The following is a 142201-nucleotide window of genomic DNA, read 5'->3' as shown; positions in this document are numbered from 1 at the left end:
TGTAATACTGAAAGCTTTTTTGAAGAGGTATGTTTGCAAGGCTGCCCTAAAATCTATAGAAGAAAGTTCAGTACGAAGATCTAGGGGTATAGGATTCAGTTGGGTAGGCAAACAGGGAAAAGCAAGTTGATCTGGCATGGTGAGAATGGATCTGTAAGTGAAGTGGGGCAACAAGGAAATGTTGCTTGGAAGAGTGCAGAGAACGAGAAGGGGTGTAAGGGACGAGTGACATGAACAGAAGCTGTGGTATTCTAGAATGAAGAATTTGGGGGGAGGAGTCTTATACTAGACGCCCATGGGTGTTTACCGCCAGCTGATTTCTACCATGAGCTAAAACCACCACCACAGATTAGTAAAAAAAAAAAAAAACTCTTGGTGCGTTAATACCAAAACCTTAACTATAAAGTGGAAGTGAATGGGAAGCCAATGCTCTGACCTCAGTAGAGGTGTTCTGGGAAAGATGGTGTTGGGGTGATTACAGTTGTTGAATTTTATTTTCAAAGTATGAGGGACAGCTAAAGGCCTATAAGTTAATGCAAACGCAAAAACATCTCCGGCACTATGTAAGCCACATTGAGCCTGCAAATAGGTGGGAAAATGTGGGATACAAATGTAACAAATAAATTACCCCCTTATCTCTCATACTGAAATAAACTGTTTATCTAACTTACTTTATATTGTACTTTAACATTTATGAACTTTAATATAACGCTACTTTATATTTCTCATGCCGGAAACGGCGATATACAGATTAACTGTACATTTGTCTTTTAGATTGTAAGCTCTTCGAGCAGGGACTGTCTTTCCATGTTAAATTGTACAGCGCTGCGTAACCCTAGTAGCGCTTTAGAAATGTTAAGTAGTAGTAGTAGTAGTAGTATTATACATACATTAAATAAATGAGTGGGGAGAGGGGTACAATGGCAAAGGTCCATTAGTTAGTGTCCAGTACACTTGAACACACACTAGTGGTTACTCAGCTTCTTAGAGGGAAGGTCCATAAACCATTTTTAAGATCGACCTGCTGCTGCTTATTCCTGGGGGGGGGGGGGGGGGGGTAAGTTGCATCAAAACTATTTATTTTTTTAGGATCCTGCCAATTACTTCTGACCTGGATTAGCTACTGTTGCAAATAGGATCCTGGGCCAGATGGCAGTATCATAGCCAGACTCAGTATTTTGGATGGGCCCAGAGAATGGCAAGCACAACACGGCACTCCATACCATCTCCCCCCCCCCCCCCCCACACACACACAGATATTTAAAAATTATAGATTTTTTTCACCTACCCCACATCAACATCTCTCCTCCTCCTTTGCGTCCCGGCATCTGCCCAGCTGTTGCTGAACCCTGTCCCCCCCCTGGTGTACCTTACAGGCATCCCCGGCACCTGCAGTGATTTAATTATTGCTGCCTGCGCCGGCTCCGCAGACTTCCATTGGCCGGGTCCCACCAGACAGGAAAGATGAAAGCGAGGGCAGGACCCGGCCAATGGAAGTCTGCGGAGCCGGCGCAGGCAGCAATAATTAAATCACTGCAGCCAGGGATGCCTGTAAGGAACACTGGGGGGGGGGGGGGGGTTCAGCGACAGGCGGGCAGATGCCAGGACACCGCGGAGAAGAGATGTTGATGTGGGATGCCGCCGCTGGGTGGGCCTGAGCCAAGAGTGGGTGGGCCTGCTACGCCACCTTTAGTCTGACCCTGTATTAGAAAATGGCACAGGGACGGGGATCCGCAGTAACTGCGGGGATGGGGACGGGGACAGAGCTTGTGGGGACGGGGACAGAGCTTGCGGGGACGGGGACAGATCCCATGGGGACGGGGCGGGGACTGGGACAGAGCCCAAGGGGACGGGGACAAACTTTGTCCCTGTGTCATTTTCTACTTTGAAGCCTGTTAATGAACTGGACTGTTATTTATGTTTGAGTGATGCAGACAATGATATTTTGATTTTTTTGGAAAACAAACAAACAGGCTGGCCACAACCAGCAAAACTTGCATGGGGAGATCCTGTGCATAAGTACATAAGTATTGCCATACTTGGAAAGACCAAAGGTCCATCCAGCCCAGCATCCTGTTTCCAACAGTGGCCAATACAGGTCACAAATACCCGGCAAGATCCCAAATATGTACAAAACATTTTCTACTGCTTATCCCAGAAATAGTGCTACGAGCACAACTTTTTTTTGTTGCGTTTGTATCCCACATTTTCCCACCTCTTTGCAGCCTCAATGTGGCTTACATTATGCCGTAATGGCGATCGCCCTTTCCAGCATGAGAAATACAAAGTAGCGTTATATTAAAGTTCATAAATGTTAAAGTACAATATAAAGTAAGTTAGATAAACAGTTCATTTCAGTATGAGAGATAAGGGGGTAAATCATTAATGTTCATTGGTGACAAATTGATTGAAGCAATCAGAAGAAGAGAATTCAATTTTAACTGGTTCTGATAGAGTTTAGATGTTAGGTCATTGATGATTGGTCATTATGGTACGTCATCTTGAACAGGTTGGTCTTTAGTAACTTCCGGAACGCTGTTAAGTCGGGCATTGCTTTCAAGGCCTTTGGCAGTGCATTCCATAGTTGCGTGCTCATGTAGGAGAAGCTGGATGCATGTATTGATTTGTACTTAAGTCCTTTGCAACTGGGGTAGTGGAGGTTCAGGAATGTACGTGTCGATCTTTTTGTGTTCCTGGTTGGTAGATCTATAAGGTCTGACATATATATTGGGGCCTCACCATGAATGATTTTATGAACCAGGGTACAGATTTTGAACGCAACTCGCTCTTTCAGTGGAAGCCATTTTTCTCTTAGGGGTTTAGCACTTTCGTAGTTCGCTTTTCCAAACGTCTAAGAAGACATCTTCTATTGCAGGAAGGACTGTAGAAGACAGGAGAGCTAGACTGAATCCTGAGATTGTTGATGATTTCATAGTCACCCACAGATTAAAAAATCGTAACAGTGCTACATAAGGCATATTTCTCCCCTCTAGGGCATACAGAACGGGTTGTATTTTGTACCCCTGGACATTTTAACAGGGTGGCTTGGGGTAGTAGAAATCAGCAATTGTTGAAGTTGGAAAACGTGGAGGGTGGTCTTGAGGAGGTTTATTATAGCTTTTCTATTTGTAATTTATACACAATAGTTACACAGCATATTGTTCCTTTTTATACTTTAATAAAAAGATTTAAATATAAAATCAAAATTGTTTGACGCTTCTGCAGATGAGGACAGAACCTGCGAGGATGGGGCAGGGACGGGGACAGAACCTGCGAGGACGGGGCAGGGACGGAGACAGAATCCACAGGGACGGTATAGCAGTTCTTATGCTCTCTTCTGCGCTCTCCACCCTGTGCCCTCCTCTCCAAACCTTTCAGCCCTTCCTCTGCCATTGTAGTTATTGATCTGCTCTCTTTCAGAAATCATATTATTGCTCAACGTTGCCGTTAAGATGGGCACTTTCCGAAAACTGTCCTGTGGGGCATTTCAAAAATGTGTAAGATGTTAATAAGGGGTAATTCATAACAATTCCATTAAAGTGTGCTTTTAACAGATTACACATTTATACTCAGACACAGGAAAGTAAGGAGCCCGAGCAAATCTAGACCACCCCAACTTGACATTTCGTCCTTTAGATTGTAAGCTCTTCTGAGCAGGGACCGTCCTTATTTGTTAATTTGTACAGCGCTGCGTAACCCTAGTAGCGCTCTAGAAATGTTAAGTAGTAGTAGTAGTAGTAGTAAGTGAAGGCACGAACATAAACCAGTCTGAGATACTTCTAAAAGAGAATTTCCTCTGATATAGCAACAGCTAAACAGGGGCATTGGTTGGGTTATACCTGAAATTAGCACACTGTTATTATATTGGGAAAAGAAGATTAACTTCTAGCACAGCTTATAAACGAATTGCACTATCACTATATTGGGTGAATGGTTTCAATTAAAACAGGGCTGGATTGATGCATATCGTGACTCCTAAGCTGAAGCATTTAAGAGCCCCCCCCCCCCCCCGTATTAAGTAAGAAGGTAATTGTAGGTTTAATAGTTTTTCCACGCTAGTGAACCCTGAAGCCCTAAGCTGCGGCTTGTCTAACATATACATAAATCAGTAAATCCAGCCCAGAACTGAGAGAGTTTGTTAGACCTATGACTCATAATAACTCCAAGCTTTAGCAAATGGCAGAAGTGTAACGCTTTGAAAGTTCTGCGGTCCCCCCCCCCCCTCCCATTGTACGAGTCTATTGTTTTATGGTAAATAGCTTTGTTTGATCCATTTTTTTTTTTCATAAAAAGCCCTAAACATGCAAAACAGTTGTCCCCACCACAGCCTTCGTGAGATATCGCTTGCTGCAGGCTTCAGGGAGTGGTGTTATTGGCTTCTGGCCCATCTCCTCCCTCCCAGCGCAGGAAGACTCCGTCCTAACACCTTAAACCCCGAACTCGATCCACTCCAGATTTAAGAGAACAGCGATAAAGCCGAGCTGGCCTCTGTGAGAGTGAGGAAACTGCATTCTAGACTACAGCCCGGCTGAAACTGAAAGAGGAAGACAAGAGCATGAAAGAAAGAGCGAGAGAGAGAAAAAGGACGGGTAACAAGTAAACGTTCAAAGCTCCAGCTCCCACTTCTGCAAAGGTGCTGAAAGGTAAACGGGCTGAGCGGGGACGTGGGAAAGGGCTGCTTTCTTTCTGCTTGGGGAAGACTACTGTCGGTTTAGCTTATGTAAGCCTAGCCTCCGCTTCCTGGCCTCATTTTCAGAAACTCTTTTTACCAGTTGTGTCCAGTGGGTCCCTCTGTAGGATACCCAAGGCATAGGAAATAGATAGACGTGGTAGAAAGGCGAGAATGAGGGACAGAGAACTAGCAAAGTAGAGAGGTGGGAGGGAGAGAGGAGAAAATTGTATTCGGCCAGTTCCCAGAAACCTGAGCTCTCTTAAGAAGACCTGAAGCTAGGATATGTTTGTGTCCTAATACTGGAATGTAATAGCTGCTTGGCACCTAATGCTTTTGTTTTACTGTTTTCATTCCGGCTTAGCCACACAGTTTTGGATTAGTAACACCGGACTGAGAAAAGACAAGAAGACAGGAGAGTCAAAGCAAAACAGCAAAAGTGGAGGTTGACAAATGCGCAAACCAATAAGGAGATAATATCAAAAACACAGTTTATTCAGAATCCATGATGTATTGTAAGCCACATTGAGCCTGCAGAGAGGTGGGGAAATGTGGGATACAAATGCAATAAATAATAATATTCATATCAAGGACCCGACACGGTCCGTGTTTCGGGGCCAAAGCGCCTGCCTCAGGGGACACAAACAACTTTCTCTGAGAAGAAGCTGATTGGCTTGAATAAATCCTTTATGTATGTATGCAGGTGGTTATAAAAACAAGTTAATCCACAGAGAGAACAAAAGACCAGCCAACCGACCAGCAAACACCATGTGACAGGTATGTCACGTGGTGTTTGCTGATCGGTGTGTCACATGGTGTTTGCTGGTCTTTTGTTCTCTCTGTGGATTAACTTGTTTTTATAACCAGGTGCATACATAAAGGATTTATTCAAGCCAATCAGCTTCTTCTCAGAGAAAGTTGTTTGTGACCCCTGAGGCAGGCGCTTTGGCGCCGAAACACGGACCGTGTCGGGTCCTTGATATGAATATTCTGAATAAACTGGGTTTTTTAAATATTATCTCCCTATTGGTTTGTGCATTTGTCAACCTCTGCTTTTGCTGTTTTGCTCTGAGAAAAGACTACATTTTTTTGCTTGTTGAGTCAGATGGATGAAATTTGGAATGATGAGATTTTAAAGGGGATGGGATTTTTCTGCACTTACAATCAAAGGAGTTTGTTATATACAGGTACTTATTTTGTACCTGGGACAGTGCCCCTCCTTTGCCCAGAGTCACGGGGAGCTGCAGTGGGAATTGAACCCAGTTCCTGTGGTTCTCAGGCTGCTGCACTAACCATTAGGCTTAAATGTGAAGATCGGGGGGGGTTATTTCACAGGTGCTCTTTCCCAGGACCTCCAAGAGACTGAGCCGGGCCTGGGGCAAGGGCGCCCCCAGGGCTGCCGCCGCCCCCTGGATCACTACCACTGTCACCTCCCTCTCAGGCCGTCGGCACCGCAGTCCCCAGTCTCCACCCACCCAGCCCCATCGACAGCCCCCCTCCATCCGCCACCGGGCCCCCTGCATTCAAATCAGCAGCGCCTCACCTCCGTGTGAAAGCAGCAGATCGCCTCTCTTCGGGCCCTCCCTCGCTGTGCCCCGTCCTCGCAGAAACAGGAAGTTACATCAGACGAGGGCGGGACACAGTGAGGGAAGGCCCGAAGGGAGGCGATCTGCCGCTTTCACACTGAGGCGCTGCCGATTTGAATACAGGGGGCCCGGTGGCAGACGGAGGGGGGCTGTCGACGGAGCTGAGGGCGGGCAGGTGAAACCAGGGACTGCAGCGCCAGCAGCCTGGGAACAGGAGAAGGAGAGAGACCCCGGCGCCAGGCCCCCCTTGGAGGCCCGGGCCCGGGGAATTTTGTTCCCCCTGCCCCCCCCCCCCCTCAGTGGCCCTGCTCTTTCCCCAGAATGCAACCACTGAAGTCTTACTTTATACATATAAATATGATAGGTCTACCCTACTCTTTAAAGAACTTAATTGGCTGCCTCACTTTAAAGTCTTGTGTTTTTCTTTTAAGATTTTATATTTCACACTTAGCTCCCTTGATAGAACTTAAATCTAGTACTAGACTTACTCAACATTCTCAAGTTAACAAGTTGATTTTGCCAATAGTTTCATCTATTCAGCTGTCAACTTCCCCTAGGAAAATATTTAAAGCTATTGCAACTGTTTTGCAGAACTCTCTACCTCCTGACCTCAGGCTTATAAAGGACTATTTGAAGTTCTGTAAAATATTTATTTATTTATTTATAGCATTTATATCCAATGTTTGATAAATGTGTTTCTTAATTTATAATTAAGAACGCACTCTACGCCGGTTGTAAAGAGCAAATAATCAAGAAACTTCAGACAGCCCAGAACACTGCAGCTAGACTCATATTTGGCAAACCAAAATTTGAAAGCGCCAAGCCCTTACGAGAAAAATTACACTGGCTCCCACTTAAAGAACGCATCACGTTCAAAATATGCGCCCTAGTTCACAAAATCATTCCCGGAGATGCACCAGCCTACATGTCAGCTTTAATAGGCTTACCACTCAGGAATGCCAAAAGATCATCCCGCACATTCCTTAATCTGCACTTCCCTAATTGCAAAGGTCTAAAATACAAATTAATGCACGCGTCAAACTTTACCTACTTGAGCACACAGTTATGGAACGCATTGCCACGCAACTTAAAAACGATCCACGAACTAACGAGCTTCCGCAAACTACTGAAGACCCATCTCTTTAACAACAACAACAACAACCATTTCTAAAGCGCTACTAGGGTTACGCAGCGCTGTACAATTCAAACATAGAAGGACAGTCCGTGCTCAAAGAGCTTACAATCTAAAAGACAAGAGAACAATCTAAAGACAAGTGAACAATCTAGAGGACGAGTGAACAGTTAATCTGATAGGGTGGATAGATTGGGGTATTTTATATTTCTCGAGCGGTTAGGCGCCGAAGGCAGCATTGAAGAGGTGAGTTTTAAGCAGAGATTTGAAGATGGGTAGGGAGGGGGCATGGCGTATGGGTAAAGGAAGATTATTCCAGGCATAGGGTGAGGCAAGGCAGAATGAGCGGAGCCTGGAGTTGGCAGTGGTGGAGAAGGGTACTGAGAGAAGGGCTTTGTCCTGTGAGCGGAGGTTGCGGGCGGGAACATAGGGGGAGATGAGGGTGGAGAGGTAGTGAGGAGTAGCAGACTGAGTGCATTTTAACAAGGCATACCACAAAGACCAACCAATGTGAATACACACAACTCCTCACATATATTCAGGACTATCTAACAATATCTACTTGTAACACTACTATCTTGTTTTATCATTATCATGTTGACCAAGATCCTTCTGTAACACTAAATGTTTATTTTCTAATATATTTCCACCATTTATGTATTGTAAGCCACGTTGAGCCTGCAAAGAGGTGGGAAAATGTGGGATACAAATGCAATAAATAAATAATTATACTACATTTTTTAATTTTTATTATCTTTTATGTAAACAGTCTCGAACTAATGGTTTGATGGTATAGAAAACTAAGTACTCATGGATATTTCTTAATGTTGTTAATTTGCATCCATGGATTATACCCCTAGACTTTACCTGCAATCAAAACTTCATTTCCCAGAAGTCGATGCTTGAGATTATTCTAAAACAAATTGCAACCCACATTCATCGGATTCAGCTCAAGCTCATAAGTGAGTTTCTGCATCATCAGAAATCTGCTTGTGTTGTCCGAAGGGCACAAATGAGCCAGTTGCTGTGCTAACAGTGGTTAACATACCTGGGTTTAAAAAAAGGTATGGACAAGTTCCTGGAGGAAAAGTCCATAGTCTGCTATTGAGACAGAATTGGGGAAGCCACTGCCTGCCCTGGGATCGGTAGCATGGAATGTTGCTACTATTGGGGTTTCTAAAAAGATAAAAGCAACACTCCACAACAAATAAGCAACAGAATATAGGAGTGCACAAAACGTAGCTAAATATCTGGAAAGTATTCCTGCAGGGAGCAGGAACTATTCTTTTGCAGCACTAGGACTTCTGTGATTCAGTTAGTATTTTGGTCGCTGGCTGTTACTTTTACTCATATTAAGTGTTTAAGCAATAGAATATCAGTAAGTGTTGGAGGAGTGGCCTAGTGGTTAGAGCACCAGGCTTGTAATCCAGAGGTGGCTGGTTCAAATCCAACTTCTGCTCCTTGTGATCTTGGGTAAGTCACTTAATCCTCTATTGCCTCAGGTACAAACTTAGATTGTGAGCCCTCCTGGGACAGAGAAATATCCAGTGTACCTGAATGTAACTCACCTTGAGCTACTACTGAAAAAGGTGTGAGCAAAATCTAAATATATGGAATATTGCTATTATTAAAGATTCCACATGGAACGTTGCCACTTTTTGAGATTCTGGGATGTTGCTACTATTTGAGATTCTACATGGAATGTTGCTACTATTTGAGATTCTACATGGAATGTTAATGTTGCTATTCCACTAGCAACATTCCATGTAGAAGCCTGCCCTTGCAGATCAGCAACACAGCCATGCAGGCTTCTGTTTCTGTGAGTCTGACGTCCTGCACGTATGTTTGTTATTATTTATTGCATTTGTATGTGCAGCACGTATGTCCTGCACGTATGTTTATTATTATTTATTATTTATTGCATTTGTATGTGCAGGACGTCAGACTCACAGAAACAGAAGCCTGCGTGGCCGCGTTGCTGATTTGCAAGGGCAGGCTTCTACATGGAATGTTGCTAGTAGAGGAGTAGCCTAGTGGTTAGTGCAGTGGAACATAGAATGTTGCTACTATTTAAGATTCTACACACAATGTTGCTAGTGGAGGATTGGCCTAGTGGTGGGAGCACTGGTTTTGCAATCCAGAGGTGGCCAGTTCAAATCCCACTGCTACTCCTTGTGATCTTGGGTAAGTCACTTAACCCTCCATTGCCTCAAGTACAAACTTAGATTGTGAGCCCTCCTGGGACAGAGAAATATCCAGTGTACCTGAATGTAACTCACCTTGAGCTACTACTGAAAAAGGTGTGAGCAAAATCTAAATAAATAAATAATAAAATTGAGTGCTCCAGATCCGAAATAGTTGTGTGCTATAGGAGATCCAATAGCCTGTACCATTATTGTATGATGCCTCTTTGCCGCAAAGGATTGCAATAGTGTTTCAAGTTACATTCTGATAAGCTATACTTTCAAGATATTTAGCCACATTTTGTGCATTCCTATATTTCATTGACTAATTGGGTTTCTGCCAGGTACCTGTGATCTGGATTAGCCACTGTTGGAAGCAGCATACTGGGCTAGATGGACCATTGGTCTGGCCCAGTATGGCTATTTTTATGTTCTTTGAGTTCTTTTGGAAAAAGCGATTACTGGCTTTGATGGAGTTTTGTAAGTTTCTGTTTTGGAATGTTACAAGATACTGAATCACAACTAACACACACCACCAGATTTCTGATTAGAACCCTAATGTAGGTAGTTGCCAAAATGTTGCTGTGTCTGGTTTTATGGGTTTAATAACGTAAGAATAGCCATGCTGGGTCAGACCAATGGTCCATCTAGTCTAGTATCCTGGTTCCAGCTGTGGCCAATCCAGGTCACAAGTGCCTGGCAGAAACCCAATTAGTAGCAACATTCCATATAGAAAGAACCCCAAAGAGTAGCAAGATTCTATTCAGAATCTCGGAAAGTAGCAACATTCCATTCAGAATCCCAAAGAGTAGCAACATTCCATGCTACCAATCCCGGGGCAAGCAGTGGCTTCCCCCATGTCCATCTCAGTAACAGACTATGCACTCTTCCTCCAGGAACTCGTCCAAACTTTTTTTAAAACCCAGATACACTAACCACCATTACCACATCCTCTAGCAATGAGTTCCAGAGCTTTTAACTATTCTTTGATTGTTTTAAAAGTATTTCCATGCAGTTTCATTGAGTGTCCACTGGTCTTTGTACTTTTTGAATGAGTGAAAACTTGATTCTCCTCCACCCGCTGACACACACCACTCAGGATTTTGCAGACCTCAGCTGTCTCTTTTCCAAGCTGAAGAGCCCTAACCTCTAGCTGTTCCTCATATGGGAGCTTCTTTGTACCTTTTCTAATTCTGCTATATCTTTTTTGAGATACAGCAACCAGAATTGAACACAATACTCAAGGTGAGGTCACATCAGGGAGAGATACAGAAGCATTATAATATTTTTGTTCTAATAATTTCTAGCATCCCTTTTGCTTTTTCGGGTGCCGCCACACACTAGGCAGAAGATTTCAGTGTATAGTCTACAATCCTGCTTATAATCGAAATAGAAAAACGCCTATATTGTGACCCAAATCGGGAGATAGACGTTTATCTCACAAAAACGAATAAAGCGGTATAATCGAAAGCCGAATTTGGACGTTTTCAACTGCACTCCGTCGCGGATGCGGACAAAGTTGATGGGGGCGTGTCGAAGGCGTGGTGAAGCCGGAACTGGGGCGTGGTTATCGGCCGATCAGAGATGTGCACCTTTCGCCGATAATGGAAAAAAAATATGCGTTTGTAGCGAGAATTTAGGGCATTTTTCCTGGACCCTGTTTTTCCACGAATAAGGCCCCAATAAGTGCCCTAAATGACCAAATGACCACTGGAGGGAATCGGGGATGACCTCCCCTGACTCCCCCAGTGGTCACAAACCCCCTCCCACCACAAAATATGCCGTTTCACAACTTTTTATATTCACCCTCAAATGTCATACCCACCTCCCTGGCAGCAGTATGCAGGTCACTGGAGCAGTTATTAGGGGGTGCAGTGGACTTCAGGCAGGTGGACCCAGGCCCATCCCCCCCCCACCTGTTACACTTGTGCTGGTAAATGGGAGCCCTCCAAACCGCCCCCCCAAACCCACTGTACCCACATGTAGGTGCCCCCCTTCACCCCTTAGGGCTATAGTAATGGTGTAGACTTGTGGACAGTGGGTTTTGAGGGGGATTTGGGGGGCTCAACACACAAGGGAAGGGTGCTATGCACCTGGGAGCTCTTTTACCTTTTTTTTTGTTTTTGTAGAAGTGCCCCCTAGGGTGCCCGGTTGGTGTCCTGGCATGTGAGGGGGACCAGTGCACTACGAATCCTGGCCCCTCCCACGAATAAATGTCTTGGAGTTATTCGTTTTTGAGCTGGGCGCTTTCATTTTCCGTTATCACTGAAAAACAAAAACACCCACCTCACAAATTGTCGAATAAAACATGGACGTCTATTTTTTGTGAAAATACAGTTCGGTCCGCCCCTTCACGGACCCGTTCTCGGAGATAAACGCCCATGGAGATAGACGTTTCCGTTCGATTATGCCCCTTCACGGCACCTAGGTCTTGAGTGCTGACTCCTAAGTGGACCCTAGCATCAGATAACTATGATTTGGTTTATTCTTCCCAATGTACATCCTTTGAATTTGTCTACATTAAATTTCATCTGCCATTTGGATGCCCAGTCTTCCAGTTTCCTAAGGTCTTCCTGCAGTTTTTCACAATCTGCATGTGTTTTGACAACTTTGAGTAGTTTCGTGTCATCTGCAAATTTAGGGGCACTTTTACCGAGCTGCGGGGAAAAAGGACCCTGCGCTGATGGCAGGGACCATTTTTCCCATGTGCCAAGGCCCTTTTTACCGCTGCAGGTAAAAAAAAAAGCCCCTAGCACACATGGCCATGCGATAAGAGAACTCTTAGCACACGGCCATGTGATGGGGAGCCCTTACTGCCACCCACTAAGGTAGCGATAAGGGCTCCCATGCTAACCCAGCAGTAACCGGGTAGTGTGCGGTGATGTCTGATTACCACCGGGTTACCACTACACAAGCCATTTCCAGGGGTTTTCTTTTTTTCCCCCGGAAATGCCACGCACTCGGGGCGGGACTATGACCCGTGGCCGCATTGGGCTGGTGGCAGTCCCGAAAGAACAAGCAGTAAGCCTGCTTTGGGCTTACCACCACTCTGTAAAAAGGCCCTTTAATCACTTCACTCATCATTCCCGTTTCCAGATCATTTATAACTATGTTAAGTAGCACTGGTCCCAGTACAGATCCCTGCGGCATTCCACTATTCACCCTTCTCCATTGAGAAAAATAGCCATTTAACCCTACCCTCTGTTTTCTGCCCATTAACCAATTCTTAATCCACAACAGGACATTGCCTCCTATCCCATGACTCCTTAATTTTCTCATTAGTCTCTCATGAGGTACTTTGTCAAAAGCTTTCTGAAAATCTAGATACGCTACATCAATTTGGCTCACCTTTATCGACATGCTTATTCACGCCTTCAAAGACATGAAGCAAATTGATGAGTCAAGACCTGCCTTGGCTGAACCCATGCTGACTCTGTCCCATTAAACCATGTTTGTCTACACGTTCCATAATTTTATTCGTTATAATAGTTTCCACTATTTTGCTCAGCACTGAAGTTAGGCTTACTGGTCTGTAATTTCCCAAATCACCCCTGGAACCCATTTTAAAAATTGGCTTCACATTGGCCACCCTCTAGTCTTCAGGTGCTACAAACGACTTTAACATCAGGTTGCAAATCACTAGCAGCAAATCAGAAATTTCACGCTTGAGTTCTTTCAATACCCTGGGGTGTATACCATCCAGTCCAGGTGATTTATCATTCTTTAACTTGTCAATTTGGCTCAGTAGTAAACTTGTTTTAGCTATACTGCTGCCTCTTTGGCAATGGCATTTCCTTTACTAGATGTTGTTCTGTCTGACTTAGAAGTGGACAAACTATTCTCAAAGCCTGTAAGACTGGTATCAAACACTAGCAGCCCCTAATTCTAGAGGCCAAACTCTTCCCAGCTTAAGGCTTGGTATTGTGGAGAAAATATTTGGGTCAGCTTGTATTGGTGGAGATGGGGCCATTTGTCTTATTTATATATTGTAAGATTGTTTTACATGATTTTTTATGTAATTTAATCTAGTTTATTTGGTAACTTGATTTTTCACTTTGGAATCTAAAAAGTGTTTTTATATTATGTCTAAAACTGTTCCTATATCCCCTCCCAGAAATTAACCCTGAATCAACCATCCTTTCATCGCCCCACAACAACTCCTTTGCAGTTTTTTTAGCTATAGGAGGAATATCATTGGAGAATAGTAAATATATACAGAAACAAATAAATAAAATATTTAGGGAGGCTGGTTATTAAGGTGTGGTAACAATAGGGCTTTTACTACATCTCAGTTTCCCACAGGAATGATTAACCTGCATTAGTTTGATCCTGCAGGTTAGTCACTTCCATAGTACATAAATAATGCTACTTGCAATCAACTTCACCCCTTAATGGTGCTGGGTTCAAAATGGCACCAGTCCCATGGTACTATCACTGTGCCCTTCTTCAGCTCTCAGACAGCTCTCAGACAATACATACTACAGGAAACTAACTGAGGACCCCACACATGATTATACAAAGCAGCTAAAAGACCTTATCAGAACATTTCCTAAACAAGTACAGCCACATCTGAAGAAACTCATACCAAACCAGCCTTCTGTGGGCACATTCTACATGCTACCCAAAATCCACAAACCTGGAAACCCTGGCAGACGAATCATATCGGGTATTGGCACACTCACGGAGGAAATATCTGGGCTCATAGAGGGAATTCTGAAACCTCTCGTGCACAAAACAAACAGCTTCATACAAGACACCACAGACTTTCTGAATAAATTGAAAAATATCAAGCAATTACCATCAAGCACCCTTCTGGTCACGATGGATGTAGAATCACTATACAGCAACATTCCCCATGCGAATGGCATAGCTGCATGTGGGAGGCTTCTAAAAACATCCACACTGGACCATCAATACTCACCAGAAACTATTACAAAATTAATCAAATTTATTTTAACTCACAACTAACTTTTTCCGCTTTAACAATGATATCTATCTACAAATAATGGGCACTGCGATGGGCACCAGGACAGCACCCCAATATGTCAACCTCTTATTGCTGAGCTGGAAGAGACATTTCTGAATACATACCAGACCAAACCCCTAAAATACTACTGGTACATTGATGACATTTTTTTTTTATTTGGACTGAGGGGGAAGAAACTCTGAAACAATTTTACAATTCCTTCAATACATACCATCCTACAATTAGATTCAAAATTGACTACTCCCCAGAAAAAAAGTCAATTTTTTGGACACCACGGTCTCAATCAGCGATGGCTATATATAAACATCTATATACAAGAAACCCACAGACAAATGCAGCTACCTTCACAATCCAGCTTCCACCCTTCACGGACAAAAAGATCCATTATTTACAGCCAAGCCACAAGGTACCAGGGGACAGACAGACATCTCGGAATCCTGACTGCATCCTTCGAACAGAAAGGTTACAACCCCAAAATAATCTCCAAGAATATTGCCTCCTCCCTCAAAATACCCAGGGAAAATCTGCTACAGTACAAAGAAAAAAAAAGCCACAGACAGAATCCCCCTTATAGTGACATACAACCCAGAGCTGGAAAAATTAAGAAACATCATAAAAGATCTACAGCCTCTACTCCAGGAGGATGAATTACTGAAAGAGATATTCCCATCCCCACCAGTGCTGGCCTTCTGACAGCCACCCAACTTAAAACACAAGCTAATTAGAAGTAAGCTCCCAACACAGACTCAAAAAGAAGAGAATGGCACACATCCTTGCAATATATCCAGCTGCAAACTATGCCAAAACATTTCACAGGACCCCACAGTCATTCACAAAGGAAAAATATTCAACATAAAGGAATCCTTTACATGCTCATCTTCCAATGTGGTATACATCATTCAGTGTAAAAAATGTGACGAAGGGTGCTATATTGGAGAAACAAGCCAGATGCTAAAGACAAGATTTAATTTACATAGACATCATATGAAAAATGCCTGTGGGGTGGCACTTTACAAAACCAGAACAGTGTACCAGTGATTTCATAGTAAGAATCCTGAAAGGTAACTTTAAAACAATACAGGAAAGTAAGACCTTTGAAGTCAGAATGATTAAATATTTTGACACCCACCAGACAGGACTTAACAAAGATCTGGGTTTTCTAGCCCATTATAAACCATAAAGTTGTATTGCTCTGTTTGTCACCCTCCTGTCTCCATGCATATCTCACCTATCCACCCCGATCCTGTTAGACTGTCACTGAAATGCTTTGATGTTTCACTTATATATACTGTCATCTTCCAACATTTGCTTATTTCCAATCTGACGAAGAAGGACAACCTTCGAAAGCTAATCAAGAAATGTATTAAGTTATGTCCGATAAAAAAAGCTATCATCTTATTTTCTTTTCAATGTTTTATTTTGTTTTATTTCTATTGATTACCTTTAAAGTGGACTAACACGGCTACCACTTCTCTCTACTCTCAATTCTATAAACTTGTAAGCACGACTTTATGCTTAGTGTGCAAAATGTGCACACAAGTTATAGGACACTGTCAGTTTCTGTGTGTAACTTAGAAACATAGAAACATGACAGCAGATAAGAGCCAAATGACCCATCTATCCAGTCTGTCCATCCACAGCAACCAATATCTCCTCCTTTCCCTAAGAGATCCCAAGCAGGACGGCTGAGAGAGGGGGGCAGGGGTGGGGGCAAAATTCCCCGGGCACGGCCTCCAAGGGGGGGGGGGGGCGGCGCTGGCAAGATTTGTTTCTGCCTGCCTGCTTCCTGGTCTGTTTCTCTCCTGCTCCTGCGTGCCAGGACCCGGATGACACTGCTAATTGCCATTAATAGCCAATTATTAGCAATAATTGGAGTTAATTGACACTAATTAGCAGTAACGTGCATAACTTGCTGAAATTGGTATTCTATAAACTGCACGCAAAATCCAAGGTGCATAAGTGGAAGGAGACGTGTGAGGGGCATGGGTGGGTAAGGGCGTGCCCAGCATTTGCATGCATAGGCTGTACAATACTATTTATTTTTATTACATTTGTACCCTGCGCTTTCCCACTCATGGCAGGCTCAATGCGGCAGGCAATGGAGGGTTAAGTGACTTGCCCAGAGTCACAAGGAGCTGCCTGTGCCAGGAATCAAACTCAGTTCCTCAGGACCAAAGTCTACCACCCTAATCACTAGGCCACTCCTCCATGCACCAGCATTTATGCCAGTCATTGAGTTAGTGATAAATGATTGCGCCTAAAGTTAGGCGCATAACTGCGGACTTTACACTAGTATTCTATAACAGCTATTGCATGTGCAATTGCTTATAAAATTTGCACTTAATGTGCACCATCCCCCTTCCTAACTTGAGGTGATCTATAGAGAAAGATCCCCTTCTTGACTAGTTTTCAAGATCTAATGCCTCCTTTCCTTAGTTCAGATGGCAATACTCGTAAACCCAAGTGCATCAAGAAACACAGTCCAAGGAGGAAACAGAGATCCAAGCAGTGGTTGGCAGTTGTGCACATTCCTGGCTTGAATAGGCTGGAATTTTAACTCCTCTGTTGTCTAGATTCCAATGTCCATGCCTATTGCCAAACACCGGTCTGTTCTAATTTATTGCCCACATGGAACTTTTTCCTCACATACACACCCAAGCCTCAGCCAAACCACACTCAAACCATGCCTCCTGGAAATATCTACAGTCCAAGGCAAAACGTTAGCCATTCAGCCACCTCAGGAGCAGCTCAAGGCTCTACCCCTCTGTAATCCAGCATTTCCCCTTCCTTTCCCTAGCCCACCAGATGTTCAGCTTCTCTGTTTCCCTCCCCTTCACTAACACTCCCCTCAGGAGTCCAGCATCCTCCTTCCTTGCATCCTCAAGTCTCCAACATTGACCCTTTCATATCCTCAAGTGTCCAGCATCTTCCCTTCCCCTCCCTCCCTCTACCCTTCAAGCATGCAGCATCTTCCCTTTTCCATTCCTTTCTGGTGGTGCCATCACTGCTGCTGTTAATGCTGTCATTGCTGCCCTCCACCAGGCCCACCCTAAAATAAAGCAAGAATGACTCAATGGTGCCTTTTTAGAGGGGTTGGGGGCAGTGTTTCTTGGGATATTTCAAAATAATGCCTTAGAATGCACTTTATGATGGATTTCTAAGTATTGTACCCAACAGCTGCCCTGCATCAACATACTTACTGGGTGGGGATGGGCTCCTCATTGCCTAGGCCAGGGCAAAAGAGATATATTTAATGACTAAATACATCTTTTTTTTTTTTTTACCTAGGCAGTGAACAGTCTAACCCCCCATCCAGTGTCTACCCCCTCTCTCTCCCCTTTCCTTCCAGCATCTGCCCCCTCTCTCCCCCCTTTCCATCCAGCGTCTGCCCCCTCTCTCCCCCCTTTCCATCCAGCGTCTGCCCCCTCTCTCCCCTCTTTCCATCCAGCATCTATTCTCCATCCATGTGTAGTTTTTCTCCTCTTTTCCCTTTCCCTCATCTCTGTCAGTATGCATCTCCTTCCTCTTTCTTCACTCCCCTCCATCCATATGCATCTCCTTCCTCTCTCTCTCTTCCCTCTCCTCCATCCATGTCTACCATTTTTCCTTTCTCTCCGCCCCGCCATCCATGTTCATCTCACTTCCTCTCTCCCCTCCCCTCAATCCATGTCCAGCATTTCTCCTCTGTCTCCTCCATCCATGTGCATCTCCTCCTGTCTTCCCTTCCCTCCATCCATGTCCAGCATTTCTCCTGGCCTCCCCTGCATCCATGTCCAGCAACTCTCCTCTCTCCCCTGCCCTCCCCTCCATCCATGTCCAGCAACTCTCCTCTCTCCCCTGCCCTCACCTGCATCCATGTCCAGTAACTCTCCTCTCTCCCCTGCCCATGCCCTCCATCCATGTCCAGCAACTCTCCTCTCTCCCCTGCCCTCACCCATCCATGTCCAGCAACTGTCCTTGCTCCCCTGTCTTCCCCTCCATCCATTCATGTCCAGCAACTCTCCTCTCCCCTGCCCTCTCCCCACATCCATATCCAGCAATTCTCCTCTCTCCCCTGCCCTCCCCTCCATGTCTAGCAATTTCTCCTCTCCCCTCCCTCCCATCCATGTCCAGCAATTCTCCTCTTCCCTCACCTCCCCTCCATGTCCAGCGATGCTCCTCTGCCCTCCCCTTTATGTCCAGTGATGCCCCAAACCCCACCTGCCCCCCTGAGTTCCAGTTTCAACCCTCCTGCCCGACCTCTTCTCCCTCAACAGCCCTCCTTGCTTTTCTGCTGCCCAGCCATAGCTTAACACTCATTTTACTAACCTGACTGAAGTGACGTCGTGACTGCAAAAGAAACAGAGTACAGCCGGCTCAGCCTTCCCCTTCTCTCTCAGCGTCCCGCCCTTGCGTAAACAGGAAATGAGGGCAGGATGCTGAGAGAGAAGGGGAAGGCTGAGCCGGCTGTACTCTGCTTCTTTTGCAGTCAGCACTTCAGTCAGGTTAGTAAAATGAGTTTTGGATGTTGTTGGGTTGGGGCTAATTAGGGTAGGCGGACCTGGAGCAAAAGTGGCTGGGCCTGGGCCCATTCCAGGCCCACCCGTGGCTACGCCCATGGTTGGGGGGGGCGTGACAAGCCTTGAGTGTGCATGTCTGCTGAAGAGGTCTCTCAGCCACTCTCACTTTGTTTAAGGAACAGGCTGGCCTGGTGAAGGGCATAGGTGGGACTGGCCGTGACATTTTCCTCTTCCTTCTGGCACAGAGCTCCAACTCTCATTAGTCTTTTCAAACCCTCTTTCCACTTCCCTCCTGCCCCCACCCCCACACAAAGCTGTTCTCTCCAAAACAGCCCAAGGATACTTCAGGGGCTGCTACTAAATATGGCTATGCAAGTGATTGCAAGGACTAACCAAATCCATCTAGACTCTGAGGTCACATACTGACCCCTTGGCTTATAGGTTCCTGCAAAAATTGCACGGGCTACCAATACCCTACAGGGCCAAATTTAAAACTCTATCTTTGATTTTCAAGGCCCTCATTAAAAATGGTCCAGAGTACCTAAAGAATAAGTTACCCTTAAACACCTATGAGGCATCTAAGGTCCTCTGAAGGAGCATCACTATACGTCCCCTCATCAAAAGAAATCATACACTGTGACACCTGACAGTAGCCCCCACTTTCTGCAATTTACTTCCATAGTAGCTATGCCTAACTCAAGATTATGTGTACCATTAGTATTATACCAGTGGCGTAGCTATGGGGGGGCCACAGGGGCCCCCAAGTTGGCTCTGGGGCCCCCAGATTGGCTGGCGGGGATCCCTAACCCCCGCCAACTAAAGCATTTGTCCTGCGCTGGTCTCACATTGCCTGGCACCCTGTCCTTTCCTTAAAATGAGCGTGCACAGCGACTGAAAACAGAACAGGGCACCAGGCAATGTGAGAGCAGTGCGGGACAAACGCTTTAGCTGGTGGGGGTTGGGGACCCCAGCCAGCCAAGGTACCTTCGCAGTGGTGGGAGGGGGAGTGGTGGCAGGAGGGCGGCGGCAGGAAGGCAGTAGCGGCCGCAGGGGGGGGGGAATGGTGGTGGGAGGGCAGCGGTGGGGAGGCAGGCCAAAATGTGCCCCCCACCTTGGGCTCTGGCCCCCCCCTCCCATTGATGTCTGGCTATACCCTTGTGTTATACTAACATTTTCACAACAGCATGATTGTGCAGCCTGAACAGGAAGTGTGCAAATGAAGTGAAAAAAAAAAACCCCGTAAGTTTTCTCGTCATTAGTGAGGATGTTGCTGCAGTTTACCCTTGACCAATGCTGGAAACTGTGGCTCAGTTTTTCAACAGCGCAACACATACATTGTCACATGTATTCAGTCTGTTTTCCACTCTGTGAAAATTCCTTTGAAAACTTTCCTCATAAACTGCCTTCTGTCAGTCTACAATGTTTCAATAAATTGTCTCAGATTTCAAGACCCTTCTCTACACCTCTCAACCCTTGAGAGTGTGGACACCATGGATTAAGAACCCTGCTTTAAAGACTGTGGCAACTGACTAGCCAGTCACTCGGTATCTGGACCAGCTGGCTGCCCACCTTGTAAGGCCAGTTCCACAATTGCCTTCACTTTATTTATTTTTGTTACATTTGTACCCCGCGCTTTCCCATTCATGGCAGGCTCAATGCAGCTTACATGGGGCAATGGAGAGTTAAGTGACTTGCCCAGAGTCACAAGGAGCTGCCTGTGCCTGAAGTGGGAATTGAACTCAGTTCCTCAGGACCAAAGTCCACCACCCTAACCACTAGGCCACTCCTCCACTGTTGCTACTATTTGAGATTCTACATGGAATGTTGCTATTCCACTAGCAACATTCCATGTAGAAGTCAGCCCTTGCAGATCACCAATGTGGCCGCATAGGCTTCTGCGAGTCTGACGTCCTGCACGTAAGTGCAGGACGTCAGACTCACAGAAGCAGAAGCCTGCGCAGCCTTCTACATGGAATGTTGCTAGTGGAATAGCAACATTCCATGTAGAATCTCCAATAGTAGCAACATTCCATGTAGAATCTCCAGTAGTATCTATTTTATTTTTGTTACATTTGTACCCTGCGCTTTCCCACTCATGGCAGGCTCAATGCGGCTTACATGGGGCAATGGAGGGTTAAGTGACTTGCCCAGAGTCACAAGGAGCTGCCATGAGTGGGAAAGCGCAGGGTACAAATGTAACAAAAATAAAATAGATACTATTGGAGATTCTACATGGAATGTTGCTACTATTGGAGATTCTACATGGAATGTTGCTATTCCACTGCAGATGTCTGATGAGTTTAAAGCAGTTTTTACTATAACAGGTGCTGAGATATAAATATTGGTTAAAGATGGAGAAGAGAGTAATGGAAATGTGGTTAGCATATTTAGACACATTATGAAACATGAGGTACTGGGCGATGCTATATCTTTATTATATAACTCTTTAACAAAAAATGTAACACCATCACGTCGGAATTAAAGGAGGGGATGGGTCGGGAGGGAGGGAGGGAGAAAATGTGGAAAATATACCGTTGAGTGGGGCTGAAGTTTGACAGAAATGTATATGTTATAAGGTTAAATGGAAAGTATATTGGAATTGCAAATTTCTCAATAAAAAATGTTGAAACATACTATAACAGGTGTTGAGTTCTGTGACTTGTATTGTGCAAGATCTCATGTAGAGGATAAGGCCAGTGTTACCGTGGGCCTTATTATAAAGAGGGGCCCGCCTAAACCTGTATTACTGCACTTGGCCAGCGCTTGTTCCCTCTTTAAGGCAAAGATCAGAGCAGCAAGAGTTCACTGCCTGGATCCAGATGCTTCACAGGTTGGAAGCAGGTGAAAGGGGAGGGCAGGTGTATGGTAAGGAGGAGGTGCTACGCTGGGTGCTAGATAAAGTGGCTTTGTATATTTAATATGTCATATCTCCACCCTGGTGAGATAAAAGGTTGGCTTGCAGGGGCAGGGACAAAGAGCGGCTGCAACTATTTTGTCAAGTCATTAGGACTCTCTGTGCCAAGGGAGTGCAGCAGCCAGCCTGAGCCTACCACCGGGGAGAGCTGGGAAGTGCCCTTCGTCCATGCTTGTGGGTCGTTAGCACCAACTTTTCTTTCTGGCAAGAGGAATAGATGAATGGCCCTGGCTTCCAGTTCCTGCTTTTCACTTTGACTGATTTAACTCTTCCTCCACTCCTTTGCCCAACAGGAAGTGGACTGAGGAAACCATGACTCTAAAAGAGAGAGGCAAGTCGGAAGTTCCGGAAGGAAGATGGGCTTGGGTTGTCCTTGTGGCTGTCGTGACGTCTCAGGGGCTCAGTCTGGGTTTTCCCTCCTGTGTGGGAGTTTTTTATTCCGACATACAGCATGCATTCCAGGCCACTAACAGCGAAACTGCCTGGTTCCCCTCTATCGTGACAGCTGTGTTGCATGCAGGAGGTAAGTAGAAACTAAGGAGTCACCCTCCAGCTCTCCATTTTTTTTCCTTTACAATTCTTTTCATTAGATTTCCATCCTCCACCTGTAGAAATAAGAATCAGCGACCGTCATACCTTTTTATTGGACTAACACAAGCATCTTTGACAAGTTTTCCCCAGAGTTATCCTCTCTTCATGAGGCCAGTGGAGAACAATGCAATGATACTGGGTTTAAATAGTACCAGAGGCGGACTGACAATAGTCTGGGTCCCCCAGGCAGAAAGGACCATTGGGCTCCCCCACTCCTGCTGCTCCCCCAGTCCTGCCCCTCCCATCCTGCTGCCCCCCTGGTCCTGCTGCTACCCCCCAGTCTTGCTGCCCCCCCCCCATCCTGCTGCCCTCTTGGTCCTACTGCCATCCCCCCCCCCCCCCCCCCGGTTCTGTTGCCTCCCTCTCCCCCTGCCACTGACCTTTTCTTTTAGTCCTGCAGCTAAATTGGCCATCATGATCTGCCACAGATGTTGGAACTTCTCTCTGCCATGGCCCGCTCTTGGGGAAGAAGGAAGTGACATCAAAAAGGGGCAGGCCACAGCAGAGGGAAGTTCCAGTGTCAGCCGCAGATGGCTAGTTTAGCTGCCAGTGCCCCTGCCTGAGAAAGGGGGAGTTTCAGGGATGGGAGTATGGGAGGGGGAAGAGAGGGAGTGTCCCAATCTTGGGAGAGAGAAAGATGTTGCACATTGGGCACATGGGAAGGAACCACTGAGCCCTCGGGCACTGCCTGGTTGCCCTTATGGTCAGTCTGCCCCTGAATAATACAAATTCATCTAGGTTTTAGGTGTCAATTAGAAAGAGAAGACAAGGCAGTGTCACTTTACAGATTAAAGGCACTATCTCCCAGATTCTGTATAGGTTGCCCAAATTTAAATGCAGATCGCAGATCCATGCAGAAACTAATTCATCGGTTAGTTGATAACAATCAACTATTGAAGTTAACACTTAGCTGACATTAATTAGGAGTTACGTGTGGATCTGCCCTATGTCCTATTCTACACCGTGCACCTAAATTTCATAGTGCGCAACTCAAAAGGGGATGTGGTCATGGGAGGGGCATTGGCAGGTCAGGGGAATTCCCAGCCATTAAGCACCATATTATAGAACACGTAACTGCCATTAATTGGGCGCCAGCACTCACATGAGCATTTGGCAGGCATAAGTGCTTGCACCCAAAGTTAGGTATGAGAATTGCGCCAAGATGTTATTCTGTAAAGGACGCTCTATCTTAGCGCGGATCATAATGGCACCGTTTACTGAATCTGGTCCTCTATCCGATAATGATTGAGGAAGCCATTGGGTCTACTGAGTCTTTTTGTATTGGTCCTAAAGCGTTTGGGAGTCAGGCTATCCTTCCACCCCTTTCACTGAGCTATACTAACACGCCGACAACCTAAAATCTAGATGAGTTTACACTGTTTAAACCCAGTATAACTTTATTATTTCTTCACTGAACTGATGAAGGAAGTGTATCTCTCAAAAGCTTGTCAAAGATACATTAAATTAGTCCAATATGGACTTCCTGTGTCTCCGTCTGCGGGTACACTGACACAACCCATTTGTCTGAACTGGTCTGATAGGACTAACAGAAACAAAGTTATCAGGTAAAACAAAACTTTTCCATCGTCCTCTCGGCTCCGCTGGCTCCCTGCTCCCTCTGCCCCAGAACAGGAAGTAACCTGTTCCGGGACAGAGGGAGCAGGGAACCAGATGAGCTGACAGGCACACGGCTGCTCTCTGCACCCCTCCAGCAGCGTGCACCTGGGGCGGACCGCCCCCACCGCCCCGCCCTTGGTACGCCACTGAAAATAACCACAAGAATGAGAAAGAAATGGGATCAATAAACGTCATGTTTGCAGGAAATGACCTCCATCAGGTCCAATTACAGCCCAATGTGGAGAGAACCTAAGAGGAAGTGGTATAAACATGAATCCACATGGTCAAATAAAAGAATCAGGGAAATAAGCCTATCTGGATAGGGAAGAAAACCAGTCCCAGGCTGTGTAGGTGAGAACATTTTCCTTCACCTTCCATGGCCCTTTCAGTCTTAATTAGGATGTGCTTCTTCTCTCCACAGCAGCCTAGATGCCAATTTTATGTATGCAACAGTTGGTTCAGCACCCCTAATACTAAGCAAACACCTTCAGTGTGTCCAGGGTGGGTTATTTGTGTTGAGTTTAGCACCGTCAATCATTTTCAAAAGCTCATGCACCCCAGTGTTAAAGCTGAAGGTGCAGTAGAATATCCATTTGGTGCTCTTCCCATCAGCTTACAAGCTTTGCCAACTGTTTACACAAAAGATGACTCTAGGGAAGCTCCTCGGGGACTTTTACTGTGACAGGTGCATATGCCATCACTGACATAATGCATACCACTTGCATCATGTGTTTGTGACATTTTGGCCAAGGTGGTGACCTCTGATGAAGCGTGGAAACTACGCAATGAAGACATGATAAAACAGATCGAGTGCATTGTTGTAAAACCTACTTGACTTGTTATGAAGTAGACATTCATTGATTTAATTTACCAGATGTCATTATTGTACAGTGCATAGTGACATATAAACAAATACAAACCAATAAACAACAATAATAAAACAATAATAACATTTACAATATCAGAATAGCAATCATGGATAAAACAAAACCACCCCCTCAACAGCAACCCTTTTCTTCAAAGATTTGCCTAAAATCCACCCATCCCCCTGATATTCAGCTGGCGACGGTCAGTGATTTTTTGAAACACGAACCATCGCTGGCTAAATTAGCCCCCAATATTCACTACTGGGCCACATCCGGGCACTGGAGTTTGGGGACTAAATGTGGGTGGGTTGGCCGCCAGAGCGACAGTCTCGCTCTTGCTGGACTTTTTGCAGGACAGGCTACAAAAGGGCCTGGCCTACAATTCCCTTCGAGTTCAAGTGGCAGCGTTGGCCTGCTTCCGGGGGAAAGTCTCCGGATTGTCCCTTGCTGCTCATCCAGATATTCTCCGTTTTCTCAGAGGGGCGCCTGTAAGGCATCAGAAATGAGAGCTGGCAGCTCGTCGCAGTGGAAAATCCGAACCGCTTTAGGGTCAGATTCTGTATACCGTTGTTCTCTTTTCCAGCCGGAGGTTTTCGGATGTTCTAGAATATTTACAGTGCTGACTTTTTCATAGGTAGGGTTAGTGCAGATTGAGCATCTAGTTGTAAGGTTTTGCCTTACTTCTCACTATCTGGTAGCGGAGGGAGTTTCTGTTGCTCTCACTGATGCGATACCAGTGTTTGAATGGAATGTTTTTATAATTCTTCTTCTGTTGGGTATCTGTTGCTGGGAGTTTTATTGATTGATTTGGGAATGTCCCACATGATTGAATAATTATACTCTGTGAGGACAATTCTATAACTGGGTGCCACAACCTAGGCTCACTGAGCATTCATTCTATATAACAGCGTCTGTGCGCCAAGATGTCATTATAGAATACCAGCATAAGTTGGCTTTGATACGCCTAAATGTAGACACGGTTATGTCAGGTCTATGACAGGCAGAATGGTTTGTGCCTAAATATGACATTTTAGCATATAAGTTACCGTACTCTGTAAGTTACACATGTAACTGGGAGCCCAATCCGTGCTCTGCCCACATGTTTGCTCTCCTTGACTTACATGCTAAGCAACTCATGCCCATAAATTATAACTGCTGTCTAGCACTTATGTATGCAAGTGTGCAGTATATGTGTGTAAGTGCTAGTATCACTGTTATCTTTTGTGTACTATTTCAAGATTGTATTTCTTCTTTGATTAATGTTGGAATTTAATAAAGAAGATTTAACCATAAAATCCATACTCAAACTGCACCTAACCTTAGGCACCCTGTTATGGAATTAGGGGGTCTGTGATTTTATAAATGTAAATCGGTGTGGGAATTGGAGATGGAGCTCGGGCAGAGCTTGGCTCCCCCCCCCCCCCCCAGACAAAAAGGCATTCTGCTGCCCCTGGGGAGGGCAGAGAGGAGTGCTAAAAAGGGAGGGGTTGAGAGGAGGGATAAAGAAGAGATGCTGAATGGGGGGGGGGGGGGGGGTGCCAGGGGCACTAGAAACCCTAGCACCAGCCTTTACTGATTTGTTTTCAATGTACTACTTAGTAGCTTCATTGCATGACCCCCTCGTCTTGTATTTTTGGAAAGAGTAAACGAGTGATTCATGTGTACCCATTCTACTCCACTCAGGGCAAGATGCACTAAACTAAACGAGCCTTTAACGAACAAGTAGATTACCCTGGCATGCACTAAAGCCCAATTTCCGACGACGGTAGCAGCGAACAAAAACGGAATGCAGATGAGCAAATTGTGTTCAAACCCTATTGAAATGAGATGCACTAAGGTTTTCCGCTTGCCCTAACTCTGAAAAGCTCCGGGAAAGCTAACGAGAGGTCTGTACCTCTCGTTGCGGCTGCCCGGCTTCCAAAACTTAAATGTAAAAAAAAAAAAAAAAAATCGGGAGGGGCAAAAACGCTCATCAGGAGCGTCCTTTATTGACGGCCTTGCCCCCCCTGCCCAAGGTCGCCGCTGCTCCCCGCTCCCCCCTGCATTAAAATCAAAACTTTAGGCAGCCCCAGCCCCCCTTCCTTCCTCTCTTCCTCTCTTTCTCCTCCTTTCTTTGAAATGACAGCTCCCGCCATCCTCCACTCCCGTGCCCCGCCCCTGCCGCCCCCCCTGAGGTCGTCACTGCCACTCCCCTCCCTCCACTGGGCCCCCCTCCGTCTGATACCGGGCCCTCACAGCGCCTTTCACCTCTGTGTGAAGGCGCTGCACGGGCAAGAACAGCTGATCGCCTCTTCGGACGTCCCTCCTTTCCTTACGTCAGACGAGGGCGGGCCCAGGAGGAAAGGAGGGACGCCCGAAGAGGTGATCAGCTGTTCTTGCCCGTGCAGCGCCTTCACACAGAGGTGAGAGGCGCTGTGAGGGCCCGGTATCAGACGGAGGGGGGCCCAGTGGAGAGGGGAGCGGTGCCAACGACCTCAGGGGGGGTGGCGGGGGCAGGGCACGGAGGCGTAGGATGGCGGGAGCTGTTGTTTCAAAGAAAGGAGGAGAAAGAGAGGAAGAGAGGAAGGGAGGGGGGCCGGGGCTGCCTAAAGTTATGATGTTAATGCAGGGGGGAGCGGGGAGCAGCGGCGACCTTGGGCAGGGGGGGCAAGGACGTCCATAAAGGATGTGTTTGTTTGGTTTTTTCTGACGTCCTTGGCATGCGCAGAGCAGCCAGCTCTATGGGTCGATTTTCCGACGGTTTTACGAAGGGTTAGAGAATGCAAGTGAGCTGCAACGAGCAGCTCATTTGCATTCCCTTTCCTTCATGCATAGCCGTTCCGTACCAATTCGTTATGGAATTCGGTATGGAACGGCTCTACCGAGGACTTTAGTGCATCCCCCCCTCATTATAGAGCTCCATCTCCACTCAGCTGTCTCTTCTTCAAGCTGAAGAGCCCTAGCCTCATTAGCCGTTCCTCATAGGGAAGGTCATCGCATCCCCTTTGTAATTGTGGTCCCCCTTTCCTGAACCTTTTCTAATTTCACTATCTCCTTTTTTGAGATACGGTGATCAGAACTGTACGAAATAGTCCATAGAGCAATTCAAAGGCATTAAAATATTTCCCGTTCTATCCTTTTATCCTTTCTTTAAGCTGAAGGTCAAATAGTTAATAACAGCATTATTGGTAGAAACCAGTCTTGGTGCTTGGATTTCGCAATCAGTCTCTCCCTTCCTTTCTTGGCTCTCTGCCCTTGCTGAGTTCATATTTTCTCCATTAGGCCTTTGTTTGCTTTGACCTTGTCCTTAAAATCTGGCATGAGAAAGGGAACCTAGGAAAAAGGAGGGATTTTAAACATAAGGCATAAGGGAAGCAAGATACAACTGAATAACAATCATATCATAGGACTTTGTCTATGCAGTCCTTTTGCTTTCATGTTGTGCTGAGTCACTGGCATAAAAATACTGAACCCGAAATGAGGTGAGCAAGGGCCCAACCACTTTGAACTACAGAAGGGTAAATACAGACACTATTTTCATTTGGAGCTGCTGGATGGTTTAGCTTTGTCAAGAGTCTACTGCATCTCCCATAAACAAGGCAGTGCTCTAAAGTCCATGCTAACAATTTCATACCAATTATTCACATAATTCATTAAAATACATGTGTATGTGTGCACATATGTTGTAAACAGCAAAATTCTGCCTAAACACTATTCTACAAATGCACATGTATCTTACACAGGATGTATTTTACAGGTAGGCGTACACATAGACAAAGTCTGGCTGGAGCGTGGGTAGGCGTGCCACTCTATCTCTCTCAAAATCTCATCCCCTATATCCCATCTAGGATCTTACACTCTTCCCAATGTAATTCCCTATATGTTCCCTCCTTTCAACAAATACCTTATGACACTGTTAGTTCCAAAGTCTTTAGTACTGTAAGTCCCACTCTGGAATGCTTTACCTCTCCCACTCAGATCCATAACTTCCCATAGCTTTTCATTCCGCTCTTAAAACCTTCCTTATTTATTTATTTATTTGTTGCATTTGTATCCCACATTTTCCCACCTATTTACAGGCTCAGTGTGGCTTACATAGTACTGGAGAGGCGTTCGCAGTCTCCGGTGTGCACAAATACAAAATGAAGTTGTGGTAAGGTAGGTTCTCATGGAACAGTCTCATTAGGGTATCATAAGGCGGAAGGGTTGTGTGATGACCATTACGTACTTTGGTTTTGATGTGTTGCAGAGTGTGAGCATTTAAGTTGGATCAGTGGGCTATGCCTTTTGGAACAAGTTAGATTTTAGTGATTTCCGTAAGTTTAGATGACCATATGATGTTTTCACGACTTTCGGTAATGCGTTCCACAGTTGTGTGCTTATATAGGAGAAACTGGATGCGTAAGTTGATTTGTATTTAAGTCCTTTGCAGCTTGGGTAGTGGAGATTTAGATATGTACGTGATGATTCGGATGTGTTTCTGGTTGGTAGGTCTATGAGGTCTATCATGTCACTTGGGACGTCGCCGAAGATTATTTTATGGACTAGGGTGCAGATTTTGAAAGCGATGCGTTCTTTGAAAGGGAGCCAGTGTAGCTTTTCGTGGAGGGATTTTGCGCTTTCAAATCATGTTTTTCCAAATATAAGTCGGGCTGCCATGTTTTGAGCATATTAAAGATGCTTAAGCAACTATGTTGTTCTGTGAGATCTCGTATGACTGGACGCTATCTAATTTTTTTTCTGTAATGCTGTTCTTTCCTGACCTATAGTAAATGGAGTTTCTCTTTTTTCTTCCTTTTATTTTCTTTTTTTCTCTCTCACGATCTTTGCTCTCTGCTAGATTTTTAAATATTTTATAATTTTATGTAAACCGCTCTTGAGCGGTATTATCAAAGTTTTAATAAACCTAAAACATAACTTATAGAATATACCATAAGTTGCACGCTTATGTCCAGAACGTATGTGTACACACTTACACCAGCTGCATGGCTGCTGTACATGCTTGCACCTACCTTACAGAAACACACAAAAAACAAACACTGGGCCTTCAGGAAAGAGAAAAATGTAATCCTTTATTCCAAAAGATGACCCGACATGGGCTGTGTTTCGGCGTACAAATGCCTGCCTCAGGGGTCAAAGAGATCCTATAGATATAAACATATGAGCTCAATCAAGCAATCAGGCAAACTTTAAAACGCCTTCGGTGTTTCTGTTACCCTCTCTTTTGTGACTTTGCACCTAACTTACAGACATGTATCGTTACCTAGTCCTATATAATAATTCTCACCTCCAACAGGATGTGCCTGGGACCGTGCCTGCCGGAAGTGGTCTGCTAGGCAGGCACGCACTGACGTCAGTGACGTCAGTGACAGACAATTTGGCAAAGCAAAACAATCTGAGTGCTGGCCATTAGGACACAGAGTTGATAGGAGAGTTTTAAAAGACTGAAGGAACCGAAAGTGTTAAATGGGGGGAGGGGGGGAGTTCTGAACGACTGAAAGACATGAACATTTGGGAAAGGAAAACAAACAATCTGAATGCTGCCCATTAGGACACAGGGTAGATAGGAGAGTTTTAAAAGACTGAAGGAAATGAAAGTGTTAAACTGGAGAAGGGGAGGGGGGGGAGTTGTGAATGACTGAAAGACATGCAAATTTGGGACAGGAAAACAATCTCAATGCTGGCCATTAGCACACAGGGTACTTAGGACAGTTTTAAAAGACTGAAGGAACCAAAAGTGTTCAGGGGGGGGGGCAAGTTCTGAATGAATGAAAGAAATGAAAATTTACGAGAGGAACACAATCTGAATTCCAGGCATTTGTACACAGGGTAGATAGGACACTTTTTTAAAAAAATGAAGGATGTGAAAGTATTACATCTTGGGGGAGGGATGAAGAGGAAAGCGGTGGGGTATCCGGATACCGGGCGTTAGGGCCACGGGGATACATAGACTTTTGAAAGCCTTAAGGAACCCAAAGGAGGGAAGGGAACGGGGTGAGGGGCATTAGGAACAGGGGAGGGGGCCCTGCCACACACTCTCATTCTCACACACACACTGTCACACAGACAGTCTCACTCTGTCACATACCCGTACATTCACTCTGGCTCTCTCTCTCAAACATACACACTCCCAGGAAAACCTTGCTAGCGCCCGTTTCATTCGTTTCAGAAACGGGCCTTTTTTACTAGTATTCTATAAAGGAAAACAGGATCCTAGCAGGTGAGAAGGCTGAAAACAGTTTAATCTAAGTATTCCGCTTTGCTGTGTTGCAGGGCCCTTCTGCAGCATCTTGGTGGAGCGTTATGGCTGTCGCTTCACGGTCATTTTGGGAGGCCTCCTCAGTGGAGTGGGGATGCTTGCCAGCTCCTTTTCCCAATCCATTGGGCAACTCTACGTGACTGGAGGCTTTATCGCAGGTAAGTGCTACCTGGACTGACATTTACAGAAATTTATTTTGCAAATGAATATGTAGTTTGATATTTTTGTTACAGTTTATTGCGCATCCCATTAGCTGGAGGGGGGGAGAGCGGCACAGGAGAAGCTACAGTCAACATAGAGAGTAATGGTAGTGTCCAGCCCCTCCAGTGATGGCTTTTTGTTGTTTAGTCCATGTGCCAGGGTAAAGAACAGGATGCTGAAGATGTTACTGGGCAGCTGCTGTCCTTACCCCTAAGGCAGTGATGGCGAACCTTTCAGAGACCGAGTGCCCAAACAGCAACCCAAAATCTAATTATTTATCGCAAAGTGCCAACAGGGCAATTTAACCTCCCCCCCTCCCAGTTCCAGGGTCCCCCCTCCCTCCAAATTTTAAAAGTCATCTATCTTACCTCGTCGGGGTTAGGGCGGCAGCAGCGGTAAAAAGCATGCAGGCTCGGCTCGGTGCTTAGTTCAGTTTTCAGTTTTCCCTTCTCTCTCTCTCTCAGCTCTGGTCCTGCCCTCATTTCCTGTTTCCGCAAGGGCGGGACCAGAGCTGAGAGAGAGAGAGAAGGGAAAACTGAACTAAGCACCGAGCCGAGCCTGCATGCTGCCACCCTAACCCCGATGAGGTAAAATAGATGACTTTTAAAATTCGGAGGGAGGGGGCCTGGAACTCGAAGGGAGGAGGGAACAAACTTCTGGTGGGTGAACGAACTTCTGATGGGTCTCTCCTCCAACACAACTTTGAACTGCTAGCGCGATCGCGCCAGCAGTTCATAGCAGCAATACGACTCTGGCTGAGGCGACGGTGCACGTGCCAACAGAGAGGACTCTGCGTGCCCTCTCTGGCACGCGTGCCATAGGTTCGCCATCACTGCCCTAGGGGAAATGAAGGGGGATTCATGCTGTTGCTATTACAGGCCATTAAAAAATGCTTTATTGGGAGGAGACATTAACTTTTGAAAATTCTTGCCAGGAAGGTTTTGATAGTGAGGGAGTAATCCACCTAAGTGGATGAACGCTGACTCCCACTTAAATATAACAGTGCAAAGAGAGTGGGAAGTGGACCAATGACTCCAGGGAAAGGGGAGATAAAATTTCAGAATACCACTTTATTCAATGACTCAACACAGAAACTGTGTTTCGGCAACAGGCCTGCCTCAGGAGTCTTAGTTGAGCCTTGTGGTTCCAAAAGAAGTGGAATCTTCAAATAGAGTGGTCTTAGATGATCCGTATGGTTCAAAAAAATGGATCTTGAGGGAGAACATTTTAGTCTCCCACTGAGATCACTAACTCAGGACACTTTTTTTTTAGGAAGAAAGTAGAAGAGATTTAATTTTGTAATCAAACAAAATACGCTCACTCTACTAAGAGCTCTGCCCAGTAAAGACAAAAGTGAACATAGATAGCAATGGACCTTCAATCTCTTCAGCTTCTTTGTTAGGAAATATGTTTAGGTTGTTGGGTTTTTTTTGTTTTTTTTTTTAATTTCCATTTTTAAAATAGGATTAAAACAGCAGTTCACAAACAGTAACACCTTTATTTTACCTGCTCTTGTGTCTCTTTCTTAAAGGGCTTGGGTTGTGTTTCACATTCCAGGCTGGAGTGACCGTGCTGGGTTACTACTTCATTCGCCGTAGGACCCTCGCCAATGCTTTGGCTGCTACTGGAGCTTCAGTTGGTATGGCTATCTGGCCACTGTTCTCCCAGTACCTGCTGGTTGAGATGGGCTGGAGAGGCTCGTTCCTTATTTTTGGAGGTGTGCTATTGAACTCTTGTGTCTGTGGAGCTCTGATGAGGCCTGTCCGGGCCCACCCAGCACTGCAGTCCCCTACAGAGGACTGTGGGCAGCTTCAATGCGATCAGCAACCAGATAGTGATGAGCTCATCAGCCACAAGGAGCCTCTCAAGGAGTCCCTTTTCAACGGGACCAGTGTGGACCATGACAAGACCCAATTCCAGAGTATGACATCTTCCTGTATGATGACTGTGAAGAAGTACATGGCCTTTGACCTTTTCTGCCAGAATAAACGCTTTCAGGTCTTCACAGTGGGCGTAGCCTGGTTGGTAATGGGTTTCGTATTGCCACTGTTCTATTTGGTGCCCTATGCTACCAGTAGCAATATTGAAGAAAGTAAAGCTGCCTTCCTGCTGGCACTTATTGGTTTCATCAACATCTTCATACGCCCAATAGCTGGGGTAGTATCAGGGATGCGCTTCTTCAAGGAGAAAATGATCTATGTGTTCAGTACAGCCGTGCTAGTCAATGGCATAAGCAACTTCATTTCTGCTGTGTCATCAAGTTATTCCATGTTGATTCTCTACTGTGTGGTGTACAGCGTGTCCATGAGTTTCATAGGGGCACTAATCTTCCAGGTACTGATGGATATTGTGGGAATGAAGCGTTTCCCTAGTGCCTTTGGACTGTTCACTATCCTGGAGAGCATCACCATCCTCACTGGTCCTCCACTAGCAGGTGAGTGAAAGAGACAAAGGGCTTAAAGTGGCACAAGGCACCATTAGGAGCAACTTGTTGAATGTCCAAAGCTTAGAAATGAGACTTTTCTTGATATATATACAGTGGTGGAAATAAGTATTTGATCCCTTGCTGATTTTGTAAGTTTGCCCACTGACAAAGACATGAGCAGCCCATAATTGAAGGGTAGGTTATTGGTAACAGTGAGAGATAGCACATCACAAATTAAATCCGGAAAATCACATTGTGGAAAGTATATGAATTTATTTGCATTCTGCAGAGGGAAATAAGTATTTGATCCCCCACCAACCAGTAAGAGATCTGGCCCCTACAGACCAGGTAGATGCTCCAAATCAACTCGTTACCTGCATGACAGACAGCTGTCGGCAATGGTCACCTGTATGAAAGACACCTGTCCACAGACTCAGTGAATCAGTCAGACTCTAACCTCTACAAAATGGCCAAGAGCAAGGAGCTGTCTAAGGATGTCAGGGACAAGATCATACACCTGCACAAGGCTGGAATGGGCTACAAAACCATCAGTAAGACGCTGGGCGAGAAGGAGACAACTGTTGGTGCCATAGTAAGAAAATGGAAGAAGTACAAAATGACTGTCAATCGACAAAGATCTGGGGCTCCACGCAAAATCTCACCTCGTGGGGTATCCTTGATCATGAGGAAGGTTAGAAATCAGCCTACAACTACAAGGGGGGAACTTGTCAATGATCTCAAGGCAGCTGGGACCACTGTCACCACGAAAACCATTGGTAACACATTACGACATAACGGATTGCAATCCTGCAGTGCCCGCAAGGTCCCCCTGCTCCGGAAGGCACATGTGACGGCCCCGTCTGAAGTTTGCCAGTGAACACCTGGATGATGCCGAGAGTGATTGGGAGAAGGTGCTGTGGTCAGATGAGACAAAAATTGAGCTCTTTGGCATGAACTCAACTCGCCGTGTTTGGAGGAAGAGAAATGCTGCCTATGACCCAAAGAACACCGTCCCCAATGTCAAGCATGGAGGTGGAAATGTTATGTTTTGGGGGTGTTTCTCTGCTAAGGGCACAGGACTACTTCACCGCATCAATGGGAGAATGGATGGGGCCATGTACCGTACAATTCTGAGTGACAACCTCCTTCCCTCCGCCAGGGCCTTAAAAATGGGTCGTGGCTGGGTCTTCCAGCACGACAATGACCCAAAACATACAGCCAAGGCAACAAAGGAGTGGCTCAGGAAGAAGCACATTAGGGTCATGGAGTGGCCTAGCCAGTCACCAGACCTTAATCCCATTGAAAACTTATGGAGGGAGCTGAAGCTGCGAGTTGCCAAGCGACAGCCCAGAACTCTTAATGATTTAGAGATGATCTGCAAAGAGGAGTGGACCAAAATTCCTCCTGACATGTGTGCAAAACCTCATCATCAACTACAGAAGACGTCTGACCGCTGTGCTTGCCAACAAGGGTTTTGCCACCAAGTATTAGGTCTTGTTTGCCAGAGGGATTAAATACTTATTTCCCTCTGCAGAATGCAAATAAATTCATATACTTTCCACAATGTGATTTTCCGGATTTAATTTGTGATGTGCTATCTCTCACTGTTACCAATAACCTACCCTTCAATTATGGGCTGCTCATGTCTTTGTCAGTGGGCAAACTTACAAAATCAGCAAGGGATCAAATACTTATTTCCACCACTGTATATATATATATATATAGAGAGAGAGAGAGAGGGGGGTCTAAGCTGTTCATAGTGGTTTCACATTTGACCTTCTACAAATTTCAGCAGAATTCAATGTATCACAGTTACCAACAAAATGTTATGGCCCTCGTTTTAAGAGCCTCATTTGCATTTGATATGTGCATAAACCAGTTATTATCCTGATGCTGTCAGAGTGACCAGTTTCCCTTGCCCCTATGGCATTTGGGATGGGGGTGGGGGAGGACAAAAGCCACTGGGGGATAAAGGGAGCAAGCCCACCAATCCCTCCAGTAGTGTGCTGCTCCATAGTAGCTGTTTACCAAACCCTAAACATGCTTGGTAGCAGGTGAAATTGCTGGCATCAATCTTTTAAGACATACGTGTTTAGTCCTCTTCTGAAATGGGGAATAAACATCTATGAACTTGCCATTCCCCAGACCATGCCCCTTGCTATTTCCATGCACTTGGGTCTGATACATGCATATCCCAGCTTTGTAAAATGGGGACATTGTAATTTATGTAAGATAAATGTCTTAACTGTTTCTAAGGTCATAAAGATAGCCAGCTATGGGCCACACATAACCAGTTATGTTGCGATGGTACAGCATAACCGGGTATGTGCTGGCACATAACCAATTATGTCTTGGCTTTCAACCCATCAATATTATATATGTTTTTCTAAAATGGGTGTTTATGCTGCATGCACCTGTCACATAAATGCCCATTTCTGTATTTTAGAACAGGCTCTACATCAGCTGATTCTGTTCTAAAATACTGGTAAAACTTGAGACTTCGTAACCTGCTTGTCTCAATTCTAACTTCTATGACCTGTCTAAAATGGGGCTGTATATTTTCTTCTTCTTTTATTTCACTCACACTTTTGTCAGTAGTAGCTCAAGGTAAGTTATATTCAGGTACACTGGGTGTTTCCCTGGCCCTGGAGGGCTCACAATCTAAGTTTGTACCTGAGGCAATGGAGGGGTAAGTGACTTGCCCAAGATTACAATGAGCAGCAATGGGATTTGAACTGGGCACCTTGTGATGTCATGACTGGTGCTCTAACCACTTGGCCACAACTCCACACGCTGCCAAAGCTGGTCATCTGTATCCTCAACGTGTCCACAAAGGTTGTCACTTTTTTGTACTGCGTAGAACTGTTCTTAGGATTTCATTGTTGAAGTTTGCGATACACTTGACCTAACCACTGGGTACTTACAGAGCCTCATACAGGGCCAAGATAGCCTACATTAGGGTTCCAACAGATTTGGAAACCTACAATACAAGACAGACAAAATATATGCAGACAGTCCCATGGAATTCTGTCTATTGGGTTTTATAAGACTCTCAGGTCAAGCGATGCGTCATTCACCAACAGGTTTAGCTAACTTGTGTTTGACAACAGTAATTATTGTGGTATTAGTAGACAATATTATTACCAAAACAAAACTTGTCATAGCCCAAGACATGACCCAATAACATCAGAATCTAGTCACTATGAATCACAGAGCCAAACGTTTTATGCAGATACAGGTATGCAATACATCCAAATGCACCATGTATAACAAACGTGGTCACGTGTCTAACATACTTCAACGGTTTGAAAAGGAAGAACTTTTCACCTTTATCAGTCTAGTTTTCATGAAGGACACAGTAGCAAAACTGCTTTAGTTTCCATAATTAATGATATCCTTACCTATTTGGACAATGAACAAGAGATAATGTTGACATAGTTGGACCTTACTTCAGCTTTTGAGCTAATCAGTTATGATCTGCTAATAGCCCAATTGAGAGACGCTGGAATTAAGGAGGTGGTTTTAAATTAGTTCTGTTCTTACTTTTTAAATCACTCATTTGAAGTAGCCCTTGATTCTTCTTTTTCCAAATAATACCCCCGTCTTGCAGAGTCCCACAAGGGTCCATTCTATCTCCTCCCCTTTTTAACATCTTTATTGCCCCACTTGTAGCCTTTATTCAAACACTAGGGCCTTGGGCCAAATTCTATAAATGGTGCCTTAACAATCGGCACTGAAAAACCACGCACTTAGAGCGATTCTATAAACTACACCTAAAGTTAGGCGTAGTTTATAGAATATGCTTAGTGACCGTTCAGGCCACTTAAACCAGGCCTAAATACCTACGCCTAACTTAGGCACAGATTGAGTGTATTCTATAATAGTGTACATAGTTTTTTGAAACGTCCACAACCCGCCCGTTCCAAGCCCCTTGTTCAGCTGCGTGCATTAGAATTTACTTGCATCACATTATAGAATATATGCCTAGAACGTTTATAGGAGTTGGGGGTTTGTGTTTATTTATATGTTGATGACAAACAGCTTCTGGTGGCTTCTAAGAGTGGTGTAGTGGTTTTTGAACAGATCTTGAACATAAGCTATCTAATATTGTTACTTTGTTAAATGATCGTAAGCTTTTGCTTAACATTGATAAAACCAAAGGCCTTTGGTTTTCGCATTCTTATTCTTCAACTTTGCCACATGTTTCATTAAACAATGCGGTGATTCCCATCCAGGATCAGCTCCTGTCTTTTGGAGTGTTGATAAGTAATTCTTTATCTTCCGTAGCAACACAAACGACATCTGCACCATCCGAGAGATATGTGGCTTAAAAGATAAAGTTCTTAAAACCATTCTTGGATCCTCCAGCTTTGAAAACCTTGATTCATGTCTTCATTCTCAACCATCTGAACTACTGCAATGCATTGCTGGTAGATGTACCACTTTACTCATTGAGGCATCTATAACTCATACAAAACACTACTGTTAAGCTCATCTATAATGTGTAGAAATTCAATCATGTGTCACCTCTTCTTTTTGAACAACATTGATTACATATTCAAAGCAGAATCCATTTTAAATTCCTGCTTATTGCTCACAAGGTTTTCTACACCAGTTTTCTTCCCTCTTTCATTTTGTTGATTCCATATCGACTGACACACTCTTTGTGTTCCTCAACTGCAAATCTATTGCTATCCCTTTCCTTCAAAAACTGACACTCGCCTACTCAGGGGATTCAGCATTTGGAATCAGCTCCCAGCTGGTATTGGGAATGAACCATCACTCAAGAAATTTAAAGCTACTCTAAAAACTTGGGTTTTTCATTGCACCTTTCTGGATTTCACTCAATGGTTAGGTTGACTTTTAGTCATCTCCAGGGGGAGACTAACAGCCTTATTTTCGAAAGTGATGGGCGCCCAGATTTTGACCCAAATCGGGAGATAGGCGCCCATCTCGCAAAGGCACCCAAATCGGTATAATCGAAAGCCGATTTTGGGCGTCTTCAACTGCACTCCACCGTGGGAACGAACAAAGTTGATCGGGGCGTGTTGGAGGCGTGGTGAAGGTGGGACTGGGGGGTGTTTATCGGCCAAGGAGAGATGGGCGCCTTCGGCCGATAATCAAAAAAAGAAAGGCGTTTTTAGCGCAAATTTAGGTCACTTTTTTTGGACCCTTTTTTTCACGAACCGGAGGGAATCGGGGATGAACACCCCTGACTCCCCCAGTGTTCCCTAACCCCCTCCCACCAAAAAAAAAAAAAAAAAACTTTAACAACTTTGTTTTCCAGCCTGTATGCCAGCCTCAAATGCCATACCCAGCTCCATCACAGCAGTATGCAGGTCCCTGGAGCAGTTGTTAGTGGGTGCAGTGGACTTCAGGTAGGCAGACCCAGGCCAATCCCCCCTACCTATTACACTTGTGGTGGTAAATGGAAGCCTTCCCAACTGCCTCCAAAACCCACTGTACCCACATGTAGGTGCTCCCCTTCAGCCATAAGGGCTATGGTAATGGTGCAGAGTTGTGGGCAGTGGGTTTTGGGGGGGATTTGAGGGGCTCAGCACCCAAAGGAAGGGAGCTATGGACTTGGGAGGTATTTGACTTTTTTTTTTTAATTGTTTCAAGTGCCCCCTAGGGTGCCCGGTTGGTGTCCTGGCATGTGAGGGGGACCAGTGCACTATGAATCCTGGCCCCTCCCATGACCAAATGCCTTGGATTTGTTCGTTTTTGAGCTGGGCGCCTTCAGTTTCCATTATCGCTGAAAAACGAAACCGCCCAGCTCAAATCCGCACAACTCCGATGCATTTGCCGGGCACAAACTGTATTATTGAAAAAAAAAAGATGGGCGGGCCATTTTTTTTCGAAAATACGGTCTGTCCCGCCCTTTCACGTACCCGTTCTCGGACATAGATGCCCATGGAGATGGGCGTTCGCGTTTGATTATGCCCCTCCACGACATTTAATTTGACTGTTGACAGTTTTCCTCTTTTATCATTTTCTTTTATTGTTTCCTGCCACAACTATTGTGTAATGGATTTTTATTTGTTGCGCTAGTCCTTACCCTATCTGGCTATGTTGGCCACTGAGACTGCTTGTTCTTAATTTACTATGTGTCTTGATTAAATTATACATATTTGTTCACCACCATGATGCCTTCTTGAATGGCAGTATATCAAATCTCCAAATAAAATAAAATTAATTAATAACCAGTTACTGCAGTAGTATTTGAACCAGCCTTTTCTCCTTCACAGGCTGATACTCTAACCATTAGGCCACTCCTCCACTCCATTTCCACCTATCTAAATATAGCATTGAGGAAAAGGTGAAACCGGTACAAACAGCATTAAAAAAATATATAAGGAGAGATTGTGAACGCCAACTGCTGCTCATCAGAGCGATAAAGCTGCAGAGTGGAACATGAGGCAGGTGCTGGTGCTCAGAGTGATATAGATGGGGAGTGAGACACAAGGCAGGTGCAGGTTCTGTAGATAGGGAATGGGACATGAGGCAGATCCTGGTGCTGAGGTTGATATAGAGGGAGAGTACATAAGTATTACCATACTGGGACAGACCAAAGGTCCATCAAGCCCAGCATCCTGTTTCCAACAGTGGCCAATCCAGGTAACAAATACCTGGCAAGGTCCCAAAAAAAGTACAAAACATTTTATGCTGCTTAGCCCAGAAATAAGCAGTGGATTTTCCCCAAGTCCATTTTAATAATGGTCTATGGACTTTTCCTTTAGGAAGCCATCCAGACCCTTTTTAAACCCCGCTAAGCTAACCGCCTCTACCACATTCTCTGGCAATGAATTCCAGAGTTTAATTACACGTTGAGTGGAGAAATATATGCAAACAAACTATGTATTTGAACAGAGATAACCCAGATGATAAGAAATATGAGCACTCTATTGTTGATTACTTGGAAAATGCAATTAGTACCGTGCATAACAAAGATGTACATAGTAACATGAGAGCAGTTAAAGACCTAAGTGGATCTTCTAGTCTGCCCGTGCACGTTACGCTCCCATGCTTTTGCTTAAGGTTGTAACTGCTGTTCTGTGCATGTTAATCCCCTCCACCAGTTTAAGAGAAACCTCTCAGGGGGTAATTCTCAAAAGGTCACCCGAAGTTAGGCACCAGGATGAGGCTTGTTAAGCATGAATTCTAGATTAGTAATTATTCGTGTATTTGCTGTTTTTAGAATGCTAGCACAAGTCCTACGTTATGCTTCTAACTTTAGGTGAAAGCATCTACACTAGCTCAATAACTAATGTAAATGCTTGCGTCTAACTGGCATTGTTCTATAACCTGTGCGTACAAGTGCTAGGCATGCCCTTGACCTGCCCATACCCCACCAAGGTCCACATCTCTGTCCCGCCCAGGTCACACCCCTGCCTTGCAGTTGCACACTATGGATTTTGCATGCACAATTTGTAGAATCCCAACTATGCCAATATGTTAATGACAATTAGCAGCTAATTATTAAATTAAGTTACGGACATAACTATCACTATTCTATACCTTATGCATGCAACTTTGAATGCTAAGCATAAAAAATGTACATGCAAGTTTATGGAATTAGGGGGTCAATGTTTGATTTCCATTCTTTTGTATTTTAGGGATTCTCTATATATATCCCTTTTTTTTTTAAATTCCATCACCCTTTTTTCTTCTTCATTGCCCGGGAAGGCATTCCAGGTGTCTACCACCCTCTCCTTGACAAAAGTTCTCTGGAGTTGCTTCTGAGTCTAACTTCCTGCAGCTTCAAATCATGTCTCCTCAATCTACAGCATCTGTTCCTTTGTTGCTTTTCTGATTCTTGGGAACATATAAAGAATTCTTCCAGCAGTTCAGTTTCAGCTTGTGTTGATACATATACACCACTTACACCCCTTCTATGCCCTTGACTGTAGCTTAGTGGAGGGTCAGGGCTGGAGATATGTACTTACAAGTAGATCATATATTTTTCAGTTTCAGAGTCAAATAAACTGTAGAAATGCAATGACTTTTGGTCCCAGTTGGGATCAGTGTGATGGCTACATGGCAGGGTTGCACATTTTTAAGCAGGATCATGGTTGCCTTCTACTCCTCACCCACTGGGGCTAAGAATGTCATAGTGTGGGTTTTACAGCCCCTGTATGATGGGGGGAAGAAGAGGAGGGTGTCACCAAGCCAAGTATGGTTGTCAACTGGATCCAGATTTGCCTAACAGGGTTGATACAGTCCTGGTTGATCCAAGGACTTGTAGCTCCGATTTCCCCCATTGCATTACCTAAGAAAAGGAAGACAAGTCCCCGCAGGCAATGGGGTAAAGCCAGGACTGGATCAACCCTGCCAGGTGAATCTGGATCCAGTTGGCAACCCTGTCACTCTGTGGCCAGTTCTAGGGTGCATGCAAGCCTGCTTCTGGAGGGAGATGCACTCTGGTCTTCACTGCAGCAGCTGTGAGATGCAGTGGGAATGGGGAAAATACTTGGGTTGTTGGGAATGAAGCCCAGTGGAGGCCAGGCCTGACTAAAGAGGAGGAGACTTCAGGGTAAAAGAAAACAGAATCTTGGCTCATGACCAAGGTTAATTGTTTGTAAAGTTTAATCATAAAGGAATAAGCATCGAATTATTTTCATTCGTCTTTTCTGCTCTCATCTAGCTATTAAGGAAATGTATGTTACACTTCTGCAATTTGTTTTGAATTTGTTTTAACTTGAGTTTGTCTATTTTCAGGGCTCCTGGTAGACTTCACTGGTCAGTACAATTACATTTTCTATGCCTGTGCTATTAACGGGATCTTGGTTGGGCTGTTCTTAAGTCTCTCATCTTATGCTCTGGACAGAAAAGAGGCCAAAATGAAGGCAACAAGGGGACTACCTCTTAAAGCAATTTATACTGAAGTTCCAGTTAAATCAGAGGTTACCAGCAGAACTGCCCCAGAAATCATTTAATCATAGACTTCTGAGAACAGGATGTTGTGCTCACAGTTTGCTGCAGCTGGGAAATTAAGTGCTTGGTTTAAGACAGTTCTGTAATGCTTTCTCCAAGTTCACCACAGTGCTTCCATCTGCTCTGTCAGCAAAGTGTTGGAGGACTTCTCCAGGCTCAGAACCTTCTCAGCAATGGAACTGGAGCTTCTCCTTCAGCAGTGCCTCCGTAGTGCTGTGGGCTTCTCCATCAGCAGTGCCTCCATAGTGCTGAGGGCTTCTCCTTCAGCAGTGCCTGTTCTGTGCTGTTAGACTTTTCCAAAGCACTTGACTGCAAGAGCTGTGGGCTTCTCCTTCAGCAGTGCCTCTGTAGTGCTAGGAGCTTCTCCATTGGCAGTGCCTGCTCTGTGCTGTTAGACTCTTCCAAAGCACTTGACTGCAAGAGCTGTGAGCTATCCACCTTGACTAAGATTTGTCAAGACCCCAGAAATGCCAGCACTGTGATATCCGTGCTTCCAAAGAGGAAACAATGAAATATTTAAAGAATTTCAGTAAACTTTTCTTGCTGTCTCAGAGCCCAGGAGAGTTCACTCATAAAAAGGTTTTAATCTCTTTGTGCTGCACCTTTTCAGATTTTTGTTGTTGATTTTTGAAAGGAGGGAACCATAGTTAAACCATGGAATATAGGGCTTCTTTAGTACATGCTGACAGAACTGGATCATAAAACTGACATGAAGATGGATTTTTTTTTTTTTTTTAACCACTACCAACGAGCAAAGCAGTAAAAATGTTGGTTTCTTCTACCTGTGGGAGAAGCACTCCCTCTAGTGGCAAAGAGCTTCACTCCAGCTATCTCCCACTAGCAAAGCTGACCTTGTCCATTTTTAAGTAATTCAGGTATACTAATCCCCTGCTCCAAAGAGTTTATAACCTAAGTGGATGTGTTGGGCATTTGGAATTAAAATTACTTGCTCAAGATCACAAGGAAGGAGCATCAGTGGAAGAAAAAGAAGGTGGAGTTGAACACTGGCTTTGTTGGTTCCAGTGGCGTAGCCACAGGTGGGCTTGGGTGGGCCAGGGGGGCCCACCCATTTATGACTCAGGCCCACCCAACAGTAGCACATGTTTAGTGGTAACTGGTGGGAATCCCAAGCTCCGCCAGCTGAAGATTTCCCCTGATGGTAACGAAAACGCTACTCTCCACGACACCGGCACCTGCACATGCTCAGTTTTCCAGTGCATGTCTGCTGCCAAGGTGGAAAGAAGCGTTTTCCCCACCAGCTGAGCTAATTTGGGGGGGGGGGGGGGGGTTGGGGGGGGAGAACACTTGGTGCCCGCCCAATTCTTGCCTAGGCCCACCCAAAATCTGTTGTCTGGCTACGCCCCTGGTTGGTTCTCTCTAACCACTGCTTCCTGATACCCACCACCTGTGTTTATCTAGTAAGGTCAAGCCAATGGTATAATTGCCATATAAAAAGCAGAAAATCTTTTACAATATAGGTAGATTTTATATTTATAAAACTTATTTATACTGTATTTGTTTTGGAGTTGTTACAGTCAGCTTTCACTGGAAAACAATGTTGATATTAACTGCATTTTCCATGACAGTAAACCACTCTGTGTCAAGAATTTTAAATGACTAGGTTTTCTGCAGACTAAGCTGCTAGGGTGAAGCCACCAAAACATCAACCTGATGGTTTCCAGTATAAACTTACTGAATCTGTAATGTGCTTTTATCTTTACGCAGACATCTGCCTGGGTTATATCTATGCACATGTCTGCAACCTCAGGAAATATAACATTTACCCACAACTGAGGTTTATGTGCTTTTAATAAATAGTAATTTATCAATTTCATATGAAAAACCATCATGTTCAGACCTTCCCATGGAGTGGGCTTATGGGAAGGGGCGTGGCAGTACATAAGGCTAAATATCTATTGTCCTGTACCTGTGATTAAGGCTGTTGGACACTTCCTCTTCACTGAATGTATAGAAACAAAATGCAAGAACATAAATGAAAAGAGAATTATTTTAAAAATACACACAAACTAAAGCATCTACTGGTATTTTACCTATGTGCACTTTTGAATAATGTATATATGCACTTATTTTAAGAGAATGCTGTATAAAAAAAAGGTACTTTTTAAAATACAGGGGATAAAGAATTGCACCTGGTTTGTTACTTTTCCTGTATCTACTGGGTGTTATGCTCTAGGAGTGATTGTATTTTAGTCACTCTTTGATCTTAATATAATAAAGAAAACTGATTGAAAAACGTAAATGATTGCAAGGACTATCTTTTTTGTTGTGTAAGTAATACAACAGCAGGAAAAGGTTCACTCAAAAGCATGACATCTTCTTCCACAATGAACATCTGTTTACGTGCATTTTCACAGCAGTGCTCTCAAAGCAGGGCTAGGACAGCGGCAACAAAATGCCTAGGCTGTATTTTCAAAAAATAGGCACATTGTTGTGGCTGGAAAAGGGACTCGAAGGAAAAGGAAGTGCAAGTCTCTGGAAGTATGTTTTTCTTGAAGAGAAAGTATCCAGATACTTTTCCATGCGGAACTGGTAGACTTTGCACCAGCCCACACAGTTTTGAAAATTACCCTGTGAGGTATGTAATTAGGGAATTTGGATTACTGGAGACTGAGAAAACGCTGACTCTGTGGAGACTGCACGGGACAGTTTTAGGATTACTAAGAATTCAGGATTCTCAGTCTCCACCTGCTGGTAGGAGTGCATAACCCATCAGTGTGGATGGTGTGAAGGCAAGGCCATTGCCATTTATTAACGTTTAATGCGGTAGATGACACAGAGAAGTTAGCCACACCTCCTGGGTTACAGTTAACTGCATTACACATTATATGCTGTGCAGTTAATGCATAATCATGACTTTTTTCTATGTTCTGCATAATCTTAAAATGCTAGGAACACCCCCCCCCCCCCCCCCCCCCCCCCCCCCCCCATTACCGTGCTTTAATTTTGGTTATCATCATGTGGTAACTGCAAAACCTTAATGTACTTTAGTGAACAGGGGCCTTAGTGCACTAAGGGACTCATTTTCAAAAGAGAAAAATGTCCAAAAAGTGGCATAAATCTGCATTTCTCACAAAAACATCCAAATTGGTATTTTTCTATGATGTCTGTCAGAAGTGCATTCAAATCACAAGGGGGCATGTCAGGGGCATGTTAAGGGCGGGATCCAAGCATTCCTAACACTTGGATGTTTTTCTGCCATAATGGAACAAAACAGAAACATCCAGGGCTATAAGTTGGACGTTTTGGTCTAGACCTGTTTTATTAACGAATAATTTCCTCTAATGTAACCTGGATAGGTAAGTCACACAGCAAAGGGTCCTGAAATATATCCACTATTTCTGCATGTGGCAACTCATCTTCCTCCTCTGCTCCCTGCTGTTCCTCAGTTGCCTCTTCTTTCACTACAGGATTCTCAGGCAAGTCAGCAGTTGTTTCACCCATTCCGCATTATTTCTCCATCTGCCTTGCACACTTTCACAGTCATTGCTTGACCATATTCCAGTGGAAATATTTAGAGGAAATAAAGTCACAGATTGCACTGGAATATGGTCAAGCAATGATTATTAACGAATAAGCCACAAAAAAAGTGCCCTAAATGACCACTGCAGGAAAAAAGGAATGACATCCCCTTACTGCTTCAGTGGTCACTGACCCCTTCCCACCCCACAAAGATATAAATAGAACATTACATACCAGCCTCTATGATAGCTTCAGATGTTATGGCCAGTCCTAATAGAGCAGCAAGCAGGTTCCAGGAATAGCCCGAGATGCTCATTTTTCCCCCCAAACCCACATCCCCACTCCCCCCGTTTTCTATTTCTGTTGATGGCTCTCTCATTCTCCCTGTCTCCTCAGCTCGAAACCTTGGGGTCATCTTTGACTCTTCTCTCTCCTTCTCTGCTCATATCTTTCTTTACAACATCCGTAAAATCCGCCCCTTTCTTTCCGAGCACTCTCACAACCCTCATCCACACCCTCATCCACACCCTTGTCTCCTCTCATTTAGACTACTGCAATCTGCTTCTTGCTGGCTTCCCACTTAGTCACCTCTCCCCTCTTCAATCAGTTCAAAACTCTGCTGCCCGTCTCGTCTTCCGCCAGGGTCGCTTTACTCATACTACCCCTCTCCTCAAGTCGCTTCACTGGCTCCCTATCCGTTTTCGCATCCTGTTCAAACTTCTTCTACTAACCTATAAATGTACTCACTCTGCTGCTCCCAAGTATCTCTCCACACTCGTCCTTTCCTACACCCCTTCCCGTGCACTCCGCTCCATGGATAAATCCTTCTTATCTGTTCCCTTCTCCACTACTGCCAACTGCCTTCTGTCTCGCTACACCCTACGCCTGGAATAAACTTCCTGAGCCCCTACGTCTTGCCCCATCCTTGGCCACCTTTAAATCTAGACTGAAAGCCCACCTCTTTAACATTGCTTTTGACTCGTAACCACTTGTAACCACTCGCCTCCACCTACCCTCCTCTCCTCCTTCCTGTACACATTAATTGATTTGACTTGCTTACTTTATTTTTTGTCTATTAGATTGTAAGCTCTTTGAGCAGGGACTGTCTTTCTTCTATGTTTGTGCAGTGCTGCGTACGCCTTGTAGCGCTATAGAAATGCTAAATAGTAGTAGTAGTGGTCGGTGCACTTGTAGCGGAAAGTGTCAGTTCCCCCAAAACCTACTGTATTCACATATAGATGACACCTGCAGCCATAAATACTATTGTAATGGTGTATAGTTGGGGAAAGTAGTTTTTTTGTAGGTTTTGAAAGGCTCACCATACAATATAAGGGGGGTACTAGTGAGATGTATACCTAGGACTTTTTATGTGAAGTCCACTGCAGTGCCCCCTAGGGTGCCCCACTGCTCTGCTGGGATGCCTACTATACATGGCATCTCCTTTAAAAATGAAATCAAAGCAGCGGCTTATGCAGATGACGTTCTACTATTCTTCACAAATCCTATACAATCTATAGAAATTTTTTAAAAACTGGTAGAAACTTACTCTTATTTTTCAGGCTACAAGATAAACAAAAAACTGAGTTAATACCCCTTAATGTACATGCCACTCCAACCATTAGCTCACATTTTGATTTTGTTTGGTCATCTAGTGGCTTTCGTTACCTTGGATTGGATCTCTTACCAGATCTTGAATCTACTATGACATCTAATTCAAAGAAAATTCTTGCAATAATCAAAGAATTACTTCTTTCATGGAGCCCATTGCACCTTTCCTGGTGGGGAAGATTGGAGTCTATAAAAATGGTAGTTATGCCAAAAATCAACTTTATTTTAAGTATGATTCCAGTTTCTTTCCCCCGCACTGCTTATCAACAAATAGATAAACTTCTATCACAGTTTTTGTGGGCTTCCAAAGACCCCAAAATTGCTTTGAAAACATTTTTAAAAATCCTAACAAACATGCTGGTGTTGCTTTTCCAGATTTCTGGACATATCACAAAGCGTTCATAACACAACAAGCATGTTATTGGATTGCTACACATTCCAGTTATGAACCTATGTAGTTGAAAATTGAAAAAGAACTATGGTCTCAATACTTACATCCATAACATATTCCTTTCTATATACCGAAACACTTACAAGATAATTCTGTTATTGTTTCATATCATAAATGCTTGATTGAACTAGATAAATATATGGAAACCCCTAGTAAGAACTCATTACACTCCATAATTTGGGGGTAATCCCATTATTAAAATCAACAAATCATATATATTCTGGTTAACTTGGTATAACAAAAGCATATATTATATAGATCAATTATTATCCAACTAGACTTTGAGCCCGTAAAAACGGGCTATTATAGGAAGGGGGGGTTGAAAGGCCCGCCCCCACCGCTGAGTTTGCCGCTGCCCCTCCCCCTCCGAGTTCGCGCCCCCCCCACCAAGCCGTCACCACCCACCTTCCACCCGGCCGGGCCCTCGCTCCGCTATTGAAACAGCGAGGGTCCAGGAACGCAGCACTGAGCTCTGCTGAGCTGCCGACGTCGGCCTTCGTTCTTCTTCTCTGCCTGTCCCGCCCTCGTGTGACGTAACGTCGTCGAGGGCGGGACAGAGGCAGAGAAGAAGAAGGAAGGGCGATGTCGGCAGCTCAGCAGAGCTCAGTGCTGCGTTCCCGGACCCTCGCTGTTTCAATAGTGGAGCGAGGGCCCGACCGGGTAGAAGGTGGGTGGCGGCGGCGACTCGGGTGGGGGGAGCGTTAGACGGCGGTGTCCCTCCCTCAGCAATGCGCAGTACAGACCCTCTGTGTTCCGCCCCCCGTCATCACGTATTGACGTGGGGGCGGGGCAGAGAAGGTCTCTACTGCGCATTTGCGAGTGAGTACGGTCACTCGCCGTTTATATGTTTGATGGAACACTGCATTCCTTTTCTTTAATGCAGAGTAAATATCTATTACCCTTTAATAAGTTTTTTCGATGGTTGCAATTGCAGCATTGCTTTACCAGAAATGAAAATATTAAGACACTTTCTTCACTACAACCGACTATAATTTCCTTTGTTGAGAAACTATTTAGTACTGGCCTCTAATATATACAAATTTTTGAAGATCAAAAGAATTATCTTCAAAATCTAGCCTCATGCATTCATGGGAACTAGATCTGGAACACAAACTAACATCAGAACAATGGAAAGACTTCTGGAAATTTCTTGGATGACCAGTAACCTCAGCTAACATGATCCGGTTGCTTTTCTTTTTGCATCACAAAGCCATCTGGACGCCACAAAAACTAGCAGTTGCAGGTCTACTACCTCAACATCTCTGTTGGTCATGTAAGATATATCCTGGAACTCTGAAACATCTGCTTTTTGAATGCAGTCTCACTCATGCCTTTTGGGAAAAGACATAAGCATCGCCATGCTGGGACAGACCATCAAGTCCAGCACCCTGTCACCGACAGCGGCCAAAAGAACAAGCAATTTGTCCCGCCCCTCCTACAAATAGTGTATTATTCCCTTGTCCATTCAATAACATTCTATGGCCTTTTCCTCCAGGAAGCCGTCCAACCTTTTTTTGAAGTCCGCTAAGTTAACCGCCTTAACGACTTTTGCCAGCAGCAAATTCCAGAGTTTAACTACATGTTGAGTGAAGAAAACTTTCCTCCAATTCGTTTTAAATTTACCACACTGCAGCTTCATCGCATGCCCCCTTGTCCTAGTATTTCTGGAAAGTGTAAACAGACGCTCCACATCGACCTGTTCCATTCCACTCATTATCTTATAGACCTCTATCATATCTCCCCTCAGCCGCCTCTTCTCCAAGCTGAAGAGCCCCAGCCTCTTCAGCCTTTCCTCATAGGGAAGTCATCCCTTCCCCTGTATCATCTTTGTCACCCTTCTCTGCACCTTTTCCAATTCCACTATATCTTTTTTTGAGGTGCGGCGACCAGAATTGAACACAATACTCAAGGTGCGGTCGCACCATGGAGCAATACAATGGCAGAATAATATCCTTATTTTTGTTTTCAATCCCTTTCCTAATGATACCCCAACATTCTATTTGCTTTCCTAGCTGCAGCAGCACATTGAGCGTAAGTTTTCAACGTATCATCAATGATGACACTGAGATTGCTTTCTTGGTCCGTGACTCCCAACGCGGAACCTTGCATGACATAGTTATAACTACTACTATTTAACATTTCTAAAGCGCTACTAGGGTTACGCAGCACTGTACAATTTAACATGGAAGGACAATCCCTGCTCAAAGAGCTTACAATCTAAAAGACAGGTGTACGATCTAAGCTTACAATCTAGAAGACAGGTGTACAATCAAGAGATAATCTAAACAATCTAAAGATAAGTGTGCAGTCAACGGACAAGTGTAGAGTCCGTCTGATAGGGCGTACTATATATCACGAAAGGTTAGGTGCCGAAAGCAGCCTTGAAGAGGTGAGTTTTAAGCAGAGATTTGAAGATGGGTAGGGAGAGGGCTTGGCGTATGGGTTGAGGAAGATTGTTCCAAGCATAGGGTGAGGCAAGGCAGAATGAGCGGAGCCTGGAGTTGGCAGTGGTGGAGAAGGGAACTGAAAGGAGGGATTTGTCCTGTGAGCGGAGGTTACGGGCGGGAACATAGGGGGAGATGAGGGTAGAAAGGTAGTGGGGAGCCGCTGACCGGGTGCATTTGTAGGTAAGGAGGAGAATCTTGAATTGTATGCGGTATCTGATCGGAAGCCAGTGAAGTGACTTGAGGAGAGGGGTGATATGAGCATATCGGTTCTGGCGGAATATAAGACGAGCGGCAGCGTTCTGAACGGATTGAAGGGGGGATAGATGGCTAAGTGGGAGGCCGGTGAGGAGCAAGTTGCAGTAGTCAAGGCGGGAGGTAATGAGAGCATGGACGAGAGTTCGTGTGGTGTGCTCAGATAGGAAAGTGCGAATTTTGCTGATGTTGAGGAGGAAGAAGCGACAAGTCTTGCAGTCTGTTGGATATGCGCAGAGAAGGAGAGGGAGGAATCGAAGATGACTCCGAGGTTGCGGGCAGATGGGACGGGGTGGATGAGGGTGTTGTCAACTGAGATAGAGAGAGGAGGAAGAGGAGAGGTGGGTTTAGGTGGAAAGACGAGGAGCTCGGTTTTGGACATGTTCAGCTTCAGGTGGCGGTTGGACATCCAGGCAGCAATGTCGGATAAGCAGGCCGACACCTTGGCCTGGGTCTCAGCGGCGATGTCTGGTGTAGAGAGATATAGCTGGGTGTCGTCAGCATAAAGATGATATTGAAATCCATGAGATGAGATCGGTGAGCCTAGGGAGGAGGTGTAGATGGAGAAGAGAAGGGGTCCAAGGACAGATCCCCGGGGAACTCCAACAGAAAGTGGGATGGGAGTGGAGGAAGATCCATGAGAGTGTACACTGAAGGTGCGGCTGGAGAGATAAGAGGAGAACCAAGAAAGGACAGAGCCTTGGAACCCACAAGAGGACAGTGTGGCAAGAAGTAAATCATGATTAACAGTGTCAAATGCCGCAGATAGATCGAGGAGGATGAGGATGGAATAGTGGCCACTGGATTTGGCGAGGAGCAGGTCGTTGCAGACTATAGAGTACTGTTTCTGTCGAGTGTAGAGGGCGAAAACCAGACTGAAGTGGATCTAGGATGTCATGAGAGGAGAAAAAGTCAAGGCAGCGACTGTGAACGGCGCGCTCAAGTAATTTGGAGAGGAAGGGGAGGAGAGAGATGGGACGGTAGTTGGAGGGGCAGGTAGGGTCAAGTGATGTTTTTTTTAGGAGAAATGTGACTACGGCGTGCTTGAAGGTGTCAGGGACAGTTGCAGTGGAGAGAGAAAGGTTAAGGATGCGACAGATGGAGGGGGTGACAGTATGGGAGATGGTGTTAAGTAGGTTGGTGGGGATGGGATCGGAGGAACAGGTGGTGCATTTCGAGGAGGAAAGAAGGCGGGAGGTTTCATCCTCGGTGATCTCAGGAAAGGAGGAGAAGGAGGCCATGGTTGGTTGGGTATTGGATAGGGCTACAGGCTGAAGAGGAGGTGGTGACTTGGAAGTGAACTCAAGGTTGATCTTTTGTACCTTGTCGCAGAAGTAGTCAGCCAGTGATTGAGGAGAGAGAACTTGGGTTCCTCTTTCCCACATGCATCACTTTGCGCTTGTTCACATTAAATGTCATCTGCCATTTAGACGCCCTGTCTCCAAGTCTCGTAAGGTCCTCTTGTAGTTTTTCACAATCTTCCTGCGATTTGACGACTTTGAATAACTTTGTGTCATCTGCAAATTTGATTACCTCACTAGTTACCCCTATCTCTAGGTCATTTATGAATATGTTAAAAATCAGAGGTCCCAGCACAGATCCTTGAGGGACCCCACTAACTACCCTTCTCCATTGCGAATATTGACCTTTTAATCCCACTCTCTGTTTCCTATCTTTCAACCAGTTTTTAATCCACAGTAAGACACTACCTCCGATCCCATGTCCCTCTAATTTCCTCTGTAGTCTTTCATGAGGGACTTTATCAAACGCAATCTGAAAATCTAGATACACAATATCAACCGGCTCACCTTTGTCCACATGTTTGTTTACTCCTTCAAAGAAATGCACCAGATTGGTGAGGCAAGACTTCCCTTCACTAAATCCATGTTGACTTTGTCCCATTAGTCCATGCTTTTGAATGTGCTCTGTAATTTTCTTCTTGATAATAGTCTCTACCATTTTGCCTGGCACCGACATCAGACTCACTGGTCTATAATTTCCTGGGGTCTCCTCCGGAACCTTTTTAAAATATCAGCGTTACATTGGCCACCCGCCAATCTTCTGGTACCACGCTCGATTTTAAGGATAAATTACAAATCAATACAGTAGCTCTGCCAGCTCATTTTTTAGTTCTATCAGTACCCTGGGGTGAATACCATCTGGTCCAGGAGATTTGCTACTCTTCAGTTTGTAGAACTGCTCCATTATGTCTTCCAGGTTTACAGATATTTCATTTTTTCTGATTCTTCAGCTTCGAATACCCTGTCCGGAACCGGTATCCCACCCAAATGTTCCTCGGTGAAGACCGAAGCAAAGAACTCATTTAGTTTTTCTGCTATTTCTTTGTCTTCCTTGATCGCCCCTTTTACACCCTGGTCATCCAGTGGGCCAACTGATTCTTTTGCTGGTTTCCTGCTTTTAATGTATTTAAAAAAAATTTTACTATCAGCTTTCACCTCTAACACTATCTTTCTTTCAAAATTCCTCTTTGCCTTTATCAGCGCTTTGCATCTGACGACATTCCTTATGCCACTTCTTATTTTCTTCATTCGGTTCCTTCTTCCATTTTCTGAAGGATTCCTTTTTAGCTCCAATAGCCTCCTTTACCTCACTTTTTAACCATGCCAGCTGTCGTTTGGTTTTCCATCCTCCTTTTCTGATACGTGGAATATGTTTGGCCTGGGCCTCCAGGACGGTGTTTTTGAACAGCATCCACACCTGTTGTAGGTTTCTTACCCTCTCAGTCGCTCCTCTAATTTTTTTTTCTATCGTTGTTCTCATTTTATCATAGTACTACTACTTATCATAGCTTCCTTTTTTAAAGTTAAATGCTAACATATTTGACTTCCTATGTTTACGTTTTTGAAAGCAAATTTCAAAGTCGATCATGTTATGATCACTGTTGTCAAGCGGCCCCTGGACCGTTACCTCCCGTATTAGATCATGCGCTCCACAAATGACTAAGTCTAGAATTTTTCCTTCTTTCGTCGGTTCCTGTACCAGCTGCTCCATAAAGCTGTCCTTTATTTCATCAAGGAAGTTTGCCTCCCTAGCATGCCCTGATGTTACATTAACCCAGTCTATATGGGGGTAATTAAAATCAAAAACTCTCCAGCAATTCTACAATATGGATCAGGTGTTTGTGGGTAATTGTGGCAGGCAACAATGAAAAAAGTGGAGAAAAAAAGACCTCAGTGCTATCGGAGACACCTCATTTTTAAAGGACACGCCTTTTGTATAATGAGGGCACCACTTTAATCATGTCTTCAAAAAAAACTCCACCATATTCAATTCACAATAACTCTGCCACTGTACCCTTACAAGCACCTATAATAGAGACACTATATTAAATTAAAAGTAACCCAAAATTGTTACATATCTTGGATGATGATTCTTCCGCGGACTTTTGTAGTCTCCAAATCCAGTTATGTTATTCTACAAAGTCCCATAAAGTCCCAACAGGAGAACCCTGTTTCGCTAAAAAAATAGCTGCTTCAGGGGAATTTCTTGATTCCGCCATTTTTGTACCAGGGAGACACGGAGACCATATGATGTTTAAACCACTTGGATGTGTCTAAATCAAGAAATTCCCCTGAAGCAGCTATTTTTTAGCGAAAAAGGGTACGTTGGTAGTACACCCCTATAACCGTCCTTTTCCCCTTAACACTTGGAATCTCGATCCAAAATTATACATATTCAGCAACCAATCTCCTGGAAAATGATTATTTTTGGTTCTCTGGCATTGGACACCTCTCTGGATAAACATGACTCTAAATTGCTCAACATTTTATTAGCAGTTGCTGTAAAATCTGTACTATCCAATTGGAAAGATAACTCTCTTCTAAATATTCATTTCTGGTGGCAATCTGTATTGCAACTTCATCAATTTGAAGTCTCAGTAATAGATAAGATCTTTCTCCATTGACACTTAAAGTATGGTCTAATTTGGACTCCTATATGTCCAATACTTGAATACTTACTTAACAGCATTGATATATGTTTCTGATATTTTCTAGACACTGTACTTGAAAGGTGATGACTTTCTTTATTTTCACATCCAGCAGTTCACCTGACAGTGTTTTTTCTTTGTTCTGCTTGGTCTCATTGAATTCTTTGAGTATTTTGTTGTACACATTTTTTTTTTGTACTTTGTACTTTTCAAAGTTAATAAAGATACTTGGACACAAAAGAAAAATGAAAATGTGTTTATCTGGGTACCTAGTGACAGAGGCTCATTTTCAAAGCGCATAGACTTACAAAGTTACATAGGTTACTATGAGAAGCATTTTTGATATGACATCTAAGTCCGACTTTGGATGTTTTGCACAAAACGTCCCAAATCCGAATAGGAAACAAGGTTATTTTCAAAAAAGAAAAACATCTTTTTTTTTTTTTTAATTCTGTTTTGAACAAGGTTTCGTGCTTTGGATGTTTTGGGTTTTTTGTCCATTTAAAAAAAAAAAAAAAAAACCCAAAAAACGAGTAAGTGCAAACAAGAGAGTCATGCCATTAGGACGTAGGAGGAGCCAGCATTTTTAGTAGACTGGTCCCCCCAGACATCCCAGGAGAGCAATGGGGCCTCAAATACCTGACTGCAGGGACAGGGAGCCTCAAAACAAAGCAACCATGTTCTCATTCTTTATTGTCGGTACCATTTTTATTTGATCCCACTTATATTTTTAAACATGCTGGCTTGTGCAGCATAGGAATGTACACACAGTAAGTATAATAACGGGATAGCTTTTCATAGGTAGAGTAGTAATTTGCTATAAATTGTAATGTGTGTCATTCGGAGGGGCTGGTTATAGGGACCCACAGAGAGGGGCACTGGAAATGTGGGAGGAGGGTTCCTGGAGTGGACTCACGGAAAGGGAGGAGGCTGCTGGACCCAAAAACAGAGCTGGTGAGAAGGAAAAAAGGCGCTGGGCCATTGGGGGGAGGGAAGGAAGAGAGAGGCGCTGGATCCATGGTACAGTAGGGCTGCAGGGAAGGGGAGAGAGGTACTGGACCTGCAGGGGAGGGAGGGGAAGAGACACAGGAGCAATGCCAAACATTGGAGAGGGTATATGGACACAGAGGGAAGATGCTGGACATCGAGAATAGGAATGCAGAAGGGAGATGCTGGATGTGGGGGGAGGGGCATAGGGACACAGAGGAGTGATGCTGGACATAGGTGGAGCGGATAGGCTTAGGGCTCTCTTTGGCCAGGGGGTAGATGTCCTAGTTGCACCCCCCTAACACCATCTCTAGCATGTGTGATCTTTATATTTTGCACCATATAGGAGGAAATGCATATCTTTCTATTTCTGTGGTGTAGCTTCTTGTGATTTTAGGTTAATATATGTTTTTCATTTTTGGTCAGCTAATATGTATTTGGCATTTGCGTTCTGTGTGTGTGTGACCGAGGTATTCTGTTAACATGAATTTTCTATGTAGCATTCTGTAGTAATTTGGCTTGTTCACTTTTCCTGATAGTGGAGGGCATATTTGTGAGGGGAGACAGGAATTTTGTTGACTCTTGTTCTGTATTGTTTGTGATTTATAAAACAACAGTTATACAGAATATAGTTTCTTTTTATACTTTAATAAAATTGTTTAAATATAAAATCAGAACGAGGCTTGTGCAGATGGGATCCGACAGAGCTCGCGGGGACAGATACAAATTTTGTCCCTTCATCATGCTCTATGGGGCACCCTAGAGGGCTCTTTTGTGCACTTCATGAAAATGTTCTCAGGTGCACATCTCGCCTTTGCTCCCTTATCTTGTCCCCTGAACCCCTCAAAACACACTGTCTTCCACTGAACCTCGTGCCTAATGGAGCAGAAAAATCCTCATAGTTGCAACTTAAGGCTCATGTAGCCAAATCACAGTCCTGGTTCTAGATGAACAGGAAATGCAAAAAAGAAGAAAGAAACTTCTGTGTCAAAAATAAAACAAAACTCACAAAACTGTTTCATTCTTCCTATATTTATTTAGAATGTTGTTTGGCTGGAAACTGAATCCAATTGGCTAGACTTACAAAGTTCCATAGGTTACTATGGAACTTTGTAAATCTAAGTACTTTGAAAATACTCCTCCATGCAACTTTGTAAGTCTAAGTGCTTTGGAAATACCACTCCATGTCAAACAGTCTGAGGTCAATATTCAAAGCAATTTAAGCAGCCAGAAATGGCTCCGGGCTAGTTAAATCACTTGTTCGGATCTAACTGGTCATATTCGGTGGCACTGATTTATATTTACTTACTAGTAAAAGAGGCCCGTTTCCGACAGATATGAAACAGGCGCTAGCAAGGTTCCACACCCCCTCCCTCTCCTCTGAGTTCCAGGCACCCCTCCCCTTCGAATTCCAGGAACCCCTGCCCCTTCCCCTTCAAGTTCCAGGACCCCCTGCCCCCTCCCCTTCGAGTTCCAGGACCCCTTCCCTCCCCTCCGAGTGCTATGCCCCCCTCTCCTCCGAGTTCCCGCCCCTCCCTCTCTCTCTCCCCTCCGAGTGCAAGCACGACCTGTCCTCCGGCAGCCCCTCACCTTCCTAAGTGCCAGCTGTAATTTAAAAATTCTTACCTCGGGGTCCAGTGTCAGCAGTGAAGGCGAGTGGCGCTTCAGACTGCCTTCCCATCTGTCTCAGCTCTGCCTCTGGTCCTGCCCTCATTTCCTGTTTCTGGAAGGGCTCATCTCCAACGTTCTGTAGCTGGCTGGTGCTGGCTTCCCTTTCCTCTCACTGATCCGCCCTCTGACGTCATCGCCAGGGCGGACCAATGGGAAGTGTGTTACGAACCCAGGCATCCAGACAGAGGTGCAAATTATTATATACAATATTATTTTACAGTTTGCATTTTTTTTTTTTAGGGGAAGTTGTTGGTGTGTCTGTGTGTGAATGATATATGCTTTTCCTGTTAATTAATGGTGTTCCTTTCTTTTTTATTATTTATTTTATTGTACACTGCTAACATCCTAACGGGCTAAGTGGTATATCAAATCTCTTCATAAACACTTAACCACATAGCACCGCTGAAAATGTCCAGTTAGCACCCAACTCAAAACCAGCTATTTTGGGGGCATTCAGGGGTGAATTCTGCACTTAATCAGCCATGTTAACTGCATAAATGGGATCGCAAAAAAGTCAGTCCTATCGTTATGCAGTTCTCCATAACCAATTAAGTACTGAATATCACACTTAACCGGCTGTGTTTTCACCGACTCCGTAAACCCAGAAATTCAATGCTGGAGCTCAGACATGGCCTGGCTCTGAATTTATGGGGATAACACGCCTGTGGTGATCAGAAAACCACTGATCGCCGCTGGCTGAATATCTTTTAAAGTTTAACATGATTAGCAGACAACCTACTTCAGACTCTACTCCCTCATATTCACCATAATCATATAAAACCATACTCCAGGAAGACAAATTCTCTCCCAGTACACACTTATCCCATATAGCTGGAATTCAGCCAGGACAGTCCAGACCAATTCTTCTAAAAAGGTATTCAGACAAATCACAGGAAGAACATGAACATCCCTTTCCCATACTGTAAGTTCATGATACAGTCACAGGACTCAGTTCACTGTGTTGAGTTTGAACTGGTTAATGTGGAATAATTCAGTGTTCTTTTTATCTAGCCATCAACAGGAGCAAGTCTTCTTAGGATCATGGCATGGAGTCATGCTCTGGACCCTCAAATAACATTCACCCAGTTGGCCACTGTTGGAGATAGGACGCTGGGCTCAAGGAATTTTCTTATGTTCTTATTTTTGTCTGTCTTCAGAAGAATTTAAGTGGATGTTTTTCCTTTCAGCCAACAGTTTCTGACGCCTCTCCACCATTTCCTGTCGCTTGTTTTCATACTTCTCATGTTCCTTTGCACGAATCTCCTCCACATCTGGAAAAAATTTACGCCTATCACAGGCAGAAAAAGAAGCCACCAAAACAAATTAACACATGGCTAAGGCTCCTCTTTAATTGTCCCTTCCTACACTGTCGTTTTGTGTTCAAGTACTAAAGTGTCTTCACCTCCTCCTCCCCATCACCTCTAGTTCCCCCCACTCATCCAAATTAACTCAGCTAGTCCCACCCACCCTCCTTTCTCAGGCTTTTCTTCTAGATTCCCGTCCCTCTAATAAATTTGTATGTGGCTATTTTTCTTTTTAACTCAAAAGACCATCTACGGTATTTGTCTGTACTTAAGAGCTACATAGTTCAATAGCTAGCTGGCTGAGATGCCATTGACAGGTTTTGAACACAGCCAAGTGTGAAGCAATTTGGTTTAGAAGCTCCTCCATAACTTATAAAATTCCCACTTCTGTCCAAGGGTCCCCTCTTTTCTTGCGTGGCACACTTTGCACTTAGAGCAGTCTCAGATGCCTCACTTTCTTTTAAGCTTTAAATTCTATCTGTAGTGAGGTTCCCGTTTTTCATATTCACAGAATATGAACTAAGGATTTCCTTTCCGTAAAGGATCTCAAAACTTGATTATTGCAGCACCCTTTATAATGGTCTTCCTAGGGTTCCTGGAGGAGCCTAGTGGTTAATGCAGTGGACTTTGATCCTTGTGATTCTGGGTAAGTCACTTAACCCTCCATTGACCCAGGTATATGTAGCTGCAAAAACCACAAAAAGGCATATATCTAGTCCCATTCCCTTTCAGCTCTTTCAGAGCACCACAGTTGACAGGTGCTCATAAATATGATTACATTTATCCATTTTTGGCAGCACAAGATTAGTTACTGGATTTAAATTAAGATTTTGGCCTTAGTCCATTGAGCACTGCACACAATCAGCAGACACATTTAGCAGACTACCTCATCCCCCTATCCCTCCTTGGACAGAACCTTAAGATTCCCACAAGCATCAAAAGTGTCCATTCCCTACTATGATCCTAGACATTACCTGTCATGCCACTTTTGTTGTCAGCATCTACTCTCTGCAAATCTCTTCCTTCTTATTTACAACAGAAAATTTGTTGGTTTTTTTTTCAAGTAGGCTTTCTCACATGTTACTCAAGAGACTCTTTCTGGGTGCCTGTGGTTGGAGTCCAGAGAGTGTGTGGGGGTCTTTTACTAAGTTGCACTGGCGTTTTTAGCATGCCTTAAAAATAGACACACGCTAAACGCTAAAGATGCCAATGTATTCCTATGGGCGTCTTTAGAATTTAGTGCGTGCCTACTTTTAATGTGCACTAAAAACGCCAGTGCACCTTTGGAAAAGACCCCCTGTGTTTGTTGATTCTTGGTGCCTTTTATATTTATCATACATACACACATTAAGCCTGCAAATAGGTGGGATACAAATGCAATAAATAAAATAAATATTACTTATGATGGGCTGTTTTATATTGTTTGTGCTATTTTATTGTAACTGAATAGTGTTTAAGCAAATTTTTACCAATAAATAATATTGATGTCCAATTATGCATTTTTTTACAAGATTGGGAGGGGAGGGTGATGGTCATGATTATCCAAATCGATGGGGGGGGGACTCAAAACTGAAGGTTCCTCTATATGCAAAATGCCCTTGCACCATTTCAGAAGGAGGGCACACACACAGACTTTCAACTGTAGCTCTATTAGTAAAGTACTGCTTTTGAAGGGTTCGGTAATCTCTAGCCACGCTTTACTAGAAAACATTTTACATGGGCTCGGACCTGTTCACGAAGGCGACTGCAAGTCCAACGAAGACTGACCCGAAGAGAAAGGGCTTGCTGAACCGCTTCCAAGCGGACATCTTTGCCCGCTTCATGCTAACAGGCCGAGACGCACAACCTCTTCCTTGTTCAAATGGCACCGCGTGGCGAAACGTCACTCCACACAAACCCGCGGTCTTGCAGCCTAAAGTCCCTAACTTCTAACTTTAAAGCTCGAGCAGAACTACCACTTGCAACAACCAGCATTCCAAAACTTCCCTGCTGCAATGCCCCGCCCCTCTGACGTAACTTCTCCCATGCTCCAGTGCCACGCCCCCTCTCGTACGACTTCCTATTTCCGGCAGGGGTCGACGCGCAGTCGCGAAAGGGAAGTTGTATCAGAGGGGGGGCGGAGAAGAGGAGGCGGAGCCAAAAACTGTGAGTGTCAGTGTGGTTGCGGAAGACTTAAGGTTGAAAGTAAGATCTTTGTGGTTGCTAAGTGCAAAAATGATAGCGAAAATGAACATTATAATTTTTCAATGTGAACTTTACCCCCCCCCCCCCCGTTTTGTAACATTGGATGGTCATATTCAAAACGTTACATCAAACAGTTTATTTTCGCTTTGATAATTTCTTAGTATAAATGATGGTATATTATTTGAAACAGAATTTTGAAAGGGATGCAGTGCCCTTGGATATCACATTTGGAGCAGATGTTTACTAGCAGTGCTTGTTAGTGGGTTACCCGTTAGTTATATGTTTTTGTTTAAATCAAAATACACGTTTATGTTTACATAAAGGTATCCACTGTTGTACAGTTGTGCTGATAATTACTTGCCATAGGATATTCTAGAGACATTCTGATTTAATCAATATTATTTTTAATCCAATAAAATGTATTAACAAAAAAAGAAAGTAGGACCTGGAGGACAGGGAGTTTGAGATTTGAAAGAGAGGTTCAGGCTGCGAACGGGGAGGAGAGGGGTAGAGAAAGGGAGAAATAGCAGATGCAGGGGTAGAGGAGAGGTCCCCAAATGAACACGAACAGGCATGCTTGGTGTGTGACTGTAAGGACAGTGCGTGTGATTTGGTATCTGTTTCAGAATGTATTTATTTTTTTAAGAAACCCTTCATTTTAAATGTTTATAAATTGTCTTAACTTGTTTAGGTTGAATATGAAGTATTGTGTAGTACTCCTCTTTGCTTTTACACACAGTTCCTTCAGAGCTCGATTTAAAATGTTTTGAACAGGGTGAATTTAGGTACAGGCAACTTACTAGCAAGGCCTTGCTTTCCCTTCTATTCATCCTCAAACAGGGTTTAAGTGATTGTTCATAAGAATTTCTATACTGGGTGGGTCAGACTGATGGAAGCAAGATACTGGGCAAGATGTGACCTGGATTGGCTACTTTTGGTCCAATTACCTGGCGTAATCCCAAACAGTAGCAAAGGCTCCATGCTTCCTATCCAAGGGACAAGCAGTGGCTCATGTCTGTCTCAATAGCAGACTATGGACTTTTCCTCCAGGAACTTGTCCAAACTGTTTTTTTAACCCCAGATACGCTGCCTGGTGTTACCACATCCTCCGACAACAAGTTCCAGAGCTTAGCAATTGTTTGAATGAAAAAAATATTTTCTCCTATTCATTTAAAAATTACTATCATATAACTTCATGGAGTGTTCCCTAGTCTTTGTACTTTTTGAAAGAGTGAACAATCGATTTGTTTACCAGTTCTATACCAGGATTTTGTAAATCTGTAGTATTACCGCCCCCACCCCCCCTCCCCCCAGCAATACTGAGGCATCCTAATATTTTTAGTCTTATTTTCTATCCCTTTCCTAGTAATTTCTAGCATTGTTTGCTTTTTTTTTTTTTTTGGCTGCCACCACACACTAAGCAGAAGGCTTCAGTGTATTTGTTCAAGATGATACCTAGATCTTTTTGTTGAGTGGTGACTCCTAATATGGAACCTAGCATCAAGTAAATATGATTTGGATTATTGTTCCCAATCTGCATCCATTTGCATTTGTCCACATTAAATTTAATCTCACATTTGGATGCTCAGTCTTCCAATATCCTAAGGTCCTCCAGCAATTTCTCATGGTCCACATACGATTTAACAATTTTGAACAGTTTTGTGTCATCTGCAGATTTAATCACCTCATTCATCATTCCTATTTCCAGGTCATTTATAAATGTTAAATATCAACGGTCCCAGTATAGATCCTTGGGGCATTCCACTTCATTGAGAGAAATGGCTCATCTCCATTTGGAGACTAATTTTTAAAAATGTAAGAAGTATTTAAAAACATTTTTATTATTACCCCGCGCTTTTCCCACTCATGGCAGGCTCAATGCGGCTTAGGTACTTATTTGTACCTGGGGCAATGGAGGGTTAAGTGACTTGCCCAGAGTCACAAGGAGCTGCCTGTGCCTGCAGTGGGAATCGAACTCAGTTTTTCAGGACCAAAGTCCACCACTCTAACCACTAGGCCACTCCTCCACTTTCGCATTTTAAATCAATGAGTCATTTGATTGTACCTCCATCCCCCTAATCTCTGAAAGATATTCTGTTTTGGTTTTAATTATGTTATTTTTGTATAGATTATTGTGGACAAGAAATTGTAAACCATTTTGTTGTTGTTATCGTATTATCAAGTGCCATAAACAAATAAATTTAACCCTACTTTCTGTCTTCTATCTTTTAACCAGCTTTCTGTCTTCTATCTTTTAACCAGTTCCCAGTCCACAACAGAACATTGCTTTTTGATATTCTCAGAAATCTCTCATGAGGGAGTTTGCCAAATATTTTCTGAAAATCCAGATACACTACATCAACTGGCTCCACTTTATCCACCTGTTTATTCACGCCTTCAAAGAAATGAAGCAAATTGGTGAGGCAGAATTGGATTTCCCTTGGCTGAATCCATCTTGACTCTGTCCCATTAAACCATTTTGCCTTTGTGTTCAGTAATTTTATTCTTGATAGTTTCTACATTTTGCCCAGCACTGGAACATTTTATAAAAATTGGCATTACATTGGCTACATTCCAATTTTCCAGTACTATGGATGATTTTAATGAAAGATTAAAGGTCACTAACAGATCAGCAATTTCATATTTGAGTTGTTTCAGTACCTGGGGTGTTTTTAGAGCAAGGCACAAAAAGGTGCCCTAAATAACCAGATGACCACTGGAAGGAATCAGGGGTGACCCCCCCCCCCCTTACTCCTCCAGTTGTCGCTGACCCATCCCCAATGATGTGAATAAAAACAGTAAATACCAGCTTCTATGAAAACTTCAGATGTTATAGCCAGTTTTATTAGAGCAGCAAGCAGGTCCCTGGAGTGATGTAGTGGTTAATGCAATGCACTGTAGAGAGGAGAACTCGGGCCCATACCTGTCACACTTGTGGTGGAAAGTGTGAGCCCTCCCACACTAACCAGAAACCTATAGTACCCACATACAGGTGACCCCTTCAGCCATAAGGGCTGTTGTAGTGGTTTACAGTTGGATGCAATAGAAATCAAACAAAATAAAACATGGAAAAGAAAATAAGATGATACCTTTTTTATTGGACATAACTTAATACATTTCTTGATTTAGCTTTCGAAGGTTGCCCTTCTTCGTCAGATCGGAAATAAGCTGGATGCAGTAGGTGTTTGGTGGGTTGTGGAGGGCTCACCATACAGTATAAGAGAGTAACAGTGAGATGTGTACCTGGGAGCTTTTAGATGACGTCCACAGCAGTGCCCCCCCCCTAGGGTGCCCCACTGCTCTCCTAGGATGTCAAAAATGTCTAAGTCGAATTTAGGTTGCTTAGTGCAAAATGTCCAAAGCCCGACTTTAAACATCATGAGGCTCATTTTCAAAGCACACAGACTTACAAAGTTACATAGGTTACAGTTAGGCATATTTTCAAAGCACTTAGCCTCCCAAAGTTCCATAGAAACCTATGGAACTTAGCCTCCCAAAGTGCTTTGAAAATATGCCTCAGTGTCAGTTTGTAAGTCTATACGCCTCTGTTTCAAAAATGACCCTTTATGTAACTTTGTAAGTCTGTGTGCTTTGAAATTGAGCACCTATGTATTTATGTTTTATATATGTGTTTTCTTGATGGAAAGTATGAAACTAAAATTGACGTTGTGGCAGGCTCTCCCGCTCTCCTTGTGGGGGCGGATTGCACTCTTTAATATGCTTATGGCCCCGCGGTGGCTTTATCTTTTTCAACAGCTCCCGCTGTTTTTGAAAGGGAGAGAGGAACGGGCTTTAAACAGGCTGATGCAAAATTTCCTTTGGCGGGGTAAACGCCCTAGATTGCCTCTATCAGTAGTCTGTACCCCCAAAGAACAGGGTGGGATGGGGCTTCTGAGTTTAAGGTGCCTTTCGATCGCATGCGCTATGCGGCATGTCAACGATTGGTTTCGGGGAACGACCGAGTTTTCCAATACGGTGGCTGAGACGACAATCTTCCCTGGGACACATTTCAGCTATCTCCTGCACACGGGTTATCGCTTACCGCCCCTAGCATATCACCGCCATCCTCTATTGTATTCACTCAGAGCTACTTGGAGGTGGGTATGTAGGAGACACAATTTTAATGCCAAAGTCACACCGCTGCTTTCCATATGCAACAATCCAGAGTTTCCCCCGGGGCTGGGTGTTAGTGTCTTTGGCCGGTGGAGGAGCAGAGGTGTTGTTTTATTTATCTCACGTAGTTAATGAAGAGGGGCAATTCAAAACACTGGCTGCTCTCACAGAGGAGTTTGGCATTCCTGGTACACACTACTTTGCGCACACACAATTAAAGCACTATGTGTCCTCTCTCACGTGGTCTGACCTCACAGAAGACGTAGTAGATATTCTTACAGAGAATTATTCGTTGGGGGCACAGGAGTCTGTCCCCCTGCGGTTTCATCTTCAGCAGCTAAAGGACTCTACACAAGAAATAGATTACACGCGGCTTGCCGCAAATTGGTCAGAGGACTTGGGGTGCACGCTTACTCTGGAGAATTGCAAGAACTTCATTAGGAAAATTCACTTACAACACCTGTCAGTCCCGCAGTGTGAAAAGTTATATAGATTTCTTTTGAGGACATACCTGGCACCAAGGAGAGTAGCTCGTATAACTGAAGTTTGTGATGGGACCTGCACCAGGTGTGGGAGCGGGTCAGCCTCACTGGCACACATGTTCTGGCTCTGTCCTTTGGTGCAGCAATTCTGGGAGGATGTTCTTCTCTCTCTACACTCACAGTGGGGGTGCTCGCTAGTGTGTGACCCTCTGATTTTATTTTACATTTACAAATTCACAGAGAGGCCGCCACCCGGGTTTAAGAGATACGTGCAATGGGCGATGTTATTTGGGATTTCCACAATTCTGAAAACCTGGCGGTCGGGGTGGGGACCACCCCTGCCACATTGACGTGCTCTGATGATTCAACAAATGAAGCTTGATAGATGCAGGGTGCGGACGCTGGATAGTGAGGAAGGGGAGGCGTTCCGCAAACTTTGGGAACCTTTGTGGCTGACCATGCCCTCACGAGCGAGAAGCTACATTCTGAACATCTGATTGACTCACAAGGGGGGGGGGAGAATATGGGGGGAGGGGGGGAGTTATTTGTTTTAGGTTTTGGGATTGCAAAGTTCTCTGGTTAATGGAAACTCAACATGGCTGTTACACGCTGTAATGTTTTATTTTACGCTTGTGATGTAAGATGCAGCATATGTTGACAATAAAAATGATTACACATATATGTGTTTTCTTTCTCTGTGATTATATTTTTTTTGTTGTTTTTTAATGGAATCTGCTTTGTGCCATGTTAGAAAATACAGATCTAGTAGCGCTATAGAAATGATAAGTAGTAGTAGTAATATTTGAGTAGGATAACATATTCCAGAGCAAACTCCCCTTCTGTACGATTTGCATTAGCTGCCAATAAAAAATAGAATATCATTCAAGCTATGTACCGTCATTCACAAACATTTTGTACAGTTCAACCCCAATGTACATGAACAACCCTCATGTAATGCCTGTAAATCATCTAGAGAATATCTTATCCTACATTTCCCAAATTGTAAGAAAGTAACCTACAAAAACAATCCATACTGCTTCCTTTTCATATCAAGGCACTAAAATTTGCAACTCCTTACCTAAAACCGTCAAATGCACTGATGATTTGTTATTCTGAGGTCTGTTGAAAACTCACTTCTTCAGCCTAGCCTTTAAGGAAGTAGGCACTCTTCTCAAATAAAATAATTACCTCATCCCACCTCCCACTACTCCTGTCTATCCCAGTTGATCCTAGCCCTTTAAATGTTCCCTCCATATTTCAATTATCTAGCTTAAATCACTAAGGGCCCTGTTTACTAAGCCACTCTAAAACACGCTAGCATTTTTAGTGTGCGCAAAAAAAGTGCGTGCTAATGCTAGAGACACTCATAGGACTATATGGGTGTCTCTAGTGTTAGTGCACGCTAATTTTTAGCACGTTTTAGTAAATAGGGCCCTAAGTATTTAATTACATCTGCTCCTAACTCAAGTTTTACTGGTCTAACATTATATGGTGTATTTTATTTTCTGTTAATATATTTTGAACATCTTCATGCTTTTCTAATCGTTATGTAAGCCACTTTGAACCCGAGTTCTACTCGGGCTAATGCGGGATATAACTGTCATAAATTAATTGCAAGCATGATGTATATGATTTTGGTTGTGTGGTATGCATGTTCAGGAAGCTTAATAGTATTGGTTGGAGGGAGCCTTATGCTGGGGGGGAGGGGTTCCATGTACTAAAAAGTTTAAATTGTTTATAGTGGACGAGGTAACCATATTTAGTGAACAAATCTGAAATGAAATACTAATGATAGGACGTCATGCAGTTAACATTTTAGCATTGTTGTTTACTAAAATCACCGTATAGTTAAGGGATTGGCTGTGTAATTACTCTGAGAAATCAGCCTGTACTGAGTGGTCTTAGGAATGACACATGTAGCTTGAATCTGCTGCTTTGCATTTTTCTCCCTTCTACTAAAGAACAAGACGTTTGGAGAATGTTTCAGAAAAAGCAGGAGTCCCTGGATTCTGGGCGCTTTGAATACTTGCAAGCACTGGTTACAGAGTTTCAGGACACAGACAATCAAGGTAAGCCAGTTGAAGCCCTGAAATAAATCCTGAATTAGATGCATTAAGGGGGAAGTTATGAAGGTGGGCTACCGTCAACTGGAGTTAACAATAACATAGCACATCTTTATTAGTAACTAGGCATTGTATAAAATGGGACCTGTGGTAAAATAGCACAAGTTAGTGGTTGAATAACCACGTTGATAACTTCCCTCTTAAGTTGGAAACATCAGGGTCCTTGTTACTATGGTCATCAGATGTTTGGCTAATTCTCTGCAGTAGGCACTGAGCAATAAAGCCAAGGCATCAAAGGGCAATATGGTTGGGTTGGAGGAGGGGCAGAAGACATTGGTGGGTAGGGGTTTCTTCTAATGATGGATCTGCACATAAGAAGCTATGAAGGCTGCTGCATTGATGGCAACAGCATTGTAGGATCCTCTGTGGCCGCCCTTCTTGCCTGCCTCTTCCAATGGCTCTGAGTACAGTATTCATTGAATCGGTAGTGGCTGATAGTGCTGGTTCCTGCATCTGCTGTGAATATGAGTTCTAATTCTAAAGCAAAAAAAAAAAACGCCTTCTGGATAAAAATGTTGCCCGTTTCCTTTTTTTCAAAGCTTAGCCTGCATTAAATGCTAAGAAACCCATTTTATACCAATGGATTTCTTATCATTTAGTGCATGCTAATTGTGTTAGCCTACAAGCTTTAGTAAAAGAGCCCCTATTTCTTGTCTTTTCTGATTTTGCCTCTCCATTTGCAGAAGCCAAGGAACAAGTCCTAGCAAATCTGGCCAATTTTTCCTATGATCCCAAGAACTATGAATATCTTCGTCAGCTTCAAGTCATCGATCTGTTCTTGGACATGCTGACTGAGAACAACAAGAACTTTGTGGAATTTGGCATTGGTAAGGACAGACCCTATGAAATTCGGTGATCTTAATATAATTTTACTGCTTACTTTATCAATGACCTTTTAAGCCCAATAAGAGAAAGTTTTAAAAAATATAGAAAAAAATTATGTTAAGTAAAAGAAAAGCATAAGTGGAGTCAGTTGTGGTTAAAGTGTTGACACTGAAGTCCAGAGAAGAAAATAAAACATGCCACACTGGGGTCATCAGACTAAAGGTCCAGTGAGTCCAACCTTCCAGCTTGATAGTGACCAGTCCAAGTACAGATGTCCAGATTCAGTTATCTACACCAGTCCTCAGGGACCACCTGGCCAGTCGAGTTTTCAGGATACCCACAGTGAATATGCATGAGAGAGATTGGAGGAAGTGCATGCTAATTCATCTCATACATATTCATTGTGTGTATCCTGAAAACCTGACTGGCCAGGTGATCCCTGAGGACTGGGTTGAAAACCACTGACCCAGACAGTCTGGTTATCTCGCCGTCAAGAATATGCAGCTGAAGGGGAAGCAAACAAATAGGACAAAAACATTTTTTTTCACACAGTGCACAGTTAGACCCTGGGACCTATTTGTGGATGACATTATAAAAGCAGTTAGCAAAGCAGAGTTTAAAAAAAAGTTTTGGGTGCATTCCTAGAGAAAAAGTTCATCAACCATTATTAAGGTAGACATCATTTATGTGATATACCTCCTCTTTTGAGCATGAATCGAAGCGGTTTACATACAATCGTACAAGTACTTGCACTGTCCCTGGCGGGCTCACTATCTAAGTAGTGTATTGTACCTGGGGCATTAGCAAGCCAAGTGACTTGCCCAGACTCACACAGAGCTGCAGAGGGAATTGAACCCAGTTCCCTAGGATCTCAACCCACTGCCGACCGTTAGGCAGCAGTGGGCATTGAACCCGGTTCCCCAGATCCACAACCTGCTGTACTAACCATTAGGCCACTCCTCCACTTGGGATTAATTCAGTGGTGACATACTTCTCTGCCAAATATTACACAGTGGTTGAACTTGCTGTTTGACACAAAATGTGTGCTGGGTCAAATTTCAAAGAGTGTGGGAACCTGTATGGCTGGCTATGAGGCATATTTTCAAAGCACTTTGGGAGGCTAAGTTCCATAGGTTTCTATGGAACTTTGGGAGGCTAAGTGCTTTGAAAATGAGCCTCTTTGCCTCATCATACACACAGTTGGGTGTTAATTATAGAGGATAGTTCCAGAATCCTTGACTTGCTGTTTCGTTAGGAAGGGGTGGGTGATGAGGGAGGGAATGAGAGGGAGTATTCAAAACCTAAAAAGCAATTTTTAAGAGTGCTTTGCTATTCATTTGTATATGGTGGAGAGGTTTCGCTCAGTTATTTTCTGTATACTTGTTACTGATTCCTATTCATGATGTTAATAATAATTAAATACGAAAAACAAGGTAGACTTGAGAAAAGCCACTGCTTATCCCTGGGGTTTTGTAGCTTGGGATCCTTGCCAGGTGTTTGATACCAGTATCCTGTTTCCAACAGTAGACAATCCAGGTGACAATGGACCTTTGGTCTGCCCCACTAGGGCAATTTTTATGTTCTTAAAGTGTTACACAACATTGCTGGTCAGTGGAAGAATGTAGCTGGAGCAGGTGTGGACTGAAGATGAGATGAAGTTAATTTTGTCTGTAATGAAGCATGCAGAGAGTGTGGGAAGGATCCAGGAGCTGTATGACTGATTTACTTCTATTAGTTATCATTACGGTCTATATTTCAGGTGGCGTTTTTTCCTGGGTGAAAAGTTTGTATTATATGGCATTCTAAATAAATGCATTTCAATCTCATATCATCCCCATTTTGCTTCTTGCTAACACCATCTCTTTGTATATTTCAGGTGGTCTATGCAACCTCTGCTTGGATAAAACAAACAAAGCATATATTCTGCAAGCCAATGGCATCCCGCCAGTAATAAACTGTCTATCAAGCCCAAACGAGGAGACAGTTGTGTCAGCAGTCACTGTACTGATGTACCTGTGTACACCCTCCTCCCGCCAAGAGATCACAGCGCTGCCTGTGGTGGAGTGCATGCTGCGTTTCTCTGCCTCAGCCAACCGCAGATTAAGTAACCTGGCTAACATCTTCTTAGAGGATTATTGCACACCTGCACAGGTGGAAGAGGCCAGAAACCTCAGTAAGCACACAGCTTTAGGGATCCCGCTGCCAAAGGACTGAATCGGACTGAAGTCGTAGGGCTCTAGAGATAACGGCCCCAAGACATGGTCAAACTACTATTACCGGATCCTGGTACAGTCACTGCAGCCCCAGGGCCCTGGAGACAAAGGCCTCACAATAGCGTTGGACTATTTTCTACAGGGTCCCAGGATCCCAGACTGCTGTGTAGGGTCCTGAAGATCACAATGCCTCGGGACAGAGTTGGATTGCAACCAGTGTCCCTGGAAGTCTAGTTGTCTATATAATGGGACAGCATGACACTGCAGTCATAAACCTCTGGAGAACCAGCCACCAGCTCCATAGAAGTATATTCTGAATTGCTGGTTATTCTTGTAGTTTTACTGTTTACCAAATAATAAGAATAAAAGGGTCTGTGGGTCTCCTTGTACTGTGCACCTCTAGTCAACTAAGCAGGTATTCAATACTGAGCATCACTATGGTTAAATAAAATAAAAAAACACTGCCTTTGGTCAGGAAAAGAAGGGCACTGACTCTCTTCCCCTCTTTGGGAAGCAGTCTGGTGCCTGCTCAGAAAAATTCATTTTTCCAGAACCCTGATAAAGGAGCCTTCACAGTCGGTCAACACTTAAGTAAGACAAGAAACACAGGAAATGATGGCAGATAAGGACCAAAAGGCTCATCTAATCCTGTCCAACGCCACAGAGCTCGGTTGCTCGCTGGTAATTTTACTTTTTGCATCTAGGGTTCCTGTGTGCACCTTTCCAGGCTTTCTGTAACTGTTACCATTGCGGCCTCCCCTTGGAGGCCATTTGATGCACTTACTTTCCTTTCCAAGAAGAAATATTTTCCGACGTTCCTCCCTTGTACACCAACCTCTTTTTCTAGAGCATCCCTTCTGCTGAAAGTTTTTCTTGTTCATTATTTATATTTTTTGAGGTATCTGAATGGCTTTAGCTGCCACTTTATCACACTATTTGGTTGCTTTTAGATCATTAGATACAATCACCCCAAGGACCCTTTCTTTTTGTCAATGTAGTTTAAGATCTTCCTCCTCCTCCCCCAAATTATGCACCATCCCCTGCGATTGCTGCAGCCCAAACACAAGGGATCCAGCATAGGGTGCCAAACATGGTAAGAATTACCGAAGATGCTTGGAGGACACTTTTCATAAACCTGATTTTAGTAGACATTAAGAGCTAACAGTATTTACTTGAGGTAATTTTTTTTTTGTCATCCCTTAAAAGTAAGCGGCCACGAAGGGACTCAAACCCTCAATCTTCTGATCCGAAGTCAGACGCCTTATCCATTAGGCCACGCAGTCAAGTTAAAGAGCTAACAGTATTTACTTGAGGTAAAAAAAAATTTTGTCACCCCTTAAAAGTAAGAAACCATGAAGAGACTTGAACCCTCAATCTTCTGATCCGAAGTCAGACACCTTATCCATTAGGCCACACGGTCAAACAAAAGTAGACATTAACAATTAGTATCAGCATCAAAACAGTGCTGAAACATTGCAAGTACAGGAGCACAGGGGAAAAGGTCTTTTCTTTTTATGCATACCCTGTTTCCCCGAAAGTAAGACATCCCCCGAAAATAAGACCTAGTAGAGGTTTTCCTGAATTGCTAGATATAAGGCCTCCCCCAAAAGTAAGACCTAGCAAATTTTTGTTTGAAAGCAGGGCCGCCGAGAGTTGGACAAGGCTGCCCCCGGGCCACGCCCACACCCGAGGTCGCCGGGCCCCCCCTCCACCCGCCCCACCGTCACTCCCAGAACTAACCTTAAACGCCTCTCTTCACCTTCGCAGCAAGCAGCAGCAGGGCAGACCACTCCTTCCTTCCATGCCCCGCCCTCGCGGACATTACATCAGGCGAGGTCGGGATACGGAAGGAAGGCGTGGCCTGCCCTGCTGCTGCTTGCTGCAAAGGTGAAAGGAATCGTTTAAGGTTAGGTCCTGGAGCGACGGAGGGTGGGCGGGCCAACCCCGATCCAAGCCCGATGTTTCCACGAAAAATAAGACAGCCCCTGAAAATAAGACCTAGCGCATTTTGGGGGGCAAAAATTAATATAAGACAGTGTCTTATTTTCAGGGAAACACGGTATTTTTATTTTTTATTTAGTAGCGTATTTTGATCCCATGAAAGTCTCTTCTGCTCTCTGGCTTCATCCAATAGTGCTGTGCTCCACTTCTATACTGGTGTCGACGTTTACAGTGGTGGTGTACCTTGACCACCTGTCGCCCTACTCCAGCCAGGCTATGGTCTTGTACCTGACAGCTGTTCTTGCGTTTGTCCTCTAGTATCGCTTTCCAGTTACCATCCCAGGACTAGAGCCTTCTGCCTGGAGGCTGGAGCACCACATGCTGGTTATGACAACAGCTAAACAGGGCAGCTCTCGAGGCCTGAGAAGAGAACAGAATAAGCAACAGGTTTTCTTTTTGGAACTGTGCCACAACCAGAATTTGTGATATAAATCTGCAGTTCAGATCTTCAATGACAACTTTGTCATGGAAGAGCAGGTCAAGCAGCCACCAGAGTCTTGTCGTCAGAATGATTCGCTCAACAAACTTGGACCCCAAATGCTTTTCCACCCATTGGTACTGCCAAGAAAATTGAAACAGATTTTCAGTTGAATTTATAGACTGGGGCATCAGTTGCTGACAACTGAACAGTCCCATGGAAAGAGACAGTAGATCTAGTATAGTGATGCTGATAACTTGGGCATACCACAGGGGCTTTCCTCATCCTTCTAGCTCAGTCTTCCAATAGAGACGTTGATGCTGTCCTAGCCCAGCTTTACCCTAGGGGAGTGTCTTGGCCTTCTAGCATACACTTCTTATAGAAGGTTGGTAGCACAGAGGGAATGAAAAGGCCCCAAAAGCAAACATATAAGATAGAATGAATGCACTGTGCATAAGTGTTCCCTGCAAGTCATATGGTAATCTACTCCATTGGTTCTAATGTCTATACAGGGAATCATTTATTTATGTATTAAGATTTATTAACATCTTTTTGACGAAAGTCACTCAAGGTGGTATACAAGAATGAGTTAAATATAGACAACAGACAATTGCAGCGGTAAAAATATTCAAAAAATACAGGGTATGGCATAGTATGCTACATTACAATGTCAACACAATACACACTAAAACATTTTAATGGACAGCATAGGGTGTAAGCAAAGGTGAAACACGTAGATAAAGTAGAGTAACAAGTTAGAAGATAGGGAACTAATTTAAAGAAAGTTGCACATGAAGTCTGGAAGATGGAAAAGTATATGAATTATCACACCATGAAAGGGACTTGATATACCACCTTTCTGTGGTTTTTGCAACTACGTTCAAAGCGGTTTACATAGTATATACAGGTACTTATTTGTACCTGAGGCAATGGAGGGTTAAGTGCCAGAGTCGCAAGGAGCTGCAGTGAGAATCAAACCCAGTTCCCCAGGATCAAAATCTGCTGCACTAACCACTAGGTTGCCGGTCCACTCTACTGAGAACCCCGATTTAGTATAATGCAGGCGGGCCTCTCTCACAGAAGTAGGCCACATTCTAACACCAACCTCACCACACTATACTCAGTCCATGGCTTCTGAGCCTAGCTGTAAAGAGGAGGATTGCATGAGAAGACGGAGAAAAGGCTGGGGAAGATTCTGACCTTCTGCACATAGTACTGGTACTTCTTCAGGGGGCTTGTGCAAATAAAGACTTCAGTGCTAAAAATGGTAATTCTGTATCAGTATTGAGGGGGATTAACTAGTACTTGGAAAAAAGAGTTTGAAATAGCAGATGCTCCCTTATACTATAATACTGAAAAAAAGTTACAAAGTGCAGCTGGTCCCTTACTTCTCCATGCTGATCATCTGCTTCATTGCATCAATGGCACGTGGAATGGGTTCCAGCTCCAGGAAGAAATTGGGAGATTCATACACGCTGGCGATTTTAGCCTGACATTACAATTCATCGTAAGGCATGTGCAGAGAGTCCCGATAACTGCAGAACAGCTCACTTATTTTCTCCTGTGTTATGATTCTGTATCGTGATGTTTTGAAGCAAAATGTTATAGCACTGTCGAATACAGAATTTATTTATTTATTGCATTTGTATCCCACATTATCCCACCTTTTTGCAGGCTCAATGTGGCTTACAATTCATTGAGGATATGGGAAATAGAAGAGAAAATACATTTGGTTACAAGGAGTTTTGGGTAAAATGATAGTATTGAAGCAAAGATAGTATAGAATACTTCTGGATAAATCAAAGACTGTACTGTTAAATGTATTGATCCTTGTGATATATCTTGTCGAAGAGATAGGTTTTCAATAGTTTGCGGAAATTGGTCAGTTCATAGATAGTTTTCGTTGCGTGGCAACGCGTTCTAGATCTGCGTGCTCATGTAGGAAAAGGTAGATGCATGCATTGATTTGTACTTCAGGCCTTTACATTTGGGAGGACGAAGATTGAGGAAAGTGCGAGAAGATTTTTTTGCGTTCCTGGGTGGAAGTTCTATTAGGTCTGAATTTACGTTCCTCTGCAAACGTAGGGTAACTCCTCCCTCGTTTAATGGACCTATAGTTGGGTGGGGCTTTAGTGTCACCCCGAGGCAGCTATATAATCAATTTTTAGTGTCTATGGCCAAATTTATTCTCTTCCCTTCTCAACTTTACTCACGACACAGACTGTAAAAGGGTTCCAATCCCGCTAGTGAGCCCACTCTAGCAAAAAAAAAAAATTAGGCACAGTAGAACAATAACTGCTGGCTTTAAGATAAGTCCCTTCAATGAGCAGGTCAGTATTTAACAAGTATGTACAGTATGGTGTACAGCGCTGCTTATGCCTTATAGCGCTATAGAAATGATAAGTAGTAGTAGTATAAGAAAAAGTAAAAGGCAAAGAACTAGATTCTATATATGGTGCCAAAAAAATTGGTATGGTACAGAAAAAAACACATTTAACGCTATTCTATAAACTGTGCCTAATGTGAGGCGCTGTTTATAGAGTACAAGTAGCACCCGGACCAGCAACAAAATTTAGGCGCAACCATTTGTGCCAACTAAAACTTGGTGTACATGCCTGTGCCAAACAGGCGCAGATCAGGCGTATTCTGTAACAGTGCACGTAGTTTCTAGGAACGCCCATACCCCTCCCATGACTACGTCCCCTTTTGAGATCTGCGCATTAGAATTTACCCGCAACACTTTACAGAATATGCTTAGAAAGTTGTGCTTGTAAATTCAAATTAGTGCCGATAATTGCTTGTTATTGACCAATTATCCGTGCCAGTTGGCTTTTTTAACATAGTAAGTGTCGGTAGATAAAGACCTAAATGGTCCATCCAGTCTGCCCAACAGTCACATTCATTATCTATTCAAGATTTAAATGAACGTGATTATTATTTCCTTGATCTTGGTCTTTCTTTGGCGTTTCTGGGATCATAGAAGTCCGCCCGGCTCTGTCCTTATGTTCCAACTACTGGAGTTGCCGTCAAAGCCCACTCCAGCCTATCCAAATCCATCTTGTCATTTGCAGAACAAAGATCTCACATTCCAAACCACTGGAGTTTCTGTCTAAGCTCTCTCCAGCCCACCCTAACCCGGATCGCCATATGTGGGACTCAGACCGTACAAGCCAGCCCAGTTGATGCAGCCAGAGTTGCCTTCTAAGCACCACTTGACATGCAAACAAATATGCAACCCTTTAAGTTTTTTTATAATCATTTATTGTCTAATTAGAGATCCTCTCTGTTCATCCCACACTTTTTGAATTCAGCCACAGATTTATTTTTTCCACCACCTCCCTCGGGAGGTCATTCCAGGCATCTCCGTGCAAAATAATTTTCTGACATTACTCCTACCACCCAGCAACCTCAATTCATATCCTCTAGTTTTACCGTTTTCCCTTCTCTGGAAAATATCTGTTTTCTATATTAATACCTTTCAAGTATTTAAACATATGTATCATATCTCCCCTGTTCCTCCTCTCCTCTAGGGTATACATAGTCAGGTCTTCCCATCTCTTCTCATATGTCTTTTGGTACAAGCCCCATATCATTCTTGTCGCCTTCCTCTAGACCACTTCAATTCTTACATCTTTAGCAAGATACGGCCTCCAAAACTGAACACAATACTCCAGGTGGGGCCTCATCAACAACTTATACAGGGACATCATCACCTCCTTTTTTCTGCTGGTTACAACTCTCTCTAAACAGTCTAACATCCTTCTGGCTACAGCTACCGCCTTGTCACACTGTTTCGTTGCCTTCAGATCCTCGGATACTATCACCCCAAGATCCATCTCCCTGTCTGTGCATATCAGCTTCTCGCCGCTTAGCACATATGTCTCCCTTGGATTTCTACTCCCTAAGTGCATTTCTTTGCATTGAATTTTAATTGCCAAACAGACCATTCTTCTAACGTCTGCAGATCCGTTTTCATGTTTTCCACGTCCTCTGGAGTGTGAACTCTGTTACAAATCGTGGTATCTTCTGCAAAAAGGCAGACCTTACCTTTTAAACCTTCGGCAATGTCGCTCACAAATACATTGAAAAGAATCGCCCCCCAGCACCGATCTTTGAGGCACCTTTCCTTCCTCAGAGTGATTTCCATTAACCACCACCCTCTGGCATCTTGTCCGTCATTCAATTCCTAATCCAGTTCACCATTTTGGGTCCTAACTTCAGCCTGTCAGGTTTATTTAAGAGCCTCCTATGAGGAACCGTGTCAAAGGCTTTGCTGAAATCTAAGAAGAATACATCTAGCGCACGTCCTCAATCCAGTTCTCTGGTCACTCAATCAAAGATGTTAAATGCTCCCAGGCGTCAACCTAATGAAGGTTTTAAAAAAAACCTTTGTATTAAATATAAACTCTGAATGCTGAGTACCTGATTCTCATAACTTGATTTTTGGTGGTCCTTTACTAGGTGAAAACATCTCTGTGCGAATCCAGGTACACCCTATTACCACCCCCTCCAAATGCCAGACTGATTACAATTTAGATTAGAACAAATTAGTAACCTAACTGCTGAAACCATACTTCCTCTGTGCACATCCGTATGCTGCACAAGCCGGCATGTTTGAAAATAGCATTTTTATTTGATCTCACTTAAATCAACAATAAAGAACGACAATTTTTACCATGTGTTTTTGCCTCCAATGCAATCTTTTTTTTTTTTCGAAGTCCCGCTTAGCCTTCCTTATCAGCGCTTTGCATTTGACTTGACATCCCTTATTCTGTTTCTTATTATTTTCAGTTGGTTCCTTCCATTTTCTGAAGGATTTTCTATTAGCTGTAATAGCTTCCTTCACCTCACTTTTTAACCACGCCGGCTGTCGTTTGGTCTTCCATCCTCCTTTTTTTTAATACACAGAATATATTTGGCCTGGGCTTCCAGGATGGTGTTTTTGAACAGCATACATGCCTGATGTACATTTTTGACCCTCGCAGCCACTCCTCTAAGTTACACTCCTATCACTATCCTTTTCCCCTTTACACATGGAATTTCAATCCACAGTGAATCCAAGAAGTGTTTTGTTTCCTGCAGAATTTTCAATCTATTTGATTCAAGGCTCTCGTTAATGTACAATGCTACCCCTCCACCAATTCGATCCACCCTATCAGTACTATATAATTTGTACCCCGGTATGACAGTGTCCCACTGGTTATCCTCCTTCCACCAGGTCTCAGAGATGCCCCTTTTATCTAATTTTTCATTTAGTGCAATATATTCTAACTCTCCCATCTTATTTTTTAGGCTCCTGGCATTCGCATATAGACATTTCAAACTATGTTTGATCCTGTTTACATCATGGTTAGTACTTGACAGTATTAATTTGCAGTGTTTTGTCCGATTTTTATTTAAGAACACTAATCTACTAAAGTCTCTTTTGCAACCTCAGTATCAGGATACCCTATCTTCCCTGTTTTGGTGATATCTTTGAAAGATACCTTATCCCGAACCATGCGCTTTTGAGCAACTGTCGGCTTCCCCCTCCCCCCCCCGACCCCCGTTTCCAGTTTAAAAGCTGCTCTATATCCTTTTTAAATGCCAGTTCCAGCAGCCTGGGCACCTGTTTTTATGCACTTAAATATGACCCTTTCACAAATTTTAAGTGCTGTTTTTGAAACACTCATTTTTAAAGGCATAGAACAGCACCAATATGTGGTTGCATTTCCAGTTTTGTCTGGACATGTGCACAAGTGCCACGCTTAGCAAGAAATCTTTGTACACATTCACAAGGCATGTTCTTGCCTATGCTTTCAAGAGCATGAATTATCCATACATATCATTTAAATGTCATTGAGTATAGTTAGCTGTTTTTCTGCACTGGTGTTTGCTTATGGGGTTTGCATCATGGGCTTTGAGCTTCAGCCCCCCCTCCCCTCCCAGTTTGAGACTAGCCCTTGAGAGCACAGCTTTCTAGTGTATCCAGATGTTGTACTAAAATACGTAATTAAGTGAAGTGCCACTTGCCAGCACAAGCCTATCAATGGATCAACAAAATGTGATAACTTGACACCCTGGTAAGTACTGAGGCCAAGATGCACTAAAACAATCATTAATGCCCCTTGCTTACCGATTCCTTAGCGAATCGGTAAGCAGGGCTGTGCCAATGTGGTAAGCCAGGTAAGCAATGCAGGGGGGCGCCTGCCTTCGAGGGGCGCTGCTGCCCTGCCCCTGCCTTCCACTCACTTGCAAAATCTTTTAGCTGAAGTTGCGATCGCCCCTGTCCTCCTCCTTTTCATGGCAAACCGGAAGTGAAAGCAACAGCAGTATTCACTGAGGCAGGCAGGCTCTTCAAGTTATTTTAAAGAATGCAACCAAATTGCTATATATGCTGTGGTTTGGGGCTAATTCCTCACTCAGGGTGAGCTTCAGAGCTTGAACCGCATTCAAATTAAAGACAACCTGAAATTTTAAAAGTGCTAAAAATAAGTTTTAAAAGTATTTGTATTCAATCTAATTGCAGAATTCAGGTGCTGGGAGTCTGTACTTGGTTGTCATATGCTCAGATTTGCTTAAATCGTATGCAAATTAGTCCGTTTTGGGGAGGTTCTCATTTGCATATTTATGAATAAAAAATGATGGAAGTGTTTACAGCCTTAATGTTAGGGCATGGCTCTGATCAAAAGTGTGAAGTTTGGTCCAAAAACGAGGGTTTATCTAGTGTTTTTCACTAAAAATTCCCATTACAGTGTCTGTATGTTAATCTGCATTCAAATAGAGCTCTCTGATTGGATGATCAGCTTTTGTTAGAAATCTGCCGGGGAAGGGAACAGAGTGAGACAGCAACTGACTGTCAGTTTGGCCAAGAGAGACATGCAGCTGTGAGTTCCTGTGTGTGTTGACTGAAATTATAAAAGACTGCCAGATTATGTGGTAAATGAGAAAATATGAATGAAAAGAGGTTGGTGGAGATTGAAGTTTGAGATTTCTCTAGTGAAAAAGGATCTGAATATCTCAGGATTAATTGAAGTTTATGAAGAATAGAAAAGGGTGAATTTCAGTTTAAGAGTGTTTAAATCCTATAAGCTATATAAAGGCTAGGTAGATTTAAGTGACTGTAAGCAAGGAAACCTTAATATTTAATCTGAAATAAATATTTGATCTGAGATAGTTGATCAGAGACAAATGTTTGATCTGAATTATATCCTTTGGTGCAAAGGAGATTAGAAAAAGAATCTTTGGAAACTAAGAAGACTTTGCTCACATTTTGAATTAGCATTCCTATTTTGAGTTGGAAATCTTTGAAGTGTTATGAAAATACATTTTGCTTTAATGAAATTGCTAAACTTTAGAGTCAGAGACTTATCAATGAGGGATACATACAGTGCTATTTTTTTCCTGAGGTCCAGCTTACTTGCCTGCTCCCTTCTGTTCCTGCTCTGCTAGACGGAGGGGGTGGGGGTGCCAACTGATAGTCTGCAGGGGGGCACCAGAGACCCTAGGCACGGCCCTGTCGGTAAGCAACAGGAATGCATCAAGGAAAGGGAATGCAAATGAGCTGCTCACTTGCATTCTCTATTCCATCGCTAAACAGTCAGCCAGTCGAGCATGCACAGAGCAGCCAAGCATTATGCTGGCTGCTCTGTGCATGGCAAATAAGCCTCCCTGTGCCGCACTGCTCACCTCCAAGGCGTGCTGCAAGAAGGCTCTGATCCTAAGGGCAGTGCAGTTGAGGATACCCATTGAAAAAGATGTCCTTTTTGGTCATCATTCCCCCCCCCCCCCCCCGCAATAATAAAAACATCCTTTTTGGACGTGCTTTACTCAGCTGAGAGACCTGGAAGTCTCTGAGCCAATCACAGTGCGTTTAGCTCAGCTAAATGCATTGTGCTTGGCTCAGAGACTTCCAGGTCTCTCAGCTGGGTGAAGCACGTCCAAAAGGATGTTTTTATTATTGCGGGGGGGGGGGGGGGGGAGAATGATGGCCTAAAACGATGTCTTTTTCGATGGGCGTCCTCAACTGCACTCTCCTAGGATCTGAGCCTTCTTGCAGCACGCCATGGAGGACGTTTTTATTATTGGGGGGGGGGGGGGAATGACGGCCAAAAAGGACGTCTCTTTTGAAGCAGAGCGCTTTTTTTTTTTTTGTTCTTTTGGGTGAAGGACATCCCTGATGAGCACTTGGACTTTTTTTTGCCCCCCGATTTTTTTTGTTACTTTTATAGAAGTTTTTCAATCCCGCGCAGCCCCACCGAGAGGTACAGACGTCTCGTTAGACTTTCCAGCATTAAGGCAATCAGAAAAGGTTAGTGCATCTCATTACAATAGGGTTTCTACACAATTTGCTCATCTGCATTCCGTTTTCGTTAGCTGCTACCATCATCAGAAAATGGCTCGGAGAAGCCTTTAGTGCATGCCAGGGTTTACTACTTGCTCGTTAATGGCCCGTTAAGTTTAGCAAGCCAAACCACCGCAAGGGTGGAGGTACACAAATTCCTACGAAAAGTAGAATCTGAGGAAAGGGGGAGTAGGAGGAGTAGGCTCTTGAACAACACTAGTAGGCGACGTAGATTAGGAACAATCTCTTTAGTCGAGTGTATATTTAAATAAAGAGATTGTTCCTAATCTACGTCGCCTACTAGTGTTGTTCAAGAGCCTACTCCTCCTACTCTCCCCTTCCGTTAAGTTTAGTGCATCTGGCCCTGAAAGTTTGATGTGAACTGGACATTAAAAACAGACCATGGGTGGGCACTCATTTCCTCTTAAGTCTTTGGAAAATACACTAATTGGAAACTTTCTTGAAATTTAGAAAAATGCCCAGCCAAAATACAGTGCTAGGATGGTAAGTTATTTAGTAGCATAAACTGAAAGGGGATGAGATTTACATATTATATACAGGTAAATATTTTGTACCTGGGACAATGGAGGGTTAAGTGACTTACCCAGAGTCAGGAGGAGGTGCAGTGGGAATCAACCCCAGGTTCTCAGGCCGCTGCACTACTAGGCTACTCCTCCACACATGCTAGCTACAGGGTCCTTAACCCATTGTTTTTGTAATATTATTCCAGTTTTAAATCTTTAAAGACACAAAATAATGAACTTTTTAATCTGTAAATGCTTCGTCCTGCTTGTCAAGTTATAGCAGTATAGTAAATCTAATAAATAAATAATCTGGCCAGCTAGTCTATTAGATTGTAAGCTCTTTGAGCAGGGACTGTCTCTCTTTGTTAAATTGTACAGCACTGCGTAACCGTAGTAGCGCTCTAGAAATGTTAAGTAGTCAAGTTTTCAGGCTATCCACAATTGATAGGCATGAGATAGATCTACATACAAGAGAGGTAGTATATGCAAATCTATCATGTATATTCATTACTGATATCTTGAAAATCTGAGTGGCTGCTGGTCCCCCACGACAGGTTTGAGAACATGGATAGCCCTACATTGGTGCCAGCTTTTCAAAACGACTGTCCATCCCTGAACAATGAAGGAGCTAGCTCAATATTGGGGGTGCACAGGCATAAGTACATAAGTAATGCCACACTGGGAAAAGACCAAGGGTCCATCGAGCCCAGCATCCTGTCCACGACAGCGGCCAATCCAGGCCAAGGGCTCCTGGCGAGCTTCCCAAACGTACAAACATTCTATACATGTTACTCCTGGACTTGTGGATTTTTTCCCAAGTCCATTTGGTACTGTTTATGGCTACTAAGCATGCTTTAAAGCATCTACTGTATTACTTTAGACTGAATATAAAAGCAAATACCCTCCCCTATCTTCTCAGGGTCTACTCATTTCAGGATATATATAATTTTAGTATTCACCTTTCCTCCTTAAATTTTACCAAGTCTAAAGTGCTGCAAATAGCCCACATCACTGGTAGCTAAAGGTTACACTGTGGTTCTCCATTCTTTCCTTCAGCACTTCTGGCACAGCAAGTTAGCAGAGCATTCCTTTACCCAGACTGTTGAAATAATGTTTACCATAGATTCATAATACAGCACATGCTAACTGTATTACCTTACATAGAGGTATGTTGTTGTATACCTGTAATAGCCAACAAAAATGGCCTGGGGCATGAGTTTTCATGACTACCTTTAAGTGCCTATTTACTAAGCATTTTCTCACAGACGCACACAAAAAAGGGGAGGGGACATTAGTAAATAACTCCCAGTTTGCCAAGGCAATGATATTTAGTATCCACAATCCCAAATTTGTATTTTCCTTTTGAGTCACATCAGGAAAAGGAACCTAACTCTCAACAGAACAGCTCAGCCATTAATTTTTATTTTTTGCTTGAACCTTTAAAATGTATTACAACCTTTTAGGTGTAGTATAGATAATTTGTAATATTTCTGAAATATTAACACATTAAACCCCTCTTCAAAGCATGTATACACCTAGTAATTACACTTGGATATGGTTAATTTTACATTTAGTGCATATTATGTGAAGGGATCAAATTTTGTGGACTCCAAATGCTTACAATCTCATATCCAAAGGCTCATCTACTCAATACAACATTTGCCCAGCGCCATCAACTAATAAATTATCTTCCCTTTTACATTTCTGAAATTCTCAATTTCAGAAATATAAAATGTAAAAGGGAAGATACTAATTTATTAATTGATGGCGCTGGGCAAATGTATTATTATGTGGAGGGTGCAGCATTTTTAACTTTTTATTATTAGCTGGCTGATGGTACAAAGAACTAGAATGTTTCTCTATTATAGGTGAATCTTGGCACTAAGTCTGCTGCTTAATCATCTTTTATTAAAACATGGTTCCTCTGAACTTTTCCAGCTGTGAACTGCATTGTGCGGAATAAATGAAGCATTTGCTTATTCATGACACTACAAAGAGAATACTTATATGAGAATTCACAATGTTTAAAGCATTCTTCTGCTGACCATCTACCAATTTTTTTTTTTGTAACCATTAAATGGTACAAGTTATTTCTAACTTAGTCTCAGCAAAATCCCACACTGTGCATGAACCAACCTTAAACATTATCACATTTTGTTATTGTAAACTGCTTTAGGCTTTTTAGCTTGAAGGATGGTATATCAAGAAACTAAAGAACTATCTCCAACTCCCATTTTGCAATGTCAACTCTTCACTCACAATTTAGGTACACGGGCAGTTAACATTCCAGGTGCCCTATACTTGCACCACCCTCACCATCAATTGCTTAGTCATCATTATACCCATAAAATCACAGCAATTGCACCTACCACATCACCTCACATGCAACAATGGGTTTTGATGGGCATCAGTAATAAATGGACTACCAGGACAGAGACCCCTGGCAAGTGGGTTTCCCCACACCGTGGAGCATTTACCAGTATGCACCTGGTTAGTGGCCTTGATTATGCAGCTTGAGCTTGCTGTGGCTTTTGTTTTAATACATCATAATTTATTCTGGGAAGTTTGCAGTCATTACAAATTACTGGGATACTTTATGGCCAATTTGAAATCTTTTTAAAGGGAAGATCATTTAAGTCAAAGTAGGGGATCAGCACTTCCTAGCATGCTTCTGACTCCACAACGAACTATCCTTAGAGAAATTGGTGTAAATTATTATTAGGGCTTCTAGTCTTCAGTGTTTATATTTAAATCTTTTTATTAATAGTAACAGAGCTAATACAGAGTATGCTATGAAAAAAGACCATTACAAATTATCCATGTCATAACGCCAGTCACTATACAAATTCCCCCCCCCCCCCATGTTTATCCCCCCCCTAATTAAATTCCAACAAATGTTATTGATGATGTAACAGAGAATGCCTCCCCCAAGTTCAATATACAATAGATCGAGAACCTTAAACAAATCAGACTAAGCAAAAGCTGATATTTACCACATTGATAAACTTTTGACGTGCATGAACAGTCCCTCCCCCCTCCCCCACCCAATACTTCAATAGCTCGAGAAGCACACAGATTATGATCTATAACCTAATCTCCTGACCTTATACACTATAAGACCGCATACCCCCATCACACAAAAAAAAAAAAAAACCTGTAAAGGGCCCGTATGAGAAATGTAAAACAAATGGGAGGGTCTTCAGTGTTTATAAAATTACACATGTAGCTAATTCTTTTCCAGCTACCTCTATGTTCTTTGAAAGTACAAAACAAATTTTTTTTTTTTTTAATTTCCATGCTGCCCATATGATTGGCTTGGTATCTTTTCTGCTAGAATCCAACATGCCTATGTCACATAGAAGTCATCAGTTATAAAAGGCACAAAAAGCGTTTTGTTTTTTAAACCTGCAGCAAAAAATGGCTTTAGCATGAGCTGTTTTTCCTGGGCACTAGCAGCTGTAAAAATGGCCTCGCTGTATGGCAATAGCATGCAGCCATTAAAAAATGTGTGAGCAATTCTCACCACCCATTGGGTAGGTGGTAAGGGCTCATACACTATCTGTTCTTTAGTGTGTGGTAATGTAGTTGCGTTAACACATTCATACAGGAACACTCACTCTCTGCCCCCCCCCCCCCCCCCCCCCAAGAAAAAAATAAAAGTTTTAAAATATTTGACAGTTGGCGCAGGGGTGGGCAACCTCAGTCAGGGTTTCAGGCTCTCCACAACAAACATGCATGGATCTACTGGCACAGAATGGAGGCACTGTGAGCAGATCTCATGCATATTCATTAGGGACATCCTGAAAACCCAAAAGGGCCAAGGTTGCCCACCCCTGCATTACCCCCCACACCTAGCCAGAGAGTAGCTGAATATCACTGCTAACTGGCACCACTCACCTCTGAATACGCATAATCAGTGCCACTGCTCCTACTGGTAATTAGTGCGGAATATACACAGACAAGTCAAATGCCACAGCCAGCCTTTAAAACAAATACTGATATTGTTTGAATAGTGACCTGATGCATTATAAATAAATTAGTAGTTTACAGAAGGGTGGAGTTATTTTACTTCCATGATTAGGAAGTTTACCACCTAATACTTTGTTAAATATTTGGTTGTTCATGTACTTTGCTCCTACAATGGAACTGCCTTACACATCGGGGCTTAAGTTAGGAATTTTTATGTGTAGCAGATGACAACATTAAGATTTAGCTAATACCTCTTCAGTAGGCTTTCAAGGTAAGCTACATTCAAGTATAATAGGTAGTTCCCAGTCCCTTACTCATATTTTTAATCTTACGACATGTTACCCCATTATAGAAGATACACTCCAAAGTGAATATCTTGCATGCACAGATGCTATTCCCTCCCCCCCCCCCCAACAAAAATAAAATAAAAAGGGAGCATAAGGGCTGCAGAGCTATTATTTAAGACCATTTGGCATGTCTCTCAACTGTCACTTTGATGGCCATCATGGAATTCACCTCCACCTTCTCAGCTGAGCTCTCCCAAAGATCAGTACAACACATTTGACACAATGAGGCACTCGCCAACAGTTTTAAAGGCTCCTTTTTCTGCCTTGTACAAATCGGTAAACATTTATTTTATTTAGATTCTGCTCACACCTTTTTCAGTGGTAGCTCAAGGTGAGTTACATTCAGGTACACTGGATATTTCTCTATCCCAGAAGGACTCACAATCGAAGTTTGTACCTGAGGCAATGGAGGGTTAAGTGACTTGGCCAAGATCACAAGGAGCAGCAGTGGGATAATTTGTGAAATACTGTTCCACAAATTTGGGATGTTACCATTCATCAGCAAAACCACAACTGTCTGTTTCCAATCGAGGTATTATATAGTAACATCACAAACTTGCCCAATGGTGACATTACCTTGGAATTAACTAGATGACCTTGCACATTTATCAATTCCTTACTGATGTTTTAGACCTGATGAGGGCCAACAACACATGGTCAGGTTGGTGGTTTTATTCATCCTTAAAACATTTAGAAAGGATCACTTTTAAAACAGTTTATGGTGCCTACCTCATAGATCTGTGCGGAACCTGGGTTGGGCCTTTAGTGCTAGTACTGCTCTTCCATTTGTACCACAGCACAGGAGGTAATATGTACAGGTAACATAAACAGCTGCTTAGTTTAAAAATAAAAATAGTGATGGTATAATATAAAGTGGGACCATTTGAGCCTGTCAAGTTCTTGGTCACATTTATCATTTATACACATTAAAAGACCAACAGCTTTCTAGAAGCCAGCCCCACATACTAAATAGTTAAAAAGAACATCTCTCGTTTACACCTGATTGGGATTAAAAAAAGATGAACATCTTCTGGGAGGTACGGATGATCAGACAAAAAACAGCCTGACAAAAAATTGGCCATGTTGTTTAAAGTTAAAAATAAGGGGTTACCCAAGATCCTGCTTGTGCCTTTTTTTTTTTAAACTGTTTTCCAGTTAAAGCTTTTTAATCAGGATACCTGCAGGTGGTTGTTAGTATTGACTTGGTCTATGATTATGTTCCATCTCTAGGGCAGGGGCGTAGCCAGACTACAGATTTTGGGTTGGCCTAGGCAAGAAGTGGGTGGGCACCAAGTGCTCTCCCCCCCCCCCCCCCCTAACCACCACCAACAAAAATCTCTCAGCTGGTGGAGAAATGCTTCTTTCCACCATGGCAGTCTGCAGTACGTATGCGCTGAAAACTGAGCAGGTGCTGGTATCGTGGAGAGTAGTGTTTTCAATACCATTAGGGGGACATCTTCAGCTGGCTGAACTTGGGATCCCCACCAGCTACCACTAAACGTGTGATACTGTTGGGTGGGCCGGAGCCCTAAGTGGGTGGGCCCAGGCCCACCCAAGCCCACGCCACTGCTCTAGGGAGCACTCACAAACAGCACTTTAGGTTACGTTCAATCACTCATTCTTGTATATTTGCTTTTGAGAAGAAACTGTCCTTTACTTGGCAGGACACTATATCCAGTGCAGGTTAGACAAGCCCAGCTGCCTTAATGATGTTAAGCTGTTTTGAAACGATGCTAGACGGGGAGAAGAAGAAAAAAAAACACACACAATACAGCATTTTGATGTTGTTTATTCTGATGAGATTACTAAATTCACTCAAACTACCCTCAAGCAAGATAAATTTACAGTTTCAACACACATGACAGAAGTAAAAAAAGGTAGTCTTAAAAAAGATGGTAAGTACATAAAGTGCTTCTTATGAAAGAAATTTTGAAAGATGAATGTCAGGCTCAAAGTGTGCCGCTCACAAGCACAAGGGAGAACTGGGGAACCGTCAGAGGAGAAAAAAACAAAACAAAAAACAAAGGTCCAGACAGCATTAACCAAGTACGAGGCTGGACTTGCCTCCTGGGGGGTTTCTTCTGGATGGTACTGTTACTGGTAACACAGGTGTGGGCTCAGTTGGAGGCACAAGCGTGGAAGGTAGATCTTCACTCTGCCCCTGGGCGCTTTTATCCAATTCATTGTTTTCTATTTAAAATAAGATTTAGAAATACAAAATTTATTTTATCTACAGAACTGCATTGAAAGTTAAAGACAAATAATATTGCATTTTACAGACCATACCTAGACTATTTTTGTTTCAAAGTAACTTAATGCTGCTTGAAATTCAGCAGAGCCTCACTTATCTAACAAACCTAGCTGACGTCAGGCATCGTTAACGAGATCCGTGCAGGTTTCTTTCTTGGCATATTTAGCAAAGGCAGCAGTGCTATGTAAGATTCTGGGGCACATTTAAGTTAAGTTCATATTTCAAAAGAGGAAGTATTCCATTACACCTCTTATCCCTCCACCACTTTTTCTGTATTATCCAACTTGGAATTATCCTAGCATCTGTCAGTCCCATTTACATCAGATAACTGAGACTGTACACATTAAATCTGCTCCTCCTTTAATAGAGCCAGCTAAGGATTTCATGGCTTTAAGTGTTAGTACTAGTTTTTTTTCCTAACAACTTAGTTTTTGGTTATTTCCTTCTCAGTGGCAGCCTTGGAAAACATGCCTATAAATAGGAGGCTTCTGATCTTCACAGTACTGTCTGAAAAGGAAGGCTGCCAGAGGGGGACAAAATCTATAGCCAGGCTGAGTGACCCATACTTACTGCATATTAAATCAAAACTGTTTTAGCAGTATAGCTACTAAACTAGCCAGAGAATGTAATATGCCTGTTGATGTTGGGGGAGGGAAAACAGTACAACTTTTGCATAGGGAAGGCCAGCACAGAGTTAGACCACCTTTTTAAATGGGGTCTAGAAAGAGATGAGCTATATATAACACCCACCTTACACAAGGCTTGCTCGGATTCAAATCATTAAGCTTACTTTTTGTTCTCACTGCTTTTGAGGCCTACAAAAAAGTTATGACAGGCTTGATGCCTTACACTGAACTGTTCACTTGTAAAATCCAGAATAAAGATCTTTCCTGCTTCGCAACATGGTGTCTGCAACTTTACAATACAGTACCTACAGCATTCAAAGTAAATGCTTACCAGTTCGTTCATCACTGCTAGAAATCCCTGTGTGAAAACATGCTAGGGTGGCAACTTTGCTTGGTTAAGTGGCACGGCCCAGCACACTGTTCAGCACTCCCTGCTTGGAAATCTATTGCCTGTAGAAGTTATCAGCTCATTTCCAGCACTTCAGCTGACCATTACATGGCCAGCTGCCAGTTCACTTGGGGTTCTAAGTACAAAAGAACAAGGGTGGAGCGAGAATCTATTATGGCCTTGATTCTGGCAGCAAAGAGGACTATAACGTAAGCCTGGAAGACGATCTGGGGACCTACTTTTTAATCCTGGAAAGGGGTTTGTGAGTAACTTTGCAGATACAAGATTATATGACCACATTATATGACCAAAAAGAGAGATAGATAAGGAAAAAATAGAACCCAGATGTTTGTTAAACATGGGAGGGGGGGCCGAATCCGCCTCACCTGTCAATTTCAGACATTACAAATTTCAACTCTACTATGCCTCTTATGTATAGTATATCTGACTTTTATAAATATAGCATTGAGAGATTGAGATTAGAGACTGCCACGGGGGAAAGGCCATCTTTGCAAAAATTCTTAAAACAAAGAGAAGAGTGGGTAAGGGAGACACTGCTGAATTTCAACTCAGATTTGATTTTGTTAACCCTTCATTTTATTTGTTTTGGAATATAGATTTAGGTTTGCTAATGGTTTCTTGTAATTATTTTTCAATTGCTTGCATATAAAAAGATTGTTAAATCTATTATTAGGTATATAAATTTATCATTAAGTATATAAAGCTTGTACTGTTCTTTCAGAATAAAGATGGAACAAAAAAATATGAGCCACGCCACTGTGTTGGCATCTGAATCCACTCCAGCCTCAGTGGTTGAAGTAAGCTGTCACTGCCTCTGCAGTTTACAAGTGGATTAAAAGCACCTGCACTAACACAGGCAGTGTGTATAATCTGGTCTACCTGAACGACTAGGTGTAATTTAGAGAACCAGTCAAACAGCAACTGAAGCAGAGCTCAAGCTGTTCTAAAAAAAAAAAAAAAAAAATTACTTTAGGATATGCTCCAAAACGCCAATCTGAACTTTCAGGACATGTCAAAATAAAGAACTTTGCAGTAATGGCAAACCTCGAAGTCGTTAACTATAAGGAAAGGAAGGGGGGGGGGGGGGGAGAAGTTATCCTTTACTGTTCAGGTGGGCCTGTCTGCTCAGGAAGCTACACTTTCATTATATGAGAGTTAAATGAAAGGTTATGGAGGAGGTAGAAGAATTATTTAAATGAAGATGTAATAAAGACAAAAATACTGCTTGAAGTTTCTGGCTATGATGAGCACCTTAAGCAAGTGCAGTCAAGAACTGAACATCTCGTCTTCGACCAGTTGTTCACAGTCCTTTCCACCTCCAAGTTTTAAAAATACCCCAAAGATATTCCTTCAGTTTTGGAAAGATGGAAAGTCACACAGCACCAAGTCTGGCCTATATGGCAGATGACATAAGACTCTGGTTTTGCATGATATATAAAGCCTAACATTGTCATATAACTAAAATTTCCTTCTTGTGCTTCTGAACTTCTTAATGATTCTTTGAAAGTTTTCAGAGTTGAAACACTTGTGAAAGGCTGACAAACAAGGGGCAACTGGAGGGTCATTCATGTGACCCAAGTCCATTGCTGCCGTGGGTCGGTCATTTTGGTTTTGATCACACAATCAGTCCTTCGTTCTTGCTCCACAATCTTTACTTTTTTTTGGCCCAGTGACAATACTCACCATAAACAACCTGCATGTAAGCACTGAATTTCAATTGAAGGGACTCCCAACAGTCAGACATTCTAGCATCTCACATTGTTTAAATCACACCGAGGGCTCACTACATGCTTCCATTTCCTAAGCAATAGCCAAACAGCCTTTTCACATAAACACTTTTCACCAACCAAGGTGAAGAAAGATTTCAAAGAACACCTGTTGTAACATCGGTGCTGCCATCTGTTGATAAATTATGGAAGTAGAGGTATTACATTTCTTCATTCAACCCTTATACATTAGGGATGTGCATTTCTTTGAAATATAGCAAATGCCAATTAAATTTTAGTTTGCATCAATAGATTTTGAAATAGCATGCAGTTTTTAAGATTACACAACAGCCACCCCACACCTGAAAACTCCTGTGACAGGACAAAGCTTGGGAGTGCATACCTTACTGTATTTTTTGCCAAGGGGTAGGGTGCTTCTCATTAGTGCTACAAGCGCTTCAGAAGCTAGAGATTCTTGGTAAGTACCCTACAGTCCACTTATGACAAAAGCCATTAAAAAAATGCCCAATAAGAGATCCAAACTGGGGAAAAAAATCCCAATGTAAAGATAATTGTTACAAATCTAAAGGCTGTAAAGTTTGCAGAACAGATGCTTTGCTATGAACTGGTTTTCTCTGGGTGAGAATGCCGAGTAGCTCCATTTTGGCAACAGACTAATGGGCAAGAAAACAAGCCAGGAAGTTTCAGCCGAAAACAAATCAATTCTTGAAAAGAGATAGTGAGATATTAATGTCTAGCCACCTGGACACCTGATTTTGCTGAACTTAAACACAGCATGATGCATCTCCCAGCGATTGTTTCAGATCCATCAGAACCTAGTGCACAGATGTGCCAGACTGCCTTGTGGCAAATGCAGCCAGAGGATCTGCAAACTTACTACATATCTTTTGCAGATACACAGTCTACTGTTATCATTTGCAAAAAAAGGCAAGCTTTAACCTTTCTTGCTCCCGGTTAAGTCCCTCTTTGTGGCAGGTTGGACAGTCTCAAAATACAGCTCAAAAACTGTATTTCTATCATAGAACTTTTGCCTATATGTATGCTTTCTAGCTCCAGCATCTCCATTTCACAGGTTTACAGGACTCTAGTGCACCCAAGCCAACAACGCTCACTTTTTCAAGCAGGAGCCCCTCAGGCAAAACAGCTTCAGTTTGAAAGCCAGGATCATTGCTGGACAAAGTAGCTTGTATTCAGTGGAATGAAGGGGAGGGGTGCACGGAGTATCCTTCTAAGAAAGGATGACAATGACTGCTTCACAGTCTTGTGTCTGAAGATTGGTCTAAGAGCATGAACTCTTGAACTATCTGCCATTTCTGATGCATCTCCAAGTTTAATAGGGCTTTGGATCCTAATAAGAGTGTGAGTGACTTGAATCTGAAGGTGGCAGATCTGATTAGGAGTTCAGGTTTTTCTGAATGGAGCTTCAGGGCATCTTCTTGGTCCTTAGTTAACAGTAAAGTTTGGCTGTCAGTTGTACTTGAAGGTTCTGTGAATCTTGCAAATATTGTAGTTTAAAGACACACGACCGACCCATCTTTGTCCTTAACTGCCCTTACTGAAGTACAGACAGCTGCAGCAATTCAGCACACCACCCTATCAATGACTCATACAGAATCAGGCTGAAATCCTGGTGTGGTATACCAAGATTGAAGAAGTTGTCTCTTAGCCATAGGGGAAACCTTACTCAAGTACATATACTGAATCCATCTGTCTTCCTACACAACTTAGCACTCCTTACTAATCTGCTTTGCAAGCATTTTTTTTTAATTTTTTGAAGTCTTTATTAATAGATAATACAAAACATCTGAAACATAGTACAATATGCAAGCCATAGTACATGTCATTTATGTAGGCCAAAGTATTCTCAAAAGTTCACGTTTATACAATACAAGTCAAAGTGATTATTGCTCCATGTACCAAAAAGTAAGTAATTCTTATTGCATTGAAGTGTCAAATAAATTAGTCAGATTTATGGTTCCAAAACTTCACATTTTCAGAGTTTTCATTTATAATATTCTATTATTTACCCATCCCTCCCTCCCTGCCCCTCCCACCCACCCTTCCGGCACAACTTTAACAGAAACCTTAAATCAAGTTATACATGAAGAAGAAAAGAATCCCAGATCTGATGCCATCTGCCTAATTGGTTATGCCTCTCTGCTAGAAGTCTTTCCATCTCGCAGGTGTATCTCAGTTTTTGGACCCATCTAATGATAGGCGGAGTCATGGGCTGCTTCCAACATGCAGCAATTATAACTCTTGCGGCAGTTATGGCCTGTCCCACAAATATATGTTGGTTTCTGGAAAGGTTCACTGCTCCCCCAAAAAATAGAAAGAACATTGGGCTCCATGGCATTGGGCTGCCCGTCCATCCTTGTAACCTACTATGAATCGATCTCCAATAGGCCCTAACCTTCTTACAGGTCCACCATAGGTGGCCAGCTGTGCCACGTACCCCACAACCCCTCCAGCACAGCCCCGTCAATGTGGGGTAAATACGCTGAAGACGCTCAGGTGTCAAGTACCAACGATACAGCACCTTCACCGCATTCTCCCGGAAGGGCACATGAGACGACACCCTCACCACTGCCCGCTCCAACCTCTCCCATGTAGCTTCCTCCAGTTCCATACCCAGCTCCCTCTGCCAACCCTTCCTATGAAGTGTATAGCTCGGGGATTGTCTATTAATAATGTGATACAGGCGAGAGACCAGCCCAGTAGTCGTAGGAGGACCTTCACAGATAAGCTCTATCGCTGTTTGTTCTCTGGCCATAACCTCCCGAACTGCCCTTGTCTTAAGAAAGGATGCCAATTGAAAATAGGCGTATCGATCAGATCCCACTATCGGGAATTTCTCAAGAGCTGCAGAGTAGGACAACAAATTCTCGCCATCAAATAAATGGCCCCATTGTCGTAGTCCCTCAGTGTACCATCTTGTGAATATTCCCCTTGTCGTACCTGGGTAAAACAAAGGATTATAGGCTATGGGTGACAGACGAGATAGTGTTGTGCGCCGGAGTGTGAACATGCTATCCCAGTTTGAAAGGGTAACATATATTGAAGGACATAATCCTGTTTCCAGGGACCTAAGTGAGCCCGGTATCCACATAAGGGCCCCCAAGGACCTATCACCTAGGGTATATTGTTCAAGCTGCACCCATTGCCTATCTGGGTAGTCCTGGAACCACTCCACTGCTGCGCGTGCCTGAACTGCTCTATAATACCAGGCCAAATTGGGTACTCCCAGCCCTCTCCTCGCCCTATCCTGATACAGAATCGTACGTGCTAAGCGTGGGCGTTTCCCTCCCCAGATAAAGCGCATTATTCGATCTTGTAGCATTGATAGAAATCTACGTGGCATGTTGATTGGAAGGGCCTGAAACAAGTAGAGCAGGCGCGGTAAGACATTCATCTTTACTGCTGCTATTCGGCCAAACCACGAGAGGGTGATATCCCCCCATCTACCCAGATCCTCTGTAATTGCCTCTCCCAAACCTTTATAATTAGCCGAAAAGAGATCTGATAGATCTGCTGTCAAGTTAATCCCCAGGTAGCGAATGCTCTTAGCCGCCCATCTAAATGCGTAGGAAGTCCTCAATGACTCCATAAGCTCCGTCGGAAGGGTTATGTTTAAGACTTCAGATTTGGACATATTAACTTTAAATCCCGACACAATCGAATATTCCTCTATTTCCCGCAGGAGCCCAGGGAAAGTGGTCAGGGGGTTAGTGACAAATAACAGAACGTCATCTGCAAAAAGGGCTAATTTATGTGTTCTCCCACCCATGGTGAGTCCCGATATGTTGGGGTCAGCTCTCAACCTGGTTGCAAACGGCTCCATTACCATTGCAAATAATAAAGGAGACAAAGGGCAGCCCTGTCTAGTGCCTCTATGTAAGGGTATCATCCCTGAGTTACCCCCATTGACACGAACACAGGCTTTAGGGGAGCTATAGAATGCTTGTATCCATCCACAAAACTGTGGTCCTATCCCAAAGGTCTCCATCACCTTGTACATAAATGGCCAATGCACCCTATCAAAAGCCTTTTCGGCATCTAAGCTTAAGAGACAAAGGGGTTTCTTCATTCTCTTAGCCAAGTATATTAAATCGACCACTCGCCTAGTGTTATCAGTTGCTTTTCTATAAGGGACAAATCCCACCTGATCAGGATGAATAACAGCTGGGAGCAAAGGTGCTAGACGGTTGGCCAGGACTTTAGCTAGAATTTTGACGTCAGCATTTAAGACAGATATAGGGCGAAAGGATCCACAATCCTTATGATCTTTATTCGGTTTGGGCAGTACTGCAATCCATGCTTCCAACATGGAGGTGGGCAAAGACTCCCCTTTCCCAATCAAATTAAATAAATCAGCCAACAGGGGGGCCAATTCAGGGGCATATTTCTTGTAAAATTCATTCGGGAAGCCATCTAAGCCTGGTGATTTACAGGAAGGTAAATGTTGAATGGCTTTTTGGACCTCAACCGGAGTTACCGGTGCATCTAGGGCTGCCCTCTGCTGGCTGGTTATAGAGGTCAGTTCACTCTCTGCCAGATAATCCAGGATAGCATTTTCAGGTGGATTGGTCTCCTGCGCATATAGTTTCTGATAAAATTCACTAAAGCGTTTCCTTATGGTCTCAGAGGTGTTCAACAACTCTCCTTTCGAGTCCCTAATGTGAGGGACCGTTCGGTCCACTCTTTGCCTACGCAGCTTTATTGCCAGGAGTCTACCTGCCTTATTAGTAAACTCGTAGGATCGGACTTTGTTTCTGGATTGTAACCAACTTAGCTGGTCAGAATAAATTGTATCCAGCTGGAGCCTCTGTCCACGCAGCTCCTCCAGAACAGAGGGGGAACCACCTGATTTATGCTGTGCCTCTAGGATCCTAATCCTGTCCAAGCACTGTGCCAGCTGGGCCCTCCGAACCCTCGCTCGCCTACTAGCTAACTGTATGAAGTACCCTCTTGAGACTGCCTTCATAGCATCCCATACCACGCTAAGGGGGGGGCCCGATTCCATGTTGAACTCCAAATACTCCTTCAGGACCTTCCTACACCCCTCTACAGCCTCCCCCTCCAGCAATAGGTCTGTGTTAAGTGTCCATCTTTGATCTTTGGCCTCAGCTCTGATACTCGACAAGGTTACCCAAACTGGGGCATGGTCTGAAAATGTAATGTTGCCAATTTCAGCTTTCGGGCCCCTCTCTGCTAGTGTAACGTCGAGGAAGATATGATCGATCCGGGAGTATGAGTTGTGTACAGGAGAAAAAAAAGTGTAGTCTTTGGTCGTCATATGAGTTAATCTCCATACATCCAGGGTGCCCAGTGAACGGACCAAAGAGCCCAGTGCCACCGAGTCCCTAGACGTTGGATGTTGAAAGTTCCCAGATCTATCCAACCCGGGGTCCATAACCTCGTTGAAATCACCCCCCATAATCAAAGAACCCCGAATAAATGCAGCCAGAGTGTTTTTCACCTTAGTGTAAAAGGACCCCTGATGTTCATTAGGGGCGTAAATCGAAGCAAGCGTGAGATCCACCTGATCCAGGACAATTTGCAAAAGTAAAAAACGCCCTCCCGGGTCCCGCCTAATTTTCTTTACTTGGACTGATATTGTTTTGTGGAACAGAATTGCCACCCCACGTTTTTTGGAGTCATCAGCAGAGGAAGCGAAGAAGGAGCATGGGTATTCTGGATGAGCTAACAGCCTCTCATGTGCCCTACGGAGATGGGTCTCCTGCAACAATACAATGTGCGGCCTAAACATCTGCATCTCTTTGAAAAACTTCTGTCTTTTCTGAGGCATATTCAGCCCCTTGACATTATATGATAAGATTTTTAAGTCTGTATTCATGCCTGGGATATTACATCAGCTTTCTCTCCCTCCAAGAGGGATCCATCCACTTCATGTCTTTGTTCTATCCAATACCAGTTGTGCTCCCTTCCCTCCCTAACCCTCCCTCCCCCTAGTGATGACCCTCCCCCTACCCATGTCCCCCCCATCCCCCCATGTCTAGCACCAACTAACGGGATCAAGTCCCAGTAGTGGGAAGCGAGGAAGTAACCCACCAGCATTCAGGCAACCCAGCCCCCCCTCCCCCCCCAAATACCTATGTCATCACCAATTTTATGGACCCAGATTGAGCAACCTTAATTACCCATCTTCATGATTGGTCCCTGCCCATTGTTCATAACCTTAAATTTCCCCTCCTCTTAATATCTTGTAACTTATGCAACTTCATTCACAAGGAGCCTCACATCCTTAATTACCATTTCCTCCATTGACTATAATATTAAAGTTCACTTTTGCTAAAGGTAGCATTAATAAACAAGAAACAAAACATATTCAAACTTGAGACAAAGAGTAACACCAATAACTCTTTGCAACATTACCAGCCAGGATATCAATTTCAGCCATTTTTCTTCTGGTAAAGTTCAGGTTTCATCCACAGCCACTTTTCTTTTTGGAATATTTCTTTTAGGAGTGGCAGGAATCCTCTGCCACTTTTGAAGCTTTGTCTTCGTGGCTGGGGCCAAAGCGCCAGGCGGTTTATTAGTCTGTACCAGGCCTGCTCCATGCAGGGATTTCCAAGCTTCCATCATCGACGTCACTCTCATCTTGACCCCCTGAAGTGAGTACATCAAGGAAAAGGGGAAGCCCCATCTATATGTTATCTGTTCCTTGGCCAAAATGTCCAGAACTGGCTTCATGAGTCGTCTTTGCTGCAGAGTGAACTGTGATAAGTCTTGATAGACAGACACAGTGGCCCCACCAAATTCCAAGTTAGACTTTTTCCTGGCGCAGTTAAGCAATTGTTCCTTTGTTTCATACCTATGGAATCGGGTGATAATGTCCCGCGCTCTGTTTTCCTGCCGCTGACCCAGGGATCTATGTGCTCTGTCGATCTCAATCTTTACCCCTTCAGCGTCGGCCCCCAGCAAGCTGGCACACAGTGTCTGTACAATTTGAATAACATCCTCTGTTTCTCCACCCTCAGGAACTCCACGGAATCTCAGATTATTTCTCCTTCCCCTGTTTTCAAGATCATCAAGCTTATATGTTAGATCTATTTGTTTTTGATCTAAAGCTTGGAGATTGGTTTCGACTGAGTGTATGGATTCAGAGTGCTCATCCACCTTGGCTTCTACCTCCTCAACTCTGTTCCCCAGCTCACGGAGGTCAGAGCTCAACGACTCCATTCTTTCCAAAATCTCATCCCTCGATTTATTTATATCAGCTTGTATACCGCTTAGGATCTGGCGAAGTTCGCCTGAGATTCCTTTTTTAATATGCGGTTTCCGCGATTCCGCTAGTGAAAGCGCTGAGTCAGAGTCAGAAGGAGAGACCGGCGCCATTACCTCGTGGCGCTTCGCGGTTTTGGCCGGCCCGCCGTCAGCTGCCTTCTCCTGCACTTTAGCTCGCGCCGAAGTCGCTTTACTCATCTTAAATTCAATGAGGAGCAGCGGAGAACACTGCAGGCCGATCCAAACAGGTTGGTGATAGCTTTTTATAGCTTTTGTAGTTGTCGAGGAACGGGAGCTAGAACGCTAGGCAGCCATCAGCTTCGGTGACGTCACTTCCTCTCCCTGCTTTGCAAGCATTTTAAGATTCAAATGTTACAGTCTGAAGATTGGGCACAATTAAATTGTTACTACTGATATCTTCCATATGGATTGGAGGAAAAAGTATTTAAGACCCTCGAAACTGTTACATGTTCTGACACTAATTAAAGCTGACAACTTATACCATTACTACAGTTTAATCCGTGCAAGGGAGTGTGAAGTTCATAGCTGTTACACAACACTTCATTATAAAATCACATTTTCACGGAGAAAAATAAAACAAGATGTAAAGATGATCTCTTACCAGATCAAATGTAAGACTAGGATCAGAAGAAAAAAAAGTTTACTCACCAAGATCATTTGCATCTCCCTGAAAGAGAACAAACCCGTTTAAGACACATGCACTGTACAAATCCCTTACCACAAGCTATGGCATATGACCACTTTATGGCCAAAGATACTGTGCATAAATTCTGAGAAATGCTATTGTCTATTATTCCTTGTCCACACCAGGGGCGTAGCTATGTGGATTATATATTTAAGTTCTCTTATGATCTTGGGACTGTTTGTATATAAATGTTCATTCTGGATAAAGATTGTAAAAGCAGGGCCCTTTTTCAGCCCAGTGCCTTAAAAAGGTGAAGAACACAAGTTCTGGGTTTTTTGTTTTTTTACTTGACAGCTTTTTAATTTATTTGAAATCTTCCTATATGTAGACTGGTGTTATAAGATTGGAAGTAAAATTAAACCACTTCTGTAACAAAACCTGCACCCCCCCCCCCCCCAGCATACTAGAGTCCTACCTTGCCACCCGCCCTGGTGGTGTAGTGGCTTCTTCAGCTGCCAGGGCAAAAAAGAATCCCACTCTTTCCTGCCCACTGCTGCTACCCACTTTTCCCTTTTGTGCCGCTCCGGAACTCTCCGCTTTTCTGTGCTGCAAGCGCCGCAGTCATATTTTCCCAAAATGGCTGCCGAGACGGACACAGAAGCCTCAGCAGCCGTTTTTAAAATATGGCGGGGCCATCCACGGCACAGAAAAGTGGAGAGCACCGGAGTCAGACAAGCAGCAGCGGACAGGAGTGGGATTCTTTCCTGCCCCAGCAGAGACCACTACACCACCAGGGTGGGTGGCAAGGTAGTAGTAAACGGGAGGGGGATAGCGGTATTGCTGTGACAGTGTGTGGTGGTGGGGGGGGGGGGGAGGTAAGCATGGCAGTCTCTGGCACCCCCCTGCCATGCATACCCTGTTTACCGCGTTCCACCGGCCCTGTGTAAAAGTACTGCAAGTTACGTAAGCTTATACTGTATGTCTGGAATGTTCAATAAAGACGAAATAAATGGATTTAAAAAAAAAAAAGCACCAGTGCTATATAAACCCTGGCTTTTCCAAGTTCTTGGCCTTAACAATGGCAATTGTCATTGCGGCATAAGGGGTATGATACATACCTGTAGCAGTTGTTCTCCGAGGACAGCAGGCTGATTGTTCTCACGACTGGGTTGACGTCCGCGGCAGCCCCCACCAACCGGAAAAAGCTTCGCGGGACGGTCGGCACGCAGGGCACGCCCACCGCGCATGCGCGGCCGTCTTCCCGCCCGTGCGCGACCGCTCCCGCCAGTTGAATGACAAGCAATAAAGTATGAAACACAACTCCAAAGGGGAGGAGGGAGGGAAGGTGAGAACAATCAGCCTGCTGTCCTCGGAGAACAACTGCTACAGGTATGTATCATACCCCTTCTCCGAGGACAAGCAGGCTGCTTGTTCTCACGACTGGGGTATCCCTAGCTCTCAGGCTCACTCAAAACAATAACCCAGGTCAATTGAACCTCGCAACGGCGAGGGTACAACAGAAATTGACCTACGAAGAACAACTAACTGAGAGTGCAGCCTGACCAGAATAAATTCGGGTCCTGGAGGGTGGAGTTGGATTTACACCCCAAACAGATTCTGCAGCACCGACTGCCCGAACCGACTGTCGCGTCGGGTATCCTGCTGGAGGCAGTAATGAGATGTGAATGTGTGGACAGATGACCACGTCGCAGCCTTGCAGATCTCTTCAATAGTGGCTGACTTCAAGTGGGCCACCGACGCTGCCATGGCTCTGACACTATGAGCCGTGACATGACCCTCAAGAGTCAGCCCAGCCTGGGCGTAAGTGAAGGAAATGCAATCTGCTAGCCAACTAGAGATGGTGCGTTTCCCGACAGCGACCCCTAGCCTGTTAGGGTCGAAAGAAATAAACAATTGGGCGGACTGTCTGTGGGGCTGTGTCCGCTCCAAGTAGAAGGCCAATGCTCTCTTGCAGTCCAATGTGTGCAACTGACGTTCAGCAGGGCGGGTATGCGGCCTGGGGAAGAATGTTGGCAAGACAATTGACTGGTTAAGATGGAACTCCGACACCACCTTCGGCAGGAACTTTGGGTGAGTGCGGAGCACTACTCTGTTGTGATGAAATTTGGTATATGGAGCATGAGCTACTAGGGCTTGAAGCTCACTGACCCTACGAGCGGAAGTAACTGCCACCAGGAAAATGACCTTCCAGGTCAAGTACTTCAGATGGCAGGTATTCAGTGGCTCAAAAGGAGGTTTCATCAGCTGGGTGAGGACGACGTTGAGATCCCATGACACAGTAGGAGGCTTGATAGGGGGCTTTGACAAAAGCAAGCCTCTCATGAATCGAACGACTAAAGGCTCTCCAGAGATGGCTTTACCTTCCACACGATAATGGTAAGCACTAATCGCACTAAGGTGATTCCTTACTGAGTTGGTCTTGAGGCCAGACTCTGATAAGTGCAGAAGGTATTCAAGCAGGTTCTGTGCAGGGCAAGAACGAGGTTCTAGGGCCATGCTCTCACACCACACGACAAACCTCCTCCACTTGAAAAAGTAACTCTTTTTAGTGGAATCCTTCCTAGAGGCAAGCAAGACCCGGGAGACACCCTCAGACAGACCCAACGCAGTGAAGTCTACGCCCTCAACATCCAGGCCGTGAGAGCCAGAGACTGAAGGTTGGGGTGCAGCAACGCTCCGTCGTTCTGCGAAATGAGAGTCGGAAAACACTCCAATCTCCATGGTTCTTCGGAGGACAACTCCAGAAGAAGAGGGAACCAGATCTGACGGGGCCAAAAGGGCGCTATCAGAATCATGGTGCCGCGGTCTTGCTTGAGCTTCAGTAAGGTCTTCCCCACCAAAGGTATGGGAGGATAAGCATACAGGAGGCCGGTCCCCCAATGGAGGAGAAAGGCATCCGACGCTAGCCTGCCGTGTGCCTGAAGTCTGGAACAGAACAGAGGCAGCTTGTGGTTGGTCTGAGAGGCGAAAAGGTCCACCGAGGGGGTGCCCCACGCTCGGAAGATCTTGCGTACCACTCTGGCATGGAGCGACCACTCGTGCGGTTGCATGACTCTGCTCAGTCTGTCGGCCAGACTGTTGTTTACGCCTGCCAGGTATGTGGCTTGGAGGAGCATGCCGAACCGACACGCCCAACGCCACATCCCGACGGCCTCCTGGCACAGGGGGCGAGATCCGGTGCCCCCCTGCTTGTTGACGTAATACATTGCAACCTGATTGTCTGTCCGAATTTGGATAATTTGACAGGACAGCCGATCTCTGAAAGCCTTCAGTGCGTTCCAGATCGCTCGGAGCTCCAGGAGGTTGATCTGCAGATCCTTTTCCTGGAGGGACCACAGACCCTGAGTGTGGAGCCCATCGACATGGGCTCCCCACCCCAGGCGAGATGCATCCGTCGTCAGCACTTTCGTGGGCTGCGGAACTTGGAATGGACGTCCCAGGGTCAAATTGGTCCGGATGGTCCACCAGAGCAGTGAAGTGCGACAACTGGTGGAGAGGCGGATGACATCTTCTAGATTCCCGGTGGCTTGGAACCACTGGGAAGCTAGGGTCCATTGAGCAGATCTCATGTGAAGACGAGCCATGGGAGTCACATGAACTGTGGAGGCCATATGACCCAGAAGTCTCAACATCTGCCGAGCTGTGATCTGCTGAGACGCTCTGGTCTGCGAAGCCAGGGCCAAGAGATTGGTGGCCCTCGCTTCGGGAAGGTAGGCCTGAGCCGTCTGGGAATTCAGCAGCGCTCCTATGAATTCCAGAGACTGAGTTGGCTGGAGATGGGACTTTGGGTAATTTATCACAAACCCCAGCAGCTCCAGAAGTTGAATAGTGCACTGCATGGACCGGAGGGCTCCTGCCTCCGAGGTGTTCTTGACCAGCCAATCGTCGAGATATGGGAACACGTGCACTCCCAGCTTGCGTAGGTAGGCCGCTACCACCACGAGGCACTTTGTAAACACTCGTGGGGCAGAGGCGAGCCCAAAGGGCAGCACACAATACTGAAAGTGCCGTGCGCCCAGGCGGAATCTGAGATACTGTCTGTGAGCTGGCAGTATCGGGATGTGAGTGTATGCGTCCTTCAAATCCAGGGAACATAGCCAATCGTTTTTCTGAATCATTGGCAGAAGGGTGCCCAAGGAAAGCATCCTGAACTTTTCTTTGACCAGGAATTTGTTCAGGCCTCTCAGGTCTAGGATGGGACGCATCCCCCCTGTTTTCTTTTCCACAAGGAAGTACCTGGAATAGAATCCCTGCCCTTCTTGCCCGGGTGGTACGGGCTCGACCGCATTGGCGCTGAGAAGGGCGGAGAGTTCCTCTACAAGTACCTGCTTGTGATGGGAGCTGAAGGATTGAGCTCCCGGAGGACAATTTGGTGGCAGGGAGGCCAAATTCAGGGCGTATCCGCACCGCACTATTTGGAGAACCCACTGGTCGGAGGTTATGAGAGGCCACCTTTGGTGAAAAAATTTTAACCTCCCTCCGACCGGCAGATCGTCCGGTACGGACACTTGTAGGGCGGCTATGTTCCCGTGGATCCAGTCAAAAGCCCGTCCCCGGCTTTTGCTGTGGAGGCGCAGGGGGCTGCTTAGGCGCACGCTGTTGACGAGAACGAGCGCGCTGGGGCTGTCCCTGTGCCTGACGAGGCCTTCGGGCCGGCTGGTTGTACCTACGCTTTGCAAAAGAATAGGGTGCAGCCTGCCGTGCCCGGGAAAAACGCCCACCCGTGGGGGCGGGTGCTGAAGGCGCCCGGTGGGAGAGCTTGTCGAGAGCGGTTTCCCGCTGATGCAGTTGGTCCACCATCTGCTCGACCTTCTCACCGAAAATGTTATCCCCCCGGCAAGGGACGTCGGCCAGTCTCTGCTGGGTGCGGTTGTCCAGGTCAGAGGCACGCAGCCATGAGAGCCTGCGCATCACTATACCTTGGGCCGCAGCACGAGATGCCACGTCACAGGTGTCAAAAATCCCCCTGGACAGGAACTTTCTGCACGCCTTCAGCTGCCTGACCACCTCCTGATAAGGCCTGGACTGCTCCGGCGGGAGCTTATCGACCAGGTCCGCCAGCTGTTGCACATTGGTCCGCATGTGGATGCTCATATAGAGCAGGTACGATTGGATGCGGGTCACGAGCATGGAGGACTGGTAGGCCTTCCTCCCAAATGAGTCCAGAGTGCGAGACTCCCGCCCCGGGGGCGCCGAGGCGGTATCCCTCGAACTCCGTGCCCTCTTGAGAGCAGAATCCACGACCGCTGAGTCATGGGGCAACTGGGGCCGCATGAGCTCTGGGTCAGAGTGGATCCTGTACTGGGACTCTGCTTTCTTGGGAATGGTGGGATTAGTTAATGGTCGCACCCAGTTCCGGAGCAGCGTCTCCTTCAGGACATTGTGCAGCGGTACCGTGGAGGACTCTCTAGGTGGTGATGGATAGTCGAGGACCTCGAGCATCTCGGCCCTCGGCTCTTCCACAGAGACCACGGGAAAGGGAATGCTTATAGACATATCCCGCACAAAGGAGGCAAAGGAGAGACTCTCAGGAGGTGAGAGCTTCCTCTCCGGTGACGGCGTGGGGTCCGAGGGAAGGCCCGTAGACTCCTCTGAGGAGAAATATCTCGGGTCCTCCTCTTCCCCCCACGAGTCCTCATCCTCGGTATCGGACATTAGCTCATGTAGCTGAGTCCGGTACCGGGCCCGGCTCGACGTCGAGGCACCGAGGCCTCGGTGTCGTCGAGCGGTGGACTCCCGCGCCGGCGGGGACGGAGCTCCCTCCATCGACGTCGACGGGGACTCCACCTGCGTGGCTGTCGAGACCGGCACCGCAAGCGGCGGCGGTGTCGACTGCCCCGGCGCCGGGCTAGAGCTCGCCGGCGCCACAGTCATCGGCGCCGAGGGCGCAAGCACCCCCGGCGCCGGCACAGCCTGGCGCATCAGCCCTTCCAGGAGCCCCGGAAGGATGGCTCTGAGGCACTCGTCCAGGCCCGCTGCCGAGAAAGGCGGTGGGGGCCGGCAAGGGTGTCGGTGCCAGAAGCTGCTGGGGGCCAGGAGACGGCACCGAGGTGCCGGAACCCCGACGCGTCGGTACCTCCACCACCGACGGAGATCTCTCCTCTCTGTGATGACGCTTCGGCGTCGACACCTCCTCAGGCACCGAGGGCTCCCGGTGACGGCGCTTCTTGTCCTTCTTCCGGTGCACGTCACCGGTGCCGGAGGGCATGGAGGAGGAGGAGGTCGATCCCCCTCGGTCTCGAGGTACCGGGTCCGACAGGGTTCGGTCCCGTGGCTCACGAGTTGAGGGAGTGACCGGGGCCGACTGCCCACGCGGTCTCTCTACCCCACTCTCGCCGGCGGACCGGCGGGCCGACGGGACCTGTTCTCCTGGGGTCGCTGCCATCGGTGCCGATGTCTCGGGCATCGATACCGGTACCGAAGAACCGGCCTTCGATACCGATGCCGTCGAGGTCGACGTCGAGGGGCCGGCGCAAGTTCCAAAAAGACGGTCCCGCAGAACTTGCCTCGCAACCTGAGTCCGTTTCCGGAGACCGAGACACAAAGCACACGACTTGAGATTGTGCTCCGGCCCGAGGCACTGGAGGCACCAAGCGTGGGTGTCGGTCTGCGAGATCGGCCGGCCGCAGCGACCACACTTTTTAAATCCACTCGGGACCTTCGAGGACATCGACGGAAAAATCGCGTCGGCGAAGTCAAAGTCGGCAATGGTGGCTAAAATCACACCACGAAAATTGAAACCGACCGAGCGGCCACTAGGCCGCAACGAGGCGTCCCCGCTAGAAAGCGAGGGAAAAAGGAGGAGCGCGTGCTCCACACGCGCAAAATTCTTTTTTTTTTTTTTTTTTTTTGGATAACAAACGAAACTGAAAGAAGAAGAGGCCAAAAGGGCCAAGAGCGACGACCCGCGTAAACGCGGTCGAAAATTCCGGCGGCTGAAACGAGAGAGTTGCAAAAACACGACTCTCTCAGTCGCGGGAAAAAAGTAACTGGCGGGAGCGGTCGCGCACGGGCGGGAAGACGGCCGCGCATGCGCGGTGGGCGTGCCCTGCGTGCCGACCGTCCCGCGAAGCTTTTTCCGGTTGGTGGGGGCTGCCGCGGACGTCAACCCAGTCGTGAGAACAAGCAGCCTGCTTGTCCTCGGAGAATGTAAGCTACATTGAGCCTACAAAGAGGTGGGATAATGTGGGATACAAATGCCGCAAAATAAAAATAAAATAAACAACAGTTTACTAGTTCAAAAGTCCTACCTCCAAAATTCAATGAATAGTTAAGCTCTGTAACTCATTGCTGGAGGATGTGGTAATAGTGCTATCTGCATTTAAAACGTATTTGGACAAATTCCTAGAAGTCCATAATCTGATATTAAAATAAGAAGTTGAATCTGATATTAAAATAAGAAGTTGAATCAATATCCCAAGACTATAAAATCTTCATTTCAAAAAAGCAGCAATAATTTTCTTGTTTATCTTAAACACTCCTCCACAGACCCTCAAGCTGGTGACTCTTGACATGGAGCTCTCACCTCTGATTCAAAAGTCACTAGCTGAGGCTCTATGGAGGAGTGTTTAAGATAAGCTGCAATATTTTTTTTTTTTTTAAAGTGGTTTACAGCATTAGGATATTTTAGAGTATTACTATTAGTGGGTTTCCCAATGTATCCCTGGGATCAGCTAAACGTAATTTAGTACAGGATGTGGAAGTGCAGAATCGTCAGATCTAAACTAAAAATCAGAATTTTTAGTCCCTGGGATCAGCAACGTAAGTCTTGCTATTCTTTGGGATTGTCAAGTACTTGTGACCTGGACTGGCCACTGCTGGGGGGCCTGACCCTGTATTGCTGTTCTTACGTTCTAAGAGTTGATTGCATTTAAATGAGCAAGACATCTACTGTGTTAGCAAAATTTGCTAGGTAGAACATGCTATCACTCTAGGCACCAACCTTATCTGCGGAGTCTCCACAATTTCCACCTGAGGAACTTCTCCGAGGGCTGGATTGATCTGAGGAACTTCTCCGAGGGCTAGATTGATTTAATTCCTCATGTACACTAGTGGTCTTGTCCCCTTAAATAGTTAAATGTCAAAGGTGCAATGAGCTACGAAAAAAAAACTTAAGCCACAATCTGTATTTTAAGTCAACATTTGCTTTAAAAAAAAAATCAATTACTATAAGCAGGTTATTGGACCCATTTAATCTCAAATCCATAAGCTGTGCAAGGTCTTTAAATGGAATCAAGTGTATGGTAGGCTTCGTTACAGAGTTTTTAGCCAGTGCCCATGAATATCACCTCAAGGACACACACTACCTACATCATGTAAGTTACTTAACTAGATGAAAGGAAGGGAAATAGCAAAGTAGTGTCTGAAACAGAGGGGCCTATACATAAATGAAGTTGGGAATCTGTCCTAAATACAGAGCCAAATAGGGGGAGAACGCTAATCTTGTCTTTAGCTGCACAATGCAAAGCAGAAACTTTGTGGAATGACCTACCCAACTCCCTCGAAACCTGAGAATATTACAAGTTTACCAACACAATATGTAATAAAAAGGGTATAAAAGTTGGACAATATACAAAGTAGGTACAATCAACTAAGTTCAGAATCAGTGAATGACATAGTAAGCAAACCTCTAGTTTCCTCAGCACAACTGGTTAATTAGGATCAGGCACTTAAGATAATTGAATAAGTAGTAAACCACCCCACTTAATCTCAACTGAGTTTGGGCATGTTGTCCTATATAGGAAGGACATTTGTGTTTATTCTTCTCCATAATAAGGGGTAACTCATTTCACGACAAATTGTGTTTATCGGTCTAGACAATGTTGCAAGATCATTTAACATTTGTGGCTCTATCCATCCACAGTCAGTCGACAAACTGACAACTGAATACTACAGCGACTTATCCAGGAGCAGTCATCCTGCCATAATTATCCCCGAGCAAACTGGAACAAATCCAGTCACAAAACCCTAGCCTAGGTTCAAAGATCATCCAGGATGACCCCTAAAACTTCTGTTCTCTGGACAAAAGGAAGCCAAAAGAACCTTTTCAGTTACTAATATTTTTTGCCACAATGTCTTTCAGGAGAACCTCCTGACAAGCATGGTGGTGAAAGCACAGGGCTACTTTGCTCATCAGAAGCTGGACAACCTGTCATTATTGATAGAATCCCCAAATAATCTGTATAGTGCTATAGGAATCCCCAAATAATCTGTTTAGTGCTATAGAGTGTACACAGCACACTAACCAGCTTATAATTGAAAAAGAAAAACGCCTATATTGCGACCCAAATCGGGAGATAGACGTTTATCTCACAAAAACGAATAAAGCGCTATAATCGAAAGCCGAATTTGGACGTTTTCAACTGCACTCCGTCGCGGATGCGGACAAAGTTGATGTGGGCGTGTCGAAGGCGTGGTGAAGGCGGAACTGGGGCGTGGTTATCGGGCGATCAGAGATGGGCGCCTTTCGCCGATAATGGAAGAAAAATATGCGTTTTTAGCGAGAATTTAGGGCACTTTTCTTGGACCCTGTTTTTCCACGAATAAGGCCCCAAAAAGTGCCCTAAATGACCAGAAGACCACTGGAGGGAATCGGGGATGACCTCCCCTGACTCCCCCAGTGGTCACAAACCCCCTCCCACCACAAAATATGCCGTTTCACAACTTTTTATTTTCACCCTCAAATGTCATACCCACCTCCCTGGCAGCAGTATGCAGGTCACTGGAGCAGTTGTTAGGGGGTGCAGTGGACTTCAGGCAGGTGGACCCAGGCCCATCCCCCCCCCCCCACCTGTGCTGGTAAATGGGAGCCCTCCAAACCGCCCCCCAAAGCCACTGTACCCACATGTAGGTGCCCCCCTTCACCCCTTAGGGCTATAGTAATGGTGTAGACTTGTAGGCGGTGGGTCTTGAGGGGGATTTGGGGGGCTCAACACCCAAGGGAAGGGTGCTATGCACCTGGGAGCTTTTTTATCTTTTTTTTTTTTTTTTTTTGTAAAAGTGCCCCCTAGGGTGCCCGGTTGGTGTCCTGGCATGTGAGGGGGACCAGTGCACTACGACTCCTGGCCCCTCCCACGAACAAATGCCTTGGATTTATTCGTTTTTGAGCTGGGCGCTTTCATGTTCCATTATCACTGAAAAACAAAAACGCCCAGCTCACAAATTGTCGAATAAAACATGGACGTCTTTTTTTTCGAAAATACGGTTCTGTCCGCCCCTTCACGGACCCGTTCTCGGAGATAAATGCCCATGGAGATAGACGTTTTTGTTCAATTATGCCCCTCCATGTCTGCTTCTTGAAGTTTACAGATGAACAAGACTGCCTTTACCACCAAAAGACTAAAGGAGACCATCAGACCATTTATTCTTGAACTAAGTAGAGGAGGCCGGACACTGACAAATAGCTGAAGAGATTGTGTTTTGTACTAGTCAAATCAATGCCTCAACCTGAACTACTGGCGCATTTTGGCAAGACCTGATTTTTCACGCAGGAAGTCTTCAAAAGCTAAAACTATTGCACATGAGGAATTTTGGCCAACTTTTTTTATATAAAACGTAGAGGTTTATCGTGACTTTATAGGAAAGATTCAGTTAAAGGTTTTGGTAACCAACACCTCCTGGAGAAGCCAACTAAGGGGCTCATACATTTCACACAAGAAGACTTATGGGTGACTAAGCTATATATCCTTTTTGTTCAAGTTACAGGAACCAAGAACTCAAAATGGCATAAGCCTGTACCTGGTATATTAGTATGAGAGGCTGTCGACAGTGAGTCTTCAGGGGGCCCAAAGATGTTGGAAGCCATTCTATTCTTTCTCACCGACTGCTGTGGTGTTTCCCCAGTGCCAAGAGTGAAGCTGGAACCCCCACCTGGAGGCCGTAGTACTCTGGAAAGATAGCGCATATCCTAGTCAAATTAGGTAGACAAGATCAGACAGAAATAGCAACGGATACTTCCAAAACCAAAGTACCAAGATATTTGATAGCATTTAGGTTTTCAATTTGTTTTCAACTGTTGACAACCTACACTTTTAATCCTAGCTTTCCTTTACTCAGATGGAAGGGAAAAAAAATCCAGCTTAATCATTAGTAGGGAGACATTAGATCTTACCTGATAATTCTTTCTATTAGTCCTGGATGCCAAGAGAGCTTAGCTCAGAGATCTCTTTTTTCATTGAAAAATAATACGATAATACAAAATTGTCAATGAACAATACAACCATAAACCAGCCCTATTGAGTAAAGCATTGAAACAAATGCTAATAACAGTTTAGCCCCAATTCCCCCCTCCCAAGGTGGAACTCTCTGGTCTAGGAATCAGATGAACAGGAGGTGTCCGGACGTGAGGTCCATTTAACATAAGCTCAGAGATCTCTTGACATCCAGTCCAGCTCCTATTTACAAGTAGTAAGGATAAACCTAGAATAAATACAACTCGCCAGCCCAAGACTAAGCAAACACATTTGGACCTCATCTCTGGACAGTTTGCAGATAAGTGCGGGAACACTATACAAGGTGACAAGTCGTTACTTGACCAATTACTTTGCACCGACTAAACATCTCAGAAACCTCAGGTAGGCTTCTGGAATAGTGGGAAGGACTAATGGAAAAAAACTGTCGTCATCAGGTAAGACCTAATTTCTCCTTCCATTACACAGCTTTCGCTCCAGAACCTGTGGGATGTTTAAAACCAATTCTTAGAGTGGGTGGGATCCTAGTGCCGCCGCCCTGAGGACCAAAGCCCCAAAACTGGCTTCCAAGCATGCTGCAACGTCCACCCTGTAGAGCTTGGAAAAGGTATGCAGCAACCATGTCGGCCACCTTGCAAATATCTGCCGCAGACCGCACAGTAGTCTCCACCCAGGATGTTGCTTTGCAACTTGGTAAAATGAAACCACAAGGCCTAAGGAGCCCGCTTCCCCGCAAGTAAACAGATGCGAGTCTCCTTCAGTCATCTAGCAATTGTGGGTTTGGAAGCCATGAAGCCAAACCTCTGCTTACTAAAAAGCAAACAGTCTGTCCGATTTGCAAAACTCATTTGTGACTTCCAGATATCTAATAAAGGATCTACACACATCAAGAAGCTTCAAGAAAGCTTACCGAGTCTTCTCTTCATCTGTGCAAAAGGATGGAAGCTCCACATTTTGGTTGAAAGGCTGATACTATTCTGTTAAAAAAAAAAAAAAGGAACCATGTACAGGGAGACGCCCACCTCTGAAAAGTGGAGAAAGGGATCACAAGAGAGCCTAAAACTCTGGAACCCTACATGCTGACGCAACAGCCACCAAGAATGTTGTCCAATGAAATTTATCTTTCAAGGAGGCCTTCTGAAGTGGCTCAGAAAGCGGCTTCTGATGAGCCCAAAGGACTAAATTAAGGTTCCACTCGGACACGGCATACAATCTACAAAACAAAAGCTGCAAGTGACCTGCTCTCTACAAGAGCTGAACGATATCCAGGTGAGCCAAAAGAGATGTTTACTTTAGTTGGCCCCTGAAACAGACCAAAGCTTCAACCTGAATGTTTAGAGAACCCAACACCAATCCTGAGGCAGTGGTTTAAACCTTTGAAATCTAAGGCTGGACGAAAGATGCCTTCCTCGTTTGGGACACAGAAGTAGATGAATATGTCAGCCTGAGGAACTAGAACAATGGCCAAAAGCACCAGCAAGGAATCTACAATGGCCCGCACCTCAACCACATTCCATTTCAACAAGGCGGTGCAACCAGGCAGGAGAACTCTCACTTGTAACCTTCTGTAAGAATATTCAGAACTCACTGGTCTAACATGATTTTGGCCCACACCTCCAAAAACTCCTAAAGATGTCCTCCCACTGGAGGATGAGAAGAGTGGACCAGCCTTGCATCATTGCGAAGCTCAAGAATCACTGGGCACTCTAGCCGACTAAGAGGAGGCCTTCTTGTCAGTCATGAAAGGAAGATGGATGTGCCTGAAAGCGGGACTTCTGACCAAACTGCCGACAACCAGGCCGGTGCCATCTGTTGTCTCAAAATCCCCCTGAAGTCAGATGACCGGAAGCTTTTGGTAATTCCTCCGGCAACCACTATGGCTTGGTTCGTTAACCAAGATCTTCTCCAAATAGCCACTTGCCATGAAACAGCACTAGACGAGACTAATGTTACATCTGCTACCTAATGCCGCAACCAGATTTGTCAACATGCCATGACAGCCAAAGCCATACCATAGGCCATAACCCGTAATGAGTCAAACAGATCCGCCAAGTAGCGGACCCCACTTCCAGCTGGGTGTTATGGTGCCTGGTGTTGCAGGCTGCTGCCGCCACTTCAAAACGACAGTGTGTAGCTCGTTTGTGGCTAGAGCATGCCTGAAGGGCAAGAGGCCACTTCAAAGACTTGGTTCAGCTTCTTATCCTTTAGGTCAGGGGTAGGCAACTCCGGTCCTCGAGAGCCATAGGCAGGTCAGGTTTTCAGGATATCCACAATGACTATGCAGGAGATAGATTTGCAAGCACTGCCTCCACAGTACGCAAATCTATCTCCTGCATATTCATTGTGGATATCCTGAAAACCTGACCTGCCTGCGGCTCTCGAGGACCAGAGTTGCCTACCCCTGCTTTAGGTCATTTAGGGCAATGCCCCCTTCCAATGGAAAGATGGTCTTCTTAATCACCGCCGTAACAAAATAATCCACCCTGGGAAGCTGCAATTTCTCTCTCCTCTGAAACCAAAGGGTAGAGGTGAGCCATGGCTCTTCCCATTTTGCTGTAATCAGATCTTGAATATCTGGATGCATCCTAAGGAGGACCACTAAGCCCCCTCATGATTGATGAAAATGGAACTCCTGACAATGAAGCAGAAGGCTCCTCAATGGAAAGGACTGCCACGTTCTTTAATATTTAAAAAAAAAAGTACGCGCTGCTCCGTACTTTCATGTTATCCCCCAATGTTATCTCCAATGATGCCTCCTCTGAATAGATTGAGGACACGTCAGATAAGGAGGGAGGAGCAGAGACAGACCTCCAAGAGTGGGCAGATGAGGCTAAAATAGGAGCTAGAGGGGCAGAAAGGTGAGACACTGAAGCAACTCTCGACTGTCCCTGCTTCAGTAAATAGGCTTAATGTAAGAGCAATACAAACTCCGGCGAAAAGATCCCAATGCAGATGAATGCTCCATCAGGCCCTGAGGCTATAAAATGGTGAATCAGACAAAGGCTATTCCTCACTGCCAGTTGCTTCTCCCCCCCCCCCCCCCCCCCCATTCCCATGCTCTCCTGCATCAAACTGCACACCAGCCCTGCTCGAGAGCCCGAAGTCCCCAGCATATTCAAAGATGCAGTACCAAATCCGAAGATGTGCCATTTCCCCCACACCCCACAGAATTCCCGGCTTGCACACACTGTAATGCCCCAATGCCGGCCAGTGGATCCCTCAGCAGGAAAACCAGCGTCTCCCTGGGAGTTGCCAAATGGCACAAGCACAGCACAGTCCAAACGACGAGTCCAGATTCCTCCCCTGCACCAAGAACTTGCAGCCCTCTACGCAGTTCCGAGTCAAACTTTATTGAGACTTACCACTGCCAGCTGCTCCCCCCAAGCTCACAATCGCCACCAGTCTTACCCCAGCTCCAAGTCAAACTTTATTCAACTTACTACTGCCAGCTGCTCCTCCTAAGCTCACAGTCGCCAGTCTTACCCCAGATGAGAAAAAGTCAGGACCGATACTCTGTCCCACAGTCTCCAGTAAACTTTTTTTTCTTCTTTAATATAAAGGTTGTGCTAGAAAAGGAGAGCTCCACATGAAACAGAGGAGAAGTGAAGGGAGGAAAGAAAGAAGTAAATTTGCAGGGCACTAGAGACAGGAATCTCAAGACCTTCCAGATGTGACTCTGGTTCTGAGTGATTTGCTCCTGGTCCAGTTGGTTCCCAGTTCAGCTTTGTGGGTGGCTTGAGTCTCAAGAGGCTGAAAAGTGTGTCCATTCACCTGCTGTAGATAGAAAATACTGAGGAGCTGGAAGATACCAAAAGAGATGTGTCACAACTCAGTTGGCCCGAAATCCTTCTGTCTAGTTTCAACTGAAAGACTATGGCCATGGTTTCAGTTTCAGCCATAACTGGAAGCAAAAAAATTTGGTTTTGTCCCGCCTGTCTCCCTCCCTCAAACAAGAATTGCCCTCTCCCACCTTTAGGTGCTCCCCTTGAGCCTATTTTACAATCCTTAGTCTAGGGGTGCAGTCATAGCAGGAGTGATGCCCAGTCGCTCCTGCCCACGCTGTCTCTGCCACTCGATGTCAATCTCTGCCCAAGAGGTCACAGCAGCCATTTTGAAAGTAGAGCTGGACAAGTGTGACTGAAGATCACTTCTGCCCTGACTACACCACTAGACCGCCAGGGATTGTAAGTTGGTCCAGGGGTAGGCACTAGTCTATTTTTGTGCATGTGTACACTGCAATTACAAGTAATGCAGTTACGATCTTATATGGTAACCAGAGTACTCCAAATAAATGTCTGTAAATTTGGGAAAAGCTCCTTAGGAATTAGCCTTCACTCCAAATGCGACCACAAATTCAGCCTTGTAAAAGCACCATGGCTTTTAGTTTTCATTAGCAGAGGTCCATTTGTGCGGAGGCTATTTTGCTCAGAGGTTATATGGTCTTTTATTATATATATATTCTGAATCAGCTATGTGAGTGATTCTAACGAATTTCCAGGCTTTGTTGGCTATGATGAAGATGCAACATTTAATCAAACGTGTGGTGTGAGGAAGCTGGACTCTGAGAAAGCAACCTGCAGCCATTGTTTTCAAGTGCAAGTACTGGTCACCTTACAGTGTTAGTAGAACTGTCTCACTATATCTGCTTGTATATTATAACTCTGTTTAAATTCTCATCATTCTAACCAAGACTCTGTAATACTAAATGTCTATTTACAATATTCTTCCACTACTCATGATGTATTGTAAGCCACTTTGAGCCTGCAAAGAGGTGGGAGAAGGTGGGGTACAAATGCAACAAATAGAGAAATATTACAATGAAATTAAGTTTATTAGAAAATAATTTGAGAAATGTATTGCTCTTGATTGCAATTTTTCAGAGCATATAGTCCTTGCATTCAGTAACAAATGTTCTCTTATTCTGGATTGTGCATCATGTCTCAGAGGATAGTTAACTACATCTGCACCTACTTGGAACCTAGATGTGCTAGACTTGTTGATAAGCAGAGAATGACACGGGGACATTTGTCCCTGTCCCCATCCCCACAGGCCCCGTCTCCGTCCCCACCCCGTCCCATCCCCATGGGCTCTGTTCTCATCTGCAGAAACCTCAAACACATACAATTTTATATTTAAATCTTTTTATTAAATTATAAAAAGGAGTATACTGTGCAACTGTTGTGTATAAATTACAAATAGAAAAAGCAACAAATAGCAGCTTTAATAACCCTCTCATCACCACCCCCAACAATAGCTGGCTTCTACTACCCCAAGGAATCCTAATCCACCCTGCTAAATTGTCCAGGCTTACAAAGTACAACCCATTCTGCATGCCCTAGAGGAGAAATATGCCCTACAAAGCACTGTTACGATTTTTTTTAAATCTGTGGAAGTCATCAACAATCTCAGGATTCAGTCTAGCGCTCCTGTCTTGCACAGTCCCTCCTACAACAGAAGATGTCTTCTTAGAAGATGTGCTGTTAGCAGGATATACAGGATCACCCATGCAAAATTTGCTAGCTATGGCCAGCATGTCTGCTTGTTTTTCCAACAAGTAAAAATACTGTCGTCTGCATCAAACAAATAACAGTCCAGTTCATTAACAGGCTTCAAAGTAGAAAGTGACACCGGAACAAACTTTATCCCCATCCCCATAGTTACTGTGTGTCCCCGTGTCATTCTCTATTGAGAAGTCTTTGTTAAAGTATCTCTCCCAGTTGTCTGGCTGTGCTTGCAGTTCTGGGTCTGGAAGGTATCACCTGTGGGTTTAGGTCTGACAGACACCTGGGCCTCACTGGTTATGCGAATATGAACCAATCTAGTTTTCAGTTTTGACCGAAACCAGGTGATAACAGTTTGGCTATAGTTTCGGGCTGGCCTTGGCCAAAACTGAAAAAACAATTTAAAATTAAAAAAAAAAAAAATGTCAGCCTTTTATCTCTACCTGCTGGTTGGTGGACAACTATCCCACAGATTCTGGAATAGTACGAAGCTTAGGTAATGGAACTAGATTCCCCCCCCCCCCCCTCAAGATAAACAGAAACTTTTGGGGCTTTAGGATTTATCACTACATCTTTATCTGTGTCTTGACTAACTTATAATAAAGCTGCTCCACTGCATTGGCAAGGAAGGCTACCTGTCCATATACTGTTATACTGAACAAAGTTTAAGACCACCTGTTATTTTCAGGAGCCACCTAATCACCATCCAGCCCCCAAATCAGAGAACCATAATTATGCAAGCTATTAGTAATACTATAAACCTACAGGGAAGCTTTCATTTGTATAGTATTTTGTGTGTGTGTTGTTTTTTTAACTATTCCATGGCATTTTTATTTTTTCTAAGAAAAAGAAACAGACATATGTACAATTATAGCAACTATACTTGAGTTTTAAAGTGTATCCTGGACTAATAGACAGAATGCATGCCAACATCCTGCACTAAACAGCTGCAGTAATTTCATGGCCATCTTTCAAAAATACCCACAAAATGGCTCCTTACTCTCGCCGGCTTGGGACCTCTGGCAACACTACAGTTCTGGCATATTAGAAACAAGCAGTTTGCAAGCATGCAGGGAAACCTAAGCCGATCCATTGGAGAACTCAACTGGCATCTGACCCGCCCGCCACGTCCAGGGAAGCAGACACACCACAAGAATCCTATTAAGCCGAATTCAGCCCCACCCAGCTCTCAAAACGTTAGTCACCACCTCCAGGACCAAAGGCCAAGAGGGGCGTCAACGATTCTGTACACAGCACACCAAAGCAGTAAGCAAATCCTATTCCTAGTACATTTAGTCTGACACTATTTAGACTAGAAAGTCTTCCCTTTTGCACAGACCAACTGAATCGACGAAAGCCTGGGGGTGGATCAGAACAAAGACGGGAAGCTGCGGGGCTGATGCAGGGAGGAGGGAAGACAAAAATCCCAGGGAATACGGAGTACACAGTAATACTAGATCATCTCTCTATAACCCTAGTGTTAACACTTCCTCCTCTCCACTTCCCCTTGTCACGGATCCAAATCTAAATCAGATTTTCCGTATCAGACCGGTGCACATTTTTCTGCGATTACATCAAATATTGCATTTTTTAAAAAATCTTAAAAGCTGTGTAACTATTCTCCCCAAAATTTAAAAACTAGGAGGAAATACTGGTAAGACATGACAAAGCCTCAAGGATTAGTAAAAAGCAAAAGGCGTAGCTCATCACCCCAGATGAGACGAGGCACACAAGCAGGGATAGATTAGACCGAGACCCATATATAAGAAGCCGCGATCGTGGGGGGGGGGGGGGGGGGGGGGGTATGCAATACTTCAAAGAGAGGGAACAAGTTCGAGTAAAACGTGAATCTGCGGGGTCCACAAGATGCACGTTTTTCCCGAACCCAGAAAGGACGACAAAAGAGCAGCTCCACCACACCAGCTGATCTTCCAGCTGTGGCTATTATTAGTGAGGTAGTAGTGAGTGAGAGAGCGACTAAGGGCGAAATCCCATTCCAAACCCTAGATAAGGAAAGTCCCCCCTCCGGTGGAACAAAGGAAGGAGAGGGGGGAACGGAACACACCCTATACGCTCCACACTAGAGAATAGCAGCAGCACTACAACAACACCGGAATAGATGGGGGGAGGGGGACTCAACCAATTCCAGACAATAAAAGGGCCACCACCCGCCTCCTCCCAGGAACTACTGCATCATCAGCAATGCATCCCAAGCTTTCATCAGACTTACCGGGAGCTACTCTTCCCCTCAGGATTCATGCCTTGAAACGTGGTGGTGGTGGTCATAGTTAACAGCGAACCAACCTGAACTTACACTACAGAAATAAAAGTATTAAGCAAAACAACAAGCTAGTCCACAATCAAAATCGCATACAGAACCCCAACACTGCAATACCGGCAACCACTATGCGAACTAGAACTCCGCCGGGACCAAAGCTCTGAGCTCTCGTATCTCAGAATACCCGCCTCTAGTATGTTCTTATTGGAGGACTTGTTTTTCAAAGGATGGCATGGTATGTCATTGGCTATTGTGTTCCAAGCCTGCTACGTATTGGTTTGGACTACAGTCAGTAAAGACAGAAAACGTAGGATAAATCCCCGCCTTCGATTATTAGACTACAGTTGTGATTGGCTGTTTTGCGTCTGCATCACTATGATTGCTGGGGTTTCTTCTGATCGGTTTGATGTTGCTATAATAGTTCAGCAAAAGAGGGTAAATAAGTTTCAGTTGCGTGGAAATTGCTAAGCATGTTTCTGACGTTACTCCTCCTGATGTGGTTAATTCATACAACCTTGATCAAAAACGCTTACCCATAAGAAACTAAGTGTATTTTTTTTTTGTTTGATTTAAAGTAACCCAAACGCTAATGATGGTTCATTACTAATACAGGGGTTTTGTGTTAAAGATTTGGATTTAGCTCACATGTTTTTCACATGGGTTTTCTCTGAAGGGGTACAATGTAAGGGACTGATACTCAAAGCTACCGCAAAAGTGCAGTTAACAACAGGTTTGCACACACACATTATTACAGTCAATGCTCAGAGGACTAGAGTGTGGGTGGGTGTTAATGATGTCAGTAAGCATTCCTTCACACTGCAACACCCAGGTCACGATGAGAATGTGGCCATTTCTCAGGGTAAATTACCAGTTTTTTGTTTTCTTTCACAAGCAGAAGTCTCCTGCAAGTTTTACATAAGTACATAAGTAATGCCACACTGGGAAAAGACCAAGGGTCCATTGAGCCCAGCAGCCTGTCCACCACAGCAGCCAATCCAGGCCAAGGGCACCTGACAAGCTTCCCAAACGTACAAACATTATATACATGTTATTCCTGGAATTGTGGATTTTTCCCAAGTCCATTTAGTAGTGGTTTATGGACTTGGCCTTTAGGAAACTGTCTAACCCCCTTTTAAAATCTACTAAGCTAACCGCCTTCACCACATTCTCCAGCAACGAATTCCAGAGTTTAATTATGCGTTGGGAGAAGAAAACTTTTCTCCGATTTGTTTTAAATTTACTACACTCTAGTTTCATCACATGCCCCCTAGTCCTATTATTTTTGGAAAGCGTGAACAGACGCTTCACATCCACCTGTTCCACTCCACTCAGTATTTTATATACCTCATAAGTACATAAGTAATGCCACACTGGGAAAAGACCAAGGGTCCATTGAGCCCAGCAGCCTGTCCATGACAGCGGCCAATCCAGGCCAAGGGCACCTGACAAGCTTCCCAAACATACAAACATTCTATACATGTTATTCCTGGAATTGTGGATTTTTCCCCAAGTCCATTTAATAGTGGTTTATGGACTTGGCCTTTAGGAAACCGTCTAACCCCTTTTTAAACTCTGCCAAGCTAACCGCCTTCACCACATTCTCCGGCAACGAATTCCAGAGTTTAATTACGCGTTGGGTGAAGAAAAATTCTCTCAGATTTGTTTTAAATTTACTACACTGTAGTTTCATCGCATGCCCCCTAGTCCTAGTATTTTTGGAAAGTTCACATACAGTTCCACTCCACTCATTATTTTATATACCTCAATCATGTCTCCCCTCAGCCGTCTCTTCTCCAGGCTGAAAAGCCCTAGCCTCCTTAGTCTTTCTTCATAGGGAAGTCCTCCCATCCCCGCTATCATTTTAGTCGCCCTTCGCTGCACCTTTTCCAATTCCACTATATTTTTCTTGAGATGTGGCGACCAGAATTAAACACAATACTCAAGGTGCGGTCGCACCATGGAACGATATAACGGCATTATAACATCCTCACACCTGTTTTCCATACCTTTCCTAATAATACCCAACATTCTATTCGCTTTCCGAGCCGCAGCAGCACACTGAGCAGGTTTCAGTGTATTATCGACGACACCCAGATCCCTTTCCTGGTCCGTAACTCCCAACGTGGAACCTTGCATGACGTAGCTATAATTCGCGTTTTCCCCACATGCATCACCTTGCACTTGCTCACATTAAACGTCATCTGCCATCTAGCCGCCCAGTCTCGTAAGGTCCTTCTGTAATTTTTCACAATCCTGTTGCGAGTTAACGACTTTTAATAAATTTGTGTCATCAGCAAATTTAATCCCATGACCCTCCAATTTCCTCTGTAGCCTTTCATGAGGTACCTTGTCAAACGCCTTTTGAAAATCCAGATACACAATATCAACCGGCTCCCCTTTGTCCACATGTTTGTTTACTCCTTCAAAGAATTGAAGTAAATTGGTCAGGCAAGATTTCCCCACACAAAAGCCATGCTGACTTGGTCTCAGTTATCCATGTCCTTGGATGTGCTCTGTAATTTTGTACAACTTGACTAATAAATATAAAACTAAATAATGTCAGTGTCAAAGTTACTGAGAATTCATTGGCTTCGTCACCCTCCTATCCCATGACTCTCCAATTTCCTCTGTAGCCTTTCATGAGGTACCCTGTCAAACGCCTTTTGAAAATCCAGATACACAATATCAACCGGTCCCCTTTGTCCACGTTTGTTTTAAAGATAGATGGGAAATTGCAAATATGCACATGTCCGAACTCAAGTTGCACAGGGACAGAAATTTCAACCATTCCCATCTCCAGGAGTCAACGCTATTATTTGATGGCAGTCCTCCGTTTTCTCCCAAGCCCAACAGCCTCCAGCGGTTTTCTTTTGATGATGTATGTTATAATTCCATGTATGCTACCATATATGTATGCACCTTAATGCAATACCACTTGTAATTCCATGACCTGGAAATGGCAACCGCCATTACAGCAAATGTAAGCCACATTGAGCCTGCAAATAGGTGGGAAAATGTGGGATACAAATGTTACAAATAAATAAAATAAATAAATGATATTCACTATTCAACAAATGTTCCAAGCCTCAGTCTGATGCTCCAACCGCCTGCCTGGGCATTCCAAGCTTCATTCTGAAGTCACCAGAGATTTTGACTACACAGGTGCAGGAAGCCCATGGCAACTTCTGCCATACCTGCAGGATTCCCCACATGTAGCTTTTTAGTCCGAACAAAACCAACAGTAAAAGTAGGCACATAGCCACACCTGTTCTTCTACACCTACTTATGAACTCTGTGAAAATTCCATGTACTAGTCATATGTGTGCAGCTCATATTTAGGCAGTTAAGATTTAAAAAAAAATGCAATGTATACTGATTTCATCTGGGCACATTCACAAGAGCTACACTTTTCCTAAAAAAAACTTTATGCACATGGGCCAAGCAAGTTCCTCCCCCACTGTACTAGTACAATGTAGCCACAGATAACATTTGAATATGATTAGCTTTGAGCATCTTTGCTATTTTTTTTTGTATTGCATCATGAGCACTACGACTACTTACTTATCAGTTCTAAAGCGCTACTAGACGTACGCAGCGCTGTACACTTGAACATGAAGACACAGTCCCTGCTCGACAGAGCTTACAATCTAATTTGGACAAAGAAACAGGACAAACAAGAGATAAGGGGATATTAAAGTAAGGCTGATAAAAATAAGGGTTCTGAACAAGTGAATAAGGGTTAGGAGTTAAAAGCTGCTGATCATAAAGGCATGCTGGGAAGCCTGCACTCTCTTCACAGCCCACAGAGGCAGCAACTGGGCTCTCTCACAGCCCACAAAGTCAGAGAGGGCAGGCTGGCCCGGCCTCTGTACATAGCTTTTGCACACAGCTTTGAACATCAGCCCCTAACCTTGTACCTGAGGCAATTGAGAGTTCACACAGAGCCACACTAGGCTTTGAACCCTGGCTTCCCTGGTTCAGCACTACTATTACACTCCAGAATCACACTTACTGAAATGCTAGCACTACTACCAATATGGTCTGCTTCAGAAGGAGGTACACACAGGTTCACATAAACACTTTTTTCCTATCTAAGAACATTACAGAACAAGCCATTTTTGCTACTGCTATTTCACCTTTCCATCTATTTACTACAGCTTTTGCATATTTTTCCCACATTGGTTTGGTTGGATTAAGTAACAGCTCTCTATTTTTTTTATTACATTTGTACCCCGCACTTTCCCACTCACGGCAGGCTCAATGCGGCTTACATGGGGCAATGGAGGGTTAAGTGACTTGCCCAGTCACATCACATATATAATAATGCCTTGCCTCTTAAAACAGGGCTGTCTTAACTTACTTCAAAAACTCCATGGTAGCATGGGGAAAGGGGTTAAAAGTTGATATACTGCCTTCCTCTGGTTAGAATCAATGATTCACCTATTATATACAGGTATCTATTTTGTACCTAGAGCAATGGAAGATTGAGGGACTGTCCAGGCAGGAGTTACAGTGAGAATTTCACCCATCTCCCCTGGTTCTCAGGCTGCTGCATTAACTATTAGGCTACTCCTCCACAGGGTCAGCACAAGGTTACCATCATAGCAGCCTGTTGGTAGATGCTGAAGATTCCCACTATGACGCAAGCTCTTGCATCATTTTCAGGGAGCAGCAATACATTGTTTGGCACAATGCTTCACACCACAGTGGGGAATATAGCATTTCTCTAGGGTTGACAACACAGCAGTCAGCTATAGGAGATGCATTACAGTGCCACCATATTAAGTCACCCAAAACAATAAACACATATTAGAAATTAGGACTCTCAAGGTGTTTGTCATGGGCCAGTAGTTTGCTTTCTTTTCAGTGAATCAAGATGGCACTACTGCCTTATCACATAACACTGTCTCCTATCCATTAAACCAGCATTTCCGAACTCCAGCCCTGCACTGCTCCTTGCCAGTCCTGTTTTCAAGCTCGTCACAATGAATATGCATATGTGATTTACATACACTGCCTCCATCAAATGCAAGTCTCTTTGGTGCACATTCATTGTGGATATCCCAAAAACCTGACTGGCAAGAGGTTTACTCCAGGACCAGACTTACGAAAGCGAAGAGGGCTTGAACACATGCAGATACCAGCTGTGCTACTACTTAACATTTCTAAAGTGCTACTAGGGTTACGCAGCGCTGTACAGTTTAACAAAGAAGGGCAGTCCCTGCTCAAAGGAGCTTACAATCTAAAGTCTTCCGTAGACACCAACTATTGCACTGCTTCCCCAGCAGAAGGGAGGTAATGACTACCTCGGTATGGAGAAAAGGTATGATGGAGATCAAGTGCTGGTGCCATCCCTAAATTATGCTACACTAGGTAGCTATGTAGTCTGCCTAGCACACAGGCTGGCCCTACATGACATTTCAAAATGTGGCAAGGTGGTACCCCCACCTTTAGTAAGGGGGAGATACACAGAACCCAGGCACTGTTCCTTACAGCATTGGAAAACAGCAGCTGAAACATATCGTTTTATCAACCAACATAAAACTACATGCAAGGTATATGCATGCTTGGTGTTGAGCATTGGTCGGTAAAGTGTCCCAACGTTCCTGACACAGCTCATGTTTGAACACAGGGTGCAGGCCTTCCAATGCACTTAATTCCCTGCTAGTTAGTAGAACCCCCCTCACAAAAAAAGGCAGCTTAATGATCTAGCTAGGCTGAGCCCAACACCCCAGTTAGCACTTGCCTACTCCCTCCTGGCCCTGGGCCCACTCTTCAAAATAGCAGCACCCCCTCCCAGTGCATCCTGGGATGCACTTAAGTAGCACCAGGGATTTTTTTTTTAAGGGAAGTTAGGAGTCCACTAGAACCCCCCCCCCCCCGAGATTTTTTGGGTATGTGTTTGGGGGGGGGGGGGGGGGTACAGCCTGCCAATCAGTGCTCAGGCAGTGACAGGAAAGTTACTACTAGATCCTAATGACAGCTCAAGAGCTCTTGCTAGTTTCCAGTCATTAGGGGGGTTTGTGAGTCAGTTTTCTGTGCATTGGAGGAAGTCTGCTACTGAGCTCATTACCATTGGAATTTTGGTCACTGCTTCCATACACAGTAAAGCAGTAGCCAAAAACCTATGTACATTGTTTTTATTTATTAGATTTACTGCCTTTTTGAAGGAATTCACTCAAGGTGGTGTACAGTAAGATGTCTGCAAAATAATGTTTAATTTAGACTAGCTAAAACCAGTCTAAACTATGCACTGCAAGCTTGGTTAGCTTTGAGCATCTCACCCTTTATTACTAATAAAAAGGGGCCAGTGTAATCAACTGCACTACCCTTAACACAATGAATTCAGGTTTCACATATAACTCTGCATAATAATACACCTGTCAATATAGCAAAAGCTTTTAGTACAAAACTTTCATAAAACAAAAATAAGGTTAGTACAGTTGACTGCTTTGAAACATCACCAGTAGGAAGTCTTTGAAGTTAAGATTATCCTAATTTAAGAAACAAGGCTGTATTGTATTATATACTTATTGGCTACACAAAGAAAACCTTTTGATAACATTGTCCTTACTGTTTACAATACCACTTTAGTGAATTGCTTTTGCAATATCTTTTTTAATTATTTAACCTGTATCTTATGTTCTCTGGTCATGCATGTAAAATTATGAGCACACTAGATAATCTAGTATCATCCATTATCCTTTCCTATGTTTTTGGTTTCATGCATTACACCAATGGTCTCTAATTTTTTCATACCTCACACTAATATTATCAGCTTTTGTCTCACCTAGAATGCAAACCACACCGAAACCTGAAAAGGGGATATTAGCATTATACAAGATTTGATTAGTAGAAAGCATTTAAACCCGTTCAACACAGCTATGCTGACTGCCTTGACCACATCCTTCAACAAAATCCACAGCTTAATCTTGCACGAAGATTTGTTTTAATGTACTAGTTTTATAAAAGTCAACTACCAAGGTGGAGAAACTGGATCCGCTGTGAGAGGAATAATGCAACAGAGGAGTAGCGTGATCAATAGGACTCTTCCAAAAAGCCAAGGAGACGTAGTGTGGAAAAATATCCTTTTATTGTAAATAAAATGGGACTCAACACAGCACCGTGTTTGGCAACAATGCCTGTCATAGCAGAACTCTGTTTAGATAATGAACAGTAGGTAAACGCCAGTCATCTTTTCTACACTGCATCATTTACATCCACCAGTCTTTCTACAGACTTGGTTTGGCATGTTCTTCTATGCATCATCTCCGGTTTTATACTCAAGCGACCATTCTACACAGACTGAGGCAGGCTTTGCCTCCACAACACAGTGCCATGTCAAGTCCCATTTTATTTGCAATTAAAGGATATTTTTCCAAACTGTCTCTCTTTGGCTTTGTGAAAGAGTCTTGTTGATCACACTCCTCTGTTGCTACTTAGTTTTATAGAAACAAAAAAGCAACACTGAGCCCTCAGGATTGAGATGATCAAAGTCTCTTGTTTATTAATTGACGGATAGACCCGAAACGGGCCGTGTTTTGGCGCACTGGCACCTGCCTCAAGGGACAGCTAATCCTGATCAGAAAATTGTAGGTGGTACTGTCACAGTGTAGCACCTTTGATATGAAATAGAATCTCACTTGCTCCGAGAGCGTAATCAGCATGGACAACGCTGTCAGCCTTAAAAACCGCCAAATTTGGCGGGGTTTTTTAGGCTGACAGCGTTGTCCGTGCTGATTACGCTCTTGGAGCAACTGAGATTCTATTCCATATCAAAGGTGCTACACTGCGACAGTACCACCTACAATTTTTTGATCAGGATTAGCTGACCCCTGAGGCAGGCACCAGTGCGCCAAAACACGGCCTGTGTCAGGTCTATCCGTCAATTAATGAACAAGAGACTTTGATCATCTCAATCCTGAAGGCCCAGTGTTGCTTGTTTCTGTATTATTTTGTATGCTGTTTTACCCTCTCTTTTGTGTCTATGGCTACTTAGTTTTATGGCATATCCCAGCCTTAGAACTCCTTTGAAGGTTAAACAACCATTCCCTTTGTTCTACCCTACTCAATTTTATAGACCTCTCACATACAAATATTCTGCTTTCAAACTGTCTTGTATCCCCATTTTATTCCAGCAAGTTAGACTGAGTAACTGTGGGGTAGGGATTTTAAAAAAGCAGATCGTTGTAGACCACATCTTTTTCAGCATTCCACCTGTAGAAAAGCATGAAGAGTAGCCAGACCCAAACTAGAACAAAAAATTGTTCAATAAAAGGTTGAAGTGTCTTGCTTTCCAATATCGCTTCTTCCAAATAGCCACTAACAGAAGTAATTTTATCACTTCTATTTTAGCATTTGCTGCCAGCTATTTTTCAGAACAGGTGAAAGGCAGCTGCAGACACTTATCCAAGATGCCAGGCATACTTGAGAGCACAGCTGTATGGGGCCCACCCCATTAGTAGTTTCTAAAACTGGCCCACTAGAGAGTATGAGGAATGCCAACTACTTCTAAATTTACCACCAACTCAATCCATACCAATAAGCTTTTCAGGCTGAGTGTTCTTTCCTCTACAGGTTAACTAAGACTTAAGGGAACACCCGTTGCAAGGAAGCTTCCATCCCTCGATACAAGGTTCTAATATTGTATGCATATAAGACAGCTGTACTCAGATGGTTATTTACATATTAATGTTATCATGAAGGGGAGGTTTTAGAATAAGGTGGTGACAGGACAACAGCATTCTCTCTGGCAGTTGTAATCTTATGATTTAGAATTAGTCCTGTGTCCACTTCCAGAGGCCATAGGTGAGTGGAGGAGTGGCCTAGTGGTTAGGGTGGTGGACTTTGGTCCTGGGGAACTGAGTTCGATTCCCACTTCAGGCACAGGCAGCTCCTTGTGACTCTGGGCAAGTCACTTAACCCTCCATTGCCCCATGTAAGCCGCATTGAGCCTGCCATGAGTGGGAAAAGCGCGGGGTACAAATGTAACAAAACAAAATTATACGTAAATAGATAAAATACCTTTCTACCATACAAACACTAAAAGTAGGCTTATTACAACAGCACTTAATAGAATATTACAATGCAGTGCTAGGGATAGGGGGAGGGGGTTGTGTCTTCCTGAGCCTGTTTTTACATGTGAAGGGGGAGGGGGGGTTGTGTCTTCCTGAGCCTGTTTTTACATGTGAAGAAATTATTTAAACATCTTTGTCCCACCATTGGGTCTACATAGAATCACGAAGAGAATGGTGGATACTTGGAATGCCCTCCCGCAGAAGGTGGTGAAGATGAAAACGGTTAACAGAATTCAAAAATGCATGGGATAAACAAAGGAATCCTGTTCAGAAGGAATGGATCCTCAGAAGCTTAGCGGAGATTGGGTGGCAGAGCCGGTGCTGGGAGGCGGGGCTAGTGCTGGGCAGACTTCTACAGCCTGTGCCCTGAAAATGGCAGATACAAATCAAGGTCAGGTATACACAAAAAGTAGCACATATGAGTTTATCTTGTTGGGCAGACTGGATGTACCGTGCAGGTCTTTCTCTGCCATCATCTACTATGTTACTATGATTCAGAGACACCTTTTCCAAGTAGGTGTTACTTTCTTTGAAGACTGACTTCATGAGTGTTTGCTTCTACTGTTATTCAGGGTAACGCCCCTTAACACTAAAGATTTGTATCAAGCCTACACCAACTTCACCAGGATCAGAATAGTAATAATTCCCAGAGGCAACAGCAGTGTGTCAGATTTCTTCTATTTGCCACCAACATTACTATCCCCTTTAATACCACTATAATGAATCCAATTTGTATTTTTGGCAACTTTTTTTTTTTAGTGACTTCTTAATTTGAACAAGAGAAAGGGAAGTTAAGGCGTGATTTGGCCTAACAGAAAAGGGTAGTCCCCTTATGTATAACCAGCCTTACTTCCATTCAACAGTCAAAATGCTATTTGTCTATGCTCTTATAGAATCAAGTTCTGTTACTTTGACAATGGGCAAAGCTACTGCATTCTTTCAGGGTCCCCCTCCCCCCCCTCATTTTGCCCTTTGAAAGGAGTTCACTATTCACTAAAAATTAAAATCCACCACTCCAGGTCAGGGGTTCTCAACTTGGTCCTCAGAACACAGCTAATCAGGCTTTCAAGATATCTACAATGAATATTTGTTACATTTGAATCCCACATTTTCCCACCTATTTGCAGACTCAATGTGGCTTACATAATACCGGAGAGGTGTTTGTAGACTCCAGTGTGAACAAATACAAAGTGGTGATGTGGTAAGATAAGGTTCATGTGGAACGGTCACATTAGGGAATCGTAAAGCGGAAGAGTTGTGTTATGTCTTTTATGTACTTTTGCTGTGTTGCAGAGTTCAGGCATTTAAGTTGGGTCGGCAGGATATGCCTTTTGAAACAGGTTAGTTTTTAGTGATTTCCGGAAGTTTAGGTGGCCGTATGTTGTTTTCAAGGCTTTTGGTAAGGCATTCCACAGTTGTGTGCATATGTAGGAGAAACTGGATGCGTAAGTTGATTTGTATTTAAGTCCTTTGCAGCTTGGGTAGTGGAGATTTAGATATGCCCGTGATGATTCGGATGTGTTTCTGGTTGGTAGGGTCTATGAGGCCTGTCATATATCCCGGGGCGTCGCCGAAGATAATTTTATGAACCAGGGTGCAGAATTTGAAATATGCATAAGAAATTTCATTCAATGGAGGAGACAAGTGCACTCAAATCTATGTATAAATTATGGATTATCCTGAAAACCCAACTGATTGGGCAAGTGCTGCAGAGTGGGTTGAGAACCCTTCTTTAGGTACATTTTTCTTCATTTTCTTTCAAAAAAAAAAAAAAAAAAAAAAAAAAAGAAGAGCAAGGCTGTTTCTTTGCTTTTCTATTTCAACACAAATTTATTAATTTTATTCCTTATCAAGATATACAGTTGTGTGCAAAGATTTAGGCATGTTTGGTCAATGTTCTATTCTGACCCTCCCTGAAACCAGATTAGCATGCCCAGTTCTGATTGCTTCATATATGCAATGAAGCTCACTAAATAGTTACAGGTTTCCCAGCTGTATCTAAAAATAGTATCTCATGGAATGATTTGACAAGTTCTTTTTAGGAGAAAAGCAGTCAACTTAATTCAAGGAACCATAACTAAATCCAACCCCCCCACACACACTTTTGCATCTATGGAGATCAAGGGAGAGTATTTGTATGCTAACTGGCTAGTTTTGTGCTTAATGTTTTCAAAAGTAATATTTATTTGTACCCTGCGCTTTCCCACTCATGGCAGGCTCAATGTGGCTTACATGGGGCAATGGAGGGTTAAGTGACTTGCCCAGAGTCACAAGGAGCTGCCTGTGCCTGGAGTGGGAATCGAACTCAGTTCCTCAGGACCAGAGTCCACCACCCTAACCCACAGTAATATTTATGCCAATTACTAAAGGAGATGGCATTACCATACAAATAGGTGTGGTAGAAATTCCTTTAACTAGTTATCAACACTCGTATCCAAAATGGCACCAGCCACTTTTGCAGATTTTTTTCCCAATAGCTTACCACACAACCACATACTTACCAGCCTTAAAACACCAAGTCTTCAGTATAATAGGGTTATCCAATTACAGGTTTTTCTTAATACCTGTACTCCTCTCATGAAAGCAAAAAAAAAAAAAAAAAACCCACATATAATGTTCCCGATTAATCCACTGAGGCATCTGAACTAAAGTACAGAAAAGCCAAGTGCAGAAGCATGCCATCCCATTACTCATAATTTATCAGCATCTAAAACTTTAGGATATCAGATTTGTTTCCAAGAAAGAAAACTAGTTTCTTTTAAACAAGTTTATTTAAACAAGACACTGGACTTTTAAGGGAAAAACTAGCTAGAAAAGGTTTTCTAGTAATTCACCCCTACTCAGACAGATTGTTCTACATGTAACAGCTACATACAAAAAAGTTATAAAATCGTCCTTGGTTTAACAATGATAAAAGAAAAAAAATGAAATTATCCAATCATAAACAAGGTACTCAGGTTTGCTTCCTTTTTTAGTTGTTTTTTTTTTTTTTTTTTAAACAGTGAAAGCAAAATAATTTACTGTAATAGAGAAGATGAATGAGCGTGCGACTGATAGGGGAGACTATTCACAGAAATATTTCCAAGCCTGTCCACCCCATCTCCTTTTGTTGGTCAAATGTGGAGCCAGTTCTAAAAAAGAAAGCAAGCATGTGTGCACATATACCGCATATTTTATGTACAATAAAGAAACGGGCTGAAGAAAACTATACTGCAGTAGTCAGAATATGGCCGAAACAGATCTCGGATATTTTTGTGACCAGGTGATGGTGGTGGTAGGAACACAGTTCAAGAATAAAGAAGTAGGTTCCTCTTTAGAATATGCCTCCCGTCTGCTGCTGGAATACATCAATTGTATCTTCATCCTCCATTTCCAACTGAACAAAACAAAAAGTTACATATAGGTTTTTCAACATTACTGTAACTTTAAAAAATAAATACAAGCTGGTCCAGGTTATACAATATAAGGAATTAGCCTTCACACATCTAGGCAGCAACACTTACCCTTAAGAGTATCACAAAATAATATCTCCCCTCCCCCACCCCATTATATAATTTACAGTATCAAGCACGTCATACAAGCCACTCTTACAGGTCCAGCAGAGGAGAGAATGTTTAACACAAAGCTGCTGAAAGAAACCACAAAGAAAAAGTTAAATTTTCTGCCCCTAAGGCTGTGTAATGCTATGCACCATCATATGACAATATTAGTGTCTCCAAACACTTGTCAGTTGTAAATATAATGTAGCTGCATACAATTCACTGTAGTCAGACTTGGTAGTGAGCAAACAGATGAGCACTAAGTACCAGTTAATTTCCAAAATTAAATAAAAACAAACAAAAAAGCAGAGCCAGAAGAGCAGCACTCTATACAGAATAAGAGTAAATCTGATCCCTGCATAATATTTCCAAGCCTCTAGCTCATCACAAGTAGCCACAATACAGTTCAGTCAGTTGGCCCAACCCAGTGATCAGTGGCACTGCCATGCAGAAGCTCCCAGTTCAATATGAGTCAGGTCTTTCACGTCCCAACTCAGCTGGGGTTGCTGCAGAGCAAGCAGGATTTTAGGAAGCTACTATGTAGTTATAGTATATACATTTTTCCTTTTAGATTAAGTTTTGCTTTGTTGTAACCTGCATAGGCTGATCCTTTGATGGACTAGAAAGTGATACAAACTCCAAATTAGATTCATAGAGGAAGAGGGAGTCATTGCCATTACTTAAGAGTTAACACCTAGTGTGCCTGGATTCAGAGCCTATGATAGCAGGGTTCTTGCAATAGGTCTGCTATATGGCCCCTGGCCTAGATCAGTGCTGCAATTAGTCTAGGTACATTTAAGAGAGAACATAATTGGGAGGGGGGGGGGGGGAGTTTCCCAGATAAGTAATCCCAAACCCTGATTCCACTTAAATTGGATGTAAGAGAAGACAAACAGAAAAACAAATGACAGCAGATAAAGATTGGTATGGGACAGATACAGAGGAATATATTGTTCAGCTTAGATGTTGATGGGTAGATTTGATAGCCCATGCAAACAAAAGCATACATTACTGAATTACCCATCCTTCCAAATCATAACTCAAAAGGGTCATTCTCCCTGCCCAAAGAAACTTACAATTTAAGTTGTACCTGAGGCAATGGAGAATTAATTTGCCAAGATAGTGTTTAATAGAATTTAAAAGCCAAAGCACTCACAGTGGGATATAAAAGACCAACACAGACCCTTGAGAAAAGGTAATGTAGAACAAAAAAAAAAAATTATCAAATTCAGATAACCAAATCTTCACTATCTTCCAAAAACTAAATATTCTCTACAAAAAGCCTCTAACAATACTGTTTACCGTAGTCATGATTTGCACCTTAATCAAGTTCTTTGCCAGCCATATTCATTTCAGAGACTTTCTATAGTTAAGAACTTCATAGCATTTTGGTTCAACACTGAATTTCAGGGGTGGTCTACTTATACAACATCACTTATTAGAAAGTGGTTGAAGGGTACTCAGAGGCATGAGACAATCAATTTTACAAATAAACTAATTCCTGCTCCCAAGCCCTGTTGCCCTTGTGACTTCATGACCCTGAGCAATTCTGTCAAGTACAAGGAATAGGTAACAGGTGTGCAGAAAAAGCACTTGAACTCAAACCTATGGGTATTATGACTTATGTTTAACTACTTCGGGTTTTTCCAAATACTATTATATCCTCTACTCAATCTGGTCACTACCATAATTAGGACTCCAAGAACCCAGCAATGATGGGCCTTGAATCTTACCACTAGTGGTCACACTTATGCAGTAACTACAATTTGCCCTCCCCCTACCAATAAGGGTTTGTAGTATCCCCTGCCAACCTACAAAACAGATGTGACAATTGAGAGCTTCCACATAGCAATGCACAGTACTGCCACTGGGCCAGCCCAACCTGTTTACTGCTAGCTACCCAACTGTGCAGAAGCACACTGCTTAGAAAGCTAAATGCTAAAAAGAACTAATTTATGCCAAATACTTGCAATAACCTGTTTGGCACTTCATTGCTTACAGTGACAAACTTCAGTTACTACCTTTGGTAACCCATTCTATAAAAACTGCTACCAAAAGATTCCATACCTGTGCAGGTGTATCTGTTTCATTGATTGGCTGCCCATCAAACCGGAATCTGATCTGCCTCATTGACAAACCCTACACACACACCAAAGAAAGCAGGTGGTGAAGTCATTATGGATTACTGTGGTTCATAAAGTACTACACACAATTCTGTACAAAAGGTGATGTACTTCAGATTACCATCATTTCATTCACTGAAAGGCAAAATGTATTTGAAGGTCTGAAGCTCTAAAACTACATTCCTGTACAGTATGTAACAAACCTGCTTCTGGTTTTATGTAGGTTGCATTATACATGGACAGTACCTTAGTTGTGAACCTCCCAGTCACCACACTCCATTCTTACCTCATCACTATGTAAATGCAGTACTTAAATACTGTGTACCCTTTAATCTGATCTTCTATGGTTGGGTCCCAGGTAACTGGCCATTTTGCCTCTTCCCCTACTCTCCCCCCCCCCCCCCCCCCCACACACACACACACCAAACCATCACTAGCATTACATGGTAAGTGTGAACTTTCAAAGCAACCTCGTCATTAGAACTGTTCCCAATTAACACACCACTGGACTGAATTATTCATGAGTTTTAAAAAAAGGTTATCTTACAATGCAAAAATCTGATAACATTTATTCAAATTATATTGTCCCTATTTATTTAAGGTATGAACAATTAGAAGGCATTAGATTTGGACTACACATTTTTAGAACTGCCAAGACCATTCCTAAAACAGAAATTAAGCATACCAACAAATTACCAGTTCAGAAGGTAATCATTACCAGTGAGCTACGGAATTTACTTGCTTTACCTTTAAAAATGCTAAACACAGTAAGGACACTAAACACAGGTTCAAAATATTAAGTAACGTGACAAAGCCAAATGGTCCAACTTTTCTGTTTTAAAACTTTTACTCTGAAAATTTTGTGAGTTATTTCAATGATTCCCAAACCTGGTCCAGAAGGCACCCCAGCCAGTCAGATTTTCAGGATAACCACAATGAAAAGTTAGATAGATTTAGACTTGCATGCAGTGGAGTAAGTTCATACAAATCTCTCATGCATATCCTGAAAACCTGACTGCCTGGGATGCCTCCAGGCCCAGATTTGAGAATCACAGCTATTTTATTAATTTTCTTTATACCACACCTTTCTTGTCCTTCCTCCCTCTACAGCCCTTCAGCTTTGATCCTTCTATCTTGGACATCTTCAGGAACCTTCTCTGGCCTACTGTATGAAGGACAGCTCTCTATACCCTCTGGATCACTTCCTGGGCCAGAACTACAGTAGCCACCATTTTGCCTCCGTTCCCAAGCATGAATACATTACATGATAAACCCAATACCAACCAGTCCTGAAACAGGGGATTTGAAACCTGTATTATCTAGAAGTACCTTTAGTTCCATGACTCCGCTAGGAAATCCAGTATATGTTTACTATTTTAAAATTATCAAAGAACATTCCAGTAAACAAATCTGGATATAGCTATACAAAGGATTAACATATACGTTTTAGAATCAAGAGGAAGACAATTGTTTTGCAAGGGCAACTCTTGAGCACATTACATAAAATCACATGTGAAAAGAAAGGAATCTACAATACCTGCCACACTAAGTGACTTTTTGAGCTTAACTGAGTTTAGGCAAGTGTCTGTTTGAAGCCTGCAGCTCAGAGAAGTTCAGACATTTTAGGTTGAAAATTAGCCTATCACTTTCCACTGGACAAAAAATATCCCCTTCTAAGTTTGACTGCATTTACTCAAAAATGTGTCCAAGTACATAAGAACCTAATTGCCATACTAATCAGACCAAAAGCCCATTTAGTCCAGTCTTCTGTTTTTAATAGTGGCCAATCCAGGTCACAAGTACCTAGTAGAATCCCCAAAAGTAGCAAGATGCCACACTACAAACTCCAGGAATACGTAGTGGCTTTCCCCTGGCTAGCATAACAGTCTATGGACTTTACCTCCAGAAACATGTCCATTTGTTAAATCCAGCTACTCTGCTTTTAAGACATCCTCTGGCAATGAGTTCAAGAGCTTAACTATTAAAAGAGCTTAATGCCCCTATGAAACGATAGAGGCATTATAATATTATGTTATTTTCTATTCCTTTCCTAATTCTAGTTGAAGACTCAGAAGGAAGAATGATCATGGTCACTATTTTTCAAAAAATTATGGAATGCTGGCACCTAGTGAATGCCTATGTTAAAATTATTATTACAGTTCCAACATTAACTTACAGTGGCTCATTTTATATCAAGCAGCCTTTAAAAACACCCTCTTAACGTACATAAGAGTCTTTGGCATCATTTTTCTTTTAATATCAATTTTCACACATTGATCTTTTTTCCCTATTAGTCTTTGCCAGGTTGGTTGGATTAAATATCCAACCATCACAAAAACAAAACAATACCTACTAGCTGCTTTGCAGTCAGGACTGCTGCAATGAGGTCCATGTGGCTACCGCCCAAGAGGATGTCACCAACATCAGTGACTGCACTTTCCTGCTATCTACTGAGAAACCTTAAAGATATCAATTTCACTATCTGTCCCAAAGCAAAGTGGCTACCAGTACAATACAGGGCTAAATTTAAAACTCTATGTCTGATCTTCAAGGCTCTTAAAAGGAAATGGCCCCAAGTCCCTGAAGAATAAGATGATCCTCTACACAACCCCAAGGACCTCCCAAGGAGTATCCCTAACCACAACCCTCTCCAAAAGACATTACACAATGTGATACCTGAAAAACAGCCTTCTCCAGAATAGCCCCCACACTCTGGAATGCACTTCCCTGAAAGGCTCCACTTAACACAAGACTATCTCTACTTCGGGAAGCAGGTGAAAGCTTGGCTCTTCAACCAGGCCTTGAATGGAAGAAGTAACTAACTTGTTAAGTCTCAGTCCCATACACGAGTGCCATGGGCTGCACATGCTGCAGCAGGACATATTTAACCACTCCTACCCTAGCTGAGATAATATTTAACCATCTCTGACCTCATGTGCACCTTTCATTAGTCACCTTATTTTCTAACTCCTCTTACTCTCTTACCTATCCATATGTTAACCATCTCTGACCTTAAGTGCAACTTTCTTTAAAATTAGTCACCTTACTTTCTAACTCCTCTTACTCTCTTACCTATGTTCCATCTTTGCTTATACCCTACACTGTCAATTAAAATGTTATATTACATATTATGTTGGCATTGTAAGTAGTATACTATGAGGCATATTTTCAAAGCACTTTGGGAGGCTAAGTTCTATAGGTTTCTATGGAACTTTGGGAGGCTAAGTGCTTTGAAAATGAGTTGTATGCCATACTTTGTATTATTTTAATGTTTTTGCTGTTGTAATTGTCTATTGCTCATGTTTGATTTATTCTTATTGTACACTGCCTTGAGCGAATTCCTTCAAAAAGGCAGTAAATAAATCCTAATAAATGCATTTGTAATTTCTCAAAGTGTACACAATCAATTAACACAACCTAAATGCAGATTCTAATTTATTTTGCCAAGTTTCAGCTTAATTTTTATATCTAACCATTTCAATAGCTCTTCACAACCAGTACAGTACGAGTGTAGTGTAGAGAATGCTGTAGAAGCAACAAGCAAATACCCCCCCCCCCCCAAAAAAAAAAAAAAAAAAACAGAAACCAAACTCAGGTCTTAGGTGTTTCTGCACAGACATGAAGCAGACTTCACTGCCAAATAACACTAATGTCTACGCTGCCCCTAAAATTGACAGTACAACCACGAGAATCATATATAACAGTTCACACAAGAAATGTGACAAGATTATCTTCCCATATGAACTGAAGGAACCATCAATATGTACCATCACACCCAAGAAGTGCAAACTACTTTGATCATTCACTAAATAGTTTCTTCTAGGGATAGATTCCACAAGCCCTCTCAGAACTTCAAAAACTAAATAACAGCACCCAATCAGGATTTAGGGTTCATTTCCAAATAAAACAGCTACTAAGACTTACTACTTTTTCTTGAATTTGGGCAGAATAGTTTCTTGCCATGCATATTAAGGCTTCTTATTTTAGGTTTTAACTGATAAGACACCAAAAAATGCTCAATGCAAAAATGTTAAAATAGGTGTTTAATGGATAGCCAGAAAAACATTCCCTGGTAGTATCATTCCTCCCTTAGTTTATCTTGTATCCCCCACTCAGTTATTTGTCCACACCAGGAAAAAAAAAAAAAAAAAAAAAAAAGACACCCAGCAACAGTTGCACACATTTTTGTATCCTTAAAGAACCCTTCATTAGCTGAAAAATAGAACACCTATATTCACAATTTACAAACACATACGAATATAAGACTTAATTTAAACTCCTATGAGGCTCATTTTCAAAGCACTTAGCCTCCCAAAGTTCCATAGAAACCTATGGAACTTAGCCTCCCAAAGTGCTTTGAAAATATGCCTCCATGTGATGGGAAAATACATGTTCAATTACAAAGTGACAAAATACCATAAGCAGTTTTTAGCGTATCAAATCACATACCCATAGATTAACTTGCTGGAATATATAATATTTTTATAAAAACTGACGCAACTACCTAGATGACAGTGTGCATCACTGACAGTATGAAAGCTTTGAAATGAGTTGGCAAAGGTAAAGCAAAGAAAAAATGTTGGCTTTATGAAACAGTCCAACACCATAAATACTACAATATTATAACCAATTTCCACAACATCAGAAGCACTCCAGAATAAGACAAAAAAAAAAAAAGGGAGTGGGTCAAACATACCTGGGTTCATAAACCCACAAAGTCCTAGTGTAAGAGAGAAAACCAGACATCTAACAAAACATTTTATAAAATTTGGTACATACTAAACAACACTAGTGATTCCTTGGATTAAAAAAAAAAATTGTCACAATATCTACAATATAATATTCCACACTCAAGCTATAGCTATCTCAGAAGGAAACAAGACCTTGCACCCTAGAGTTTTGGTATAATATCAGGATTTATCCCAGATGCTTACCTGTCTTTCACAATAGGCTTTCATTAGTTTATTAAGTGGCGTTTGCCTTTTAATCTTAAACTGCACCACAGAACCATCTTGCCCTGCTACTTTCAGATTAATATGGTCATTATTTTCAGTCTTCACGCCTTCCTGTTCAGTATATAGAGAAAATGAGAGACAGCATTAGAGATCTGAAATACAAACATTATGGAATTAAAATCTCAGTCTAGAAGCTGGTGATCACCCTCTATGCCAATTGTGACATTGTGTGCCACTATGTATAAGATACATTTTCTTACACAGTTTACAAAGAAAAACTACATGCAAGATTAGGCCATCCAATCTACCAGTTTCATGCACGCTGCTATAGCATAAAACAGAGATGTGTGTCTCGCAACTAGAGATTATCTGTGTTTATCCAGTGTTGTCATTTGTCCTGTCTTGCATATACTAAGCAATGTCAAGGGAAATGTCATATGTATTTTTGTACAACACTGCATATGTCTAGTGGCAGTACAGAAATTAGTAGTACTACATTTCAAAATTCTATTTGTTTCCACCTCCACTAGCATACATCTACCACTCTTCCCTTGAGGAAGTTTTCTGATGCTGCTCTACAGTATTCTTCCTCCTGGAAGAGATCTACTTATGCCCAAGTTAGACTAAGGCAGAGATCTCTGCTATTTTTCAAGTGGGGGCCTGCGTGTCCAAAAACATTAAGTGTGGCAGCCAAAACCATAAGATGAAAAAATGACAGACATCCCATCAACCTCCACACCCATTCCCTTCAAACTGGTTTATACCAACCCCTCCCCCCCCCCCAAAAAAAAATTGTTAATCTCCCCCTATATTTCACAACCTTTTGGCCAATTATTCTATTTTCTTCCAGTACCAGATAGCTCTCAGCGAGTTTAAACTGCATGGTGTTCCCTCAGTCTTCCGAGTCTAGAATGAAATATTGGGTAGCGCACACATTCACAGAATTATACGGTATATCAATTAAAGAGAATAACTTATGGAAATATATCAGCAGCAAGTCTGAGGTGGGAAGGAGAGTGTATTCAGGAAAAAGAGTCAGAGAGTCCCCCTTTGCCCAGTGTTTTGCCTACCATATTCCTTGTTCCCCCCCCCCCCCCTTTAACATACACATATTTACTATATGTCTCATCTCATAGGCTTATCAAGCATCATCCACAGGAACAAAACATTAGGGCAAACAGGTTACTACCAGCTGTTTGTACTCACAACTCATTCTGAACTATAACACTGAGAACCACCAAATTAAGCAGCTATATTTTACTCATTCTAGAATTCATGGGTCTATGCACTGTCTTTCTAAACAAAAAGAAAGAAACATATATAAATAAATAAATCAGAAGTTATAAGAATTCGTGCCACTGCTTTGCATATAAACGCTCCGACATAAACGTTCCCATTAGTGCCCTCTGGACACACCTAATCGAACCTCTGAATCAATAGTGCAAATTATCATTGTGATTCCCGTTACATGCCCTTTCCGAAACGGGACCACCACCACCACCACCTTAGTTTAAGAGAATTCCAGCAAAACGAGTAAACATGTTTTGCGAAAACAGGTTTCTTTTATTTAAACAATCAACTGAAAACCACTAGTAAGCTGGTCAACTACAAGAAATGAGACTTACAGAATGTGCCGCTTGGGCAAAAAAAAACAAGTCCCAACCAACAAAACAGCACCTGAGGTTATATAAAAGAGAACACAAGTACATCTGGGAGGAGAGAAAAGGAACACACGAGTTCTTCTGTTTTCCTTCTAACGGGAAGTTGTCACCTCGGGCATCGAGAGTTAAAAAAAGAGTTTACATTAACGGCTTCATGACCAAAGTGGACCGACCTCTCCATCACCGAAGTCCCTCAACACCCTGAGGCTACTTCTTCTACCTGGAAACACCCCTCCCCCATCCATTCCTAGGGAACCGGCACGGGAGCCCGTTAATGGCGCCTAATTCCAGAGGTAAGCGGCCACTTCCCTCCATCCCTTGACCTCCCGTGGGCGTTCAGGGAGCCCAAGGCAGCTGGAAGGTTTCACCGCCTGCAGGGGATGGAGGGACCCAGATCCCAGGGCGACGAGGGCACTAGAGCAGGCCCCGGCCGCACCGCGAGGGGAAAATGGCGCGGAAAAGGGCCCGAAGCCGGCGCCCTGCGGAGCAGCGGGGGAGGGGGACGCGGTTTCGGCTCCCTCCGCCGGGCTCCTCGCGATTCCCGGGGCGGCCTCCGCATCTCACCTTGGGCTTCTCGTCCGCCATAATGATACCGGATGGTCGTCCGCAGCACAAAGAGCCTGAACCCGCGCCGAGTGCCTGTGGGAAGGGGAGGGAGCGCGCACGCCCACCTCGCTTTCCCTTATCGCCGTCACGGCCCCCTGCGTGCGCGGGCACGAGCCGCACCGTGCCATCCCATTGGCGCGGAGAGGAGTGCGTGGCTTCGCGTGAACGCGGCAGAATGAATATAACATGTTGCGAGGCTGTAAAGGCAGCACGCGCCGCCGCGCCCGGCCGTGCGGGAGCGCGCTTGGTCAAGGGGTTTGTTAAGCTTGTGTCGTGTGTATTGTCTGCAGGGCGGCCTGAGATGGAGGACATGTTGGAGCCTTTTCTAGCATGAAAGCCTATTACAAATGCGATGCAAGCTAGTTTTGGTGCTTTATAGCATTTATAAAAATAGAAAGAAAAAAGTGAGTAGTGAATCTGTAGTCATTTTCAGTTTGATTCAATCAAAGATATATTCTCAACATGGTTTCAAATATGTTCTGGTCTAGTATTAAGGAGAAAATCCAAAACCTGACAAACAGCAAACAAATAGTGAGCTATGTCACTGGCCTTTTGCAGAGCTGCACAAATAAGCACAACACCAGTGCCTTATTTTAACACAGATTCTAGGACAGTTTAGCATTGGACCAGATTCTTTCAACATCTGTTTACCTGTATTCACACGGACACATGCTCGCTCACTCACTGGTTTGTTGACCCCTGAGACAGGTTCACATGCCGAAACACAGCTGTGTCGGGTCTCAGATGTGTTCAATTTGTAACTACATTAAAGGTCCATAAACTTTGGAAATCCTCCGTGTTTTTTTATCATATTATTTGGTTGCGGCCTAGTATTGAAAAACATGTCAGTTTTCTTCAGCCTACTTAAGAAAGGGGATATATTTCCTTTAAAATAAATGTATCTACAATGTAAATAATGTAAACACTGTCAGCCTTCCGGAGGTCATTGAAAACTAACTTATTCAACGAGACTTATAATAAGAATCCTTCATAAAAGACTCGTCATCACATCTGTATTAGAATTAATCAACATTGAACTCCTAATTTGGTTACTTTAATCATACTGTTATTATTTAATGCTATACTTTATCCCACATTTTGCATATCTGATATGTGTTAATCATTTCTTTACTTCTAATTTTCTTGATTGAGCCTGCAAAGAGGTGGGAAAATGTGGGATACAAATGCAGCAAAATAAATAAATAACGTAATCACTGTTATGCCATTGCCTAAAACAATTGAGGAAAGCAGGTATAATCTTGAGTTCCATCTTCCACTCCAACAGGGGAAAGGAAGCAAGTTGAAAGGATTCCAGCTCACTGACCAGCATAAAATCACCACTGATATCAATAGTATAATGATGACCCTGGAATAAGTGGTGGTATGTACATCAATGGGAATGATAAAGGAAGCTTCACCAGGACTATAAGCTTCAATTAGATTCATTTAAGAAGGAACTAAGGTTCAATTTGATAATTCAATAGAGATGATTTGGTCTACCAATTTGGAAATGTTTACCAATGGCATTGAAATAGGAAAAATCAGGGTTATAAAAGACAACCAGCAGATGATCCAAAGAGAAGTGAGTTTAGAGAAGATGACAAGAGATACAGAAATGATGCTATGTATAATCGAGGTGTTGAGAAGATGACTAGACAAGAACATAAACACACAAGGAAATGCAGCAGCTCCACTGTACAACCTCTCTCCCCCGATTAAATATTGATGAACAGGTTTTTCAATTAGGGAAAATTTGGAGGAAACACTCAACAGTGGAAGGGAGGGGCATGTAAAAAAATACATATACTTCCCTTCAGGGGAAGAGGGAGGG

General features: G+C 43.8%; 5 protein-coding genes and 1 non-coding gene across 10 annotated transcripts; 2 read left to right on the top strand and 4 right to left on the bottom strand.

Annotated features, from left to right (window-relative positions):
* The first annotated feature begins 4403 nt into the window (after positions 1 to 4403).
* Positions 4404 to 43947, top strand: SLC16A5 (solute carrier family 16 member 5). Of its 2 annotated transcripts, XM_030208311.1 has the most exons (6): positions 4404 to 4643; positions 12441 to 12451; positions 22264 to 22493; positions 31297 to 31440; positions 33015 to 33917; positions 42627 to 43947. In XM_030208311.1, exons 3-6 carry the CDS (start codon positions 22283 to 22285, stop codon positions 42842 to 42844), a joined length of 1476 nt encoding a protein of 491 aa, XP_030064171.1. In that variant the 5' UTR covers positions 4404 to 4643; positions 12441 to 12451; positions 22264 to 22282; the 3' UTR covers positions 42845 to 43947. The 2 variants fall into 2 exon arrangements, with proteins under 2 accessions (XP_030064171.1, XP_030064170.1); XM_030208310.1 differs by lacking the exon at positions 12441 to 12451.
* Positions 43948 to 61060: 17113 nt separating this feature from the next.
* Positions 61061 to 71310, top strand: ARMC7 (armadillo repeat containing 7). Of its 2 annotated transcripts, none has more exons than XM_030206321.1 (4): positions 61061 to 61136; positions 67732 to 67839; positions 68577 to 68720; positions 70595 to 71310. In XM_030206321.1, the coding sequence occupies exons 2-4, from the start codon at positions 67749 to 67751 to the stop codon at positions 70930 to 70932; spliced, it is 573 nt and encodes a 190-aa protein (XP_030062181.1). In that variant the 5' UTR covers positions 61061 to 61136; positions 67732 to 67748; the 3' UTR covers positions 70933 to 71310. The 2 variants fall into 2 exon arrangements, with proteins under 2 accessions (XP_030062181.1, XP_030062182.1); XM_030206322.1 differs by having other exon boundaries at positions 61135 to 61175.
* On the bottom strand, positions 71162 to 84531 carry NT5C (5', 3'-nucleotidase, cytosolic). The gene is given in 6 exon segments (XM_030206853.1): positions 71162 to 71338; positions 73161 to 73292; positions 73344 to 73490; positions 74551 to 74608; positions 74739 to 74839; positions 84514 to 84531. Coding segments are annotated over 6 exon segments (633 nt in total).
* TRNAR-UCG lies at positions 72142 to 72214 on the bottom strand. Its single transcript has one exon. It is a non-coding gene; the product is annotated as a tRNA-Arg (tRNA).
* Positions 84532 to 88284: 3753 nt separating the features above from the next.
* Positions 88285 to 118588, bottom strand: JPT1 (Jupiter microtubule associated homolog 1). 2 transcript variants are annotated; one of them, XM_030208309.1, is made up of 6 exons: positions 118362 to 118588; positions 110179 to 110327; positions 107473 to 107505; positions 107384 to 107442; positions 99444 to 99462; positions 88285 to 88703 (listed from the first exon to the last, which is right to left on the bottom strand). In XM_030208309.1, the coding sequence occupies exons 1-6, from the start codon at positions 118415 to 118417 to the stop codon at positions 88552 to 88554; spliced, it is 468 nt and encodes a 155-aa protein (XP_030064169.1). In that variant the 5' UTR covers positions 118418 to 118588; the 3' UTR covers positions 88285 to 88551. The 2 variants fall into 2 exon arrangements, with proteins under 2 accessions (XP_030064169.1, XP_030064167.1); XM_030208307.1 differs by having other exon boundaries at positions 107384 to 107505.
* An 11875-nt stretch (positions 118589 to 130463) lies between these two features.
* Positions 130464 to 140448, bottom strand: SUMO2 (small ubiquitin like modifier 2). Of its 2 annotated transcripts, XM_030208305.1 has the most exons (4): positions 140329 to 140442; positions 138083 to 138214; positions 133093 to 133164; positions 130464 to 130862 (listed from the first exon to the last, which is right to left on the bottom strand). In XM_030208305.1, the coding sequence occupies exons 1-4, from the start codon at positions 140347 to 140349 to the stop codon at positions 130800 to 130802; spliced, it is 288 nt and encodes a 95-aa protein (XP_030064165.1). In that variant the 5' UTR covers positions 140350 to 140442; the 3' UTR covers positions 130464 to 130799. The 2 variants fall into 2 exon arrangements, with proteins under 2 accessions (XP_030064165.1, XP_030064166.1); XM_030208306.1 differs by lacking the exon at positions 133093 to 133164 and having other exon boundaries at positions 140329 to 140448.
* Positions 140449 to 142201: the final 1753 nt, after the last annotated feature.

Source organism: Microcaecilia unicolor, chromosome 6 (assembly GCF_901765095.1).
Source record: "Microcaecilia unicolor chromosome 6, aMicUni1.1, whole genome shotgun sequence".
Classification (NCBI taxonomy): domain Eukaryota; kingdom Metazoa; phylum Chordata; class Amphibia; order Gymnophiona; family Siphonopidae; genus Microcaecilia; species Microcaecilia unicolor.
This window is presented reverse-complemented; position numbering and strand designations above follow the sequence as displayed.

Bases quoted from the DNA above. Each gene is read 5' to 3' on its own strand.
- ARMC7 (XM_030206321.1), top strand. From the start codon at position 67,749: ATGTTTCAGAAAAAGCAGGAGTCCCTGGATTCTGGGCGCTTTGAATAC. The intron at 67,840-68,576 runs GTAAGCCAGTTG...CTCCATTTGCAG, and splicing joins TCAGGACACAGACAATCAAG to AAGCCAAGGAACAAGTCCTA. The intron at 68,721-70,594 runs GTAAGGACAGAC...TGTATATTTCAG, and splicing joins CTTTGTGGAATTTGGCATTG to GTGGTCTATGCAACCTCTGC.
- SUMO2 (XM_030208305.1), bottom strand. From the start codon at position 140,349: ATGGCGGACGAGAAGCCCAAG. The intron at 138,215-140,328 runs GTGAGATGCGGA...TATACTGAACAG, and splicing joins TGGCGGACGAGAAGCCCAAG to GAAGGCGTGAAGACTGAAAA. The intron at 133,165-138,082 runs GTAAGCATCTGG...GTGTGTGTGTAG, and splicing joins AAGCCTATTGTGAAAGACAG to GGTTTGTCAATGAGGCAGAT.
- JPT1 (XM_030208307.1), bottom strand. From the start codon at position 118,417: ATGACCACCACCACCACGTTTCAAGGCATGAATCCTGAGGGGAAGAGT. The intron at 110,328-118,361 runs GTAAGTCTGATG...CTATCTTTCCAG, and splicing joins GAGGGGAAGAGTAGCTCCCG to AGTACTACGGCCTCCAGGTG. The intron at 107,506-110,178 runs GTACAGGCTTAT...TAACTATTTAAG, and splicing joins CTCTCATACTAATATACCAG to GGGACAAGACCACTAGTGTA.
- SLC16A5 (XM_030208310.1), top strand. From the start codon at position 22,283: ATGACTCTAAAAGAGAGAGGCAAGTCGGAAGTTCCGGAAGGAAGATGG. The intron at 31,441-33,014 runs GTAAGTGCTACC...TCTTTCTTAAAG, and splicing joins GACTGGAGGCTTTATCGCAG to GGCTTGGGTTGTGTTTCACA. The intron at 33,918-42,626 runs GTGAGTGAAAGA...GTCTATTTTCAG, and splicing joins CACTGGTCCTCCACTAGCAG to GGCTCCTGGTAGACTTCACT.